At 42.4% G+C, this 123,301-nt stretch overlaps 2 protein-coding genes and 1 pseudogene across 2 annotated transcripts; all 3 read left to right on the top strand.

The window, feature by feature from the left end:
• Nucleotides 1-51,614: 51,614 nt before the first annotated feature.
• IL19 (interleukin 19) lies at nt 51,615-58,229 on the top strand. The gene is made up of 5 exons (XM_066366066.1): nt 51,615-51,758; nt 51,912-51,977; nt 54,413-54,565; nt 56,270-56,344; nt 58,134-58,229. The coding sequence occupies exons 1-5, from the start codon at nt 51,615-51,617 to the stop codon at nt 58,227-58,229; spliced, it is 534 nt and encodes a 177-aa protein (XP_066222163.1).
• Nucleotides 58,230-88,460: 30,231 nt separating this feature from the next.
• On the top strand, nt 88,461-91,656 carry IL20 (interleukin 20). The gene is made up of 5 exons (XM_066364021.1): nt 88,461-88,619; nt 88,907-88,972; nt 89,088-89,240; nt 90,276-90,350; nt 91,579-91,656. Exons 1-5 carry the CDS (start codon nt 88,461-88,463, stop codon nt 91,654-91,656), a joined length of 531 nt encoding a protein of 176 aa, XP_066220118.1.
• Nucleotides 91,657-96,230: 4,574 nt separating this feature from the next.
• Nucleotides 96,231-122,014, top strand: LOC136392022 (mitochondrial fission factor-like; annotated as a pseudogene).
• The last annotated feature ends 1,287 nt before the right edge of the window (nt 122,015-123,301 follow it).

Raw genomic sequence — 123,301 nt, 5'->3', positions numbered from 1 at the left:
GAACCCTGACGCATTGTTGGTGGGAATGCAGATTAGTGCAGCCACTATGGAAAAGAGTAAAAATGAAAAAATTTTAAACAGAAAATTTAAAAATAAAAAATTTTAAAACAGTAAAAGATTAAAAATAAAACTGCCTTACGACCCAGAAATTCTTTTTCAGGGTATATATTCAAAGAAACCCAAAACACTAATTCAAAAGAATATATACATGCTTAAGTTTACTGAAGCATTATTTATAATAACCAAGACTTGGAAGCAACCCAAATGCCCATAAATAGATGAGTGGATAAAAGAGCTGTGATATATATACATATAATGAAATATTACTTGACTGTTAAGAAGGATAAAATTTTACCATTTGTGACAGCATGGATAGACCTAGAGGGTAATATGTTAAATGAAATAAGACAGAGAAAGAAAAATACTATATGGTTTCACTTACATGGGAATCTAAAGAAAATAAATAAATAAATAAATAAATAAATAAATAAATAAAATAGAAACAAGTTTATAGCTATAAAGAACATATTAATGTTTGCCAGAGGGAGGTGGAGTTGAGGGGCTGGGTGAAAAAGGTGAAGGGATTAAGAAGGACAAATTGGTAGTTACAGAATGGTCATGGTGATGTAAAGCACAGCATAGGGAATATAGACAATAATAGTATAATAACTGTGTATGGTATCAGCTGGGTCCTGGAAATGTCAGGGGGACCACTTTGTAAAGTATATGATTGTCTAATCCAGTGGTTCCCAAAGTGTGTGCCAGGGCAAACTGGTATGCCCTAGAATATTTCCAGGTGCACCCTACGGTTTCCCAGAGAAATATGTGCCTGTTGGGGACGAAAAAACCAACAGGGTTTTTGGAGTTTAGATTTTTGGGGGACAAAGGTGTGAGGAATTGGCTGTAAGCTGATAGTCTGCCCAACCCCTCACATCACTTGCCTGTTAGGCTGCAAAAGGCTGTTCAGCTGTGGTGCTGGATTGTTTATACTACCCCCCATGTTCCCGGGAAAGACTGGAGGCAAGTTTCTTCTATCCTTTGTTTGGTGGAAAGTTAAGATGATATGTATGGTGGGGGTTTTCTGCACTCAACATAATTAAGAGTAAAAAGAGGAATTCTTCAATGTATTGATGAGGTAATGAGAGTTTGCCTTTCAAATATATTCCCAAACACTGAAGAAATTGCTAGAACACATCAGGCTCATGTTTCTCATAAACACAAGAATGAAAAAACTTAACACATTCGTACTGGGACCTGCCGAATTTACTAAATCTTACTAAGAATGTATCTATCTATATAAAAAGATAATGTTTTTGTCTTTTTTTTTATTTAACCCCTCTTTTTTAAGAATTCTAAAAAGCATAACTCAAAAAATGTAACATAAAAATGTTTTTTGTCAGAATAAATTTAATTTTGTCATATTTATTTTGTTTAATTACCATAAAAGCACGCTTAAACTTTATATTGGGTTGGGGAATAAGTTCGTAGCATTTTTATATTTTCTTTTATTTTACAATGATTTGTTTGCTGTTTGGCAAAGGGTAAGTATTCATTTGATAAAACTCTTTCTGCTCTACAAAACTATGTTAATTGTATTTTTGAGTTATTTAATTTTTTATTAGTTTTGAGGCTTAGAAATGGAATACCCAGGAGGCAAAAATCAACATTTTCGACACCTGCTCTTCTTTGCTTTTCATCGAGGTCAAAAAGCTGCCGAAGCAGCCCGGGACATTTGTGACGTGTATGGAGAAGGTGTCATAGGCGAGTCTAGAGCACGGAAATGGTTTGCAAAGTTCAAAAATGGCGACTTTGACGTCGATGACACGTGCCGCAGCGGAAGGCCTTCTGAATTCGATGAAGAACTGGGAAATGCTCGAAAAGAATGCCACGGTCAACAAGGAGCTCTACATTGCCCAGCTACACTGCGTGAATGAGGCTATTCGACTGAAAAGACATGATCGACATGGTCAAACCATACTCCTTCATGACAACGCCAGGCCCCATGTTGCACAAGTCGTCAAAGCCGCACTTCTAGAGCTCAAATGGGAGGTCCTTCAGCATCTGCCGTATTCTCCGGACCTTGCACCGACCGATTACCATCTTTTCCGCTCCCTGTCAAACCATATGAAGGGCGTTACCTTCGATAACAAAGAGGTCCTTAAAAACTGGCTCAACAACTTCTTTGACACCAGACCAGGCGATTTTTGGTGGAACGGCATCAACAAATTGGTCGAGAGGTGGGAAGAGGTTGTAAACAGCAACGGTGAATATATAATTGATTAACTTATTGATATAATTATTGTTTTTTGTTTAAATAAAAGTCTTCGGTAAAAATGCTACAAACTTATTCCCCAACCCAATATTTTTTTCTTTAATATTTGACTTAATTATTATAACATATTTCTCAGAAATTTGTATAAAGTGCGCCTACAATTATTTGTAAGACTTTAAATGTGCCCGACTTCAAAAAGTTTGAGAACCACTGGTCTAACCATTATGCTTACACCTGAAACTAACATAAAATAATATTTAGTGTAAATTGCAATTGAAAATAAAATTTAAAAAAGACTTAGAAAGAAAGAAATGAAATGACTGGTACATGAGCACTGCACATCTACCCCCCCAAATATATCGATCAGAGGACCCAAAGGACACTTCATTAAGACATTGAGAAAACACTGCTGATGGTGGCACTTGCATCTCTGAGAAACTCTGTGGTGGCTGTTTTCTGAAAGACACCGCTTTGAGCTGGGCTTCCTGATTTCAGTAGGAATGATGACATCTCTTATAGCAGAAGCCAATGACGAACTTAACCGCCAGAGACAAGGAGACCACATTTACTATGAGACGTAGGAGGAACATAGCAGCAGTGAAACTGTTTAAAAACCTAGGGATCTTACCTCATGAAGTTTATAAATGTCTCATCACCATCTTGTACACCTGAGGTTAACATAAGAGTGTATGTCAACTGTAATTGAAAAATAAAATTAAAATTAAACAATGTAGGAATCTGTAGTTGGACTAATTAATCATGGGGCACCTAAGAACAAAAAGGATTGATAGCTTACTAAAATGTTGCTTGATTTATATAAAACATCCAGTAGCCAAAAATCTGACTGGAATGGCCTCTCATCCAATGTCCAAACCTATGCCAATTCCAGCTCAGAGTCCCTAGATTGAAGGGGGACAAAATGACCCATCTTGTGGATTTCAGTTCGCTTCTCTCAGCTATTCCGGTGCTTGCTCAATGGGCCTGTGGATAAAGTGGCAGCGGGAATGGGGACTATGTGTAGGCTCAACAACATGGACTTGCCCTGATCAAGACTTTTCTATCAACATTGATGAATGCTTCACTTGCCAATTAAACGAAGCCTCTGATACAACATCATTGCTTAAGGGGTCCAGCTAGCTCCCAAGGGCAAGTTGATTACATTGAACCCCTTCCATCATGGAGGGGAGCAAAAAGTGTTCCTTACTGGTTAGTACATATTCACTTTCATGCCAAAGAATCTTCTGCCAGCACCATCTGTGATTATGGAATATAATGTACTGTAAACAACATTGCTTCTGATCTAGAAAGTCATTTCAAAAGAAGCACACTGCAATAGGGTTAAGTGGTACAAGCACATACCCCTGGAAATAGCTGGCCTAATAGAAAGATTAAAAAGTTAGCTCACTCAAGGTACCAGTTGGGAGATTACACCCCAAAAGAAGAGAAATCCTTCCTCAAAGGATGTAGATTATACTTGAACTCATATACAAATACATAGTTCGGTGTTTCCCATCTACAAGCTCCATGGGTCTGGGAATCAGAGGTGATGACTGGCTCCTCCCACCATTACATATGATAGCCCACCCACAGACTTTCTTTTTTGCTTCCAATTCCTGTGTCTTTGAACACTTACTGGTTTGTAGTCTTGATTCCCCCAATAACAAATGCTTCTACCAGGACATATATCAATATTGCATTGATTTGGAAGATGAGATTATCACCTGGCTATTTGGGGTTACGCTACTGAACCAACATGCAAAAATGAGAGTTACGCTGCTGGCTAGGTGATTGATATTGGTTACCAAAGGATAATTGGATTACTGCCATTAATTGGGGGCAGGGAAAACTATATCTAAAACCCAGGGTGTTCTTTGGAGTGGCTTTTATTATTTTCAAGTTCAATAGTAAAAATTAATAAAAGATGACAATTGCCCTATCCCCACCCCTTGCCAAAGGCATAAATAGGAATGACTCAGATTCCTCGGGCAAGATGAATTACTACACCATATAAAAACTCCCCAACTGTCTGAGGTACTGGGTAAAGGCAGAGGAAATGTGAAATGGATAGTGAAAAAAGGAAGTTATAATGATCAATCATGACCTCATGATCAGTTACTTGGTTACTGTGTGTGTGTGTGTGTGTGTATAATTATATATATTAACTATTTTATTTTTCCTTTGCCTTCTTGTCCTCATTATTTGTACAAGTTTTGTTAAAAATTAACTTTACAATTCAGTTTTCAGAAAATACACATTCAGATGGAATTGCGACTGAATTTGAGAAATACTTAATGTTACTCAGAGATGGGGACATGACAGTTGGGACTTTACAAATCTGAATTGGGGGAGAAGGCAATAGTATTGGTTTATATGCAGAAAAGTTGCATTTGAGGAGAGAACAAAGATTTTTTTTTATGGTTACATCAAAATTCAAATTTTTGTAAACTAGCCAAATGGGTAGACTGAATCAGTTATTAAGTTATTGTCTCTCAGCTCCAAACCCATTTATTTTTTTTAGTGAGAGAGACAGAGACAGAGAGAGGGACAGATAGGGACAGTCAGACAAGAAGGGAGAGAGATGCAAAGCATCAGTTCTTCATTGTGGCACCTTAGTTGTTCATTGATTGCTTTCTCATATGTGCCTTGACTGGGGAGCTACAACCAATCCAGTGATCCCTTGCTCAAGCCAGTGACCTAAGGCTGCAAACCAGCAACCTTTGCACTAAAGCCAGCGACCATGGGGTCATGTCTATGATCTCACACTCAAGCCAGCGATCCCAGCTCAAGCTGGTGAGCCCGTGCTCAAGCTGGTGACTTCAGGATTTTGAACCAGGGTTGTCTGCATCCCAGGCCAATGCTCTATCCACTGTGCCACTGCCTGGCCGGGGCCATTTATTTATTTATTTATTTAAATGAGAAAATAGCTGTATTTTTTTTGGGAAAGTGAGCAGATGTCTAGCCTCAAAACTTTTGGAATTACTTCTCATGCTAGTGGCCCTGGTGACCTTGAGCACCAAAAAACCTAGAGCTGTGACTTTGAAAACCACCCTTTTGCTTTTCCAGTTGGCTCTGCCGGTAGGGACAGCAGACAGAGACTGCAAGGCTGGAGGAGGAGCACGGGGTTGCTCCTAGCTGTATGTTTCCTGAGGGTTATCTGTCTGCTTGCGGTTCCTGTGAGTATTACCCCAACAACCTTCTTCGTCACAACATGAACATTTTCTTCTTCTAGCAGCGGCTGAATTCAGTTTGCAGTTTTCCTCACACTTGCAACATCAGCCTCATGTCTCCTGCAGGGACACCAGCAATAGCCAGCCAGGGCCCGTTCCTCAAAGATCTGGACCCCAGTCGGCTGGGCCCCCTTCTTCTGAACTCAGACGGCTAGCACTGGCTGAACAATGCCTCCTACTCAGAGGCTTGAGTTTCAGTTCCTCTGGGCCTCCCTGCTAAGTTTTAAGTTTTAATAACTTCAACCTTTTTCCTTTGCTTTCTCAGGTCACAGCAGTTGCAACTCCCATAGTTTCTTACAGTTCTCTTTTAATTGTTTTAGTTACTGTGACCGCCAGTCTACATGCCTACTTAGTCAGCGGGACACTAATGGAGGTGTTACTGTGAGACTAGGTTGTAGATGTGGTGAGCAGCTATAACCAGCTGACTTTAAGTAAAGATTACTTTCACTAATGGAAAATCTTAACAACAAAAACTGAATTTTCTTGGGAGGAGAAAGAAATTCTGCCTTAAGACTGGAACATTACTTCTTGCTTGAGGATTTCTAACCTGCTGACTTGCTCAACGGATTTCAGACTTGGTAGCCCCCATAATTATGTAAGTCAATTCTTTGAAATAAATATTTATATGTACTAATAAATTTTGGTTCTGTTTCTCTGGAGGCCCCTGACTGGTACAGTTACCTTTATATTTATTATATCTATTAACATATATTAAACTCTCTCTATTCAGATAACTGATGTGGTTTTGATTTGCAAGGCACAAGTATAGAAGTTTTTAATAAACACTCTGATACTAAATGTGAGTTTAAACAGCTAATGTGAACAGAAATTACAGCTAGTAAATACAACATTGCTTGGGCAAAGATAACAGATGCTAAAGTAAATTGTGTAGGTTAGAAGACTAGCCAGAGAGAACAGTGAACACAGAGGGCAGGTAGGCAGCATTCTTCAGAGCATAGTGGAGAGAATCAGAGTCTCAAAAGAACACTTTAAATGTGTACATATTTTTTAAAATTTTTTTTATTGATTTTAGAAAGAAAGAGAGACAAGAAGGAAAAGAGAAAAGGGGAAGAGAGATGAGAAACATCAACTTGTAGTTGCTTTACTTTAATTGTTTATTGATTGCTTCTCATAAGTGCCTTGAGCAGGGGGCTTAAGCCAAGCCAGTGACCCCTTGCTCAAGCCAGAGACCCTGGGCTTAAGCCAGTGACCTTGGGCTTCAAGCCAGCAGCTGTCAGGCTCAAACTGGCAAGCCTGCGACCTCAGGGTTTCAAACCAGGGACCTCAGCATTCCCGGTCGACGCTCTATCCCTTACACCACCACCAGTCAAACTGAATGTGTACAGATTTGAAGAAGAAGTACTTCTCTACAAATAGCTATGTGTTGACCTATGGTGGCGCAGTGGATAAAGCGTTGACCTGGAACACTGAGGTCACTGGTTCGAAACCCTGGGCTTGCCTGGTCAAGGCACAAATAGGAGTTGATGCTTCCTGCTCCTCCCCCTACCTCTCACTCTCCTCTCTAAAAATGAATAAATTAAAAACAAAACAAAACAAATAGCTATGTGTCCTCTATGGGGACAAGATTAACTCAGTGTAGAAGAAAGTGCAAACAGAATACCTTGGGTCATATAAAAGATTAGAAGTTGGAAGAGAAGAAACCACAGTGGATCTGAGCTGAAGCTACTTGTCTGAGACTGGTTTAGGATCCAATTCTTTAAGGAGGATGTTTTGTTTATCTATTCCAATACAACAAATTATCTAAAAATATAGAAACTTAAAACAACAACAACCATCCATTTTTCTCACAAAACTGCAGTTTGGGCAGGGCTCACTGCAGACAAATTATTTCTGTTCCACACCATGTTAGCTGAAACAGTTAGACTGGGACTGGCAGGTCCACTTTCAAGATATGTCAGTCACAGGCTGGGGCTGGCTTTCTGGGAGCTCAGCCAAGGTAGTGGAATGTGAGTCTCCTCTCCATGTGGGCCTGTATCCAGGAAGTTTGGAGTCATTTATGGCATAAAGCTGGGATCAAAGAACAGGAATTCCAAGAGGGAATGCAGAAACTGACAATATCTTCAAAGCTGGGCCCAGAAACTGGCACGGTGTTCCTTCTGCTGTATCACATTAGTTGAGTGGTCACAGAACCCTGATTCAAGGGCAGAAGACATAGATCTTATTCCTCAGCAAGAAGAATGTCAAAGAATTTGGCCATCTTTTAAACCTGCCACAAATGTTACAAAAGTAATCAAAATTTTACTCTTGAGAATGCCTCACTGACAAAGATAATTAGTAAAGTGAATGAAGTTCTTTTCCCACAGTGTGGGTTTAGTCATCAAAGTCCTTTGGAAATACTAAGTTAAAAAAATAAAAAGGAAAAGAAAAGTAACCTTTAGTTAAAGTACAAGTTTCCCTCACTTCCTGAAAGTAAAGCAGTCCATGAAATTTTTTGTAAGCCAAAATGGTGTAAAGCAAAGTATATTCCCTGCTTTCTGAAAGTTCACATTATTACCTTTCACTTTTACGGAAGACCTATATCACAATGTCTTTTCGTAAAAGTGAAAATCCTCTTTGGATTTCTTTCAGTTAAAAAAAAATAGGTACTAATGCAGAAACACAAGCTTTTAAAAAGTAGGGGATACCTGTACCCTTTTCTTTATTGTTATATATGTACCTTTCTTTTTTTTTTTTTAATTTTTGAGGAGGGGAGATAGTGAGACAGATTCCCACAGCGCCCCGACTGGGGTCACCTGGCAACCTCTGTCTGGGGCCAATTCTTGAATCAACCAAACTATCCTCAGCACCTAAGGCTGATGCTCAAGCTATCTTTAGTGCCTGAGTCAACACTTGAGCCACTGGCTGTAGGAAGGGAAGAGGGAGAGAAGGGGGAGAAGGAGAGGAAGAACAGAAGATGGTCACTTCTCTTGTGTGCCCTGACTTGGAATTGAACCTGGGATGTCCATACGCCACGCTGACTCTCTATCCACTGAGCAAACTGGCCAGGGCCATATGTGGCTTTCTTAGTTAGGTCATCCTACCTGATTATCAACATGATTTTTGAGGATTAGGTTCAACATAATCCTATATAAAACACCAAGAGAAAACACTATGGCAAATTATAATCAAACATGTTTTAGAAGCAGCCAGATGGGTCCTGGCTGATGGCTCAGTGAATAGAACATTGGCCTGGTGTATGGATGTCCCGGGTTCAATTCCTGGTCAGGGCACACAGGAGAAACAACCATCTGCTTCTACCCCTATTCTCTCCTTCTTCCCCTCCTGCAGCCAGTGGCTTGATGAGTTTGAGCATGGCCCTGGGCACTGAGGATAGCTTGGTTGGTTTGAGCAAGTCAGCCTCAGATGCTAAAAGTAGTTCAGTACTTGAGCATTGGCCCCAGACAGGGCTGCCTGGTGGATCCCGGTTGGGGGGTGCATGTAAGAGTCTGTTTCAGTATTCCCCTCCTCTCACCCAAAAAAGTAAAAGAAGTAGCTGAGTAAAAAATAAACATGTACAAAGGAACAATGATAAGGTTGATAGCAGGTTTTCTCATTGGAAGCGATGCAAGTGGAATATTATCTTCAAAGTACTAAAAGAAAAAAACATGTCAATCTATAATTATATATGCAGTAAAAATAGCTTTCAAAAATGAAGGTAAAGCCTGACCAGGTGGTGGCACAGTGGATAGAGCATCAGACTGGGATGTGGAAGACACAGGTTTGAGACCCCGAGGTCGCCAGCTTGAGCGCGGGCTCATCGGTTTGAGCAAAGCTCACCAGCTTGAACCCAAGGTGGCTTGAACAAGGGGTTACTTGGTCTGCTGTAGCCCCACGGTCAAGGCACATATGAGAAAGCAATCAATGAACACAAAGGCTGGGGTAGGGAACCTATGGCTTGTGAGCCAGATGTGGCTCTTTTGATGGCTGCATCTGGCTCGCAGACAAATCTTTAATAAAAAAAAAATAACATTAAAAATATAAAACATTCTCATGTATTACAATCCATTCATTTCCTACAGCTCATGTTCATGGTTGCGGGTGGCTGGAGCCAATCACAGCTGTCCTCCGGGACAACACCAAATTTTTATTGGATGATGTGTAACGTTCACGGGTCGTTGTATGGTTCTCATGGAATTACATTTTAAAATATGTGGCGTTCATAGCTCTCTCAGCCAAAAAGTTTCCCGACCCCTGAACTAAGGTGTCGCAATGAAAAACTAATGATTGATGCTTCTCATCTCTCTCTGTTCCTGTCTGTCTGTCCCTATCTATCCCTCTCTCTGACTCTCTCTCTCTGTCTCTGTTAAAAAAAAATGCAGGTAAAGTAAAAATTTTTTTGGATTAAATCTTATAATTTGTGACAGCATGGATGGACCTAGAAGGTATTATGCTATGTGAAATATACCAGACAACAAAAGACAAATATCATATGATTTCACTTGTATGTGGAATCTAAAGAATAAATTAACAGACAGAACAGAAACAGACTCATAGATACAGAGAACAGACTGATGGTTACCAGAAGGGAACGGGGTTGGGGAACTGGGTGAGGCAGGTGAAGGGATATAAAAGTACAAATTGGTAGTTACAAAATAGTCATGGGGATGTAAAGTACAACATAAGAAATATAATCAATAGTATTGTAATAACTATGTATTGTGTCAGGTGGGTATTTGCAATATTAGGGGAATCACTTTGCAATGTATATGTTTGTTTAACCACTATGCTGTACACTTGAAACTAATACAAAATAATATTGAATGTACATTGTAATAAGAAATAAAATAAAATAAAAAATAAAACTTTTTCAGGCATACAAAAGTTGAGACTTCATTGCCAGTAGACCCACACTATACTACATGTTAAAAAAAAATGTCCTTTGGGGGAAAAAAAATGATACCAAATAGAAATCCAAATGCACGCAAAGGATTAAAGAACACCAGAAATGGTATAATATAAGTAAATGTATCAGATTATTTTTTTAAGAATCTATAAACAGTAATTGACCATTTAAAAATAGCAGTTTGTAACTTGGAATTGATAACATAAATATAGGTAAAATATGACAACAATAGTATAAAGGCGGGGAGGGGGAAAATGAAGGTACACTATTGTAAGGTTTTATGCTTTACATTAAATATTTAATATAATTTGAAACTAGACTATGATAAGTTAAATATGTACGCTAAACCCTACATCAACCACTAAAATATCAAAACTAAGAGTTATATGCAATAATCTGAAAGAGAAGATAAAGTGAAATAATAATAATAATCTCAATGAATTCAAATTAAGGAAGAAAAAGAGGGGGGAAGCATTAAAAACAGATAGTACAAGTAGAAAACAAATAGTAAGAGGGTAGACTTAAACCTGTCAACAATCCATTAAATGTAAATGGCCTAAACATCCTAATTAAAAAGCAGAACTCATCAGATTGGATTAGAAAAACAAAACCCAACTAACTATATGATGTCTACAAGAAATATACTTTAAAGACAAAAATAAATTAAAAATAAAAGAATGCCAAAAAATATACTAGGTTAACACCAGTCAAAAATAAACTGAAGATTACACACACACACACACACACACACACACACACACACACACACACTTTCTGATCACAGTGGAATTAAATTAGAATTCAAGAGGAGGAAAATATTTAGAAAATTTCCAAATATTTGAAAACTAAATAACACACTTCTAAATAACCTTTGGATCAAAGAAGAAATCAAGAGAGAAATCAAGAAGTATTTTGAACTGAATGAATACAAAAAAACCATGTCAGGATTTGTAGAATGTTACTAAAGTAACACTTAGGGAGATGTTTATAGCACCTTATGCTTGTAATAGGACAGAATTCCTCAATCTGCTAAAGGGCATCTATGGAAAACCTATAGCTAACATCATACTTAATGAAAAAAGACTGAATATTTTCACACTAATATCAGAAATAATACAAAAATATGCATTATGACCACTGTATTTAACATTTTATTTGAGATTTTTGTCACTTCAATAAGGCAAAAAATAAAATAAATACAAATAATAAACAAACAAACAAACAAATGGCATCCATATTGGAAAGGAAAAAGTAAAACTATCTTTATAAATAGTCTAAACAGAAAATTTTATAGAATCTACAAAAGGCCCTGGCTGGTTGGCTCAGCAGTAGAGCGTCGGTCGGCCCAGCATGTGGAAGTCTGGGTTTGATTCCTGGTTAGGGCACGCAGGAGAAGCAACCATCTGCTTCTCCACCCCTCCCCTTCCTCTCTCTCTCTCTCTCTTTTCCTCCTGCAGCCATGGCTCTAAGGACTCAAGCAAATTGGCCCAGGGTGCTGAGGATGGCTCCATGGCCTTACTTCAGGTGCTAAAATAGCTCAGTTGCCAAGCAACAAAGCAGTGGCCCGAGATAGACAGAGCATCACCTGGTAGGTGACTTGCTGGGTTTATCCCAGTTAGGGCGCATGCAGGAGTCTGTCTCTCTGCCTTCCTGCCTCCTTGCCTCTCATTTAATATAAAAAATATAATAATAAAATTAAAGAAAAATCTACAAAAAGATTACTAGTAAGTGAGTCAGGAAATGTTGCAGAATACCATATCAATATACAAAAAATTGTTTGTGTTCTTAAATGTATAAAGATCAATTGTATTTCTATACACTAACAATTAATAATTAGAAACTGAAATAGAAAAATACTACCAACAATATGAAAATGTGAAATACCTATTTACATTTGATAAAGGACATGGAAACCCCAGAGGAAACTACAAAAAAATTTGCTGAGAGAAAGTAAAGATCTAAATAAATGAAGAACTGTATACATCTTGTTCATGGGTCACAAGCCTCAATGTTGCTAACATAGCAATTACCCCCAAATTGATCTATAGATTCACCAAATGCCAATCATAATTCTAACAGACACCTTTTGTAAAAATTGAAATTTTACAAATTTCATGTAGAAACTCAAAAAGCTAAGAATAGCCGAAAACAACTTTGAAAAAGAATAAATTTGCCGGGCAACACTTCCTGATTTCAAGATATATTACAAAACTATAGTAATTGAAACAGTGTATAAACATAAATAGATCAGTGAAACATAATAGGGAGTCTAGGAATAGAGCTGCACACATCTAGATAATTGATTTTTTTTTTTTTTACAGAGACAGAGAGAGTCAGAGAGAGGGATAGAGAGACGAGAAGCATCAATCATTAGTTTTTCATTGCGTGTTGCGACACCTTAGTTGTTCATTGATTGCTTTCTTATATGTTCCTTGACCATGGGCCTTCAGCAGACCGAGTAACCCCTTGCTCGAGCCAGCGACCTTGGATGGGTCCAAGCTAGTGAGCTTTGCTCAAACCAGATGACCCCACACTCAAGCTGGTGACCTTGGGGTCTTGAACCTGGGTCCTTCGCATCCCAGTCCAAAGTTCTATCCACTGTGCCACCGCCAGGTCAGGTTAGATAGCTGATTTTTGACAAAGATATAAATGCATGTAGTGAAGATAAAATAGTCTTTTCAGCAATGGCACTGTAACAATTAGACATTTGTATTTAAAAAAAGGAACTTTGATTCTTACCACACACCATATACAAAAATGAATCAGAGATATACAACTTAAAACTTATAAAAATTCTCGAAGAAAACATGGGGGGGGGGATCTTTGTGACCTTGGCTTAAGCAAGATTCCAAAGATATGACACCGAAAGCACAATTTGTAAGAGAACAAGTTGATGAATTGGACTTCACCAAAATTAAAAGCTTCTGCTCTTCAGACAGCACTGTGAAGAAAATGTAAAGACAAGCCATGGAATAAGAGAAAATATCTCCAAAGCATAAGACTGATAAAAAACTGTACCAGAAAATGTAATGTACTCTTTAAACTTTATAGGAAATAAACAATTCAGTTTAAAAAATGGGTAAAAGGCCTGACCAGGCGGTGGCACAGTGGATAGAGAGTCGGACTGGGATGCGGAGGACCTAGGTTCAAAACCCCAAGGTCGCCAGCTTGAGCGCGGGATCATCTGGTTTAAGCAAAGCTCACCAGCTTGGACCCAAGGTCGCTGGCTTGAGCAAGGGGTTACTCAGTTTGCTGTAGCCCCACGGTCAAGGCACATGTGAGAAGGCAATCAATGAACAACTAAAGTGTCACAACAAAAAACTGATGATTGATGCTTCTCATCTCTCTCCATTCCTGTCTGTCTGTCCCTATCTATCCTCTCTCTGACTCTGTCTTTGTAAAAAAAAAAAAAAAAAAAAAAAAGGGTAAAAGCTTTGAACACTTCACCAAAAATGTTATATAGATGGCAAATAAACAATGGAAAAATGCTCAACATCATTAATTATTAGGGAAATGCAAATTAAAACTACAATGAGATACTATTATATTGGAGTTTACTCAAATGGCTAAATTTTTATTTATTTTATTTATTTTTTATTGAATTTATTTGAGCTATATTGGTTAATAAAATCATATAGGTTTCAAGTGTACAATTCTATAATACACCACCTTTATATTGTATTGTGTGTTCAGCATCTCATGCCAAGTAGAATAGTTAAGATTTTAAAATAATGATTATGCCAAGTATTGGTGAGAATTGTCTTACCACTATTGGTGGGAATGTAAAATGGTACATTTGGTTGAAAAACAATTTGGTGGTTTCTTAAAAAACTTAACAGACATCTACCCCATGATTAAACCATTTCACTACAAAGCACTTACCCAAAAGAAAAGGAAGCATATGTTCATTCAAAAACTTCTATAAAAATATTCATAGCAGCTTTTCTGGTAATAATTTTAACTGGAAACAGCCCAAATGTCCATTAGAAGGTGAATGAATAAAGAAATTTTGGCATGTCGATACAATGGATACTGCTTAGCAATAACAAGAAATTAACTATTCATACATGTAACACCATGGGTGAATCCATGAGTGAATTATATTGAGGTGAGGATGGTAGATAAATAGACTCTATATACTATATGATATTATTAAAATAATGTGCTAGAAAACCCAAACTAATCAATACTGTCAGAAGGCAGATTAGTGGTCCCCTGGGCAAGAGTAGGAGTGGGGACATGAGTGAGAGGAGCAGGAGAGAAGGATCATGACGGAGCAGGAGAAAATTTTTGGGGAGTGCTGGTTATGTCCATAATCTTGACTGAGATGAGAGTTTTATGGGTGTATACATATGTGAAAGCTTATAAAATTACACACTTTAGTTATAATAAAGAGTCAACCAAATCAGAAGTTTACAAAGAAAATAAGTGAAAATTGTTTCTTCTCTTTAGATCCTAATTAGTTGTAGAGTTTAGTATTTTCAACACCACCTAGACCTCGGCTGTCCAATATGGTAATCAGTAGGCAAGTGTGGTCATTCAAATTTAAGTTATTTATAATTACGATTAAAAATTTAGTTCCTCAGTTGCATAGGCACATTGAAAGGCTCAATAGCCATATGTGGCTAGTGGCCACCATATTGGACAGTGCAGATTATAGAACATTTTTGCCATCTGAAAACGTTCTCTTGAATTAGCTCTTTTCTAGACTCTGTAGGGACTTGAAAGTTGCCATAGTCTTATTAGCCCCTTTACAAACAATTTAGATCTTTTGCTGGCCATTAACTGAGCAATCACTTTGTGCCAGAAACTACCCTTTGAATGCATTATCTCTAATTTACAAGGAAAGACTAAGGTTCAGAGAGGTTTAAATAATTTTAAGGCTGTGATAGTTAACTATGTGGTTTATCTAAAATGTAAGCTTACATTTATCTAAGCCCAAAGCCTGGGTTCTTAGGGGATTCTCATGTATCCTGTGGCTAGGCTATACATTTTTCATTCTACACTTGTGAAAAACGTTTTAGATTCAAGCATAAATTCTTATATTGATCCCTCCTAAATTTTGTCTTGTTGGATTAAGCTTATTGCTCCAGATTGTCAAATATTTTAGAATCCTTATCTGACATTCTACGTGCCCACTAGCCTTTACAGCTTCACGTCTTTAGAATGTTTGATGAGCATGGCCTCCTACACTTCATTCAACTAAGTGACTGATAAAAATAATTGATAGAATAAGAGAGAGGGTGGAGGTCTATGGTCAACTGTTAGAAACCCCATTTTAGGTGGACACCACTTTATAGTCAGTACCCTTTGAGTTACTAGCATACTACCCCATTCCTGACCTTATATCCAGATCTGGGGATGTGCCATATTTGGAACTTAAAGCCCCTTTTAGCACTACTAGAATCATATAGTGATTTATTTTTTATTTAAGTGAGCTGGGGTTGGAGGAGATAGAGAGACAGGCTCCCGAGAGTGTCCCAACTGGGATTCACTTGATGACCATATCTGAGGCCCATACTTGCAACTGAGCTATTTTTAGCACCAGAGGTGAAGGCTCCACAGAGCCATCCTCAGATCCTGGGGCCAATGAGCTCGAATCAGTTGAGCCATGGATGTGGGAGAGCATATAGTGATATTAATCAGCAGATGTAATTAGCTTTCAGATGTCAGCCAAACAATGTATGCTTCTAACCAAATATGGGCCTAGGAAGATCAAGATATTGGCACCCAGCATCAGTGCTTGTTGTTTTCCACTTAGCGCTTCTCCTCCTCGGCAACTGCCCTCATCTTTAAAGTGATGATTTAGGTTATCTGTTGCCAAAAACAGCGGCTTCAAACAATTACAATCATTTATTTGCTTATGAATTTGGGCATGGCTTGGCAAGAACAGTTTGTTTTTATCCCACGTGGCATCAGCTGGGTTGGCCTGAAGGACAACTGGGGACTGATACAGTGAGGCTCCTCTGACAAAATCATAGAGTGTAAAAACTCTGAGATCTGGTGATCTTGACTCATGCCTTTCTGCCACCCTCCTCCCCACCCTGCTTCAAAACTCTGCCTGAGTTGAGCAACATGTATTTCTCAGGTCTTGCCATTCTAGCCATCTCTAGGCCACTGTCTAGCATGGCTTTCTCTCCCTTTTCTTCCTTTTCTATTTACTTCTTTTTATTAAATTTATTGGGGTGACATTGGTTAATAATATTATACTAGTTTTAGGCGTACCATTCTGACCTGTGGTGGCGCAGTGGACAAAGTGTCAACCTGGAGTGCCGAGGTCACCAGTTCAAAACCCTGGGCTTGCCTGGTCAAAGCACATATGACAAGCAACTACTATGAGTTGATGCTTCTTGTTCTACCCCCCACTTTTACATATATATCCTCCCTCTAAAATAAAAAAAAAAAAAAATCTTACAAAAAAGTTTAGGTGTACCATTCTATAATACATCACCTATATATTGTACTGTGTGTCCACCACCCCATCAAGTCTTTTCATCACCATTTATTTCCCCCTTTACCAACTCCCTCCCACCGCCCCTTTTCCTTCAGGTAATCATGTATGGTTGTCTGTGTCTCTGAATTTTTCTTTTTCTTTTGTGCTTAATCCCTTCACCTTTTTTCACACAGCTTCTTAATCGCCTTCCCCTTTGACAGCTGTTAGTCTGTTCTCTGTATCTCTGAGTCTGTTTCTGTCTTGTTTGTTAGTTTAATTTGTTCATTAGTTTCCACATATAAGTGAAATCATATGGTTTTTGTCTTTCTCTGACTGGCTTATTTCACTTAGCATAATACTCTCCAGGTTCATTCCTGCTGTCACCAAGGGTAAGATTTCCTTTTTTTTTAGTTTAAAAAAAATTTTTTTTTCTGCTGAGTAGTATTTCATTGTGTAAATGTACCACATTTTTTTTTATCCACTCATCAACTGATGGGCACTTGGGCTGCTTCCAAATCTTGGTTATTGCTAATAATGATACAATAAACATAGGGATGCATATATTCTTTTGAATCAGTGTTTCAGATTTACAGTATTTGGATATATTCCCAGAAGTGGAATCACTGGGTCTTAATGCAGTTTCTTTTTTAATGTTTTGTGGAAACGCCATACTGTTTGTCCCATGGCTGCACGAATGAGTCTTCATTTCCACCAACAGTGCATGAGGGTTCCTTTTTCCCCATGCCCTCACCACACTCGTTTGTTGATTTATTGATGAGCGCCATTCTGACAGGTGTGAGGTGATAGCTCATTGTGGTTTTAATTTGCATTTCTCTGATGATTAATGACTTTAAGCATCTTTTCATATGTCCTTTGGCCACCTGCATGTTCTCTTTGGAGAAGTGTCTATTCCGGTCCTTTGCCTACTTTTTTATTGGATTGTTTTTTGTTTTATTTTGGTGTTGTTTTATAAATTCTTTGCAAATTTTAGATATTAAGCCCTTATCAGATGTATTGCTGGCAAATATATTTTCCTATTCAGTGGGTTGTCTTTTCATTTTGTTGATGGTTTCTTTTGCCATACAAAAGAATTTTTAGTTTGATATAGTCCCATTTGTTTATTTTTTCTTTTGTTTCCCTTGCCTAAGGAGATACATCAGAAAAAATATTGCTACAAGAGATGTCCAAAATTTTACTGCCCATGTTTTCTTCTAGGATTTTTATGTTTTCAATCTAACACGTAAATCCTTAATCCATTTTGGGATTATTCTTGTGTATGGTGTAAAAAGATGGTCTAGTTTTCTTTTACTTTTTTTTATGTATCTGTCCAATTTTTCCTGCATTATTTATTGAATAAACTATCTTTACCCCCATTGTATGTTCTTGCTTCTTTTGTCAAATATTGGTTGATCATTAAGATGTGAGCTTATTTCTGGGCTCTCTATTCTGTTCTATTGATCTATCATATATGTCTGTTTTTATGCTAGTATCATATTTTGATTACTATAACCGTGTATTTTAGTTTGATATTAGGTAAAGTGATACCTCCAACTTTCTTCTTCTTTCTCAGGATTGTTGTGGCTATTTGGAGTCTTTCGTGGTTCCATATAAATTTTTAGAATATTTTTCCTAGGTATGTGAAATACACCATTGGTACCTTGATAGAAATTTCATTGAATTTATAGATTGCTTTGGGTGGTATGAACATTTTAATGATGTTAATTCTTCTTATTCATGAACATGCTATATGCTTCCACATATTTGTATCTTCTTAGATGTCTTCATTCAGTGTCTTATAATTTTCATAACACAGGTCTTTTATATCCTTGGTTAAATGTATTCTTCTGTATTTTTTTTTTTTTTTTGTATTTTTCTGAAGCTGGAAACGGGGAGAGACAGTCAGACAGACTCCCGCATGTGCCCTACCGGGATCCACCTGGCACGCCCACCAGGGGGCGACGCTCTTCCCACCAGGGGGCGATGCTCTGCCCCTCTGGGTCGTCGCTCTGTTGCGACCAGAGCCACTCTAGCGCCTGGGGCAGAGACCAAGGAGCCATCCCCAGCGCCCGGGCCATCTTTGCTCCAATGGAGCCTTGGCTGCGGGAGGGGAAGAAAGAGACAGAGAGGAAGGAGCGGGGGAGGGGTGGAGAAGCAGATGGGCGCCTCTCCTGTGTGCCCTGGCCGGGAATCAAACCCGGGACTTCTGCACACCAGGACAACGCTCTACCACTGAGCTAACTGGCCAGGGCCTATTTTATTTTTTGATGCAATCATAAGTAGGGTTGTTTCCTTATTTTTCCTTTCTGAGTGTTTATTATTGGTGTATAAAAATGAACTGATTTCTGAATAGTTTGTATCCTGCTACTTTACTGAATTCATTTATCAGTTCTAGTACTTTTTTGGTGGTGTCTTTAGAATTTTCCGTATATAGTATCATGTCATCTGCAAATATGACAATTTTACTTCTTCCTTTTCAATTTAGGTGCTTTTTATTTCTTCCTCTTTATAACTGTTGTGGCTAGGACTTCTAGTATTATATTGAATAAGAGTAATGAAAGCAGAGATTCCAAGATGGCAATGGAGTAGGTGGATGCTACAACTGTCACCTCCCAGGACCAAATTGGATTACAACTTAATTTAAGAACAATCATCTTGGAAAACAAACTTTGGACTAAATGAAGAAGAGTCCATAACCAAGGACCACAGAAGAAGCCACACTGAGACTGGTAAGAAGAGCAGAGATGCAGAGAGGGCTACCCTGCCCCCAGGAGTGAGTGGTGGCAGAGGGTCCAGAGAGACTTTCACTGAGGGGAGGGTCCCCTGAGAAGTGCGGATGCTCAGTACCATGCCTGACACGCCTAGAGCCCCAGAGCCTAGAAGAGGTGCCCACACAGCATTTGGCAGTGAAAAGAGCTGAGGTTTCTGTCTGTGAGAAAGAGACAGGAGCTCTCAGAGATGCAGGCTCAGTCTTAAAGGGCCCGTGCAGAAAATCTTGTTCACACTCACTTACCCAGGGCTCTGGTGGAGGGAGAGCTGAGAGGACTAGAGTTGCGTGAGGAAAGTGTGAAGTTGATGGCCCAGAAGGAGACACTGTGGGGGATGGCCACCTGAAACTCTGCGCTGAGTAATTCTCCAATAACATAGTTGCCATCTTTCTTGTGTGGAGCAGTCCCATCTGAGTGGCATCAGCTTGGGGGAAAGCAACTGCCCCATACCCAGGAATCTCTCCTGCTCCATTCTATGGAGACTGGGCTGTTCTGAGAAGTCAGCCAGGAAGCAAGGGGTGGATCAATGACTCCGTTTTCTGGAGTTGAGGCTGGAGCTTTCCCCATACTCTTGCAAGTTTATGACTGATGCTTCCGCCCCATGGGAGACTCAGTAGAAACTGTCCAGATTGCAGGCAGACCACACCTCTGGGTCTCAGAGGCCACATTCACTGGACTTCTAGGCCACAGTCTACTGAGGTCTGTGAAAAAGGTCCAGACAGACTGACACCTGGGGCCGAGCCACACCCACTACCCTTCCTAATCCCTGAATTGCCACAGGCTTTAGACTTTACCAGAGGTGTTTTTTGTTTTTTTTTTTAAGTGGCTGAGCCCAACAAGCAGCCAGCAGACAGAGGCTGCAGGAGGCGGGGCTCAGGGAAACTTGGCCTTTTCTGGACCTCCCCCCAGACCAAATGTAAAAGCCAGCCTAGGTCTGCGGCTTGGTGTTTCCATGTGCACCTGGGCCCAGCAGAGGCAGCCACAAACTCTGGATTGCTTGTATCTCTAACAAGGTTGCTGAGGGCCAGTCATGGCCAGTGTCCCCCCATTAATCTGTCCCAGGTTCCTTCCAGGGAGGCCCAGGGCTGGCACATCCAGTGGCCAGCTGCGGAGAGCATTGGTTCAGGACCTAACAATCCTTGCTGGTGGTGTGTCCTAAGGAAGGGTTCCTCACGCCTTGCCCAGCTGAGGTGAGTTCTGCTTTCTGTGATCAGCACAGTGGTTCATGTTCATTGGACAAGCTTCAACTTCACAGTCAGCTGGCCCGGGTGCTGGATATCCTGACCCCCTGGACTAGGTTCCACAGGGGTAAGGAAGAGAAGCTTGGAGCACAGATATTTAAAGTGTGGGTCCCCTTGAGCCTTATGTTGAGTCTGGTTGAGGGGCTTAGCCATTCTTAGGGGAGGGGGTGCAGTCAGCTGCAAGGTAGGACTCTTTCAGCATTCCTCCCTGAGACAGGGTCTCACCAGCTGGAAGAACTTCTGCAGAAGAGACTGTCAGCCCCACTCAATCTGAACCTGCTGCTCACTTTTCTGGGGATAAATAAAATTTGAGTATCCACCAGTGACTGAGGGATTAGGCTTTAGAATAGAAGCCAATTTCCCCATACTGAGCTCCTGACCAAGAGACCCCTGATGTAGGGGGCCCCACTAATGTTGTATGCCCAACCTCAGCTCCCTTAACCCACCAAGCCTTCAACCTGTAGAGGGGTTGGTTGAGTGAAGCCAATAGTCTTTCTACAGAAGGCTCTGTGGGAAGACCAGGCAGCTGCAAGAGGAGGTGGAGCAGCTGAAAAGTAGAAGCAAATCTTGTGAAGCTTGGGACTTTTACAGAACTGCTGTCATCTCTAAGCAGGAGGAAGCTGATCCTTACACACAGGTTGGCCCCTCCCTCACACACCCAGACACATGAAATGCAGACACAGCAAACAGAGCAGTAGTTCCAGACAGGCAGCCCATGGCAGGTTACAAACAATGGCTGGCACCAATCCAAGAACACCTAGAACCAATACAACCAGTAGTGAGTGGCACAATACCAATGCTAGACTCAGCTAGCTACACAAGCAGCATGCCCAAAGGAGAAGTCCAGCAGGCACCAGACACTGTGGAGAATAAATATGCCCAACAGGACAGGCACTGCACAGTGTCTAATACACATGATCAAGGTTAACCCTTAGAACTAACCAGCCTGAAAGGATAACTGCACCCATGAAAGGACCAACTGCATTCAATACTTACATATAACAAGAGGGTAAATACTACCCTCAAAAAGCATGCCTAGAGCAAGGAACTCAGGTAGCCTGGAGATCAGTACAAAAAATTTTAAAGTCAGACAGCAAGCACTTCCTAATACACAGACAAAATGGTAAGAAAAGAAATACAACCCAAATGAATCAATAAAAAAAAAAAACCCTCCAGAAAAAGAACTAAAGGAAAGGGAAGTAACCCAACTACCAGACGCAGAGTTTAAATAAGGATTTTTAGAATGCTCAAGGATCTTAGAGCAACAATGGATGGTCACAATGAGAACTTAAACAAAGAGATAGCAAGCATCATAAAGGATATTGAAATCATAAAAAGAACCAGTCAGAAATGACAAATAGAATATCAGAAATGAAGATTGCACTAGAAGGAATCAACAGCAGGTTGAAATAAGCAGAGGATCAAATCAATGATTTGGAGGATAAGATAAACAATAGCAGCAAAAACAAAAGAGGCTCAAAAAGACTGTGGAAACTCTAAGAGACTTCTGCAACATGAAGAGAAACAACATTCGCATCATAGGGGGGTCTTGAAGGAGAAGAGAATGAGCAAGAGATAGAGAACTTGTTTGAAGAAATCATAGTTGAAAATTTCTCTGAATTGATGAAGGAAAATGTCACACAAGTTCAAGAAGCACAGAGAGTTCCATTAAAGAGGAACCCAAGGAGGCCTACACCAAGACATATCATAATTAAAATGCCAAAGATAAGAAACAAAGAAAGAATCTAAAAGATGCAAGAGAAAAGCAGTTAATTACCTACAGAGGAGCCCCCATAAGGATGCTATCTGATTTCTCAACAGAAACACTTGAGGTCAGAAGGGATTGGCCAGAAATATTTAAAGTGGTGCAACACAAGAACTTACAGCCAAGACTATTTTATCTACTGAGGCTATGATTTAAAATTGAAGAAGAAATAAAAAGCTTCTCAGACAAAAAAAGACTCAAGAAATTTATTACAACCAAACCAGTACTGCAAGAAATGTTAAGTTCTTGCTATAAAAAGAACAAAGGAAAAAAGAAATTGAGAGAAAAAGGATTGCAGATTTAATGAATAAAATGGCAATAAATAAGTACATATCAATAGTAACCTTACACGTAAATGAATTAAATACTCCAATCGAAAGACAGGGTAGCTGCATGGATAAGAAAACAAGACCCTTACATATGCTGTCTACAAGAGATCCACCTCAGAAAAAAAGATACACATAGACTGAAAGTGAAGGAATGGATAAAAGTATTCCATGCAAATGAAAATGAAAAATAAGCTGGGGGAGAAATACTTATATTTGACAAAATAGTCTTTAAAACAAAGACTATTTTGTAAGGGATAGATAAAGAAGGTCACTACATAATGATAAAGGGAACATTCCAACAGGAGGATATAACCACTGTAAATATTTATATGCCTGATATAGGGGCACCTAAATATATAAAGCAGATTTTGATGGATATAAAGGGTAGGATCAACAGCAATACTCTAATAATAGGGGATTTTAATACACCACTAACATCAATGGATAGATCCTCCAGACAGAAAACAAAACAAAATGACACACTAGATCAACTGGATTTCATTGATATCTTCAGAACCTTTCACCCCAAAGCAGTAGAATATACATTCTTTTTAAGTGCTATGGTACATTTTTTAGGATATAACACATGTTAGGACACAAAACAAGTCTCAATAAATTTAAGAAGATTTAAATCATATCAAGCATCTTCTCTAATCACAATGGCATGAAACTAGAAATCAACTATAATAGAAAAACTGGAAAACATTCAAACACTTGGAGGCTAAATAGCATGTTATTAAATAACAAATTGGTTAACAATGAGATCAAAGAAGAAATCAAAAAATTTTTTGAAATAAATAAAAATGAATATACAACAAACCAAAATCTTTGGGACACAGCAAAAGCAGTCCTGAGAAGGAAGTTCATAGCATTATAGGCATACCTTAAGAAGCAAGAAAAAAATTCAAATAAACAACCTAACCCTGCACTTAAAAGAATAAAAAAAAGAACAATAAGTAAAGCCCAGAAGAAAAGAAGGAAGAAAATAATAAAGATCAGAGAAGAAATAAATGACATAGAGGCTAAAATAAAAATACAAAAGATCAATAAAACCAAGAGCTGGTTCTTTGAGAAGGTAAACAATATTGAGGAACCTTTAACCAGACTCATCAAGAAAAAAAGAGAGAGAACCCAGATAAATAAAATTAGAAATGAAAGTAGAGAAATAACAACTGATAGTGCAAAAATACAAAGGATTGTAAGAAAATACTATGAAGATCTATATGCCAAAAAATTGGACAACATAGGCAAAATGGATAAATTTCTAGAAACATGCAATCTTCCAAAACTCAGTTGAGAAGTGTCAGAAAACCTAAACAGACCAATAAATGAAATTAAAACAATTATCAAAAAGCTTCCAGCAAACCAAAGTCTCAGACCAATGGCTTCAAAGGCAAATTTTACCAAACATTCAAAGAACTAACACCTATCCTTCTCAAATTATTCCAAAAAATTGAAGAGGAAGGAAGACTTCCAAGCTCATTTTATGAGGCAACTATTATCCTCATTCCAAAATCAGGTAAAGATACTACAAAGAAAGTAAACAATAGGCCAATATCCCTGATGAACATAGATGCTAAAATTCTCAACAAAATGTTAGCAAACCGGATCTAGCAATACATTAGAAAGATCATACATTGTGATCAAGTGGGATTTATTCCAGCGAAGCAAGGCTGGTACAACATTCACAAATGAATCAATGTGAGTCATCACATAAACAAAATGAAGGATAAAAATCACATGATTACATCAATAGATGTAGAAAAAAGCATTTGGTAAAATTCAGCAATGATTTATGATAAAAACTCTGAGCAAAGTGGAAATACAGGGAACATAGCTCAACATAATAAAGGCCATATATGACAAACCAATAATCAAATTATACTCAATGGGTAAAAATTAAAAGCAACCCCCTTAAGATCAGTAACAAAACAGTGGTGTCCCCTTTCACCACTCTTATTTAACATAGTTCTGGAAGTCCTAGCCACTGCAATCAGACAAGAAGAAGAAATAAAAGGCATCCAAATTGGAAAAGAAGAAGTAAAACTATCATTATTTGCTGATGATATGATACTGTACATAGAAAACCATAAAGTCTCAGTCAAAAAACTACTAGACCCGATAAATGAATTTGGCAAGGTGGCAGGATATAAAATTAATATTCAGAAATCAGTGGCATTTTTATATACCAATAAATTGTCAGAGAGAGAAATTAAGAAAACAATCCCCTTCACTCTTGCAACAACAAAAATAAAGTACCTAGGAATAAATTTAACCAAGGAGGTAAAAGACTTGTACTCAGAAAATTATAAGACACTGAAAAAAGAAATCAAGGAAGATATAAACAAGTAAAAGCATATACCGTGTTCATGGACAGGAAGAATAAACATCATTAAAATGTCTATACTACTTAAAACAATCTATAGATTCAATGCAATTCCTATTAAAAGACCACTGGCATACTTCAAAAATATAGAACAAATATTTCAAAAATTTATATGGTACCAAAAAAGAACCTGAATAGCCTCAGCAATCTTGAAAATGAAGAGTAAAAACAGCACAGATAAGGGCCTAATATCCAAAATATACAAAGAACTCATAAAACTCAACAACTAACAAGCAAACAATCCAATAAAAGAATGGGAAGAGGACATGAACAGACACTTCTCCAGGAAGAAATACAAATGGCCAACAGATATATGAAAAGATACTCATCTTCATTAGCTATTAGAGAAATGCAAATCAAAACTACAATGTGATACTACCTCACACCTGTTAGAATAGCTATTATCAACAAGACAGGTAATAATAAGTGTTGGAGAGGCTGTGAAGAAAAAGGAACCCTCAACCACTGTTGGTGGGAATGTAAAATAGTACAACCATTTTGGAAGAAAGTATGGTGGTTCCTCAAAAAATTAAAAATAGAACTACCATATGACCCAGCAATTCCTCTACTGGGTATATACCCCCAAAACTCAGACACACTGGTATGTAAAGACACATGCAGCCCCATGTTCATTGCAGCATTGTTCACAGTAGCCAAGACATGGAAACAACCAAAAAGTCCTTCGATAGAGGATTGGATAAAGAAGATGTGGTACATATATACTATGTAATACTACTCAGCCATAAGAAATGATGACATCGGATCATTTACAACAACATAGATGGACCTTGATAACATTATACTGAGTGAAATAAGTAAATCAGAAAAAACTAAGAACTATATGATTCCATACATAGGTGGGACGTAAAAATGAGACTCAGGAACATGGACAAGAGTGTGGTTGTTAGAGGGTGGTGGGGAGGAAAGAGAGGGAGAGGGTTGGGGGAGGGGAGGGGCACAAAGAAAACCAGATAGAAGGTGACGAAAGACAATTTGACTTTGGGTGATGGATATGCAGCATAATCAAATGTCAAAATAACCTGGAGATGTTTTCTCTAAATCTATGTACTCCGATTGATCAATGTCACCCCATTAAAATTAATAATAATAAAAAGCCTGATCTGTGGTGGCGCAATGAGTAAAGCGTTGACCTGAAATGTTGAGGTTGCCGGTTCAAAACCCTGGGCTTGCCTGGTCAAGACACATATGAGAGTTGATGCTTTCTGCTCCTCTCCCTTTCTCTCTCTCTCTGTCTGTCTCTTCTCTCTAAAATGAATAAATAAAATCTAAAAATAAAAAAATAAAAAAAATATATATATAATAAAAAAATGAAGAATAAAGTGGGAGGTACCACACTTCCTGATATCAAGTTATATAATAAAAATTAAAAAACAGTTTGCTGTTTAAAAACTATTCTTTTTCATTTTGCAAGAACTAGTTCAAAGTATGCACACTGAAATTCTAGACAGGTGAAAATGCTGAATTTGAGACTTTTGGGGGGTTGGGGAAGGGAGATACAGCCTTTAAACTTCATGACAGTAGGTAGGTCTTTTCAGTTCTGTTTGGCACATTAATCACATCCTTGCTACTTAACACATAAATACTAGGGAAATCCAAATTAATTTTGGTAATAACCCAGGCAACACAAATTGTGACTAATAAACAAAATGTGGTCCTGGCCCCTTTTCTCCTCCTGTTAGTAAGGGTGGTGACCTCCTCCTGATTTTACATGCTAACAAAGGAAATTTTACAAGCCAAGAAAAGGAAGAAAAAATTAAAAAACAGTTAAGGGGTTAACAGATAAGGGGTTAGTAACCAAAATTTATAAAGAAATTCTAAAACTCAACACAAGGAAGATAAACAATCCAATTAAAAAATGGGCAAAGAAGCTGAATAGATACTTCTCCAAAGAAGACATACAGAGGGCCAATAGGCATAGGAAAAATGCTCAATGTCACTAAATCATCAGAGAAATGCAAATTAAAACCACAATGAGATACCACCTCATATCTGTCAGAATGGTGCTCATTAGCAAATCAACACACAACAAGTTCTGGTGAGGAAAAGGGACCCCCCCCCCCCCTGCACTGCTGGTGGGAATGCAGACTTGTGCAGCTACTGTGGAAAAAACTGTATGGAGATTCCTCAAAAAATTAAAAATGGAACTGCCTTTTTACTCAACTATCCTACTTTTAGGAATATATCCTAAGAATACCAAATCACTGATTCAAAAGAAGATAGGTATTCCCATGTTTATTGCAGCATTGTTTACAATAACCAAGATCTGGAACAGCCTAAGTGTCCATCAGTGGAAGAGTGAATAAGAGTTGTGGTACAAGCCTGACCTGTGGTGGCACAGTGGGATAAAGCGTTGACCTGGAACGCTGAGGTCGACTGTTTGATACCCTGGGCTTGCCTGGTCAAGGCACATATGGGAGGTGATGCTTCCTGTTTCTCCCCTTTCTCTCTCTCTCTCTCCTCTCTGAAAATTGAATAAATAAAATCTTAAAAAAAAAAAAGAGTTGTGGTACATATATGTGATGGAATACTACATGGCCTTGAAAAAGAAGGAAATCTTACCTTTTGTGATGCATGAATGGACCTGGAGATTATTATGCTAAGTGAAATAAGCCAGGCAGAGAAAGAAAAATATCATATGATCTCACTTATATGTGGAATCTAATGAACAAGGTGAACTGAGGAATGGAATAGAAGCAGAGAAAGGGTCACAGGGAGCAGAGGGACAGCAGTTAGTGGGAAGGGGGATGAGGGGATGGGGTCAGAGAAGGTGAAGGGATTCGTGAAATTACATATACATAACACAGAGATACAGATAACAGGACAGCAAATCCCAGAGGGTAGGGGGAGGAGGGAGTTAGGATCACAGGGACAAAGTGGGTATAATGGGGACCATGTGGTTGGGGGTTGAGGGTGTTATATTGAATGGGATACTTGAATCCATGTTAACACAATAAATTAAAAAAATAAAACAATAAAGATAAAAAAAAGAGTGATGAAAGTAGGCATCCTGTGTTGTTTCCAATCATAAGGGAAATGCTTATAGTTTTTGACCATTGAGTATGATATTGGCTGTGGGTTTATTATTTATGGCCTTTATTATATTAAGATACGTTTCCCTTATTTCCACTTTGTTGGAAGTTTTATTATAAATGGGTGTTTGATTTTGTCAAATGCTTTTCCTACATCTATTGATATGATCATGTGATTTTTATTCCTTATTTTGTTTATGTTGTATATGTCACATTAACTGGTTTGCAAATATTGTACCAACCTTGCATTTCTGAAATAAATCCCACTTGATAATGGCATATAATCTTTTTAATGTATTGCTAGATCTGGTTTGCTAACATTTTGTTTAACATCTATGTTCATCAGGAATATTGGCCTATACTTTTCTTTCTTTGTAGTGTCTTTATTTGGTTTTGGAATATGGATAATGTCGGCTTTATAAAGTGAGATTGGGAGACCTCCTCCCTCCTCTCAAGTTTTTTGGAACAGTTCAAGAAGGATAGGGGTTAGTTCTTTGAATGTTTGGTAAAATTCACCTGTGAAGGATTTTTGTTTGTTGGAAGTTTTTTTTATTTCTTCTTCAATTATATTAACTGTAATTGGTTTATTCAGATTTTCTGATTCTTCCTAATTCAGTTTTGGAAGATTGCATGCTTCTAAGAATTTGTTTATTTCATCCAGGTTGTCCACTTTTCTGACATATAATTGTTCATAATATTTTTTTCTTACAATCCTTTCTATTTCTATGGTGTCAGTTGTTAATTCTCTATCATTTCTTTTTTTTCTACCCCTCCCCCTCCCCCTCTCCCTTGTTCCTCCCCCCCCCCCCCCCCGTAACCACCACACTCCTGTCCATGTCTCTTAGTCTTGTTTTTATGTCCCACCAATGTATGGAATCCTGCAGTTCTTGTTTTTTTCTGATTCACTTATTTCACTCCACATAATGTTATCAAGATTCCACCATTCTGCTGTAAGTGATCCGATGTCATCATTTCTTCTAGCTGAATAGTATATCATGGTATATATGTGCCCCATCTTCTTTATCCAGTCTTCTAATTTTTTTACAGTGATTAAAAGCCTTTAAGCAAACTCTTGGCCAATACAGCAAGAATCCATAAAAGACTAGTGTCCTTAACATATTCACCAAGTCCAAGTTGGCCCCATCACCATGCAAAATCCCTGAAAAATGCAAACCAACCACAGTTCAGTCTGTTAGGAGCTGTCACAGGGAGCAGGAGTCCAGGAAAAGTCCACATCCAGGAAAAGTCCGCATGGCACTGGAATTGTCACCATTCTATACTTTGCAGCTCATGTCCAAGTCCCAATGACTGCTGCTTCTAGCTGGTAATGATTCAGGTAGACTGGAAAAGCCATTTGCAGCATGCGTGGATATGGAGCGTCTGTTCTCCTCTGCCTGGAGAGATGAGACCAGGTTGCTTTTCCCTGAAGCTCTGTGACTGTGGTGTGGTAAAGAGAACCTTGGGATACACTAAGCTGGGTGGCAAAGGTAGATTCATAATAGAAGTTGGCAAAAGGGGGAAAGAGAGCTCTAAATTAGGAGTAGGTCCCAGCCTGAAATATGAGTGGGGCATTGAGGTAGGAGGAATAAAGGAAACACTATATATTAAGCAAAGCAGCAGAAAATAGGACTATCAACACCCACAACAGAGATCTTTGAGGGAAGAATAAAAAACCTGACTATTCAGGCAAAACATAGTTAAGTGGCCCTTGTGCAATGAGATCAGTTTACCTGCTTCTTGGAAGAAATACCCTAGGCTCGTCTACAGTGTTGTAGATGGGGCCGACGGCCCTGGGCACCTTCAGCCTTCAGTGGCAAACCCCAGCTTTCTGGGCAAGGTTAGGTCATAGGTGGCTGGAGCAGGGCTGGAAGAGACTGAACCCTCCCTTAGAGGAGTGAGGGGGAAGCCTACCTTCCAGTGTCCCTGTTTCCTCACAGCAGAGGTATGTAAGCCTGGCAGGCTTTAGCTCAATGACCTTCCTTTCCACTATTGAAGCAGGATCCAGATGGCATCCTATGAGACCCCTTTGGGGCGTTGGAGCCTTTAAGGGTGTATCCTAAAAGCTGGTAGTTCCCCTGATCTCTATTGGGCTTTTTCTGCCTCTAGGTATCTTAAAAGCCATGCTCAGAAGATCTCGCTGAGGGGTTTGAGGATCCCCATCCACCTATATAAATCTTTTCCATATATCTGGAGCTATTTGGAAAAAGACAAAACAGTGTTATTAGCTGGATCTAATAAAGAAGGTAGTAGTTTGCAGGCAAAAAGATTTGGTGTCTCCTGTTCATCAGCATTCAAAAGCAATGTAAATTTTTTTTTTTTAAGTAAAAAGTATGATATGGTAGACCGGTAGGAGTTCCAGGATATGACTACCCCCTTTAAAAAAAAATTTTTTTTTTAAATTGACCTTAAAATGTTTGCTGAGTATACTTTAATAATACCTTAACTTTAAAGATTGTAAGCATGACAAAATACAATGAATGCTTTTGCTCCATATGCAGGAGCATTCAGTTTAGCCAGTTTAGGAAATCCAATAATAGAACAATGCATACAAACAATGAGCTATAACATGCTTAGCAGCCTCTCCTGTTCTGACAGAGGTTACTATAGATCCGGAATGTGTATCCACTGTAATATGGACATACGACTGTTTGCCAAATGAAGGTATATGAGTAACATCCATTTGCCAAAGTTGTCCTGGTAGGGGTCCTTGAGGGTTAACTCCAAATGAAGGGGCAGTATAGGACCCCTTGGACAGGATTTTCCAATCTGCTGTGCTACTTCCCGAGAAAGTTTAAACTGTTTACACCGGGCTGCAGCATTCTGGTGATGAATAGTATGAGACTGACTTGCTCAGTCTGTCATGGTTCCTCCAAATAATTTTCTTTTGGGTAGCTTGATCAACAAGGGCATTCCTAGGCCCTGGCCGAGTGGCTCAGTGGTAGAGCCTTGGCCTGGCGTGCAGGATTCCTGGGTTCAATTCCCAGTCCGAGCACACAGAAGAAGCGCCCATCTATTTCTCCACCCCTCCCCCTCTCCTTCCTCTCTGTCTCTCTCTTCCCCTCCCTCAGCCAAGGCTCCACCGGAGCAAAGCCACCCCGGGCACTAAAGATGGCTCTATGGCCTCTGCCTCAGTCGCTAGAATGGCTCTGGTTGCAACAGAGCAACACCCCAGATGGGCAGAGCATTTCCCCCTGGTAGGCATGCCAGGTGGATCCCGGTCAGGCGCGTGCGGGAGTCTGTCTGACTGCCTCCCCATTTCCATCTTCAGAAAAATACAAAAAATAAATAAATAAAAGAAAAAATACAACAATAAAAAAAATAAAGAAAAGAAAGGAGAAAAAAAAAAAGAGAAAAGAAAAAAAAAGGCATTCCCTTGTGCTAAAGCTCCAGGGAGCATGAAGTGAGCTTGAGTATGTCCTATGAAACATGGAGCTCTATGTTGACATATAAGTCTTTGAAGAAGGAGAAACTGCTGAAATAGTTCATCAGCATTTGTCCCTAAGACAGCAAGCAGTCTTTATAGTGGAAACACCATAAGTAAATATTTGCTGTCTGTCTATACATTAAAGGGGGAATATGGCAAATGCTGAAAAGCCATGATCTTTGTGCCCCTCCCCTCCCCCAACTCCCTCCCTCTCCTCCCCCCACCCTGTAACCCCAACACTGTTGTCCATGTCTCTGAGTCTCATCTTTATGTCCCACCTATGTATGGAATCCTATAGTTCTTAGTTTTTTCTGATTTCCTTTTTTGCTCAATATAATGTTATCAAGGCCCATCCATGTTGTAAAAGATCCTATGTCATCATTTTTTATGGCTGAGTGGTATTCCATAGTATATATATACCAAAGCTTTTTAATCCACTCATCCTCTGATGCACATTTGGGCTGTTTCCAGATCTTTGCTATTGTGAACAATGCTGCCATAAACATGGGGGTGCATTTCTTCTTTTCAAACAGTGCTATGGTGTTCTTGGGGTATATTCCTAGCAGTGGTATAGCTGGGTCAAAAGGCAGTTTGATTTTTATTTTCTTGAGGAATCTCCATACTGTTTTCCACAGTGGCTGCACCAGTCTGCATTCCCACCAGCAGTGCAGGAGGGTTCCCTTTTCTCCCCATCCTCACCAGCACTTATTCTGTGTTGTTTTATTGATGAGCGCCATTCTGACTGGTGTGAGGTGATATCTCATTGTGGTTTTAATTTGCATTTCTCTAATCATTAGTGAAGTTGAACATTTTTTCATATGCCTATTGGCCATCTATGTGTCCTCTTTGGAAAAGTGTCTATTCATTTCTTTTGCCCATTTTTGGATTGGATTGTTTGTCTTGCTGGTTGGTATTAAGTTTTACAAGTTTTTTTTATAAATTTTGGTTATTAATCCCTTATCAGACTCAATGTCAAATATATTCTCCCATTGTGTAGTTTGTCTTTTTATTCTGTTCTTATTGTCTTTAGCTGTGCAAAAACTTTTTAGTTTGATAAAGTCCCATTTGTTTATCCTGTCTTTTATTTCACTTGCCTGTGGAGACAAATCAGCAAATATATTGCTGCGAGAGATGTCAGAGAGCTTACTGCCTATGTTTTCTTCTAAGATGCTTATGGTTTCACGGCTTACATTTAAGTCTTTTATCCATTTTGAGTTTATTTTTGTGAGTGGTGTAAGTTGGTGGTCTAGTTTCATTTTTTTGCAGGTAGCTGTCCAATTTTCCCAGTAAAGAGGCTGTCTTTACTCCATTGTATTTCCTTACCTCCTTTCTCAAATATCAGTTGTCCATAGAGCTGTGGGTTTATTTCTGGGTTCTCAATTCTGTTCCATTGATCTATATGCCTGTTCTTATGCCAGTACCATGCTGTTTTGAGTACAATGGCCTTATAATATATCTTGATATCCGGAAGTGTGATACCTCCCGCTTTATTCTTCCTTTTCAAGATTGCTGAGGCTATTTGTGTTCTCTTTTGGTTCCATATAAATTTTTGGAATATGTGTTCTATATCTTTGAAGTAAGTCATTGGTATTTTAATAGGAATTGCATTGAATTTATAAAATGCTTTGGGTAATATAGACATTTTAATGATGTTTCTTCTTCCTAACCATGAGCACGGTATATGCCTCCACTTATTCATATCTTCCCTGATTTCTTTTATCAATGTTTTATAATTTTCCGAGTACAAGTCTTTAATCTCCTTGGTTAGATTTATTCCTAGGTACTTTATTTTTTTGGTTGCAATGGTAAAGGGGATTGATTCCTTGATTTCTCTTTCTGACAGTTCATTATTAGTGTATAAAAATGCCTCTGTTTTCTGAGTATTGATTTTATATCCTGCCACCTTGCTAAATTCATTTATCAGGTCTAGTAGTTTTTTGACTGAGATTTTAGGGTTTTCTAGATACAATATCATGTCATCTGCAAATAATGATAGTTTTACTTCTTCTTTTCCAATTTGAATGCCTTTTATTTCTTTTTCTTGTCTGATTGCTGTGGCTAGGACTTCCAGAACAATGTTGAATAAGAGTGGTGAAAGGGGGCACCCCTGCCTTGTTCCTGATCTTAAGGGGATTGCTTTTAATTTTTGCCCATTGAGTATGATGTTGGCTGTGGGTTTGTCATAGATAAGCCTTTATCATGTTGAGGTATGTTCCCTGTATTCCCACTTTACTGAGAGTTTTGATCATGAATGAGTGCTGGAATTTATCAAATGCTTTTTCTGCATCTATTGAAATTATCATGTGGTTTTTCTCCTTCCTTTGTGTATGTGATGAATCACATTGATTGATTTGCAAATATTGTATCAGCCTTGCCTCCCAAGAATAGATCCCACTTGATCATGGTGTATGATTTTTTTCATATATTGCTGAATCCGGTTTGCTAATATTTTGTTGAGGATTTTTGCATCTAAGTTCATCAGGGATATTGGCCTATAATTTTCTTTTTTTGTGTTGTCTTTGCCTGGTTTTGGAATCAGAATTATGCTTGCCTCATAAAAGGAGTTTGGAAGTCTTCCTTCCTCTTGAATTTTTTGAAATAGCTTGAGAAGGATAGGAGTTATTTCTTCTTTGAATATTTGGTAGAATTTACTTGTGAAGCCATCAGGCCCAGGACTTTTCTTTTTTGGGAGTTTTTTTGATAGCTGTTTTAATCTCATTTGTTGTAATTGGTCTGTTTAGGTTTTCTGATTCTTCCAGATTGATTTTTGGAGATTATATGATTCAAGGAATTTGTCCATTTCATCTAGGTTGTATAGTTTTTTGGCGTACAGTTCTTCATAGTATTTTCTTACAATATTTTGTATTTCTGTTGTGTCAGTTGTTATTTCTCCACTCTCATTTCTAACTTTATTTATTTGAGTTCTCTCTTTTTTTCTTGGTGAGTCTCGTTAAAGGTTCATCGATCTTGTTTACTTTTTCAAAGAACCAGCTCCTGGTTTCATTGATCCTCTGTATTGTTTCTTTAGCCTCTATGTCATTTATTTCTGCTCTGATCTTTATTATTTCCTTCCTTCTACTAGCTCTGGGCTTTACTTGCTGTTCTTTTTCTAGTTCTTTTAGATGCAGGGTTAAGTTGTTTATTTGAGCTTTTTCTAGCTTCTTGAGGTATGCCTGTAATGCTATAAACTTCCCTCTCAGGACTGCTTTTGCTGTGTCCCATAAATTTTGAGTTGATGTATGCTCATTATCATTTGTTTCTAGGAATTTTTTTTTTGTATTTTTCCAAAGCTGGAAATGGGGATAGACAGTCAGACAGACTCCCGCATGCGCCCTACTGGGATCCACCCAGCACTCCCACCAGGGGGCGATGCTCTGCCCACCAGGGGGCAATGCTTTGCCTCTCTGGGGTGTCGCTCTGTCGCGACCAGAGCCACTCTAGCACCTGGGGCAGAGACCAAGGAGCCATCCCCAGTGCCCGGACCATCCTTGCTCCAATGGAGCCTCGCTGAGGGAGGGGAAGAGAGAGACAGAGAGGAAGGAGGGGGGAGGGGTGGAGAAGCAGATGGGCGCCTCTCCTGTGTGCCCTGGCCGGGAATCGAATCTGGGACTTCTGCACGCCAGGCCGACGCTCTACCACTGAGCCAACAGACCAGGGCCTCTAGGAATTTTTTAATTTCTTCTTTGATCTCAATGTTAACCCATTCATTATTTAATAACATGCTATTTAGTTTCCAAGTGTTTGAATGTTTTTCAATTTTTCTGTTGTGGTTGATTTCTAGTTTAATGCCATTGTGATCAGAGAAAGTGCTCGATATGATTTCAATCTTCTTAAATTTGTTGAGACCACTTTTGTGCCCTAACATGTGGTCTATTCTAGAGAATGTACCATGAACGCTTGAAAAGAATGTATATTCTGCTGTTTTAGGGTGAAAGGTTCTGAAGATATCTATTAAATCGAGGTGATCTAATATGTCCTTTAAGTCTGCTGTTTCTTTGTTAATTTTCTTTCTTGAGGATCTATCTAATGATGTTAATGGGGTATTGAAATCCCCTACTATTATAGTATTGCTGTTGATCTCACCCTTTAAGTCCATCAAAGTCTGCTTTATATATTTAGGAGCTCCTATATTAGGTGCGTAGATATTTATAATGGTTATGTCTTCCTTTTGGATTGCTCCCTTTATCGTTATGTAGTGATCTTCTTTATCTCTAACTATGGTCTTTGTTTTAAAGTCCATTTTGTCTGATATAAGTATTGCTACCCCAGCTTTTTTTTCATTTTCATTTGCGTGAAATATTTTTTTCCATCCTTTTATCTTCAGTCTGTGTGCATCTTTTGATTTAAGGTGTGTCTCCTGTAGACAGCATATGTATGGGTCCTGTTTTCTTATCCATGCAGCTACCCTATGTCTCTTGATCGGATCATTTAATCCATTAACATTTAAGGTTATTACTAATATGTAATTGTTTATTGCCATTTTTTTCTTTAAAACTGTTTTCCTCTTTTGCTATATTCTTTTTTTCCTTTGATCTGTTTACAACAGGTCCCTTAGCATTTCTTGCAGCCTTGGTTTGGTTGCAGTGAATTCCTTGAGTTTTTTTTTGTCTGTAAAGCTTTTTATTTCTCCTTCAATTTTAAATGATAGCCTTGCTGGATAAAGTAGTCTTGGTTGGAGGTTCTTGTTCCGCATTACTTTGAATATTTCTTGTCATTCCCTTCTGGCCTCAAGTGTTTCTGTTGAGAAGTCAGAAGTCATCCTTATGGGGGCTCCTTTGTAGGTGATAGTCTTTTTTTCTCTAGCAGCTTTTAATATCTTCTCTTTATCATTTAGCTTTGGTATTTTAATTATGATGTGTCTTGGTGTTGGTTTCTTTGGGTTTCTCCTTAATGGAGTTCTCTGTGCTTCCTGAACATGTGAAATGTTTTCCTACCTTAATTGGGGAAAGTTTTCCACTATGATATGTTTGAACAAAGTCTCTATCCCTTGTTCTTTCTCTTCTTCTTCAGGAACCCCTATGACGCGGATGTTATTTCTCTTCATGTTGTCACAGAGCTCTCTTAGAGTTTCCTCAGACTTTTTGAGTCTATTTTCTTTTTTCTGCTCTGCTCCCATGCCTTTATTTATCGTGTCCTCTAACTCGTTGATTCGATTCTCTGCTTCATCCATCCTGCATTTAATTCCTTCCATTGTATTCTTTATTTCAGATATTGTATTTGTCATTTCTGACTGATTCTTTTTTATTATTTCAATGTCCTTTTTTATATTTGTTATCTCTTTATTTAGGTTTTCGTAATGGCCAACTATGGTTGTTCTAATATCTTTGAGCATCCTAACAATTGTTATTTTAAACTCTGCATCTGGTAATTTGGTTATATCTGATTCACTTAGGTCCTTTTCTGGGGATATCTCTTGGTTTATTTGTGTTGTATTTCTCTGCCTCCGCATTTTCTCTTCGGGAGAGTGGCTGTGATCACGTGCTCAGGTGCACAAGCATTGGTGGCCTTGGCCTTTGCCCCGCCCCCGTGTGTGACGTTATGCTTGGTCCTGAGGGCACTGGCGAGCACCTTTGCTCAGCTGTGGGTCTCCTTCTGTTTCCGGGCTTTCGCCCTGCCCTTGCAGGAGGAGCCCGTTCGAGGGACGGCTGCTAGCCTTGGCTCTACCGCTGGACAGGACTGCGTACCCAAGCTCTCTATCATTTCTGATGTTATTCATTTGGGTCTTCTGTCTTCTTTTCTTGATGGGTCTGGTTATATGTTTGTCAATCTTACTTACCTTTTCATGAACCAGCTCTTGGTTTCATTGATATTTTGTATTATTTTTTATTCTTTTATTTATTTCTGCTCTCATCTTTATTATTTCCTTTCCTCTACTCACTTTGGCCTTTGTTTGTTGTTCTTTTTCTAGTTTCATTAACTGTAAAGCTAGATTGTTTATTTGAGATTTTTTGTGTTTCTAGAGGTAGGCCTGTAATGTTATGCATTTTCCTTTTATATCTGCTTTCACTGTGTCCCTTAGGTTGGGGCTTGTTGTGTTCTCATTTTCATTTGTTTTAAAGTATCTTTTGATTTCCTCTTTGATCTTGTTAGCTCATTCATTGTTTAGTAACATGTTATTTTTTTTCTTTTATCTTAATATTTATTTTATTGATTTTAGAGAGAGGAAAGGAGAGAAAAAGAGACAGGAACATCTATTCCTGCCTGACCAGGCGGTGGCGCAGTAGATAGAGCGTCGGACTGGGATGCGGAAGGATCCAGGTTCGAGACCCCAAGGTCGCCAGCTTGAGTGCGGGCTCATCTGGTTTGAGCAAAAAGCTCACCGGCTTGGACCCAAGGTCGCTGGGCTCCAGCAAGGGGTTACTCGGTCTGCTGAAGGCCCACGGTCAAGGCACATGTGAGAAAGCAATCAATGAACAACTAAGAAGTCGCAATGCGCAACGAGAAACTAATGATTGATGCTTCTCATCTCTCTCCGTTCCTGTCTGTCTGTCCCTGTCTATCTCTGCCTCTGTTAAAAAAACAAAACAATAAAACATGATTTAAAAAAACAAAACAAAAAACAAAACAAAAAAAAACACATCTATTCCTGAATGTGCCTTGACCAGGGATCGAACAGGCAACCTCTGTGCTTCAGGACAACACTCCAACCAACCGAGCTATCTGGGCAGGGCTTAGTAACATGTTATTTAGCCACCATATCTTTGTGTACCTTTCAGTTATTTTCTTGTGATTGATTTCTAGTTTCATACCATTATGGTCAGAGAAAGTGCTTGATATGATTTTAATCTTGAATTTATTGAGATTTCTTTTGTGTTCTAACATATGGTCTATCCTAGACAATGTTCCAGGTTCATTTGAAATAAATGCATATTCTGCTGTTTTCCCTTTTTGTGACTCATATGCAGCCTTGAAGACTCAGTTAAGAGGTCACCACTACCTGGAAGCCTTCTCTGATATCCTCTATCCCCACACTTCAATTTATATTAACTACTTCTCCTCTGTGTTCCCACAGCTTGCATGATTCCCTTCTTCAAAGTACCTACTCCCTTGTAATAGACTGCTTTTTTTACTTGTCTGCCATTCCCACTAGACTCTTAGCTCTTTAAGGGAAGAAACTATTGTGGTTTTATACTATGAGTGTGTGAGATATAGTAGATGTTCAGGATGTTGAATCAATGCAAGATGTGATGATAAGACAGATTTTATAAGTTAAAATGATGCTACCAAAATACCAGATTAGCAGCACCTGTAAATGGCCTCCATGAAGCAAGTTCTCTTGGACTCAAGATTAAGTGAGTTCAAGTATATAAAGCATTTTAGACAAGGCCTCACATGTAATAAGGACAGTTTGTTTGCTGCTGCTATTACTACTACAACAATGATGACTTCTGCAGCTTTCAGAAGTAGAGCTGTTCTTGTCAAAAGTTATTTTTTACTCTCCCTTTAGGCTTTTCCCTTGAACAGGACACTGAATAACCTTGGCACTCTCTCAGATGCTCCTCCTACGCTCCGGGAGATCCCTGGGGTTAGAATTCCCGAAAGAGGAATCCTCTGGAAGAGGAAGTGTGTTCGGGGTGAATGAAGCCTGGGTGTGTCTTTCTCTTGGCAAAAGCCCTGCCCCAGCACCATCAGGTACTCTCCTATTGACTTTCATTGTAGCAGGTGGGTGCAGGTATAGCCACCTGCCAGGTGTTTCTGAGCTTCCTCAGGTGTGGCAGAGCTAAGGAGAGGCAGAAATGAGTTGGTGACAGAATTCTCTGGTATTTGACACCCTGGGAGAAGCATCCACCTTCCCTTGGCCCTTTGAACCTGGAGTTGTTTGGGGGAAAGCTGGAGGGAAAGCTTGCCCCCCCCCTGCCCTGAATGAAGGCTAATTACACTTGGGGAGAGGCTTGGTCTGCACCTTAATTTGGAGAAGGTACCCAGGTTCTTCAAGTTCCCTCAGGCTTTGCTCTTGCCCTGCCTTTCTGGGGTGGCCTGGCGCTGAAAGATCCCAGATTTCTCCTCATCACATCCTAGCTCCACCCTGCCTGAAATTTGGGGAAACTTGAGCCCTTTTAGCCTGAACTGTGATTAACATTTGGTGCTGGGAAAACCAGGGTTCTGGGAAAAGCTTGAAAAACTTAAGGGTGAGGGGGGAAAGGGAATTTCCAAGATGCCCCTGAGAGATTGAGACAGGCCTCTGGGTGGGAGGCTCAAGAGCAGTGGAACTGAGAAGGGTTGATGGGGAAACACCGCGGGATGAAAGGCTGAAAAGGAAGACACGTGAGGATGGCAGATGTAGATCCCTGAAGAGCCGCAGCCAGGGGCAGAGACAGGGCAGGACTCGTGGGCGAGGTCCTGGAGTCTAGTGGCTGGTCTGGGGCAAAGAATGGAATTTAGATTTTTTTCCGGTACTCCGCTCATGCTTATGGTTAAACCTCACTGCCTTTCGGAGGTCTTCCCTGACCAGGTGAAGTCTTCCTATTCAAGCAGCTCTGTCATAACCCTCATCCCACTTCAGAGCTGGACTTGGGGGTTCGGGGCCAGAATCCAGCTCCTCCCTCTTTCTCTCAAATCAATAAATGAAATCTTAAAAAAACAACAACAACACTAAAAATACTGCTTTATGACTCAGCAATTCCACTTCTGGGTATGCAACAGAAGAAACCCAAAGCACTAATTCATAAGAACGTATGCACCCTTACGTTTATTGCAGTATTACTTATAATAGCCAAGATCTGGAAGCAGGCTAAGTGTCCATCAGTAGATGAATGGATAAAAAAAGCTGTGGTATATTTACACAGTGGAATACTACTCAGTTGTAAAAAAGAAAGAAATCTTACCCTTTGTGACAGCATGGATGGACCTGGAGACTATTATGCTAAACAAAATAAGTCAGTCAGAGAAAGACAAGTACCATATGATTTCACTCATATGTGGAATCTAACAGCTGTCTAATCTGACAGCTGTCGGGGTGGGAGTGGGTAGAGGAGCTGTGTGAAAAAGGTAAAGGGATTAAGAAAAAAACCCCAAAACTCATAGAGACAGACAATAGTTTATCAGAGGGAAAGGAGGGGGGGAGGTAAAAGAGGGTAAAAGAGGGATAAATGGTGATAAAAAAACAACAACTTGACTTGGGTGGTGAACACACAATACAATATATAGATGATGTGTTATAGAATTGTACACCTGGAACCTATATCATTTTTTTTAATTTTAATTTAATTTTATTTATTTAATTATTCATTTTAGGGGGGGAGGGAGAAAGAAAGAGAGAGAGAGAGAGAGATAGAAGGGCAAGGAGCAGGAAGCATCAACTTCTATATGTGCCTTGACCAGGCAAGCCAGGGTTTTGAACCGGCAACCTCAGTGTTTCCAGGTTGACGCTTTATCCACTGCACCACCACAGGTCAGGCGGAACCTATATCATTTTATTAACCAATGTCACCCCAGTAAATTCAATTAAAAACCAGGTGAAAGTGAACATGGCCCAAAAAAGTGCACAAATGCCGAGGGGAACCAAGGGGAAATGAATGTTGCGAGGGTGGCCAGAGAAGAGCTACATCTTGCTTTAAGTTTGAGCCCTAAACTGAAGTTCTAGCTCACTGCTAAGAGATGACAACTGGCTCCCGTGCAGCACGCCAGATTGAGTGAGCCTGTACCTGGGATAGAAGGGAGGTTAGCCAACCCAGGGGAGAAAGTGCTCTAGGAAAGGGAGTCCAAGTGAGTGGACAGACCCTAAGAGCTGGGATGGTACCGCTGAAGGGTGTTGCTGGTTGGGGTTTCCTCCAGGAAACAGTAGATACCGAGGTAGTCCTTGTGCCTGGCCCGCTCCCACACCTCCAGCGTTTCAGATCTGACAGCTGCCGCCCCGCTGCCCCCTTACTACGGCTATGGCTAGCCAACTGCCTCCGGCCACAACCCTCCTCCTCCCAGGTCTCCTGGGGTGAAGAGCTCCTCAGCAACTCCCTGGCTCCCAGAGCCTGTGAAAGCAGCCCTTTTCAAGTGACATGGTTCATGGTAACAATAAGGGAAAAACCACATCCTATTTCCACAGAATCACAGTTTCTGCTGACATGCCTGGATTTGTCAGTTGGACAGGGTGCTCTCGAGCTATAGTCTCTATCATTTGCTGCTGTGCTTTCTCTGTGGGTGCAGGGGATAGATCTCTTTATTTCTGCAGGAAGGAGGTTAGAAGTCAGAAGAGGTGACAAAAGGCCTGTAAATGAGAGAAGAGCACTGGATTGAGAGTTCGGGGTTGTGGGTTCTGGTCCTTGATCCACCACTATTCAGCTGTGTGGCTTTGGGTAAGATGCTTCCCTCTGAGCCTCTGCTGCTTCTGCATCTGTAGTGGAAGACTGGACGCCATGCTCCCTCATGTCCGCTAGAGTGAAGTGGCTAAGGATGGCGGTGCTGGAGTTGGGCTGCCAGACTGCATGTAGCACTGCCACCTACCTGCTGCTGGTGCCCTCAGGCAAGCTCACTGGCAGCTCTGAGTCTCAGCTTTCTCTTCTATGACAACAGACACAACTGTCTTCCTCCTGGAGCAGGTGTGAAGATTAAAAGAGATAATGCATATGGGTGCTTCAGACGGTGCCTGGGCGGATGTATGTGCTCAATACTCTTTAACTTTACTGTTAGTCTAGCTTTACCATCTATAAAATTTTGAGTTTTGAAACAGGAGATAATGAAATAAAAAGCACATGTTACATTTGTACCTAATTCTATTTTTTCTGATTCTTCCTGGAGTGAGTTGAGACACAAACACAGGAGAGCAGGACGTTGCCTTCACCCAGGGGCTCAGGCCTCCATCAGGGGTCCTGGGTGACATGTTGCCCCTGTAAAGGTGACATTGTGATGTGTTTCCATTGCAGGACGAGGGAGGAAAATGAGCATGTTTGCATGGGGTGTGAAAAAGAATTAAATCTTTATCTTCCATTGTAGTAAGCTGATACTAAAATCAAGAATTAAGAAACAGCAATAAAAGTGTGTTCTGTAGAATTATGGAGCTATGTAGGAGAATAAAAAGGTGCATTTGAAAGCTATTGCCTACAGGCCAGAGGATGAGGTGGGCTGAAACCACGACCACAGTTTTTCATCATATAAATGCCTTCTAAAATGATGGAAGTATACACATCTTTGATTAAAAATAAAAATTAAGCATGACCAGGCAATGGCGCAGAGGATAGATCATCAGCCTGGGATGCAGAGAACCCAGGTTCAAAACCCCAAGGTTGCCGGCTTGAGTGCGGGCTCACCAGCTTGAGTGTGAGGTCACTGGCTTGAGCCCAAAAGTCGCTGGCTTGAGTGCAGGCTTGCCAGCTTGAGCGTGAGGTCGCTGGCTTGAGCATGGGATCATAGACATGACCCCATGGTCATTGGCTTGAGCCCAAAGGTCACTGGCTTGAAGCCCAAGATCGCTAGCGTGAGCCCAAGGTCACTGGCTTGAGCAAGGGGTCACTCGCTCTGCTGTAGTCTCCTGGTCAAAGCACATATGAGAAAGCAATCAATGAACAACTAAGGAGCTGCAACAAAGAATTGATGCTTCTTATCTCTCTCCCTTTCTGTCTGTCTGTCCTCATTTGTCCCTCTCTCTGTCTTTCTCACTAAAAAAAGAAAAAGAAAAAAATCAAATTAGAAAATAAATATTATTCCAAGGTCTATGGATGGGAGGATGTGAGGATTTACTGCTTAGTTAAAGAAGTTTAAGCTTTGGGCCCCTTTTGAGACTTGCATGGTCTCCCTGTAAATTTCTTAAGGGCTCCTAAAATGAGCTTACATGTCATACATGCTCTCAAAATTCAGGAAAGTCAGGTATGTTAGTCTTAATCAGTTCAGATCAGTGTCCTTTTTGATTCTGGCTTCTCCTCTGTCACATTTCCTTTCAAGTCAAGTGACATTACAGAGGCCCCAGTATCTAGGGGATCTGGCTAAGGAGTATCTGAGATGCATTTGGCCTTTAAAGAGACATATTTACGTGGCTTGTAATCACATCTGTATGTGGTTAAGATATCACTACCCATCTGGTGTGCGAATGACATCCAACAATCCTCCGTCCACGCACTGTACTGGAAGTGTGCCGGTGGTGGGAGCGAAGCCCCTGCGTGAGACGCACGGAGCCAGAGGACGTGCGGTGGGGAGTCTTCCAGGCACTGGACACGTACACTCAGCAGCCAAGGAGTTGGTTTTTATTAACATCTAGTCAAAATGGGAAAAGTTACTTAACAATGCAATATACATAATCAGAAATAAATCATATACTCTTTCCTTTTCTGATGGGAACCTCATGAAGCAGAATTTATCAGAATTTCTGTGTTCATAAGGCACAAACCTGAAGTATCTTTCTTGAATTTCAACTATCAATAACAAAAACCCAATTTTGAATAACCATATCAGAGAAAAGGCTGACTCATTTTTTTTTACTCTTTATAGAAAATAACAACTAAAAATCAATGTCATAGAAAAGCAAACACAGATGTGCCAAGTAGTTAATTTATAAAAGGATTATTTTCTGGATTTTGTGGTATTTGTCAGCTTTTAAAAGTTTTGCAATTTGCTGTGATTTATTTCTCATTCCAAGTAAATAGTCACGTTTGTCCCTACATTTTTACTTCTATTTTAAAACTCCTTTTCTTAAAAAGCAGCCCATGAATTACGGGCCCTATTCAAGCTGGGTCTGGCCCTGGCTGGCATTGAGGCTGGAGGGGGTTCAGCATAGAATTACCAGAGTTAGCAAATAGAAACGCAAGATGCCCAGCTCACTTTGAATTTCAGATGGGTCAGCACAGAAATCTATTTATCTGAAATGCAGAGTTAATTGGGCATCATGTATTTATCCAGTGGGAATATGAAAGAAACAGCAGCCAACTCAACCAGGGTGGAGATAGGGAATCAAAATGATCTACATAGACCTAATCCATTTCGTCCAGGTTCACTCAGTAGGGCTATACTTTGTTCAATTCCACAGAGCCTCATTCTCAAAGATGGCAGTGGGCCTAGTGCCCTCTGGAGTAGGGGGGAGGGGGAGGGGGGAGAGGAGGGAGTAAAGGAAGAGGGGAGAGATTTCACAAAAGAAGTCACACTGCAGCTAAGTCTTGCAAGTTGGGTAGGTGTTTGCAAGGCAGAAAAGCAAGGGCAGTGCTTTCTAGGTAGGAAGGGACAATAAGGTGTGGGGGGACTAGTCAATAGAGATGAGGTTGGGGATGTGGACGAGGTTTGATTTATGGTGGGTCTGGGCATGCCATGGGAAGGTGATTACTTTTTTTTTTTTTTGTATTTTTCCAAAGTGAGGAGCGGGAGGGGGGGTAGGGGGGAGGAGGCAGACAGAAAGACTCCTGCATGCACCCAACTGAGATCCACCCAGCATGCCCACCAGGGGGTGATGCTCTGCCCATCTAGGGCGTTGCTCCAATGCAACCGGCACCATTCTAGCTCTTGAGGTAGAGGCCATGAAACTGTCCTCAGCACCCAGGCCAACTTTGCTCCAATGGAGCCTTGGCTGCGGGAGGGGAAGAGAGAGACAGAGAGAAAGGAGAGGGGGAAGGGTGGAGAAGCAGATGGGCGCTTCTCCTGTGTGCCCTGACTGGGAATTGAACCCAGGATTTCCACATGCCAGGCTGATGCTTAACTGCTGAGCCAACCGACCAGGGCCAAGGTGCTTACTTTTTATCTTGGAGCCATGCTGCGAATTTTAGGCTGAGAAACACCAAGACTGAGTTTGCATTTTAGAAAGTCTGGCTGACTAGGAGAAGATGGGTGGTTAGAAGTGAAATAGGGTCAGTGATGCAGAAAGGCAGGCAGATACTGAAGTCTTCCCCTTACCCATCCCTGGATCCCCCTCCCATGCCTCCACAGGGGCTGTGTCATGGCATTTGAGCCATAGAACCCATTGATATAAGGAGTCAATTGGTCTCTGAGGCTCTAGGTCAGCAGGCCTTGACTGAGAGCCCTGTTGGAGAAAAGGTGAAGGGAATTTCAGGTTGATGTAATTCAGGTGCCCTGAGTGAGTTTGTCCTCTACCCCCCCCACCCCCCCCAACCAGCACAGGAACAGCCAGAAGGCACTTCCTCTGGTCATCACATCCTGGGTGAAGACAAGTCAGAACAGCTTGGCTTCAGAGAGTTACATCACCCCTCCTGCTAAACAGGCTTGAGATTCCCCACAGCTTTATGTTCCGTTCCACTCCACCTGATCCCAAGGTGAGAAAGGGCACTGAGCTACAAGTCAGGACATGGAGGACTGAGAACAGCACGCTGCTGCCTTGCTATGGGACAGGAGGCTCGTTTGCAGCTCAATTTGTCCATTGTTCTACTGGGAATGTTGAACTGGGCTCCCTCTGTTATTTTTCTTCTCATTTTTTTCTTTTTTTTTTTTTTTTTAATTTTAAGTGACAGGAGGACAGACAGATTCCAGTATGCACCCTGACCAGGATCTACCTGGCAAGTCCTGTGTGGGACCAATGCTTGAATCAACTGAGCTATTTTTAGCACCTGAAGCTGATGTGATGGGACCAACCAAGCCATCCTCAGTGCCTAGGGCTGACGCTTAAACTAAGAGGGAGAGAAGGGGGAGAGGGAGGGTATGAGAAGCAGATGGTCACTTCTCCTGTGTGTCCTGACTAGAGATTGAATGCAGGACGTCCATATGCTGGGTTTATGCTCTATCCACTGAGCCAACTAGCCAGGGTGTCTCTCATTTCTAAAACCCAAACAAATGAGAAACTTTTTAGGTTTAAGTTCTCCCAGAATTGGGAAGTTTATCTTTTTTACTTTATTTTCAAAGCTATATACAATTTCCAAACATATGATATAATTTCAATCCAGATATATTCACCAAGACCTCTAAACAATTATGTTCTTTCTGTTTTTCAGTCCCTATTTACTTCCCAAGTGAAAATATATCTCTCAGTATTAATATTTCTTTCTTCCACAGACCCTTTCTCTATCATACTTTCTAGTGTTGTATAGTCCTCACAGTGATGAGTTCTTCCTCTAATGTAATGGGAATAATTCACATAGACCTAATCCATTTCATCCAGATCACTCAGTAGGGCCACACTTTGCTCCACTCCATGGAGCCTCATTCCCATAGAAAGCAGTGGGCATGGTGCCCTCTGAGTTGTCCAGTGCCTGGCCTATGTTTTGTCTGAGCTCTAGGACTTAACACTTAGAGTGAGCAGCCTCCACTCTTTTATAGAAGAAATAACCCTGAAAAAAAAAAAAGGAGTAAATTACCCTGGCACCATCATGAATGGTTCATGAAGTCAGAGTGCATTGGAGATAGGGGTGGGGTCGATTGGAAAGTGGGAGAGAACTGTGTCCAGCATCTGCCACTCAGAGAAGTTTTTATTCTGGCTGCTGGTGTTCCTTCACATTCTTCTTCACCATTGAAAGTGGAAAATAGAGCTCTGGTATCCCAGGAGTGGGTCAAGTGGTTCTAGAATACCCAGTCCTAAGGCTAGACAACCCGATGTCTGTGGAGCAAGTCCATAGTTTGATAGCAGTCCTGGGAGGGATGCCATTCCTTCTCAACCAGTTTTCTTATTTTTTATCTGAAGTATTAGGCAGTAAGGCTTAAGATGGAGAGAAATCATTTCTTATCATCCTTTCTTCCTCCCAATTTAGGGGCTGTAAAATGAATAACAAAGCTTGTCATTTTTAAATCATTCATTATGTGAATATTCAGTTGGCACGTTTAGCACCATTTTTCAGAAGAATAAACAGAGGCACAGAGATGAACTGGCTTGCCTTCAGTCTGACATCCACAGGGAGCCGAGGCAGTCAGCCCAGGCTGGGTTGACTCCAGGGCTATAGTCCCAACCACCATGATCCCCTTTGTGCTGGAGAGGAGCTCTGGACCCATCACATATTTTTCCTTCCTCTCCAAGCTTCCTGATGTATCACTTTGCCCTGAAATGAAAGCTGGGTCAAAATATACGGTCTGAGCACCAGGGGATGAATGCGGGGTGAGAGCCACACGGACAGTTATGCAATCATCTCACATGAGGGGCTGGCCCATCTGTGAGCTAGAAGCCAGGCAGCTCAGGCCCAGCTGGGAAAATAGCACCAGCTCCTCTGCCCATTCCCTGTCCCAGGGAAGCAGGGGTGGGGGTGGGAGAGATATCTGGACTCAAACGAACCTCTTTCTCCCCTCCCCTGAAGAAGCAGAAAGGCACTATGTGTAAGTGTTATCGAAGGTGTCTTCTCCTTTCCAAGCGCCTGGCACACAGCATCAGAATGAATGACATTTAATGACCTCTTACTGTGGATCAGTCCATTAGTTCATTCAAATTCTCACTCTTTATTTTACCTATTTTATGGCACTTCAGAAAGGTGAATAGACTTCCCAGTGTCTCATGGAGAAAGGAAAGCCAGGGCTTAAATCCAGAGCTACACTGTGACCCCTATAGTCTACTGCTTCCCTCAGCATGTGTTATTTCTTGTCCAAGTTGCTGGACAACAAGACTTCTAACCCAAAGTTCCTTTCCCTTGCACCTTCCTCCATGAGTTCTCAGGCCTGCCTGGCCCTCTTCCTCCCTGCCAGGGCCCTGCCAACTCCTTTGCCTCCCCAGTCTGGCAGGGCAGAGTCTGGGCCACACTGTTGTACCAGCCCGTTGTCCAAAGGACCTGTGGGGTCTCTCGTAATTACACTTCATCCCAGAGTTGCTTCATTTTCTAAAAATAAGATCTGTTTATTTTGAGAGTTTGTTTCTGTGGTGGGGGACTTTTCATACCCTAATTTTCCATCACCATCATCCCAAACCCTTATCCTTAGAGAATTCATGGTGTAGAGTTTGTGGAAAAAGTAATTTAGACACAGGACCTTCTGGCTGAGGACCAAGGATTCCAGGGTATGTTACTGGTTCTGCGCTCAGAGCTCTCTGCACCCTGGTTTCATTCTCTCTCTCTGCATTAATTGAGAATGAAAGACTTTCCAGTGACAAGATGAAGAGGAATGAGAAGATGTCCACAGAAATCCTTGTATTCCTGAGAAGAAGAAGAAACGTTCCCTGCAAAGTGAAACCATTTTGTAAGATGGATGTCTGTAAAGCATTTAGCTAGTGCCTGACACCCGGTAGGGGCTCAGTTGCTGTATGAACCGTTGGGTGTGCTAGAGTCACTGGTACCTGCAGTCTCCTGGGGCTGGCTGCTCACAGGGTGTGGCCGTCAGGACACTGCTTCCCTGAGTCTGCCTGCCAGGGACAGTTGGTGCCATGCCACAGCTCTCAGAAAAGTGACCTAACTTGGATTTTTCTGTATGGACACAGAATTGAAAGAAATTCTTATTTGCATAAAGATGGGAAGTTTATTTTTTCCTAGAATCTACATGTCTAGACCCAGAGAAAGAAGCATTTCTTCATAATGATTAATCAACCATATTTCAAAGACAGAAAAGAGAACAATTAAGGAAATGAGATGCTAAGGAAACAAGTGGGGAAAAAAATCTCCCAAAGGTGGACCCACCCAGTAAACCTTGAGAGCATTTCCTCTTATCCACCTGCATAAAAGTGGCTAGCCCTTTCCAGGTGGCAAAGAGCACCGAGAGAGAAGTCACAGGAGCAGCCTGAGCACCCGGGGAGAGGTGAGCCTCAGGCCAGCTTCCACCAGAGGCTTGTATTCGTCTTCATCCTAGCCTTATCCTTCTCACTGCAGAGGTGACCTGTCATCACTGCGTAAGGCCGCTGGAGTCCCAGGCACTGGGTATTTTGTAGAATGGGGATGGGGACTCAATATAGAGGGTAAACTTTCTGGTACCTTATTCTCAATAAGAAAAGATGAAGAGTGGGGAAAAAAAGGAAGGAAGGAAGGAAGGAAGGAAGGAAGGAAGGAAGGAAGGAAGGAAGGAAGGAAGGAAGAGAGGAAATCTAACATTTACTATGACCTTTTGTTCTAGGAACTGTGCTAGGAACTTAATATCTTCTTTATAATCCTCTGCAATATTAAATGTGAGGAGCACCTCTTGTTCAGACTACCCAATCAGAAATGCCTTTCTTTCTGCCTGGTGCGAGGGCAACTGCGAGGCTCTCCAGCTGAGATCCTCGAGAGAACAGAGCTGTCAGTGGGATGGTGTAGTGTTGAGGACAGAGGGCTCAGGGCCAGCCAGCCTGCCTTCTAATCCCAGCTCTGCGACTTGGTGGCCATGTACATTGAGGAAGTCCCCTCACTTCCCGAAGTCTCAGTTCCCTCTTTGGTAAAATAGAGCTAGAAACAGATCCCACCTCACAGGGTGATTGTGAGCATTAAATAATTATGTCAAATGCTTGGCACAGTACCTGATATGTGGTGTGTCTGATAAACATTCACTACTACTATTATCTGAATCTGCCAAGATGTCTGGGATCGCCCAGCTAAGGAAGGCATCTTTCTCTTCCACAGCATGTCTGGGCCCCCTAGCAGCATGGGACGAGCAAGGAACTGCTTCTGACAGTTATGTTGTCAGAGGAAGTACTGTGTTCTCTTCCTCCTCACTTGGCCACCTAAAAGCACCCCAGCTGCCCGTAGAGGGGAGAGAGCTCTGAGGGAATCTACAGACCTCCCTGCCAGTGGAGTCTACAGTCTTGTTTTGTCAGAAAGCAAGAGGTTGGAAAAAGAAACCACGCTCTGTGGTGAGGTCTCCGTTTACACCTGTTCTCTCACTGGGAATAATGCTGAGTTAAGGAGAGCGAGGTGAAACGGCTTTATAAACAGGATTGGCTGTTCCTTGGCTTTCTAGAGAAGAGCCTGGAATGCCTAGGAAGATATGGGGAAGGGTGGTCGGGAAAGGGGGCAGCTGTGGCTCAAGCCCTAGAACCCACATCTGTGCTTTATAGTTAGAGCCACTGTAACAGAGGTAGGAGGTGGGGGTGCTCTGCAGTCCCCTCAGCTGGCTTCCGATTTGGGTGCCTCCCTCTCCTCTGCTGTCACATACACTGCACACCCCCGGCACACACACAGCTGGAAGTGAGAGTGCTCAGTGGGCACCAGGGAAGGTGCCAGGCAGAGGATTGGTCTATTTACACACATTGTTGTAAGACTTATCTTTAAGGCTAAGCTCTGTTTGTGAAACTTGACTCAACAAGCTGCACACATTTAGTGTATGTTTTGTGTACTTTTCACATTGTATTAGATGACACACTTAAAGTGGTTAAACAGAAAAGGCGGAGAAAGACGTGCAGGAAGGGTGAGAGAATCAGAAGAATCGGTGACCCTCTCAGGGTCTGCCTCCGCCTAGGGACTGGCCAGCTGCACACATGTCCCTCATACCCTCTGGCTCAGGAAGGGACAGAGGGGTGTGGCCAACTGGCCCTCGGCAGGGGCAGGGGCAGCCTTGCTCTCTCTCTTCTCTGTGGCCAATTGGTTATTAGGAGATGGCTTGTTCCTCCCTTTCCCATCTTCTCCAGAAGGCAACATCTGCATAGTTGGCTTGAAACAAATGATTTTAAGCAGATACACAGTCGGGGTTTATAATAAAAGGGTGTTGCCTATTTCGGGGGCAAATATAAAAAACCAAATGTGCTTTTATGGTTTTTTCAGATCTGTTGCCTAATTCCTAGGGCATATTACAACCCTGTTTTTCCTACTTAATTGATTAAAAACAATGCTTTTTACCCCCGTTGACAAAGTGAGCTGTGTTGAGTCATAAGAGAGTGGTATACACAGGAATTCACTCTAGAGAGCACTCTATTGTGCTTTCTGGGGTGGAGGTGGGAGCATGGGGGAGGGGAAAGGGTTCATGCAATTGATTTAAGACAGCCAGAAGAGACATATGCCCTTGAACTCCACAGGCTGAGGCACTGAGTCTGTTCTCTTGGTTGCTGTCTGGCCTGCCCTGTGAGGTCCGAAGGGGAGCTCAGTCAGGGGTCTCTTTCATTGCTCTCCACTCTCGGTGGGGCAGCAGACTTCCACCCTTCCTGTAGGACATGAAGGCACAGCGTGTTTCCCTCTGCCTCCTGGGCACAATGTTCGTCCTGTGCTCAGTGCACGCCCGGGGTCTCAGGAGATGTCTGATTTCCATGGACATGCGCCATATAGAAGAGAGCTTCCAAGACATCAAAAGAATCATTGTGAGTATGGGTTCTGGGTGAAGGTGTGGGTGAGGGGGTTTGCTTCACCCTACATCCTAGCTTGAAGAGCAAGTACCTTCTCATTATTGTTTGTGTCTCAAGAAGACAAGGAATACTCATCACTTGTATTTGTTCTTATGTTTTTCTCCACAGCAAGCTAAAGACACCTTCCAAAATGTCACCATCCTGTCCACATGGGAGACCCTGCACAGCATCAAGGTACTGGCTTGTGTCTGCTTTTTCCTGTATTATCTTTATATGGTGAAGTGGCCCTGGGCTGAGAAAGAAATTCTACCCTGCTCCTTTCTCTTTCCTAATCTCCAGTACACCCTAAACGCTCCCGGCTTCTCATTAATCAACTGATGTGTTCGGACACACTGTGTCTCAGGGACTTTGAAACTCCATCGGAGCCACCGTTCTGTTGTCTGTGTCTATGAGGTTTTTTGTTTGTTTGTTTGTTGCTTTTTGTTTTATATTCCCATAGGTATAGACAGCAGAATAGTGGTTATCTGAGGGAAAGGAAGGTGGGAGAATGGTAAAGGGGGCCAAATATATGGTTTTGGGCAGTGAGCACACAATAGAGTATACAGGTGTCATATTATAAAGTTATAACCCTGAAATTTATGTAATGTTGTTAACCATTGTTAACCCAATAAATTTAATTTTAAAAAAGAAGCATCTGGGAGAAACTAAAGGAAGTACCACTTATCTAGAGAGTGATTAAGATGCCACATGCTCAAATGGGTCAGGACGTCTACAGCTCAGGGCGATTCTGGAAAGTTTCATGGGAAATCTGAGAAAGTCAGTCGAGCCAGCTGTGGGTTAGTGGATGAAAGAAAGGAAGAGGTTTGGGGAGCCTGGGAGAATTCGTTCATGAGATCGATGTATATATGTCAATGGACAGCAAAGCAACCAGGCTGTGGTGCTAGCAACAGGAAGTTGAGAAAAAGAGGATGAGGTGGAAAAATACAGTGGAGTCATTTTACCAAGGATCTTGCGTGTCAGGCTGAGCCTCGACCTTGTAGCAGAAGCAATAGGGGGTCCCTGTAGGTTTCAAAGCCAAAGACTGTATGACCACAAAACCTTTAGGAAGGCAGTCTGATGATGTTCTTTACAATAGACAACTGAGGCAGAAAAGCCAGTGAGACCCATCCAACTGTCTAGGTGGGAAGCGATGAGAGTGTGAAACAAAAACAGTTGGCTTTCGAGGTGATAATTCACTTTACTTTAAAAGTGAGCTCCTTCAGGCCTTGTAAGAATTCTAGAAATATCCATTTTCCCCCCTCAGTATTTGTGGGACAGATATAAGGTATATCTATAATGATTTACTTTTCCCTGCATGAGATAATTCTTCTAGTCAGTATTGGGCCTGATTTATTTGTGGTAAACAGATGTGTAGCCTTTTACTAAATACCATCCCAGACAACTAAGATACTTATAGGACACCACAGCTGGAAGTGACCCTAAAGATTATGTATTCCAAAACTATAATTTTCAAATGATCAAATTGATATCTTTGGAGGGAGAATGGCTAGTTAGCAGCTGGGCAGGCATAGAGCCCCACACCCCCTGCCTCTGTCTCCAGATTCTTCTCTCAAGGTCTAGAAACAGCTGATGGGGCAGAAGAAAAGGGGTCAATGAGGATGCAGGTCTTTCTCCCTTTCTCCCTTTCTCTTTTCCTCCCTGATAAAACAAAGCTGTGCTATTCTTGCCACTTTGGTTAAGGGGACCAGCAGGAGTGATGGAAGAGATGCATTTTTCTGTGTGTAGCAAGTAGCATCAGCCATCTAGGAAAAGCTACCCCAGGGCCAGGAGGTTTTGCTGCTTTAATGCTAATGAAGATGAAAGCTCTATCCCGCTGTAGGTCCCTCCCTTCTCAGACTGAGCTATAAATCTCCTGCAAAGGAACTCACTGATCTCAGGGCTGGTGGAAATGGCTAGAAGAAAACAGCTTGGCCAACTGCTGTGAGATGTGCCCTGGAAATTCAGGAGTCCTCCTTTGGAGAGATGTGCCCTCTGCCAGCTGTGGACCTGCCCAGATCCCAGATGCAGGCATTTCCACAGTGGTCAGTTTCCATTCTTGCAAATCTCAGCTCCATCCAAATGATTCTTGCAGTTTAAAAAGAACAGAAGGGAGGAGAGCTGAGCATGGTGGCCAGCTTCATTGCAATAGAAGGAATATTGCCCAGCATACCCTTGGCAAGCAACAGCCATTAAATAAATCCATGCTGACTGACAGGAGATGTTACAGAGATGTAGGCTTCAGTCCAGTGTCAGGAAGTACTTATCAAAGAAGCTACTCAGACATCAGTTCTTTCAAAAGGGAGATGTTTGATTCCTGGAAGGATTTAAACAGAAGCCAGTGATGACATGTTGGGGGTGCTATAGAGAGGCTTCTGATCTCAGGGATACATCTTTTGTTAATATAGCTCCTGGCACAATAAAAAAAGTGGGTGAACACCATCTCTCCTCAGTGCCTTCGTCAAAAGTTGCATCAGTATACCAAGGGATAGACATTCTGAAATACATGTGAATTTTAAAAATAAAATGTTCATTATCTTGTTCCTTGCTGCTCCTGTTCAAATTGGCTCCTTCGGTCTCTAAGATAATAAAGAGAAGAGGACGCTGGGGCTTCTTCTAATTTCTGTCTGTAGCCCTCAGATGTGTGCTGCGTGACCAAGAACATCCTGGCGTTTTACGTGGACAGGGTGTTCAAGGACCATCAGGAGCCGGACCCCCAAATCTTGAGAAGAATCAGCAGCATTGCCAACTCTTTCCTCTTCATGCAGAAGGTTCTGCAGCAGTGTGTGAGTCAGCACATCAGGACTCCAAGCATCTGCTCCCTGTCTGCCCCAGGGACAGCCCAGGACCTGCTGGTCTTTTGAAATGGCTGATGAGATCAGAGTCAGTTCCCTCCCCTGTTGTCCCAGGTTTCCTCCCTGCTGATGCCAGATCCAGGTTTCCTCAAGGATAATCCTCCTGGGGTAACCCCTTACGTCACAGTATCCCTTTGGTGATCCCTAGACCTGACCGTGAGAGGGGCATGCCAAGGATTCCAGGCTTACCATAGGCATACCCTTAGTTTCTTTATTTCTGACCCTTTGGGGTTTCCATACCAAGTAACCTCTAGGTGGCTCTCTGGTAGTACCTATCCCTAAGGATTGCTTGTTAGTTCATTGTTGTGTATTAAAATCAAACATCAAAAATAAAACCAAATTAAAATAAACCAATAGAAACTTAAGCCAGGAGAAACCCAGGGCTCTAGCCCCATTCCTGCCCATGATTTCTTCCTTTTTTTTTTGTTTTTGTTTTTGTTTTTGTATTTTTCTGAAGCTGGAAACAGGAAGGCAGTCAGATAGACTCCCACATGCGCCCGACTGGGATCCACCTGGCATGCCCACCAGGGGGCGATGCTCTGCCCATCTGGGGCATCGCTCTGTTGCATCCAGAGCCATCCTAGCACCTGAAGCAGAGGCCATGGAGCCATCCTCAGCACCCGGGCCAACTTTGCTCCAATGGAGCCTCGGCTGCGGGAGGGGAAGAGAGAGACAGAGAGGAAGGAGAGGGGGAGGGGTGGAGAAGCAGATGGGTGCTTCTCCTGTGTGTCCTGGCCGGGAATCGAACCCAGGACTCCTGCATGCCAGGCTGATGCTTTACCACTGAGCCAACCGGCCAGGGCTGCCCATGATTTCTTGTTTGACTTTGTGGCAAGTTACTTCCCCTCTATGTCAAATTCTAACATTGTTAGAAGTTATGACCCCTGTCTCACTTATATTAAGATTCATTGAACCAGTCATTTTTTTTTAATGGAAATCTTTTTTTTTTTAATTTTTTATTTATTTATTTTTTACAGAGACAGAGAGTGAGTCAGAGAGAGGGATAGACAGGGACAGACAGACAGGAACGGAGAGAGATGAGAAGCATCAATCATTAGTTTTTCATTGTGCATTGCAACACCTTAGTTGTTCATTGATTGCTCTCTCATATGTGCCTTGACCACGGGCCTTCAGCAGACTGAGTAGCCCCTTGCTGGAGCCAGCGACCTTGGGTTCAAGCTGGTGGGCTTTTCCTCAAACCAAATGAGCCCGCACTCAAGCTGGCAACTTCAGGGTCTCGAACCCGGGTCCTCTGTGTCTCAGTCCGATGCTCTATCCACTGCGCCACCGCCTGGTCAGGTGAACCAGTCATTTAACTAACCAGCCCAGCAGGCAATTATTGAATGTCTGCCTTGTGGGGCACTGCATTCATAGCAGGGACAAGACAGATGTAGCACCTACTTTCCTGGCTCTTCCAGTCTGGTGGACTGTCAACCCAGAAAAAGCAAAGCTCTGGTCAGTCACAGGGTGACTCTACAAATAGACCTTACGCCCCTCTGCAGCTCCAGACTGGGTCTACTTACCTGACTCTCACCTTGGGAGGAAGAAGAAATGTCACTGCATGAGGGGAGGTGGTGGAAAGAGTGGGATAGGATGGGAAGGTCCTCTGATAAGCATTGCTTCCATTTATCACAGCAGGAGCAGAGGCTGTGTCGCTGCAGGCAGGAAGCCACCAATGCGACCCGAGTTATCCACGACAACTACAATCAGGTAAGGGCAGGGAAGAAGACAGGGAAGATGGAGATGACAGGTAGGAGCCTGACGGAGAGTACACCAGCCCTTCTGCCTCCACTCCACTCAAACTCATTCATTTACTCAACAAGTATTTATCGCAGGCCTCCCTAGTTGTGTGTGTCTGCAAAGAGCGTGCTGGTCTTACCTTATTTGCTAATTTCCTGGGCTCCCCTTCCCCACATCCCTCCACCATTTTCTTATGCCCTTACATATCAGACCTAACTCGTGTTAAGTTCTGAGGGCAAGCACATGCTGTACGAGATAGAGGTGATACAGAGGAAGCAAGGTCCCCAGTGAAGTAGAAGCTGTTCTGTGTGAAACGTGTTACCCACCCAGTTACATTTGGCCAGTAACTGTCATGAGCAGTCTGTGTGGTGCAGAAGAGAGTGCTTCTCGTGTAGCTGCAGATGCATGTCTCATGCACAGGTGGAGGGAGAAGCGTTGCTTCTTATGTACATCATTTGGAGATTTTTTTCAAAATGCAGATTCTGGTTCCGTAGGTCTGGAGTGAGGTCTGAGATTCTGCATTTTAAGCCACACTTTCAAATTATGCCAATTATGTGAATAGCAAGGCAGTAGGGAGAGCAGTTCAGAGCTCTGCTTCTTGGTGAAGAGGTTCTATAGATCAGGGGTTCCCAAACTATGGTCCACGGGCTGCATGAGGCCCCCTGAGGCCATTTATCCGGCCCCCGCCGCACTTCCGGAAGGGGCACCTCTTTCATTGGTGGTCAGTGAGAGGAGCACATTGACCATCTCATTAGCCAAAAGCGGGCCCAGAGCTCCCATTGAAATACTGGTCAGTTTGTTTATTTAAATTTACTTGTTATTTATTTTAAATATTGTATTTGTTCCCATTTTGTTTTTTTACTTTAAAATAAGATATGTGCAGTGTGCATAGGGATTTGTTCATAGTTTTTTTTTATAGTCCGGCCCTCCAATGGTCTGAGGGACAGTAAACTGGCCCCCTGTGTAAAATATTTGGGGACCCCTGCTATAGATAATGTTATAACAATGGCTAAGAGTTGTATTGTTCTAACTATGAGCCTGGTGTTCAAAGCACACTGCATGTAAAAAACATTTATTCCTTACAACACTGCTATGAGCCATTATCTATATATGACAAATTAGGAAACTGAGGCACAGACAAGTAACTTAAGTTCATATTACAACTAAATGGTGAAGGCAGAAGTCGATCAGATCCTATGCCCTCTGGCTCAACAGGACTTACTTTTGGATTTTACCATCTCCTTTAATATGCTGAAGAAGAGGTGGGGTGAGACAGGAGACTTGGGCTCTAGTTTTAGCTCTGCTACCAACCAGCTGTATGATGTTGGGTGGGACCAGGATCTGTCAGGACATTGGTGCTTTAATATGTAAAATGGGGACAATGAGCTCTCCCTACCCACAGCACAGCACCCTGGCACCGAGACCTTCTAATGCTAATGTGAAAAGAAAAATAAGCAAAAGAACGGTCCAGAAAGCATGTTTTTTCCCCTATGCAAAACAGAGAAAACAACAACAGCAAAATAGAGGGCAAAGAACGAAGAACTTCTAATTTTGTTTATATGTTGCTGACACTATTTAACTACTTATTTGTGGAAAACAATTTGGCTTGCTTGTTGGGAAAATAATTTTGGGCCCATATGCTCTGCACATATAATTGATGAGTAAACAGAAAACCCTGTGGGACCAGAATGTGGAGAAAGTGGTTTGGAACCGATTACATGGCCTGGAAAGGCAGGTTCTCATGGTTTCCCCGTTTCAGCTGGAGCTCAGATCTGCTGCCATCAAGTCTCTGGGAGAGCTGGACGTCCTGCTGGCCTGGATTGACAAGAATTACCCGGGAGCACCAGCTGCCTGATAACACGGAATCTGACTGGCCGGCCCTGAGGCCCTGCAGTGTTTCCAGAGGGAGACAGCCTACCTGGAAGGGGAAGGAGAGCTGGGAGGCCCATTTTTATGCAAATAGGCATCATTTTGAAGAAACCACTGCCGATTTGAAGTTCCCTCCTTTGGGCTGAGGTATTGTAGCACAAATCTAGGTTTGGACAGATCTCACCCTGAGGTCCAAAGAACAACTGGCTGGGCCCAGGCTGTTGGACCCCTCCTGAAAAGAGCCTAGTAGTCTATTGTCATATTTATAATAAAATATGTTCTTTGAAAGGTCTCGTGGGCCATCCTGGAGGAAAAGGGCTGGCTTCCCCCTAATTTATTGTGCAGTTGTTTATTCCATGTCTGTGATGTGAGCTGAGCAGTATCCTGTAGTGCATATTGTACTGATTTTTCTGAATAAACTCTGGTTATTTACTGATTAGTGAAACTGTCTTCTGATTCAAGGGGGATCATCAGTAAAGGAATCATATACGGTGACTCTTAGAATTTAATGGGGCCATAAAGAACATAAGTAGATGGGGAAATGGAAGCCTAGAGAGCAGTAAGAATTTACTCAGAGTCCCAAAGTGAATTAGTGCAGAGAAGGGTTCCAAGCTGTGTCTCTAACGTCTCCACCCGGTACCCTGCCCCCATGATGCTCCAGGAGGTGGACGGAGGGCTTCTGACTTCTCTGGGTCCTTGCCTCTTCTCTGTCTTACTTTCTCTTTGTCCCTCTCGGTCCTTTCTTTCTTACTGCTCCCAACTGAGATACATCTTCTCTGACCCCAAGTCCACCTTAGGTATATATGTTGGGCTAGAGAAGAGTGTTTCTGACAGGGGGGATGGTTGTCATAGTGACAAGGCCGAACAGGTGCAGCCCCACACATGGGGTATCCTGGGTGGAGGGGTTAGGGCCCAGGCTAGAGTGGAGAGAGGCCAAAATGGACACCAACTTCTAAATGAACCCTCCTCAGATGGTTAACGATAGTAACAGCTGATGCTCAGTGAGCATCCGCCACGTGCCCGGTGCAGAAATAAGCACTTCATCCTCGCCATCCAGGGTCAGTATCTCTACTGTGGCCAGCTGGCTGAAGCATCCTTTCTTATTTCTATATGAGAAAGAGATTTCTCAGGGCATGCTTTAGTGGCAGGGCAGGACCTCTGAAGTCAGACAGAGTTGGCTCCTAAACTATTGACCTTGAACAAATTACCCATGTCTCTAAGCTTCAGTGTCTTCCTCTGTAAAATGGAGATACAACACCAGTCTCAAAGCGCTGCTGTGAGCACCAAGTGAGGTGAAGCCCCCTCACCCCTGACTGCACCCTCACCCTGCGAGGGCGGCTGTGGGATGCGGTGTGAAGAGCACAGCCAGGAGCCAGGCCTGGTTCCAAGGCTGCTCCTGCTGTGAACTGCTGGGGGCAAGCCACTAAATTTCTTCAGTCCCTAGAGATCTGTAGTGTGGACATTGACCCTTATACCAGCTACTGTGCATGATACTATAAGAGCCAGAGTCATTCCGATGGCCTAGGGAGTCCTCCTGTCTGCACACACTGCCTGTGCAACTCCGTTTCCTCTAACTGCGTGTCCTCCTGCCTGCCCTGCCACGCTGGCCTGGGCAGTTCCTCACACACACTAGGTGTTCTCACCCGAGGGCCTCTGCACTCTGCAGTATGCACATGTGCAAACGGAGGTAGGGTTAAACACAGTCCAATGTCACGCTTGGGGTTAATAGGCTATTGTGAGGAAGCAAGGCCTTGCAAAGGACTCTACCTTTCCAAGGTGACCTTGGGTGGACATCCATCCTGAGCCACTTGGATGATGGCAGGACGAGCTTGGTCATAGCATTTCTGTCCCTCTTGAAAGCCTTGGGGCGCGCCCCCTCCTGACATTGGCGTGTCCTTCAGGCCTACTGAACAGGTGCCTGATTGAAGCATCCAGCCCCCCTCCCACCGTCACCAGATCTCATGCTCCTTTCCTGTCTCCCAGCACCTTCCTTGTCATCTGTTCCCCAACTCAGATGCCAGCTCCATGAAGGTGAGGATAGTTTGATTCCCTCCCTGCCTGGCACTTGGTAGGTGTTCAATAGCATCTCTTGAATAAAAATCTGATAACATGAAACAATAATAGCAAGCTTTCTATGGGCCAGACAATAATCTAAGAAATAGACATATATTATGGTATAAATACATATATTTCATTTAGGTCTCATGACAATTCTACAGAAGTTCTTAAGATGAAATAAAATTAAAAAGGTCATGTAAGTGAATGTAGCAATACAGATAATAAACCCCTAAGAAGAAACCTGGGACACAGAGAGGTTAAGTAACTTACTTCAAGTCACACAGCTCATCAGCAGCAGAGCCAGGGGCTTTCCATCCTGGCAACCTGGTGCCAGGATAAACTGTGATGTCAATAACAATGTACACATGTTGAACAATCAGAATATGCTAGGCACTGAGGTGGAAACTTTACTCCCACCTTTTCCTTTACTCCTCAAGATAATCCTCTAAGGTTATTGGTCACTCAATTAAACAGATGAAGAAGCGTGGAGCTTAGTAAGTTTCAATGACACACCCAGGGTTATATAGCTCTCATTATGGAACTGGGATTTGTTAAATTAATTGAACAAGGAAGTTATTAGACTGCAATGAGATTAATGCCATGGCAGCTTATGTAAGCACACTAAAATCGAAGCCTGAAAATGCCTCAAGTTATGTAATCAACCAGGTAGGCTTAAAGCCATAGCCAATCAAATACTGTCTTTTCTCTGCTTCTGTGCCTTCTCCCTCTGTCGTTCCTTTGCCTCCTGTCAGCAGAGCACCCCTAAGCCCTCTGGGTTTGGTACTGCCCAATTTAAACAGATTTTTTGCTCAAATAAACTTGTAAAGTGTTTGGTATACCTCAGTTTATCTTTTAGCAGTTCCAAACTCAGAGTGTCTGTAAAGCCAGTATCCACGGCCACTATCACAGCTGCCTGGCCCATGCAGGTTCGCATTGGATTCGGACAGTCGGTAAAGAAACAACGGAGCCAAAAACTGGTGGGCCGTCATCTTTAATCCTAGCTTGCACCCGGCGGACAAGTAAAAACACACACACTGGGCTTTAAAACCCACTCACGGCCCTGGCTGGTTGGCTCAGCGGTAGAGTGTCGGCCTGGCGTGCGGGGGACCAGGGTTCGATTCCCGGCCAGGGCACATAGGAGAAGCGCCCATTTGCTTCTCCACCCTCACCCCCTCCTTCCTCTCTGTCTCTCTCTTCCCCTCCCGCAGCCAAGGCTCCATTGGAGCAAAGATGGCCCGGGCGCTGGGGATGGCTCCTTGGCCTCTGCCCCAGGCGCTAGAGTGGCTCTGGTCGTGGCAGAGCGACGCCCCGGAGGGGCAGAGCATCGCCCCCTGGTGGGCAGAGCGTCGCCCCTGGTGGGCGTGCCGGGTGGATCCCGGTCGGGCGCATGCGGGAGTCTGACTGTCTCTCCCCGTTTCCAGCTTCAGAAAAATACAAAAAAAAAACAAAACAAAAACAAAACAAAACAAAAACAAACCACTCACATCAGTGCTCACAAAGCTACTGACTTATCCGAGTTTCCCAGAATCAAAGGTTTCTAGCTCACCAGACTTATTCACCTCTGTTCCCCATCTCCTTCCTTCTCCCTGCACAAACTCTGCACAAACTGGCTTCTCACTCAACACTCCGCCATCTTGGCTGCTTCTCCTGGCCTCCTCCATGTGGCCTCTCTCTGCTCTCCTCTCTAATGCTAATAATCCCAGGAACCGAGAGAGCAAGCTCCCATTCTGCCCCCATTTTATAGTGTAGAAATCCAAACCTTTAATCCAATATACAAAATAAGGAAGTCTCTAATACAAAGTCACTTATCTGAGGCATGATGGGATTGCACCACCCCACATCAAAAAGGGTGGAAAAGGCTTAATCCCAAAACCAAGCCCCAGGCTACAAGGATCCTGCTTGCCCACAGCCCGCCTCCAACACACATTAATATCACCTGGGCAATGGGCCTCCATGTGGGCAGCGCCATCTTTAACAAAGTGAGCATAATATATTTTATCTCTCACTCAACACTCCGCCATCTTGGCTGCTTCTCTTGGCCTCCTCCACATGGCCTTTCTCTGCTCTCTCCTCTCTAATGCTAATCTCAGGAACTAAGAGAGCAAACTCCTATTCTGCCCCCATTTTATAGTGTAGAAATCCAAACCTTTAATCCAATATACAAAATAGGGAAGTCTCTAATACAAAGTCACTTATCAGAGACATGATGGGATTGCACCACCCCACATCAAAAAGGGTGAGAAAGGCTTAGTCCTAAAACCAAGCCCCAGGCTACAAGGATCCTGCCTGCCCACAGCCCGCCTCCAACACACATTAACATCACCTGGGCAACAGCTTCCACGTGGGCAGCACCATCTTTAACAAAGTGAGCATAATATATTTTATCTGCCCAACAGTGTCCTACTCCAAAGCCCGGGGGTTCCAGCATGATGGAATTGGCTGCACATCTTTGTGCACATGGGAGGCTTGGCATGCTGAGCTGGGCCTGCCTGAAAACAATATTGTGTCAAGGCTGTGGAGGAAGGGGAGGAAGAGAGGGAGGAGGAGGGGAAGGAGGAGGGGGAGGAGGAGGAGGAGGAGGAAATATTAAAGAAGGAGAGTTTCTCCCTCTCTCTTTCTCTCCCTCTCTCCCTCTCTCTGTCCTTCCCTTTCTCTCTCCTTCTCTCTTTCCCTCTCTCTCTCTCTCTTTCTCTCTCTCTCTCTCGCCTGCTTACTTCACTTTGCCCACTTCACTTGTCTGCCTGTCCTTTCCTTCCAGACTTGAAGAATATGTCCTGACTCCTGTAGTCCACAGAGCTGTGGTTTTGATTTGGGTGGTGGTGGTGTTTCTGGTTTTTGTTTTCACAGAACTGGTGCATAATAAATACCTGTTAAGGAACCGAGTACTGTATAAAATTGTCTCCCAAACTATATCTTCTCCGTCCTTCATCAGTCCCTAGCAGTGCCCTGAAGAAATCTAGGTTTCACTTTCAAAGGGCAAGGGGGAGGGAACCCATAGTCAGGTGTGGCCAACAGTTTTTGCCCCCGGGCCAGATTAGAAAGAAAACTTTTTTCACTGGCTGGACGAAATATTAAAATTAAAAAATGTTAAATACAAAAATGATTCATTTAAGTAAACAAAATTTTATTATGTAATTTGTTTATGCATAAATATAAGTGAATAAAAAAGTTTTTAATATACAATGTTATTTTAATAAAAATACTTTTAATAAAAATATAATTACATAGCATATAAATATCCAAACTGTATCGCAATCAATCAAACCAATATTTAATTAATCAAATGAGCTTGAAGGGGTTATATTGCAAATAAAAAAATTATTTCGGAAGAAGACAAGATGGCGCTGGAGAAGGCGAATGTACCAACATCTACCTCCCAGAACCAAAGTGGATTACAAACTAATTTTAAGAACTATCATCTGGAAAAACCAACTTTGGACTAAACTAAGAGGACTCTTCAACCAAGGAACACTGAAGAAGCCACACCGAGACTGGTAGGAAAAGCAGAAACACAGAGAGGGCTGCCCACTCCCTGGAGCAAACGGCAGCCAGGAGAGACTCGCGTGGTGGGAAGTGAGTTTAGCAGAGAGGGGAGGGTCCTGAGCCCCAGGAACAAAGCCCCAGCCTGCAGCCCCAGAGCCCAGTAGAGGCGTAAGGACAGTATTTAGCTGGAAACAAGTCAGGATACTGTTTGTGAGAAAGAGTCTGATTTCTCAGACCCAGGATTCTTCTTAAAGGGACCACGCAGAACACCTCTCTCACAACCACTCACCCGGGGCTCTGGGGGTCAGGGAGAGAGGAGAGTACCAGGGTAACAGGAAGAGAGTGTAATCTAGGAGGCACAGGGAGAAACATTTTGGGAGATAGCCACCCTAACCTCTGGGACAAGTCACTCCCCAAATCTGAAGTGAATATTTCCCCCAGAAATAGCAATACCAGCAAAGGGAAGCAGGAGAGCAGCCAAACAAGCTCCCCTGCAGCACTCAGAGCAGAGTTGCTTAGAAGGAGGGAACTTTCAGGTCTACAGTAGTGAGTGTTAGGGTCTGAGCTGCAGTGCCTGCACCCATGTGGCTGAGGGCTCAACAGAAGGCGGGCGGCAGCGGGAGACGGAAGCTCAGTTCTGTTGGCAGGGGCAGAAGCCGGCTGGCCACCACTGGGCTCAGGTGTGAGCTCAGTCTTGCCCGGCTGGGGAGGAGGGGGCGTGCAAAAGCGGTCAAGCCCAGCTGCTGGCAGCCTGTAATCCAGCCTGCGGGAGAAGGGCGGGAACCCCGGAAAGGGTGGAAACCACCCCCTGAGCAAGGGCGCAGGAGCACAGCCTTGCCCCGCCCGTGCAACCCAGGCTTGTGGTCTGACTTGGGAGCCGGCTCCTCCCATGGGGGTGGAGCCAAAAGCCCAGAAGAGGCGGAGTTCCGCTACTGAGCTGAGCATGGGCACGCAGTCCTGCCCGGCCAGTAGAGCCAAGGTTAGCAGCCGTTCCATGAACAGGCTCCTCCTGCAAGGGTGGGGCGAAAGCCCGGAAACAGGTGGAGACCCACAGCTGAGCAAAGGTGCTCACCAGTGCCCTCAGGACCGAGCATAACGTCATCCACGGGGGCAGGGCAAAGGCCAAGGCCATCAAGGCTTGTGCACCCGAGCACGTGATCACAGCCACTCGCGTGAAGAGAAAATGCAGAGGCAGAGAAATACAACACAAATGAACCAAGAGAAATCCCCAGAAAAGGACCTAAATGAATCAGATATAACCAAATTACCAGATGCAGAGTTTAAAATAACGATTGTTAGGATGCTCAAAGATATTAGAACAACAATAGATGGTCATTACGAAAACCTAAATAAAGAGATAGCAAATATAAAAAAGGACATTGAAATAATAAAAAAGAATCAGTCAGAAATGACAAATACAATATCTGAAATAAAGAATACAATGGAAGGAATTAAAAGCAGGATGGATGAAGCAGAGAATCGAATCAGCGAGTTAGAGGACACGATAAATAAAGGCATGGAAGCAGAGCAGAAAAAAGAAAAGAGACTCAAAAAGTCTGAGGAAACTCTAAGAGAGCTCTGTGACAACATGAAGAGAAATAACATCCACATATCATAGGGGTTCCTGAAGAAGAAGAGAAAGAACAAGGGATAGAGACTTTGTTCAAACATATCATAGCTGAAAACTTCCCTCAATTAAGGCAGGAAAACATCTCACATGTTCAGGAAGCACTTAAGGAGAAACCCAAAGAAATCAACACCAAGACACATCATAATTAAAATACCAAAGCTAAGTGATAAAGAGAAAATATTAAAAGCTGCTAGAGAAAAAAAGACTATCACCTACAAAGGAGCCCCCATAAGGATGACTTCTGACTTCTCAACAGAAACACTTGAGGTCAGAAGGGAATGGCAAAAAATATTCAAAGTAATGCAGAACAAGAGCCTATAACCAAGTCTACTTTATCCAGCAAGACTATCATTTAAAATTGAAGGAGAAATAAAAAGCTTTACAGAAAAAAAAAACCTCAAGGAATTCACTGCAACCAAACCAAGGCTGCAAGAAATGCTAAGGGACCTGTTATAAACAGATCAAAGAAGAAAAAATATATAGCAAAAGAGGAATACAGTTTTAAAGAATAAAATGGCAATAAACAATTACATATCAATAATAACCTTAAATGTAAATGGATTAAATGATCTGATCAAAAGACATAGGGTAGCTGTGTGGATAAGAAAACAGGACCCATATATATGCTGTCTACAAGAGACACACCTTAAATCAAAAGATGCACACAGACTGAAGATAAAAGAATGGAAAAAACTATTTCACACAAATGGAAATGAAAAAAAAGCTGGGGTAGCAATACTTATATCAGACAAAATGGACTTTAAAACAAAGACCATAGTTAGAGATAAAGAAGATCACTACATAATGATAAGGGAGCAATCCAAAAGGAAGATATAACCATTATAAATATCTATGCACTTAATATAGGAGCACCTAAATATATAAAGCAGACTTTGATGGACTTAAAGGGCGAGATCAACAGCAATACTATAATAGTAGGGGATTTCAATATCCCATTAACATCATTAGATAGATCCTCAAGAAAGAAAATTAACAAAGAAACAGCAGACTTAAAGGACATATTAGATCACCTCGATTTAATAGATATCTTCAGAACCTTTCACCCTAAAACAGCAGAATATACATTCTTTTCAAGCATTCATGGTACATTCTCTAGAATAGACCACATGTTAGGGCACAAAAGGGGTCTCAACAAATTTAAGAAGATTGAAATCATATCAAGCATTTTCTCTGATCACAATGGCATGAAACTAGAAATCAACCACAACAGAAAAACTGAAAAACATTCAAACACTTGGAAACTAAATAGAATGTTATTAAATAACGAATGGGTTAACAATGAGATCAAAGAAGAAATTAAAAAATTCCTAGAAACAAATAATAATGAGCATACATCAACTCAAAATTTATGGGACACAGAAAAGCAGTCCTGAGAGGGAAGTTTATAGCAATACAGGCATACCTCAAGAAGCTAGAAAAAGCTCAAATAAACAACTTGACCCTACATATAAAAGAACTAGAAAAAGAACAACAAATAAAGCCCAGCATTAGTAGAAGGAAGGAAATAATAAAGATCAGAGCAGAAATAAATGACATAGAGGCTAAAGAAACAATACAGAGGATCAATGAAACCAGGAGCTGGTTCCTTGAAAAGGTAAACAAAATTGATGAACCTTTAACGAGACTCACCAAGAAAAAAAGGGAGAGAACTCAAATAAATAAAATTAGAAATGAGAGTGGAGAAATAACAACTGACACAACAGAAATACAAAATATTGTAAGAAAATACTATGAAGAACTGTACTCCAAAAAACTAGACAATCTAGATGAAATGGAAAAATTCCTTGAAACATATAATCTTCCAAAAATCAATCTGGAAGAATCAGAAAACCTAAACAGACCAATTACAACAAATGGGATTGAAACAGCTATCAAAAAACTCCTCAAAAATAAAAGTCCTGGGCCTGATGTCTTCACAAGTGAATTCTACCAAATATTCAAAGAAGAACTAACTCCTATCCTTCTCAAGCTATTTCAAAAAATTCAAGAGGAAGGAAGACTTCCAAGCTCCTTTTATGAGGCGAGCATAATTCTGATTCCAAAACCAGGCAAAGACAACACAAAAAAAGAAAATTATAGGCCAATATTCCTGATGAATTTAGATGCAAAAATCCTCAACAAAATATTAGCAAACCGGATCCAGCAATATATGAAAAAAAATCATACACCATGATCAAGTGGGATTTATTCTTGGGAGGAAAGGCTGGTACAATATTCACAAATCAACCAATGTGACTCATCACATAAACAAAAGGAAGGAGAAAAACCACATGATAATTTCAATAGATGCAGAAAAAGCATTTGATAAAATCCAGCACTCATTCATGATCAAAACTCTTAGCAAACTGGGAATACAAGGAACATACCTCAACATGATAAAGGCCATCTATGACAAACCCACAGCCAATATAATACTCAATGGGCAAAAATTAAAAGCAATCCCCTTAAGATCAGGAACAAGGCAGGGGTGCCCCCTTTCACCACTCTTATTTAACATAGTTCTGGAAGTCCTAGCCACAGCAATCAGACAAAAAAAAAAAAAAAGAAATAAAAGGCATCCAAATTGGAAAAGAAGAAGTAAAACTATCATTATTTGCAGATGATATGATATTGTATATAGAAAACCCTAAAGTCTCAGTCAAAAAACTACTAGACCTGATAAATGAATTCGGCAAGGTGGCAGGATATAAAATCAATACTCAGAAATCAGAGGCATTTTTATACACTAACAATGAACTGTCAGAAAGAAAAATCAAAGAATCAATCCCCTTTACCATTGCAACCAAAAAAATAAAGTACCTAGGAATATTTTAACCAGGGAGATTAAAGACTTGTACTCAGAAAATTATAAAACATTGATAAAAGAAATCAGGGAAGATATGAACAAGTGGAGGCATATACCATGCTCATGGTTAGGAAGAAAAAACATCCATTAAAATGTCTATATTACCCAAAGCAATTTATAAATTCAATGCAATACCAATTAAAATACCAATGACTTACTTCAAAGATATAGAACACATATTTCAAAAATTTATATGGAACCAAAAGAGAACATAAATAGTCTCAGCAATCTTGAAAAGGAAGAATAAAGCGGGAGGTATCACACTTCCGGATAGCAGGTTATATTATAAGGCCATTGTACTCAAAACAGCATGGTACTGGCATAAGAACAGGCATATAGATCAATGGAACAGAACTGAGAACCCAGAAATAAACCCACACTTTTATCAACAACTGATATTTGACAAAGGAGATAAGAGCATACATTGGAGTAAAGACAGCCTCTTCAACAAATGGTGTTGGGAAAATTGGACAGCTACCTGCAAAAAAATGAAACTAGACCACCAACTTACACCATTCACAAAAATAAACTCAAAATGGATAAAAGACTTAAATGTAAGCCGTGAAACCATAAGCATCTTAGAAGAAAACATAGGCAGTAAGCTCTCTGACATCTCTCGCAGCAATATATTTGCTGATTTGTCTCCACAGGCAAGTGAAATAAAAGACAGGATAAACAAATGGGACTTTATCAAACTAAAAAGCTTCTGCACGGCTAAAGACAATAAGAACAGAATAAAAAGAAAAACTACACAATGGGAGAATATATTTGACAATGCGTCTGATAAGGGGTTAATAACCAAAATTTATAAAGAACTTGTAAAACTCAATACCAGGAAGACAAAAAATCCAATCCAAAAATGGGCAAAAGAAATGAATAGACATTTCTCCAAAGAGGACACACAGATGGCCAATAGGCATATGAAAAAATGCTCCACATCACTAATCATTAGAGAAATGCAAATTAAAACCATAATGAGGTATCACCTCACACCAGTCAGAATGGCGCTCATCAATAAAACAACACAGAATAAGTGCTGGTGAGGATGTGGAGAAAAGGGAACCCTTCTGTACTGCTGGTGGGAATGCAGACTGGTGCAGCCACTGTGGAAAACAGTATGGAGATTCCTCAAGAAATTAAAAATCGAACTGCCTTTTGACCCAGCTATACCACTGTTAGGAATATACCCCAAGAACACCATAGCACTGTTTGAAAAGAAGAAATGCACCCCCATGTTTATGGCAGCATTGTTCACAATAGCAAAGATCTGGAAACAGCCCAAGTGTCCATCAGAGGACGAGTGGATTTAAAAGCTTTGGTATATATATACTGTGGAATACTACTCAGCCATAAGAAATGATGACATAGGATCTTTTATAACAACATGGATGGGCCTTGATAACATTATACTGAGCAAAATAAGTAAATCAGAAAGAACTAAGAACTATATGATTCCATACATAGGTGGGACATAAAAATGAGACTCAGATAAATGGACAACTGTGTTGGGGTTACAGGGTGGGGGGGGAGGAGAGGGAGGGGGTTGGGGGAAGGGAGGGACACAAAAAAAACCAGTTAGAAGGTGACAGAAGATAATTTTATCAATGTCACCCCATCAAAATTAATCAAAAAAAATTTAAAAAAATATGTCTCATGGCTAATTCAGACAGTTAGAAGAATAGTATAAGGATGCTAATTCTGCTTCTCAGGCCACATCCTGCAAAAGAGGCCCCAAGCAAATTGGTGATTTGGCTCCCCTGATTTTGCCAATTGGATTTAAAAAAAAAAATAGGTCAGGAACGCCCTGAAATGGAACTAACAATACATGAGCATAAATTTAAAGGACTTTTAGATACTGGAGCTGATGTATCTGTTATTACTAAGATACATTGGCCTCCTTCCTGGCCCACTCATGCAGCAGCCACAGAATTACAAGGTATAGGGCAGAGTAAATCCCCTCAACAAAGTTCTAGTTTTCTACATTGGGAAGATTAAGAAGGTCATTCTGGATTTTTTAAGCCGTAGGTGCTCCCTGGATGGCCAATTAATTTGTGAGATAGAGATGTTTTGAAAAATATGGGAGTGTTGCTTGTCAGTCCTAATGGTTTAGTCAGTACTCAGATGCTTGATCGGGGATTTTTGCCCACCAAGGGTCTAGGGAAAGAACAGCGAGGAATTCTCACCCCCATAGAAGTGGCACTCAATACCAGAAGGTGTGGATTAGGCTATCAAAATTTAGCATAGGGGCCTTGGTAGCTCCTGCTAACTCAATAATGCATTGTGCAGACCCAATTACTTGGAAATCAGATAATCCTGTATGGGTAGACCAATGGCCCCTTTCTCAGGAGAAACTTAGGGCAGCTGCTCAATTGGTGCAAGAGCAGCTACAGCTTGGGCACATTGAACCATCTAATAGCCCATGGAATACACTTCCATATTTTGATCTTGTTGCCTCCTGGATTATCAAGGGGCATAGGCGGCCCTTACAGTTTATAGGTTTTGAGCCTCAAAATTATTGTTGTTCCTTTTTTCAAAGGATCAACAACAATGGCTCTGGGAAACTTCCACTAAATGGCAAATCACTCTTGCAAATCAATGGACAACTTTATACTGAAACTGTCAACTTAAAATCAGCTCAAAGTCTAGAATTATATGCCATTATCAAGGCTTTTCAGCATTTGCCATAATCCCCCTTAATCTATATATGGAAAGCAAATATTTACTTATGGTGTTTCCACTATAAAGACTGCTGTCTTAGGGACAAATGCTGAGGAACTATTTCAGCAGTTCCTCCTTCTTCAAAGACTTGTATGTCAACATAGAGCTCCATGTTTCATAGGACATACTCGAGCTCACTCCATGCTCCCTGGAGCTTTAGCACAAGGGAATGCCCTTTTTTTTTTCCTTTCTTCTTCTTTTTTTTTTTTTTTAATTTTTTTATTTTTCTGAAGTTGGAAATGGGGAGGCAATCAGACAGACTCCCGCATGCACCCGACCAGGATCCACCTGGCACGCCTACCAGGGGGGAATGCTCTGCCCATCTGGGGTGTTGCTCTGTTGCAACCAGAGCCATTCTAGTGCCTGAGGCAGAGACCACGGGGCCATCCTTAGCGCCCCAGGGTGGCTTTGTTCCGTGGAGCCTTGGCTGCAGGGCGGGGAAGAGAGAGACAGAGAGGAAGGAGAAGGGGAGGGGTGGAGAGGCAGATGGGTGCTTCTTCTGTGTGCTCTGGCCAGGAATCGAACCCAGGAGTCCTGCATACCAGGCTGATGCTCTACCACTGAGCCAACCGGCCAGGGCCTAGGAATGCCCTTCTTGATCAAGCTACCCAAAAGAAAATTATTTGGAGGAACCATGACATATTGAGCAATTCAGTCTCATACTTTTCATCACCAGAATGCTGCAGCCCTGTGTAAACAGTTTCAACTTTCTCGGGAAGCAGCATGGCAGATTGGGAAATCCTGTCCAAGGGGTCCTATACTACAATCTGCCCCTTCATTTGGAGTTAACCCTCAAGGATCCCTACCAGGACAACTTTGGCAAATGGATGTTACTCATGTACCTTCATTTGGCAAACAGTCCTATGTCCATGTTACAGTGGATACATATTCTGGATTTATAGTAACCTCTGTCAGAACAGGAGAGGCTGCTAAACATGTTATAGCTCATTGTCTGTATGCATTGTTCTATTATTGGATTTCCTAAACTGGTTAAACTGAAAATGCTCCTACATATGGAGCAAAAGCATTTACTGTATTTTGTCATGCTTACAATCTTTAAAGTTAAGGTATTATTAAAGTGTACCCAGCAAATATTTTAAGGTCAATCTAAAAAAAAATTTTTAAAGAAGGTAGTCATATCCTGGAACTCCTATGGGTCTACCATATCATGCTTTTTACTTAAAAAAAATTTTAAATTTCTTTTGAATGCTGATGAACAGGAGACGCCAAATCTTTTCGCCTGCAAATGACTACCTTCTTTATTTGATCCAGCTAATAACACCGTTTTGTCTTTTTCCTACTAGCTCCGGATATATGAAAAAGATTTATATAGGCAGATGGGGATCCTCAAACCCCTCAGCGAGATCTTCTGAGCATGGCCTTTAAGATACCTAGAGGCAGAAAAAGCCCAATAGAGATCAGGGGAACTACCAGCTTTTAAGATATGCTCTTAAAGGCTCCAACGCCCCAAAGGGGTCTCATAGGGTGCCATCTGGGTTCTGCTTCAATAGTGGAAAGGAAGGTCATTGAGCTAAAGCCTGCCAGACTTACATGCCTCTGCTGTGAGGAAACAGGGACACTGGAAGGTAGGCTTCCCCCTCACTCCTCTAAGGGAGGGTTCAGTCTCTTCCAGCCCTGCTCCAGCCACCTATGACCTAACCTTGCCCAGAAAGCTGGGGTTTGCCACTGAAGGCTGAAGGTGCCCAGGGCCGTCGGCCCCATCTACAACACTGTGGACGAGCTTAGGGTATTTCTTCCAAGAAGCAGGTAAACTGATCGCATTTGCACAAGGGCCACTTAACTATGTCTTGCCTGAATAGTCAGGTTTTTTATTCTTCCCTCGACGATCTCTGTTGTGGGTGTTGATAGTTCTACTTTCTGCTGCTTTGTTTAATACAGCGGTTCTCAACCTGTGGGTCGTGACCCCAGTGGGGTCGTCTAAAACCATTGGAAAATACATAATGCATATCAGGTATTTACATTCCGAATCATAACTGTAGCAAAACTACAGTTATGAAGTAGCCACCAAAATTATTTTTTGGTTTGGGGTCACTGCAACATGAGGAACTGTATTGCGGGGTCACTGCGTTAGAAAGGTTGAGAACCACTGGTTTAATATATAGTGTTTTCTTTATTCCTCCTACCTCAATGCCCTACTCATATTTCAGGCTGAGACCTACTCCTAATTTAGAGCTTTCTTTCCCCCTTTTGCCAACTTCTATTATGAATCTACCTTTGCCACCCAGCTTAGTGTATCCCAAGGTTCTCTTTACCAAGCCACAGTCACAGAGCTCCAGGGAAAAGCAACCTGGTCTCACCTCTCCAGGCAGAGGAGAACAGAAGCTCCATATCCACACATGCTGCAGATGGCTTTTCCAGTCTACCTGAATCATTAACCACCAGAAGCAGTGGTCATTGGGACTTGGACGTGAGCTGCAAAGTATAGAATTGTGACAACAATTCCAGTGCCATGTGCACTTTTCCTGGATGTGGACTTTTCCTGGACTCCTGCTCCTTGTGACAGCTCCTAACAGACTGAACTGGGGTTGGGTTGCATTTTTCAGGGATTTGGCATGGTGTTGTGCCAATTTGGACTTGGTGAACATGTTAAGGACACTACTTTTTTATCGATTCTTGCTGTATTGGCCAAGAGTTTGCTTAAAAGCTTTAATCACTGTAAAAAAAAATAGAAGACTAGATAAAGAAAATGTGGCACATAGCAGAGGTCTCAAACTCGCGGCCCGTGGGCCGCATGCGGCCCGTCGAACAATTTTGTGCGGCCCGCAGACTGTTTTCAACTGCAGTGAGAAAAGTGTTGCGTAATGGTTGCCTTTTGTAGACCTAGTGCAGCCCGTTGAACGGCTGTGATCTTGCTCTGCGGCCCACATGCTGAGTTGAGTTTGAGACCCCTGCACTATGGTATACTATTCAGCCATAAGAAATGATGACATAGGATCACTTACAACAAAATGGTGGAATCTTGATGACATTATACGGAGTGAGATAAGTAAATAAAAAAAAAACAGGAACTGCAGGATTCCATACATTGGTGGGACATAAAGACAAGACTAAGAGACATGGACAAGAGTGTGGTGGTTACAGGGGGTGGGGGGAGGGAAGGAGGGAGAGGGGGAGGGGGAGGGGTACAAGGGAAACTAGATAGAAGGTGACGGAGGACAATCTCTCTTTGGGTGATAGGTATGCAACAGAATTGAATGACAAGATAACCTGGACATGTTTTCTTTGAATATATGTACCCTGATTTATTAATGTCACCCCATTAAAATTAATAAAAATTTATTTATTAAAAATATATAAAAAACATTTTCATGTAAAAAAAATTTATTTCGTTTTACAAACAGCCTGGACACGTTTTCAGTTATCAACTGCAGCTGTTGTCTATGCTACAATGCCACTTGATTCATCACACTTGACCACAAAAATAACGAATTGTTTGACCTTGGGTGTGCACTGGCAAACCCCGCCTGAAAGAATGTGGGTTTCACATCATGACTAAATGTCAAACAGTTCATATAGAGTACAGACGAGTACAAAAGTTGTAAATCTTTATAATGGAATTTTTTAAAAAAATAAAGAAGTATTGCGAATCCATTCAACCAATTATTGGAAGTTAACCCTAGATTAGTCACACGCGGAATTATTTTCCGTGTATCACTATCTTCTTAAATATCTCGATTTCCAATAATCAAAGATGCTTCCACTTCTGAGTAGCTAAGATTTTAAAGTAGCAGAGAATATTAAAAATTTAATTGTGGGCCCCATAAACTCATTATGTGGGCCGGATCCGATCCGTGGGCCGTATCTTGGCCATGCCTGCAGGTCCTGCAGGACTGTGCCCAGTGCTTTCAAGCCTCAGAGGAGCTGAGGAAATCAGAGGTCTAATCCCTACGTGGTCAGAGAAGGCAGCTGAGACTCAAGGGGGCTTGATCACCTGTCTAAGGGATGGCAGATCCAGAAAGTGAGCCCAGAGCTGTGCTTTTTGGTTCCAGTGCTCCCCTCCCTTTCCTTGCTGCTGGGAGGATTCACTTTGTTCTGACCTAGGCTACATAACCCAGGTCCCAGGTGACTACAATGGCTGACAGTAATGCAGACGATTAAACCTGCATGCATAAAAAGGGGCTTTGACTTACTAGCTAGAAGCCTGTGAAGTTACATGAGAATTTATGGATCAACCCAGAGCAAAGGAGCAAAGGCCAACTTCTGAGTGTCACACGATGTTCCTGACCCAGCTGAGTGTCTGGACTCCTTCTGGAGGACACTCTATTATCTTTCCAGAACAAATTGCTGACAACCACACATGCCCAGCGCAGCTTTTAGCACTTGCCTGGAAGTTTGGCCAAATAGATAAAAGGGTAAGCTTTTATGTGATGTCCTGGTCCTCCCAATTACTGTGTGACCTTGGACAATTACTAGACCTGAGCCTCCTTTTTCTTATCTGCACAAATGCAAGAGCTATCAGCCTCACAGAATTGTATTTGAGATAATATTTATATTAGATCTATAATAGGTGCTCATTAAAATAGTGATTGTTACTATTAATGATTCTTAACATTTCTGATCTTATTTCCCATAAAATACTGTTGTTTTGGGAAAGCCTTTCTTTTACATATATTTTAAACTAGTAAATGTGACAAAGTAAAAGGCACTGGCCCAGGCCAACGGGACTTTGCTCAAGGTCTGCCCCTCCAGGACCCCCTTGGCTGAGCGTCCGATACAGGTGCACGCGCAGTTTCTGTGTGGTCGGCTTCCTGATCCTCCCAGCCACTCCCTCCCACAGGGTCAACTCCATCCTTTTGTGGTTGCAAAGTCATCCCAGTGTAGGACTCTCCCTTGACGCTGTCTGGATCTTGCTCTGCTCATGCCTAGCCCAGTCCCTGGCACACATTAACACTGGATGTGCCCATGCAGCTGTGAGTGAATGTCTGACTGCGAGAGGCAGAAGCAAAGTGATGGTTGCTGGAAGTTTAGGGGTCAGTGTATCACGTTTGGCCAAGGAGTTTGGAGGAGGATGAGTTCTTTAAAAATTGGGATGAGCTCTAGAGTATTCTAGAGACAGTCTACTTCCAGTTATGTTGCTGAATTAGCCTAATTGACTACGATTAAACAACCAAAGCACCTGTGGTCACATTCTGTTGCTGTCCTGTCTCTACCCAAGTCTAGACTTAACTCCCCAGGAACCTCACCCCACCCCCGGCGGAGAAAGCAGTTTTCCTCCTGCTCTTTCCTCTCCACCTCCGCTCCTGGTTGTGTTCCCTGGGGCCCAGAGTGGTTTTCCAGTTCTTGACTAGTCAGACACCTTAGCGTCTGTCTCCTTTCCCCAGACTGAGCTCCTCAGGGACAACTACTTTGTGAATGGCTATTCTTTTTTTTTTTTTCTTTTTTTTTTTTTCTTTTTTCTGAAGCTGGAAACAGGGAGAGACAGTCAGACAGACTCCCGCATGTGCCCGACTGGGATCCACCCGGCACGCCCACCATGGGGCGACGCTCTGCCCACCAGGGGGCGATGCTCTGCCCATCCTGGGCATCGCCATGTTGCGACCAGAGCCACTCTAGCGCCTGAGGCAGAGGCCACAGAGCCATCCCCAGAGCCCGGGCCATCTTTGCTCCAATGGAGCCTTGGCTGCGGGAGGGGAAGAGAGAGACAGAGAGGAAAGCGCAGCGGAGGGGTGGAGAAGCAAATGGGCGCTTCTCCTGTGTGCCCTGGCCGGGAATCGAACCCGGGTCCTCCGCACGTGAATGGCTATTCTTAGTGAATAAATATGCCTTGAATAAATGAATGAATGAAGCAAACGCAAACTCAGTCGTCTAGGCATCACCCTCTTAGAGGAAACCTAGGGTTTTGCCTTTGGCTTTAGGAATCTCAGAGTTCCTCTTAGCCTCCACTGGCACTCTGTACCCTTTGTTCAATACCCATGTTTCTAGCCCATAGCAAGGAGTGTTTTCCCTTCTCTCTGGCCTCCCTGGTTTGGTTTTGATTTGGCCCTGATTGTTGTCTTTTTTTTTTTTTTTCTGAAGTTGGAAACTGGGAGGCAGTCAGACAGACTCCCGCATGCGCCCGACCGGGATCCACCCGGCATGCCCACCAGGGGGCGATGCTCTGCCCATCTGGGGCGTTGCTCTGCTGCAACCAGAACCACTCTAGTGCCTGAGGCAGAGGCCATGGAGCCATCCCCAGTGCCCAGGCCATCTTTGCTCCAATGGAGCCTTGGCTGTGGGAGGAGAAGAGAGAGACAGAGAGGAAGGAGAGGGGGAAGGGTGGAGAAGCAGATGGGTGCTTCTCCTGTGTGCCCTGGCCGGGAATCGAACCTGGGACTCCTGCACGCCAGGCCGACGCTCTACCACCGAGCCAACTGGCCAGGGCTTTGATTGTTGTCTTATGGTCCTTAAGTCCACATCCTGAAGCCCAAAGGCCAGTGCTTCCCACCCTTCTCCTGGGTTTCCAGCCTTTAGATTATCATGCTAACCTGGTCCCTACCTCACCTGGGAGCAATGTGTTTCAGCAGCCTGTAAGTGGAGAGAAAGAACTCAAAAAGTGTCAACATCACCTCTTCTTCCTCATCTCCTCAGTGCCTTGAAAGCATCCCACATCTAGCTCAAGAAGAGCATGGTGCATCAGTAGCACATAGATGTGATACTGCTGGGGCAGAGTACAGATGGCATCCCTCTGTGGTAACCTCTTGGGTGGTCATGTCATGGCAATGGGATAGTGCCCAGGTGGCTAGAAATGATGTCTAATGTGAGAATTGCTGGATGTCAGAAAGCTCAGTTTTTCAGGGAACCATGAAAAACTGCTTTGAATTTGTTGGGGAAATGCATTAATAAACAAGTCTGTTGAGCCTCTGTGACACGTGCGAAGTTGATCTAGATTCGGAGCACATTCCAAAAAAACCAAAAAAACAGTCATCGATTCTTAGAACTGCAGAGTCTCAGAGAGCAGCCCCCTCAGACTGATTGCATTGATCCTCTCCAATCATCTTCAATCCCTGCCTCTTACCCCACCCAGCACCCCCAGGGGCACCACCCCTCAGGTACAGAAGTGCTCTCTGATCTCAGGAATTTTGTTCTAGCTTTTTTTGCTGTAAGGATGCCATGCTCTTTCTATTTCCAAAGCTCATAAAATCATTGTTTTTAAAACCTTGCTTAAACCAGACTTTCTCCAAGAAACCAGCCCAGATAGCCTCCTAGTTCCTCAGAAGTAATCTCAACCTCTGCGGTCCCCCCCGCAAAGCCTATGATGAACACAGACTCTGATTCTTCTAGAAAGTCTTGATAACAATATCTCTCATCATTCTGATAAATAGCTCCATTCTTCTCAGACTTTGTGTCAAAATTGGGAAGGTAAGGTTGCCATACCCATAGGCCTTTGCACAGGTCATAAGAGCCAGGAATCTGAACCTTTTGTGTACCATAGATGCCTGTGGCACATCAACAAAGCCTATGGACCCCATTCAGAATAATGTTTCTAAGTGCATAAAATAAAATAGATAGGATTACAAAAGAAACCAATTTTATTAAAAGACAGTTATCAAAATAGGGAAATGACTGTAAGTAGTAGATATTAACTGTGCTTCTTTATTAACACATTAACAAGATCTAGCAGTGGGCCTACAAACTGCTGACATTTCTCAGTTTTAAGGAGTATTATGATATTTTGAGGTGTTTGAAAAAGCTATAATATGACAAAATATCTGTGAGTTCTATCAGTGACAAAGTCACAGGTACTGCTAATACTATTGTGGTTTGTGTTTATTTTTAGCCTCACAATCAAAGAAAATGCTTTGAGTAGAGATTGGGGGGGTGTTTTTTCCCCTATTACCTTTTCCCAGGTTAAGAACTCCTACACTAGAGGGTCTGTTCTCCTATGACTCTCTGGGGTCCCAAGGAACACTGTCTTTCCTACTTTGGTACCTCTGGGTCATTTAGCTCAGTGCTCACACATGGAGAGTCTCCATGATTGTTTTTAGAATTAAAAAGATTAAAAGGAAAAGCATTGCATATATTGAATTCCCCCAGGTGAGGAAACTGAACATTCAAGGCTGGATTTTTGTTCCCAGACTTCAAGTCTAGGGGAGGTTTTTCCATGGGCTCCTACTTTGCATGCTGTGAGCAGGAAGAATTAGCCAATTTGGGGGACCCAGTTATGTCACAGGAGTTGTTGGGAGAAAGGATGACAGCAAATTGAGCTGCTTAAACAAAGCATGATGAAAAAACACACGAAAGGGAAATGACGTCACTTGTTCTATTGGCTCTGAAGACAGGGAACCGAAAATATGTGCTCTGGTAAAGTCAGCTGCTTGGCCCATCCCCACCCTGCAGGGAGGTAGCAGGGGCAAAGCTCCCAGCACTGCAGGCCTGGGAGTGGGGAGGCCTCCACCTGGCCACCGGTGAGCTTCGGTTCTTCCTCCTCAGAACCCGGATGCCAGTGTTTCCCTGCAGAGTGATGCAACTGGGCAGGAAGCCCAGACGCTTGCAGCTGTGACGTTCTCGTTGTAGACAGGAAAAACCCTGAACTGCAAAGTCAGGACTTGCCGTGGGAAAAAAAAGGAGTGGCTGGGTTCTTCTTGGTTTCTAGAAAACTGTTTCCTGACCAAAAATGGCTTGGTTAGGAGGCTGAGCTTATTTCATTAAAAAAGGACTCTTCTCTTTCCTCTGCCCAGTCTGCCTTTAGAATTACCTGGCATTGAATATATGCAGACCCCTAGTTTTGAAACCTTACTTTCTAAAGTTAGCTACATGTGCTCATGAAATTCACCCATATTTCTCCACCACAGCCACGGTGTCCCCATCACTCCACTGAAGCACTGACAATGTGCCATGTGCTGTGCTGCTCTTGAAGAGCTCGTGGCCATGGCTATTACCACGTCTCTCCCTCACTGTAAGACCTGTCATGGCTTCCTATTGCCTCAGGAGGAAAGCAAAGAAATACAGAACCAAAAGGCCAAGCCGAATGAGACTTAACTCATTTATAATTCCCCACAACTCACAAATGTGGAAACTGAGGCCCGGAAAAGGGAAGTGATTTTTTTAAGACCACACAGTGGGCTGAAGGTAAGTGTAGAGCTAGAACGTGGGTTTCTAGACTCCTCATTGAAGTCACATTTCTGTGCATGATATTCTTAGTCCTTGATGATCAAACCATATTTTCAACCTGATTGCCTGCTCTTCCTCTACACAAAATCCAGCTCCAGCAAAGCTGGTCTTCAAATACGGTGCAAGTTTTGCTGCCCTGGTCATCTCTGTCCTGAATGCCCTTTGTTGGACCTCTTCTCCTCCCTGCTTCTCTCCAGTGTCTTAGTCCTTTTAAGTTCTTCCGTTCTTCAAGGGTCAGCCCAAACTCTCCTCTGCCAGAACCCTCCCATCACCTTACTGTTCTGCACATACGTTCTGCTCTCTCCATGGTACTGACTTTCTTTGTGATATCGCAAGCACATGCCTCATCCCCCAGGAGGCTACAAGCACGTAGGGGCCAGAGACTTGACCGGGGCCTCACTGACCCTCACAGCATCCAGCAGTGTCTTGCACATAATAGGCACTTGGTAAATGTTTGCTGAAAGAATGGCTTTTAAAATCTATTCTACTAGACACAGGAATGAATAAAAATAACCTGTTGTGTTTTATATACAAAACTGTGTGTATATAAAAAATCCTCTTGCCCACTCAGTGAGCCAGACAGGCAAGGTAGGTTTTATTCTCCCTTTCATCAATAAATCAGTGAACTCCCGAAAAGCATAATGACTAGTCTTAGGCCACTCAAGGTCATCCTGAAAGTGAGTGGTAAGAAAGTATTAGAGTTGGGCCACCTGACTCTCAGGCCCACATGGTCTTCAGTGTCAACACCCTCTACATGCTTTCCATTGAAGATTCAGTTTTTCTGCCAGAATTATGATGGGAAAACCTCTCTCTTGCTCTCATTTTTTTTATAAATAATTTTTTTTATTTTAATGGGGTGACATCAATAAATCAGGGTACATATATTCAAAGAAAACATGTCCAGGTTATCTTGTTATTCAATTCTGTTGCATACACATCACCCAAAGAGAGATTGTCCTCTGTCACCTTCTATCTAGTTTTTTTTGTGCCCCTCCCCCACCCGGAGTGATGATCTTTATAGCACAGCCAGTAATTGCTAATCAAGTGATCACTGCCAAATATATATATAAATATATATTTGTTCAATCAATAATCATTTCATCTGAATAACTTCTATTTTTTCACAAATTTTTAGAAAAATCATTAAGAACTTACCACATGAGTAGTTTTTAATGTATTGCCATCAAATCTGCATAAACTGGAACTTTCTTCAAAGAAAATATCACATTCTTCTAACTTGAGCATTACAAGGGGGTTTTCCTTTATCTGGATTTGGGTTCAGTTCTTCAGAGGTCAAATGCATCAAACGTTCAGCTATTGCAGTACACTGGGCTGAGTCTCTGATCAATTCCCCTTGTTTATCACCGACCACTAGCTCTGGCCAGGTCACACCTTCATTCTTTTTAATCAAGGAAATCTCTAAGCTATTATTCTCTTTAATTATCCATGTACTGCTTTCATGATCTATAGATGAATACAGATTTCCTTCCAAAAACTTCTGACCCTTCAGTACAATGTTGACGTGATCAGGCAAATACTGTACTTGAATATCCTCTTTAGTGCTGTCGTTTGGAAGCCGTATTGTGACTGTCAAATCATCTTCAGTCTGTTGCCAGTAATAAAGAGGCTCTTTGATTTTAACTGACATGTCTTCATCCATATTTTCTTCAATATCTTGATGAAAAAATGTGAAGGATTTGTAGGAGACAATCATTAGACCATTTCCGTCAGGCTCAATAGCAGCATAATATGGCGCTGACTTTCCATGGAGAATATCACGCTTAATAATTTCATATTTTTCACTATCTCACCAGCCTTATTCACCTCTGTTTCTCATCTTCTTCTCTGCACAAACTCTACACAAACTGGCTTCTCCTCCAGCACTCCGCCATCTTGGCTGCTTCTCCTCTCTTCCATGTGGCCTTTCTCTCCCCTGCTCTCATTTTTTAAGGGACACTGTTTTCTACAGAAGACTAATAGTTCATAATGGGTTAAGAGTATCCTTTATTGGAAAGAACACTTAATTGATTTTAACTCTGTTTAGCTAGAGTGACCTTTAGAAAACCATAGCTTTTCCATTTGTAAAATGAGGGGATTTGACTGGATGTACTTGAAATCACTCCTAGCTCTAACAGTCTAGGACAGCGGTTCTCAACCTGTGGGTCACGACCCCGGCGGGGGTTGAACGACCAGAACACAGGGGTCGCCTAAAGCCATCGGAAATACATATTTTATTTAAAATGTATTGTATAATAAATATGTATTTTCCAATGGCTTTAGGCGACCCCTGTGTTCTGGTCGTTCGACCCCCGCCGGGGTTGCGACCCACCGGTTGAGAACCGCTGGTCTAGGAGGTATAGTCTATCATTAGGTAAGGAAATGCTTGCCCTTCTTCTACCCAGAAGATCCAGAAACCTTCCAGGCCTTACAAGAGTCCCTGGGTCCCCCCACAAATTAAATTGTGGATCACAGACCCTGTAAGCCATTGTCTTCTCTATAAACCTGAGATTGTACCAGCAGGCAGGGGGCCAGCTTGCAAAGGGAAGAGACTCACAGTAAAACTCTATTCCACTTTTGTTTTTCTGTGACAACTTGAGGGGGAAGGTCACATTTGAGGTGTGCCAATAATTTGCCATTATTTCTGGCAATCATTTGCAGTCCTGAATTAATTCGTTCTTAGACATGATATGATTAAAGTTCATTTTCCAAGAAGAAGGCAGTGAATTTCATTATATCAGGAAGTTTGAAAACCTTCCGATATTAGGACTCGAGGATGGGTTGCAACATTTATTGTTTGCTTCACAAACTCCGTAGCTACACCCATCCTGTTTATCACCTATGAGATAGGTCTTCAAACAGCCAGGTATTGCCTGTGATAGAATAGAAATGTCCCAGTGATTCAGGATTCCTGGGAGGGATGATAGAAAGTGCTCGAGTGAGAGAGGCTCTTTCTGTTATTATAGATTCCATGTTAATTTCAGAGGTCTTCACACAGGTGAGATGGGTGGCCTGTTCCCTTAACTGAACATACTGTTGGGGCTCTATCTTTACGTATAGGCTCATAGAACTAGGAGCCCTATTTCCTGGCACCCCTATTGCCACTACTTTTCTAGGCCCTCTTATCCCCAAGGACACACAGTTTAATGCAAAGAGTAATAAATTAAAAATTAGGAGACTTAGGCAGAAGTTTCCATTCTGCCATTAACTCACCGTAATCTTCATGTTGACCCCTGGGCCTTCTCATCCTCACATCGACAGTAGGAAGCAGTGTTATATTTTAGTACGCTCTGTTACTTACTGGCTGGGTGAACTGGGGCAAACCATTCAAACTTTAAGCTTAAGTCTCTTCATCAGAAAATTCTTCATATGACCTGTCTCATGGAAAGAACAACATATTCAACACATATTTATCAAAAGCTTAACATAACCTAGGATCCATTCCAGGTGTTTATAATATAAGGGTGGATAAGACAGATACAAGAATAGCCTGCAAAAGTTTATGTTCCTAGTGGGATGTTCTGAGAATTAAATGAGAATACCTACATTAAGTATGTATTAGTATATATACATTTTATGTTATATGTGTGTGTGTGTGTGTGTATACACACATACATAAATATAAATTATTACAGTATAGAGAGTATTTAATATGTAAGCCCAGGTACTGTACTAGGCTTAGGATATACTCTATACATTATCATAATAATTTTTTAGGTTGAACCATATGACCATTGAGCCATATTAGGCAGTTTTGACCTACAGAGATGGAAATTGCATGTGGTTTAACCCAGCTATATTTTTACTATCTTTGATTCCTCCTAGCTCTAACCTACATATTTAGGCTCTATTTTTTAAAAAATGTACTTAAAGTGTATTTTAAGTTCACCCACATTGTTTTCTCTGCTGCTACTAGGTCAAGCCATAATTAAATCCTTTTCTGGAAGGGATTGTCTTTGCTTTGGGAAATGGGGGTGGAGACAGAGAGAATGGTTAGGTGAGGTAGAAAAAGTTCTTTAGAGGAAGTGAACTGACCTGATGTCTGTGCAGAGAATGGAATGGGATCTATTCAGTGGATTTTAAAAGAATAAAGTAGTTTGTTATAGGAAAAGGAGACACTTGAATATTAAGTGGGATTGAACATGAATAACTAAGTTTAATTAATCATTATAGGTAACTTAAAACAATTAAGTTCTTCTTGGCCAATGAAAAGAAATGGACTGATATATGGGATTTCAAGTATTATTGTCAGACCGTGTTTCTCAATTTTACTTTAATCATTTAGGGCTGAGCATGAGAAATTGTTTACTTAGCACCAATGATGTAAGAACAGGCATGAATGTGAGTGATTTCGATGAGTGGTTTTAGCTATTGGTCTTTGGACTGCTGCCAGTCAGCCAGAAATTTCGTGCGGTCCGCGAAAGAGCTGACATCAGGGTGGTTTAGATTTATTCCCACATATTTTCAGCCTATATCAAGCATTACAATGAAAAGTTATGGTCTTCATTTCAAGGAACTTTAAGAAGACATTAAAAGACATTTAAAAAGAGTGTACTGATCTACACTTGATTTTAGCCAAAAGGCCAAGAAGTGATAAAAAAAAAAAAAAGTGTTCTGATCTAGAAGGTAGAAGAACAAAGAATAAAAGTGACATTGAATGTCAGAACTGGAAAAGAATTTCTACATTATCTCATATATAAAATTTTATGAAATATAAAACACCACTCTCATTTTACATATATGTAAACTGCAATCCAAAAAGATAAAATATGTCAAAATCATTCTATAAATTATGGAATCCTGGGACTCAAGTACAAGACTTTAGAGTCATAGGTATTGAGTAGAAAATAAGTTGAAAAGTAATATATTATAATCTTTACCATCTTGATAATTTTTTTATTTAGAGAGAGAGAGAAACATCAACTCTTGTTACTCTACTCATGCTGTCACTGTCTACCATCTTGATAATTTTTAAAGCATGAAACATGACATAGTTTATCTCAGCGTTTTGATTTAATCTTGCCCAGAAGTGTGATCCTACCTGATAGATTAGTCCCTGTATAAGAAAATCTTCCAGTATCTTCAAGGAGAAGGCTAAAGCCTATGAAACAGAAGGCAATATTAGACTCTCTCATATGCCAAAGAAAAAATATGCTATTGGAAGTCAGAGAAGGAAGAGGTTGGTGTGGTCTGGAGTTGTTCAAAAATAAAAGATTGGGGTCCACTTTTTAATAATGAATGGAGGGAAACTAGGGTGACCATTGTTGGAGGGAAATAGTGGGAATAGAAAAAGCAAGGGAAGGCCCTGGCTGGTTGGTTCAGTGGTAGAGCGTCGGCCTGGTGTGCGGAAGTCCTGGGTTTGATTTCCGGGCGGGGCACACAGGAGAAGCGCCCATCTGCTTCTCCACCCCTCCCCCTCTCCTTCCTCTCTGTCTCTCTCTTCCCCTCCCGCAGCCAAGGCTCCATTGGAGCAAAGATGGCCCGGGTGCTGGGGATGGCTCCATGGCCTCTGCCTCAGGCGCTAGAGTGGCTCTGGTTGCAACAGAGTGACGCCCCAGATGGGCAGAACATCGCCCCCTGGTGGGCATGCCGGGTGGATCCCTGTCAGGCGCATGCGGGAGTCTGTCTGACTGCCTCCCCATTTCCAGCTTTGGAAAAATAAAAAATAAAATTAAAATAAAAATTTAAAAAAAAGAAAGAAAGAAAAAGCAAGGGAAAAACAGTAGCAGTGAGCCCACCATGTCTGGGTTTGGGGAGAAGACTGGTTAAGGAGGACTAGAATTAAAGGAGAGGACAAAAACATCTCTTAGAAATATCTTCCAGTTTGTAATTCAGTGATCTTTTCTGTCCTAATTACCACTGGAAGAAAGCCAGAAAGAAAGAGTGTATCTTTGATCCACCAACTACAACCAGTAACTTCCTAAGCAGTACTTCTTAGAAATGTTGAGGTAATCCAACGAGCAATTAAAACGTCTTTGGATTGGAGGAAGTACCATGCACCAGAGAAATTCCAAGGGAGTTTCAGCCCTCACCTTTGGGACTTCACTTCCTTCATGTGACACACATATATATAAAAGGAAGCCTCTTAGCTTTGAAACAGACTCTTAGGAGATCAGAAGCAACAGCCTTCTCTGAGCTCAGGTAAGAGAACTTTCCCTCTATTTACACTATCTATAGTTCTGGGGGTCAGCCCAGTTCTCCCAAGCATCTACCTTGATGTGTTCAGGGTCACATCTAAAGGATCCCTTTCCATTAGGACAAAATGTCCTAGAGGACAAGGAATTGTTATATTTATCTTTGCACTTCAGTACCCAGCACAATATTCAAGATAGTAGGTACTCAATAAATGCTGATCCAATTGTTGACTTTATCATATATATACTATACACTTACTATATTCAAGGCAATCTAACACCATTCCTTATTTAAAATGAATTACTCAGTCATTACATGCTAGGTGCATAAATTACACTTTATTTTATTTAAATGTCAAAAGAAGTTTCTGGGGTAAGTTTAATTATCACCGTTTGGGAGCTAAGAAAACAAAACTCAGAGAGGTGAGTTGACCTGTTTAAGGTCACATAGGTGTAGTGTGACTAACTCAACTGGGTTCACCTGTGACTTTTCCAGTTTTAAAACTGAAAGTCCCATGTCTCAGGCACTTCGCTGGTGCTGGGCAAACTAGGACAACCTAGACAGATGGGAACTTGGACAGCAAGAATATGAACCCAGTTCTCTGGCCTCTAAACCCAGAGTCCTTTCTGATACTTTTGGGTTTGGTTTGTTTATTCCTTTTTCCTACATTTGGCAGCATCTCAGGTGGATGTGGATATAAAATATATCTAGCGTATTGCCGGTACTTAGGAAAAATTCAGTAAGTGGTAATGATTACCAATGCTGTGCCCAGCCATATTGGAGCCTAAGGAAAAAGGAAAGATGTACACCTCCATACACACATTTTTATGTTGTTTTTTTTTTAAAACATTGACGTGGTTGAAAAATATTGAAAACTTTAAAAACAGCTATATTATAACTCACAACATTATTGTAAATTTAAGTATTTTATTTATGCCCCATACAAAATTTGGTGAAGACTTATCACTACTATTTTTATTATATACTTCTGGGAAAAAATTAATCCCTAAAAGTACATAAAAACATCTACTGTATATAAGCAGATATGAGTACTCATTTTCTCTTTTGTCTTGGCTTCCAATATGGCTCAGCATGGCACTGTCGGATCCTGTCTTTATCTAAAATAGTGATATTTTGTTTATTATGGATTTTTTCATTAATTTTGATATTGCATTAAAATATTATTTATCTTGATTTCCAAGACTTTGGGTGCCTCTTAAAATTTTGTGACTGAATTAAGTACTTCACTCTCTTCACCCTAATCCCAGCTCATTATTATTTTTATCTTAAAACTCCACAAACAGTATAAAGTGCCATCTATGGAGAAAGGCTCACCCCAAGAAGAAATGAGTTTTCTTTTGCCTTTCTTCTCTGTGTTTGGGATCACTTACTTGATCTTTAATTGTAGTTAAAAGGCCAGGGGTGTGTGCTCCTGGATTCATCCCACGTGTGCCTGACTACAGTCTTCCTACAGGGGGCGCTGTGGAGTCGACAGCGCAGGAGAAGTGCTAGGTGGAATTTGGCTGGCTGCCCATCTGATCTTGCCTTTCCCTGGCAGTACGATTATTATGAAGTCATTGACTTTCTATTTGCCTTTGGGGCTGAAATAAATCTTCTATCCTCAAATAACCGATCTGATCTCAGACAAACGCCAAACAGAACTAAGCTCCTCTGCCCCGAGGCGGCCATAAAAGATAGACAATTTTCTCCTGAGCGTTTTTGGTGGCTCAGCAACAGCTTCTGTGAGTTTTGTTTTCCTCATTTCCCTGCGGGTCTGAAGGGATCAGAAGGGTGAGCTACATTGGCATTCTGGAAGGGAAGACTGTATACGTCAACTCACCGAAACAAGTTTTGACATTTCCCTGAGATGCCATCGTCTGTCTACTCACTGCGAGTGTCATTGCTGGGCAATGATGATGGGACTGGGATGGGGACAGAATAAAGGAGCTAGGACCTGTAGCACCAACACACACTCAGAGCCTGAACAGGCACCCGAAGGCTACTCTTTGAGGAGGCTCAGCAGTTTTTCTTAGTAAGTTAGATGAATGTGACCGTTGAAAGCCAGATAAAGCTATTAAGTTTCACCCCCATGAGACATCTGGGGGAGGCATGTTCCTGGTGCCTGGATTGGCTTCTTAAGGCATGAGATGAGGAAATCAGTAAGTCATGTTTTTTCCTTTGAATTCCTAGTTCCTGTGGTCTCCAGATTCTGGCCCAAGATGAAATACTCTGGTCTCCCTCTCTGCCTTTTCTCAGCTATATTTTATCTCTCCGGGACACCTTCTGCTGGGCTGAAAACACTCCATTTGGGAAGCTGTGTGATCACCACAAACCTTCAGGAAATGCAAAATGGATTTTCTGAGATACGGGACAGAGTGGTATGTGAGGGAGGCACCCCCCCCCCCCAATTTTGTGGCTGCTTCTCCGCTTTTCTATTTGTCTCTCTCTATTCTCCAGCAGTGTGACCACAAAAAGAGGCAGGGTGGGGATTCCTCACCAGGAGGTTGCATTTCCAAGAAACATCTGTAATTCAGCATTTTAAAATATTTTGGAAAAGGACACTGCCCATGGGGTCATGGCAAAGATGGGATGAGAGGGCTCATTGTCTAAGACCCTGACAGCCATCACTGACCTGTCATTTCTTGCCTTGCTTTCTTCTGTGTAGCAAGCTGAAGATGAAATCCTTGACCTCAGAATCTTGAGGAAGACTGAATCTTTGCAAAACACAAAGGTACGTGCTTGACTAACAGGAGTTCTGGGAGGAAATATGAACCAGGATCCTTTCCATCACCTTGAGTCTTGTCCCTGGACACCCTCCCCCACCAACATACTCATTTATTTTGTAGCCTGCAGATCAGTGTTGCCTCCTCCGCCGTATACTGAGGCTCTACTTGGACACAGTATTCAAAAACTATCAGACGTCTGACCACCATACCCTCCGAAAGATCAGCAGTCTCGCCAACTCTTTTCTTACTATCAAGAAGGACCTCCGGCTCTGTGTGAGTAAGGGTCTTGGGTAAAAGGATTCATTTCAGCACTCAGCTTCAATGACTTAGCAGCCACGCTCTTTTTAATTCCCATTTCATGGATGGAAAAACTGAGTCCAAAAGTTCCAATAATCTGTGTTGAGCTGTGTGACTAGATAATATGACCTCAGTTTTATTGACTTTTGGGTATGTGCTCCATGAAAAAAGTCTAAGGAACTATAAAATGCTGGCTATGTGATGTTAATGACAGTTATCTTTTACCCATGAAATTAAAGTGAGGCATCTAATGGTGTGTATATGAGTGCCTCCTGGGCCCAGGCAGCCAATCATTAAGCCATTGGACTCAGTCTCAAGATAAAGTCAGAATAAGACCGAGGAATCCAATTCTCTCTTTCCATGGGGGCCCTCTGGGAGGGAGTGGAGCAGAGCGGAGGTGGGGGATACAGGTCAGATGGGATACTGCGGTCACAAACTCCTTTAGTGCCGCCTGTCTCTGAAAAGAAACGATGAGCTCTGTATTTGAGCCTAAAAAGCTGGCTTCCTTTTCTACTGATGATTAGGTTAATGGTCCCAAATCATGAGGTGTGAAAAGACTTTTCTATAAGAATGGAGTATCTAGCCTGACCAGGCGGTGGCGCAGTGGATAGAGTGTCGGATTGGGATGCGGAGAACCCAGATTTGAGACCCCGAGGTCACCAGCTTGTGCGCGGGCTTATCTGGTTTGAGCAAAGCTCACCAGCTTGGACCCAGGGTTGCTGGCTCGAGCAAGGGGTTACTCGGTCTGCTGGAGGCCCACGGTCAAGGCACATGTGAGAAAGCAATCAATGAACAACTAAGGTGTCCCAATGAAAAACTAATGATTGATGCTTCTCATCTCTCTCCTTTCCTGTCTGTCTGACCCTATCTATCCCTCTCTCTGTAAAAATAAAAAATAAAAAGAAAAGAATGGAGTATCTATAGAAAGAGTAGAATTCCCACCTACTTCATGTCAATGGCAGAAAGTCAGAATATTTAATAAGACCTATCATTCTCTGACGTCCTTTTCAGCATGCCCATATGACATGCCTGTGTGGAGAGGAAGCAGCGGAGAAATACAGCCAAATTCTGAGTCACTTCAAAGAGGTAATATGCAATTTTGGCCTTGGTTGGGGTGAGTGTGCTTTTAGAACTGAGATCATAAATGGGTGGGATGGATATTCATACTAGCAGAACTTCTGTAATGCTCAGGTTAATAGCTCTCTAAGGTCATGTGGACTGTCCCTCTGCTTTACCATAGGGACACACATCCAGGCTCTAGAAGAGTGCTTTTTTTCTGGAAGATGCTTTGAGAATAGAAAGGGGATGGCTATGATTCCATCAAGTCACTCAAGAGACAAGTGATCTGTTAGCTGCACCAAGAAGAGACTGTAGCTTTCTAACATTCACATACTCATACATACCTTCAAAGACAGTCATTCACAACTTCACACATGCCCACGTCATGCTGTTTATCACCTTAATGCCTTTGTACATCTGCTGAGAACTCCACTTCTTACTCACTAATTCTACACATCCTTTAAGACTCAGCGTAGGTATCACTTACAAGAGGGAACTGCTGCTTCTCCGAGTTAAGTGCCTCCACTCTTATCCTGTGTAGACTCCATCATTTATTATTCGCCACACTCCATTTTAATCGCCTGCTTCTGCCTGTCTTCCTCACTGGACTGTACGTTCCCTCTGGGTAAGGGAGCTACAATTCATCTCTGGATTCTGAGCCTGCCCAGTTCTTAGCCACAATAAATATTTCTTCAGTTGAAGTATGCAGAGTAGGCAACCTCTGTGCACATGTGCACACACACATCCCTTTAAAAGAAGAGCTTCATGCCTGACCTGTGGTGGCGCAGGGGATAAAGCGTCGACCTGGAAATGCTGAGGTCACCGGTTCGAAACCCTGGGCTTGCCTGGTCAAGGCACATATGGGAGTTGATGCTTCCAGCTCCTCCCCACCTTCTCTCTCTGTCTCTCTCTCCTCTCTCTCTCTCCCTCTCCCTCTCTTCCTTTCTCTCTCCTCTCTAAAATGAATAAAAGAACAGCTTCATTACTTTGATCCCTGTGATGCAAGAGGCTTGGGTTACAGTACCAATTCCGCTACCTTCCGGCCAGAGTTTCTCTATGTAAGACCAGGGTGATGGACTCAATGATTTCCTACCTTTTGTGAGCTCTTGAGGTTCCACAACGTCTTTTAAGCTTTTTCATCTGGAAAACAATGGTCTGCTTACAGTCCTCAACAGAACTGACAATGAAAGGGGAGGATTGATCTCGGGGCACATGCTGTCCCTGTGGTTTGCTCACAGTAGGGTGTGTCTTTCAGCTTAAGCCTCAGGAAGCCGTGGTGAAAGCGCTGGGGGAGCTGGACATCCTCCTGCAGTGGATGGAGAGTGTGAGCTAGGAGGAGGGGGCCACGCCGCCGCTGTGCTCCCGAGACTCTGGAGACAGGACCCCACGCCACCATCTGTTTGTCATACCGCTTAGTGTTGATCACTGTGTACAGTATTTATTTAATATTTGTTTCCTTATTGTGGTTGTCTTCATGTGTTCCTACTCTTAATCTAGACCATGGTTTTATAAGATTTTAGTAATATCTTTTGTATTGCTGATATATTTATTAGTTATTAATATTTATTTATTTTTACTATTTAACCTATTTATTTTTGTACTTGAACATGTCTTTTTAAAAAAAAAGTCTGTGGATTTATTTTATAACATGACTAGGGCATGGCATGTATTTTCAAACAGAAAACCAACTCTAACTTCTGGACGAGTGGTTGAGGGGTATTGATTTTTATTAAGTTAAGAACAGATTTACTGACTGCCACAATAATTTTATAAACTGAAAAAATGGCTACTAAGTGGGGTTGTGGAAAAAGTGGCAATGTAAAATTACAGATGTGCCTTACAATTACTGACCACTCCCACAAGCTCCCCAACCCTACACTTATGTATCTTTCAACTATGGTATCCTGTACGGTAGACTTGTATGTTTATGAATAAAGTTTTCTTTGCATAATATTTGCTTGGAGTTGAAAAATGCTTCAGGAACAGAAACGATGATGGGAATGAGCTTGACTCTCATATGACCTAGGGACCGCTTGCTCCTCTGGAGAAAAGAATGCACTCGAGCCTTCTCTCTGCCTCAGAATACCTCCCTAGCTCTATCTCTTAGTTCACTACCATCTCTGATCTCGTGACTCTGCCCTCCACATAAAGGGACTTGGACTGAGTGAAGGGGCTTTAGCTATCCTTGCTTTCTCCTTATTGTCCTCTCAGTACCTTGGTTTTCTTTCTCATTTCAGGTTCCTATACTGTTGAGTCAGAGATCTTTTTTATATATTTTTATTTTTTATTTTTTCTTTACAGGGACAGAGAGAGAGAGAGAGAAGGATAGATAGGGACAGACAGACAGGAACGGAGAGAGATGAGAAGCATCAATCATCAGTTTTTCGTTGTGACACCTTAATTGTTCATTGATTGCTTTCTCATATGTGCCTTGACCATGGGCCTTTAGCAGACCAAGTAACCCTTGCTTGAGCCAGCGACCTTGGGTCCAAGCTGGTGAGCATTTTTATTTTGCTCAAGCCAGATGAGCCCACGCTCAAGATGGCGACCTCAGGGTCTTGAACCTGGGTCCTCGGTGTCCCAGTCCAAAGCTCTATCCACCGTGGCACCGCCTGGTCAGGCGAGTCAGAGATCTTGATTGCAACACAAATGACAATGGGCAGGAGTCTCTATTATAAAGGTTGAGAACACATACGTGCAAAGTGTAGTTACTGAGCCTTGCCCAAGAAAGTGCACGAGCCCTCTTTTGAGGCCCTCCTAGTTTGAATTCTGTCCATCCCAGGATCTAGGTTATTCCTGGATCACAATTTTGTCTCCATGACCAACTCTTATGTCAGTGTTCTCTTTCACGCTGAGTTCCCTGGGCTGTAAGGAGCAGCTCCTGGCCTGGGCCGCTTGCTTCCTTCTCCCCACGTCACTCCGACCCGCACTCCCAGCCAGGCAGTTCTGTTTTCCTCATTTCAGAGACAGCAAATGGATGCTGTGCCCTGGTTTGTTTAGATTACTCTACTAATTTTTTTTTCTTATTACACAACTAACAACTATCTAATAGAGAAAAATTTTAAAATACAGAGAACTATAAAGAAGAAAACTAAAACCACCCACAACTCTATCACCCATAGATAACTACTCAAACATTTAAGTGTTTTTCTTCCATATATCTTTTTGAAGATTCAAATCATAACTCTACCCTTATTACCTGAGTGCTTTGAACTGTAAAACTTAACATTCTTGGAATTTAGTTTCTTTCCCTGGAAAACAAGATGATAATATCCAACTTTCAGGGTGATGGAAGAGATGGTTTCTTTTTTTTATTATTATTTTTAAAATTTTTTATTTATTCATTTTAGAGAGGAGAGGGAGAGACAGAGAGGAGAGACAAAGAGAAAGACAGGGGGGAGGAGCTGGAAGCATCAACTCCCATATGTGCCTTGACCAGGCAAGCCCAGGGTTTCGAACTGGCGACCTCAGCATTTCCAGGTCGACGCTTTATCCACTGCGCCACCACAGGTCAGGCCGAGAGATGGTTTCTTATGTTCCTTCAACGACAAGGCATTTTTTGCTTTTTTGTTCCCCATTATAATCACCTACCTTCTATAAGATTTTCACCATAATTACCCCTCTTCTAACAGATTTTCCCATCACATGTCTCCTGGTTTCCTCTGATTAGTCCGACATGAACTTAGCTTGGACTATCAAGGAAGAGTTGAGAAGTCTACTTCACTAAACTCCATGTTAAAATTAGAACCACCACCTCCAGGGGACACAGGACGGTAACAAAGAGGCTGGTTTGACCTGCCAATGAAGTAACTCTTCCAGATAGGTGTGTCTGAGGTTGACTCACGGAGCTATGCACAAAGCTACCTTCATTTATTTTCCTGGGAGGCATTTCTGCCTCTTCTGAAAGTCTGAGTCATGGAAAGGCTTTCTCTTTTAGGACTCCATTCTACAACTGACTTGTCACATCTTTACCTCTTGATTACCTCTTTGACTTTGTTACCTCTATTCTTCTCCCCTGAAGGACCCTATCTTCCACCAAGTTATTTGTTTCTCCTGCCTGACCTACCGTAGTACCAATGATGGGGAATTCATAGTGGAGATGTCAAGCCAGGATAGGGGTTAAGGAAAACTTCATGAAAGAGGGGATATTGAGGGACAGATCTTATTGAATGGTGTATGATTGTCACTTCCATTTACAATAATTAAAATGACTGTTGTTTATTAAGTACTGTCCTCTGTACCAGGAAATGTACTGAGAACTTCACAAACATCCTGTTACTTAATCCTTAAAACAACCTTTTGAAGTAGAAGTATTATTACCAGTTTGTAAGTGTAAAGCCAGTAGCCAGGGCCACTATCACAGCTGCCTGGCCCATGCAGGTTCGCATTGGATTTGGACAGTCGGTAAAGAAACAACAGAGCCAAAAACTGATGGGCCATCATCTTTAATTCTAGCTTGCACCCAGTGGGCAAGTAAAAACACTCACTGGGCTCCAAAACCCACTCACATTCAGTGCTCACAAAGCTACTGACTTACCCAAGTTTCCTAGAATCAAGGGTTTCTAGCTCACCAGACTTTATTCACCTCTGTTCCCCATCTCCTTCCCTCACTCTGCACAAACTGGCTTCTCACTCAACACTCTGCCATCTTGGCTGCTTCTCCTGGCCTCCTCCAAGTGGCCTTTCTCTGCTCTCTGCTGTCTCCTCTAATGTTAATCTCAGGAACCAAGAGAGCAAGCTCCCGTTCTGCCCCCATTTATTTTATTTTATTTATTTATTTTTTTAAATTTTATTTTTTTTCTGAAGCTGTAACGGGGAGAGACAGTCAGACAGACTCCCGCATGCGCCCGACCGGGATCCACCCGGCACGCCCACCAGGGGGCGACGCTCTGCCCCTCCGAGCGTCGCTCTGCTGCGACCAGAGCCACTCTAGCGCCTGGGGCAGAGGCCAAGGAGCCATCCCCAGCGCCCGGGCCATTTTTGCTCCAATGGAGCCTCGCTGAGGGAGGGGAAGAGAGAGACAGAGGGGAAGGAGAGGGGGAGGGGTGGAGAAGCAAATGGGCGCTTCTCCTGTGTGCCCTGGCTGGGAATCGAACCCGGGACTTCCGCATGCCAGGCCAACGTTCTACCACTGAGCCAACTGGCCAGGGCTCTGCCCCCATTTAATAGTGTAGAAATCCAAACCTTTAATCCAATATACAAAATAGGAAAGTCTCTAATACAAAGTCACTTATCTGGGGCATGATGGGATTGTACCACCCCACATCAAAAAGGGTGGGAAAGGCTTAATCCCAAAACCAAGCCCCAGGCTACAAGGATTCTGCCTGCCCACAGCCCGCCCCCAACACACATTAATATCACCTGGGTGACGGCCTCCACGTGGGCAGTGCCATCTTTAACAAAGTGAGCATAATATATTTTATCTGCCCAATAGTAAGTGATAATGTACTCAGAAATGGTAAGTAGTTGAATGTGGGTGCTCTGACACCACAGTCCCATATGCTTTTTACTCTATTGACCTCTGTAGAGTAAAATGACATCTTATGTTCAGAAGGACAGTAAGAAGGAATAACAAACTTTGGCTTCATAGAGACAAGAGTGGAAATCCTGACTCTCACATTCATTACCTTGGATAAGTGACATAACCATCTCTAGTTTCTTTATCTGCAAAGGGGATTATACTACTTACAACACTGGATAGAACTGAGGACTAAATGAAAGTGTTGTAACTAACTTGTACAAGCATTTTTTAGGTGTCAGGTACTATTCTCTGTGTATTGCAGCTGTCTACTCATTTACTTTCACAAGAGCCTGATAACACAGGTGCCGTGGTCATTCCCATTTTATGGATGCGGAAACTGAAGACCAGAAAGTTAATGTATCTTGTTCAAGTTCATGCAGCTAACAATGGCGGAGGTAAGATGAATATAATGGGCAGACTGGAGAACTATGAATTTAACCACTTTGCTTTGCTGGCTGGCTGGAATGCACAGTACACAGAAAGCACTTGATCCGAAGAGGCTCTGCCTATCTAGTGGTGTTGCCTGGAGAAGACAGTGATGAGCTTTCCTGACAAGCTGTGGCACTCACTATTAACTTCCTGGTGCAACTTATCTCTACAACATTTGTGTTAAACTCTATTTGTCCCATGGGTCTAAACCTAGTCTCCTCAACAAGCAGAATGTAACTACTCTTGGAGATGACAAGATTATGCTAAACCTCAGGTTGATCTGTCACCTCTGGCTACTTTTATCTCTCAGAACTTGGGTGAGTCACTCTATGTCCCCAGGCCTCAGTTTCTGTTGAAGGATTGAAATACAAATGGACAATGGCTAGTCCGTATATAAAAACTGAACTCTGGCCCACTTTCTGCATCAACCAGCTCAGGAAGCCAAACCAGAACTCCTATAGCATTCAAATGGCCAGATCTTGATTAATAGCTGACAGCATCTTAATTTTTTTTAATTTAATTTTATTTTTTTACAGAGACAGAGAGTGAGTCAGAGTGAGGGATAGACAGGGACAGACAGACAGGAACGGAGAGATGAGAAGCATCAATCATTAGTTTTTTGTTGCGCATTGCGACACCTTAGTTGTTCATTGATTGCTTTCTCATATGTGCCTTGACCATGGGCCTTCAGTGGACTGAGTAACCCCTTGCTTGAGCCAGCGACCTTGGGTCCAAGCTGGTGAATTTTTGCTCAAACCAGATAAGCCCGCGCTCAAGCTGGCAACCTCGGGGTCTCGAACCTGGGTCTTCCGCATCCCAGTCTGACGCTCTATCCACTGCACCACTGCCTGGTCAGGCAGCATCCTAATTTTTAATTTTAATTTTTTAAAATTTATTTATTCATTTTTTAGAGAGGAGAGGGAGAGACAGAGAGAGAGAAGGGGGGGGGGGGGGAGAAGCTGGAAGCATCAACTCCCATATGTGCCTTGACCAGGCAAGCCCAGGGCCTCGAACCGGTGACCTCAGCATTTCCAGGTCGACTCCCCATCCACTGCACCACCACAGGTCAGGCGCAGCATCCTAATTTTTGTCCTCACTTCCAACATGGCATGAACAGGAGGAAGCCAAATATGCCTCCCTAACCAATCATACAGGATGCATAGCTTCTAGTGAGCCTATTGATAGCTCCACCATACCAACAGTCTTCCAATCTTGGCTTTCCTCTTTTCTACGATAAAGCTTTCTCATTCCTACAGACTACAGCAAGCTCTGAATAAGGAGCTGTTGGGCAAATAAAATATATTATGCTCACTTTGTTAAAGATGGTGCTGCCCACATGGAAGCCTGTTGCCCAGGTGATATTAATGTGTGTTGGGGGCGGGCTGTGGGCAGGCAGGATCCTTGTAGCCTGGGGCTTGGTTTTAGGACTAAGCCTTTCCCACCCTTTTTGATGTGGGGTGGTACAATCCCATCATGCCCCAGATAAGTGACTTTGTATTAGAGACTTCCTTATTTTGTATATTGGATTAAAGGTTTTGATTTCTGCACTATAAAATGGGGGCAGAACAGGAGCTTTCTCTTTCGGTTCCTGAGATTATTAGAGAGGAGAGCAGAGAAAGACCACGTGGAGGAGGCCAGGAGAAGCAGCCAAGATGGCGGAGTGCTGAGTGAGAAGCCAGTTTGTGCAGAGTTTGTGTAGAGAGAAGGAAGGAGATGGGGAACAGAGGTGAATAAGTCTGGTGAGCTAGAAACCTTTGATTCTAGGAAATTTGGATAAGCCAGTAGCTTTGTGAGCACTGAATGAGTGGGTTTTGGAGCTCAGTGTGTGTTTTTACTTGCCCGCTGGTGAAAGCTAGGATTAAAGATGATAGCCCACCATTTTTTGGCTCCATTGTTTCTTTACCGACTGTTTGAATCCAATGCGAACCTGCATGGGCCAGGCGGCTGTGATGGTGGCCGTGGCTACTGGCTTTACAGGAGCCTTTGCCTGTTCTTGTTTGGGTGGTCTTCATTTATCCCACACTGCATTTGTAAAGTAAAAGAGCTGAAACAGATGATTCTGAATTGTGGAAACTGGATGTGCAAGTTGGTCTTGGGATCCAACGTGGATGCTGCTACCATCTTCCATTGCCCAACGGGGTTTGCATGGTTCCCGTTTCACTCACTTGGGATTCAGAATTTGAGGTGAGCACATCTGATTGGGCAAGCCTACGTGATGCTCTGGATGCCAGGGAGGGGGGACATACCTTACCTCTAATGGGAGTTGGGCTCCTCAGAAGAAAAGGTATCTCCCAAACCTAGGAATAAGATCCAGGTGCATGGTGACTCAAAAGAATAAAAAAAACTGCTGTATCTTTCATTCTCACCATGGCTTTGGGTTGCCCAAATTACCTATTTTCATGGATTCAGGTTTTCTCCGACACAGTTTAGTCTAACTTTGTGTGCCCATTTCTCTCCCATACGGATGAGGAGTAAATGGACCATTCCCCTGCTGGACTCTAAGTTCCTGGAGGACGGGACCTTGTCTTTTCAGCTTTTAAGCCTACCCTGTTTCAGCAAGTTATAACCTTACATTATTGATAAGGTTTGAATTCAAAAACAAGAGAATAAAGTGAGTTTAAAAGGAAAAAAATTTAAAACTAAATGAAATTGCTCTTTTAATATATGTGATTCAGAGCTAATTTTTTTATGACTTGAAAGGCTTTGGCTTTTGCTAGGAAACAGACTGGGCCTTGCCAACAGGAGGCAGCAGGAAAATGGTGAGAGAACGACTGACTAGCTGCTCCCTGTTTCACTGAAAGGTTGGGAGGAGAAAAGGTGACAATCTCCAGTTCAACTCAGTTGTAGTTGAGCACAATGAGTCAATCCTTAACTGGAAGAGGGTAGGACTCAGATGCCTAGAGGCAGGAAACTGGATTAAAACAAGAGTGCTAACAGCTTTCAGAACGCATTCTTTGTCTTAATGAATGTAGAAGAGGGAGGGAGCATTCAGATCACTTCACAGGGTAACTGGGTTCAAAGAGGGAAAATGACGTCAAAAAGGACATACTGAGCGATGGCAGAGTTGGCATTAAAACTGTTTCCTATACTACCAAGACCATTAACCTCAATTCTATTCAAAAGGAAACAAAAAGTATCTGGATTGGAAATGAAGAAGTAAAACTGCCTTTATTTGTAGATGATGTGCTTGTCTAGGTTGGAATATCTGACAGAATTTATAAAAAGCTATGGGAACTAATAAGAAAGCTCTGTGTGGTAGCAGAATAAAAAATAGGATTAATATACAAAGATCAATTGTATTTCCAGGTACCAGCAACACACAATTGGAAATTAAAAAAAAAATACTATTTACAGTAGCATCAGAAAATTTAAATACTTGGACATAAATTAGGGGCAAAAGATGTAAAAGATTTCCCTACATTAGAAACTGCAAACCATTGTTGGCAGAAACGAAAGATGACCTGAATAATGAAGAGCTAAACCATATTTATGGGTTGGAAGTCTCAGTATTATTAAGATATCAGTTCTCTCTAAATGACCTATAAATTCAATAAAATCATAATCAATATTTCAGAACTTTATTAAAGGTTGTGTTAAGCCTAATCCGGAGGGACCCGAAACATTGAAGACACAAACAAAGTCCGTCGATTACACATCAAAGCTTTATTGTCTAGCTTGGCCAAGCAGCGGCATCTCTGACAGAAATCTGAGGGAGAGCGTGCCAGCCCTTTGTTCTACTTAGTTTTTATAGTTTTGTAAGTGGGAAGTACAGAAGCAAAAATTGTAATTAGGAGCCCCTTACCACTATTGGTTATAGTCATATGTCCTTTAACATGATAGGACCACATTCAATTTGCAAGCCATACATTATTTTGGAGAAAACAAAATTTACAAGTCAACACAATGGTAGAAAGATGTCTTTTTACATATTAAAAGGCATTCCTATATTATCTACTGTTTTCTACCATCTCTTTGTCCAGAGTCACATGTGTTAATCATACACATTTACATAGGAGAGGTAGTTTCTGTGGGGACAAATGCCCGCAAATGTTTCATTGCTATAAGAAAAGGTTTATTTTGGCTTTTCTCTCCCTGTACCTGGCTAGCCATTCACCCCTTTCCCCACAGGCTTGGTGGAATGTCTAGGAATCCATGTTTTCCTCCCCTTTGCATTTACAATACAATGCCAAGGGCCATCCTGGTCATGCCAATCACACAGTACAGGGACTATTTCTCACAATTTCTCTGCACATCTTAACCCAAATTAATAAAATGTTCTTCAAGCCTCTTGTTGGGCAGATAAAATATACTATGCTCACTTTGTTAAAGATGGCACTGCCCACGTGGAGGCCTTCACCCAGGTGATATTTTTTTTTTCACTTTTTTTTTTTTTTTTTGTATTTTTCTGAAGCTGGAAACGGGGAGAGACAGTCAGACAGACTCCCGCATGCGCCTGACCGGGATCCACCCGGCACGCCCGCCAGGGGCGACGGTCTGCCCACCAGGGGTCGATGCTCTGCCCCTCCGGGGCGTCGCTCTGTTGCGACCAGAGCCACTCTAGCGCCTGGGGCAGAGGCCAAGGAGCCATCCCCAGCGCCCCCGCCATCTTTGCTCCAATGGAGCCTTGGCTGCGGGAGGGGAAGAGAGAGACAGAGAGGAAAGAGGGGGGGAGGGGGGAGAAGCAAATGGGCGCTTCTCCTATGTGCCCTGGCCGGGAATCGAACCCGGGTCCCCCCCACGCCAGGCCGACGCTCTACCGCTGAGCCAACCGCCCAGGGCCACCCAGGTGATATTAATGTGTGTTGGGGGCGGGCTGTGGGCAGGCAGAATCCTTGTAGCCTGGGGCTTGGTTTTAGGACTAAGCCTTTCCCACCCTTTTTGATGTGGGGTGGTACAATCCAATCATGCCTCAGAGAAGTGACTTTGTATTAGAGACTTCCCTGTTTTGTATATTAGATTAAGGGTTATGAATCTACACTATAAAATGGGGGCAGAAGAGGAGCTTGCTCTCTTGGTTCTGAGATTATCATTAGAGGAGATAGCAGAGAGCAGAGAAAGGCCACGTGGAGGAGGCCAGGAGAAGCAGCCAAGATGGTGGAGTGTTGAGTGAAAAATCAGTTTATGCAGTTTGTGCAGGGAGAAGGAAGGAGATGGGGAACAGAGGTGAATAAGTCTGATGAGCTAGAAACCTTTGATTCTAGGAAACTCGGATAAGTCAGTAGCTTTGTGAACACTGAATGTGAGTGGGTTTTGGAGCCCAGTGTGTGTTTTTACTTGCCTGCCGGGTGCAAGCTAGGATTAAAGATGATGGCCCATCAGTTTTTGGCTCCGTTGTTTCTTTAACAACTGTCTGAATCCAATGTGAACCTGCATGGGCCAGGCAGATGTGCTGATGGCCGCGGCTACTGGCTTTACACCTCCCAAAATATTAATATTAATTCTGTAGCTTTTGGTACTTTACAACACCTGCGGGTGAGGTGGCGCAGTGGCTCCTCAGTAGAAATTGACAAATTCACTTTAAACTTATATTAAAATGCAACAGACTAAAAAAATAGCCAAAATAATTTATTTTAAATTGGAGGATTAATAGTGTCTGATATTAAGATTTATTTAAACTATGGTAATGTTGGGCAAATGAGTTTGTAAAATCTGTATTTTCTGAGTTTGCCCACTTTTATTGTTAAAAATGGCACTGGTCTGTGAAATTGCTAATTTCCTTCCTGCTTGGGAAGGGCCATTGTTATGCTAATGTTGCTGTAGGAGAGGTTTTTGGCTCCAAAAGAGTCTTAAAAAAGAGGAGAGAAGTGATAGATAGTGAATTCCAAACTGCTCTCTTGATGTTTCGCTTATCTGTCAGACCTCACCCTTACTGGACAGAGGATTTCCAAGAAGCTGGCAAGCTCCCCAAGGAGTGGCATTCCAAACATACCAGGACTTTTGATTCAACACCCACATGCTCGAAGCCCCCCATGGAAGAGCATTCCGGACATACCAGGACTTTTGCCTCAGTATCCCCTCAGGCTCTCCCAAACACTATATAACTTGCCCCTAGTCTGTAACTGGTGCTCTTCTCCCCGGGAGAAGTGCCCAGCAGGGTTCCTTTCTTTCTTTCAATAAAGCCTGTTACTCTGGTCTTTCGGACTCCCATGGATTCCAACAAGAAAGGAGAGGAAGAAAGCCATTTTTGCAGAGAGAGAAGCCAAGATGGCAGGGTGCTGAAGGAGAAACCAGTTTGTGCAGAGAGGAAAATGGAGGTGTGCAGATGGGGAGCCAGAGGTGACTGAGACTGGTGGGGGCCTTTGATTCTAGGAAAAACTGGAGAATGTGTCAGGGTTTTGGAGCCCTCTATGTGTGTTTTTACTTGCCTGCCGGTTCGAGGCTAGAATAAAGGAATGTCCCACTATCCTCTGGCTCTGCTGTTTCTTTACCATCTGCCCAAATTCAGTGAGAACCTGTGTGTGTATGACAGCAATGATGGTGGCCCCTGATCCTACAGGTAATCAAGACAGTATGATATTAGTGTAAAAATAGACAAATAGAGCCTGACCAGTGGTGGTACAGTGGATAGAGCATCCACCTGGGACGCTGAAGACCCAGGTTCGAAAACCCAAGTGTTGGGCAGATAAAATATATTATGCTCACTTTGTTAAAGATGGCGCTGCCCACATGGAAGCCTGTCACCCAGGTGATATTAATGTGTGTTGGGAGCGGGCTGTGGGCAGGCAGGATCCTTGTAGCCTGGGGCTTAGTTTTAGGACTAAGACTTTCCCACCCTTTTTGATGTGGGGTGGTACAATCCCAATCCCATCATGCCTCAGATAAGTGACTTTGTATTAGAGACTTCCCTATTTTGTATATTGGATTAAAGGTTTTAATTTCTACGCTATAAAATGGAGGCAGAATGGGAGCTTGCTCTCGGTTCCTGAGATTAGCATTAGAGAGGAGAGCAGAGAGAGGCCACATGGAGGAGGCCAGGAGAAGCAGCCAAGATGGCGGAGTGTTGAGTGAGAAGCCAGTTAGTGTAGAGTTTGTGCAGGGAGAAGGAAGGAGATGGGGAACAGAGGTGAATAAGTCTGGTGAGCTAGAAACCTTTGATTCTAGGAGAACTCGGATTAAGTCAGTAGCTTTGTGAGCATTGAATGTAAGTGGGTTTTGGAGCCCAGTGTGTGTTTTTACTTGCCCGCCGGGTGCAAGCTAGGATTAAAGATGTTGGCCCATCAGTTTCTGGCTCCGTTGTTTCTTTAACGACTGTCTGAATCCAATGCGAACCTGTATGGGCCAGGCTGCTGTGATGGTGGCCGTGGCCACTGGCTTTACATCAAGGTTGCCAGCTTGAGTGTGGGTTCATCCGGCTTGAGTACAGGGTCACCAGCATGAGTCCAAAGGTCACTGGCTTGAGCCTAAGGTCTTTGGCTTGAGCAAGGGGTCACTGGCTCAGCTGAAGCACCCCCCTGTGGGTCAAATAAGTTTGCAAATATGATGTATATGTTTGCTTGCTTATAGTTTGCACTGGGTGTGGGGGACAGGCTATAAGCAAGCAGGGTTCTTATAACCTAAGATTTAGTTTTAAGACTAAGCCTTTCCCACCCTTTTAATCCTAAAATCTTCTCAACACTAAGCTTTTCCCCACACCCTTGACTGTTGCATGATGTGGGGTTGTGTACTCTTATGAGGAATCCCATTTATGCCTCAGAAAAATGACTTTGTATCAGACACTTCCTTATTTGTAGAAAGGTTTGGATTTCTACACTATAAAATAGGGCAGACCGGGGCTTGCTCTCTCTCAGTTCCTGAAATTAGCATTGCGTAGGAGAGGCAACCAAGATGGCAGAGTGCTGAAGGAGAAGCCAGTTTGTGCAGAGAGAAGGAGATGAGGAACAGAGGTGAATAAGGCTGGTGAGGTAGAAAACTTTGATTCTAGGAATACTTGGATGAGTCAGTGGCTTTGGGAGCCCTGACTGTAAAGGAAAGTGTTTTCCCACTGTGTGTATTTCTTGCCTGTCGGGTACGAACCAGAATTAAAGGTAATGGCCCACCAGTTCTTAGCTCCGTTGTTTCATTACTGTCTGTATGAATCAAATGTGATCCTGCATGGGCCAGGCATCTGTGATGAAGGCCGCGGCTACTGGCCTTACACCCCCCCACCTCCAGTCAAGGCAAGTATGAGAAAGCAATTAATAAACAACTAAAGTGCTGCAACTACAAATTTATGCTTCTCATCTCTCTCTCTCTTTCTCTTTCCTTTCTCCTTTTCCTTTTTCTCTCTCTCTTTCTCTATTGCAAAAATAATAAAATAAAATAGACAAATAGATCATTGGAACATAACAAAATTCAGAAAAAAACCCTCACATATGTGGGTAATTGATTTTGACAAAGGTGCAGAAGTGGTACAGTAAAGATAGAATAATCTTTTCTAGAAATGGTGCTAAGCCTGGCCTGTGGTGGCACAGTGGATAAAGAATTGACTTGTAACACTGAGGTCACTGGTTCAAAGCCTTGGGCTTGCCTGGTCAAGGCACATATAACAAGCAATCAGTGACAACTAAAGTGAAGAAGCTATAAGTTGATACTTCTTGCTCCCCGCCCTTTTCTCTCCATTCTCCATAAAAATCAATAAATAGAATCTTAAAAAAGAGCTCCAGGCAAAAGCAACCTGGTCTCATCTCTCCAGGCAGAGGAGAACAGAAGCTCCATCTCCACACATGCTGCAGATGGCTTTTCCAGTCTACCTGAATCATTACCAGCTAGAAGCAGCAGTCATTGGGACTTGGACGTGAGCTGCCAAGTATAGAATTATGACAACAATTCCAGTGCCATGTGGACTTTTTCTGGATTTGGACTTTTCCTGGACTCCTGCTTCTTGTGACAGCTCCTAACGGACTGAACTGGGGTTGGGTTGCATTTGCAGGGATATGGAATGATGTTGGTGCCAACTTGGACTTGGTGAACATGTTAAGGACACTACTCTTTTATGGATTCCTGCTGTATTGGCCAAGAGTTTGCTTAAAGGCCTTAATCACTGTAAAAAAAAATTAGAAGACTGGATAAAGAAGATGTGGCACATATACACTATGGTATACTACTCAGCCATAAGAAATGATGACATTGAATCATTTACAACAAAATGGTGGGATATTGTTAACATTATACAAAGTGAAATAAGTAAATCAGAAAAAAAAAGAACTGCATGATTCCATACATTGGTGGGACATAAAAACGAGACTAAGAGACACGGACAAGAGTGTAAGAGTGTGGTGTTAATGGGGGGGGGGGCGGTGAGGGAAGAAGGGGGAGGGGGAGGGGCACAAAGAAAACTAGATAGAAGATATGCAACACAATTGAATGACAAGATAACCTGGACATGTTTTCTTTGAATATATGTACCCTGATTTATTGATGTCACCCATTAAATTAATAAAAATTTATTTATAAAAAAAAATCTTAAAAGAAATAAAAAATAAGAGGCCCTGGCCAGTTGACTCAGTGGTAGAGTGTCAGCCTGGAATGTGGAAGTCCTGGGATTGATTCCCAGACAGGGCACACAAGAGAAGCAGCCATCTGCTTCTCCACTCCTCTTCCTCCCCTTTCTCTCTCTCTCTTCCTCCCCTGCAGTCATAGCTCAATTGGTTCTAGCACATCAGCTCCAGGCACTGAGGATGGCTCTGTGGAGTCTCTGCCTCCAGTGCTAAAAATAGCTTTGTTGCAAGCATGGTCCCAGATGAGCAGAGCATCGACCCCAGATGGGGGTTGCTGGCTGGATTCTGGTCAGGGTGCATGTGAGAGTCTGTCTCTCTATCTCCCCATGCAAGAGTCTGTCTATCTTTCCTCCTCTTACTTGGAAAAAAAGAAGAAGAAGGAGGAGGAGGAGGAGGAGGAGGAAGAGGGGAAGGAGGAGGAGGAGAATAAGAAGAAGGAGGAGGAGGAAGAGAAGAAGAAGGAAGAAGAAGAAGAAGAAGAAGAAGGAGAAAATGGTGCTAAAATAATTAGATATCATATTTTAAAAATGAACTTAAGTCCATACCTTATTCCATATATAACATATAAATAAACTCAAAATGGATCATGGATCTAAATGTACAATCTACAACTATAAAAGTTCTCAAAAACAAAGAAACAAACAACCAAACAAACAACAGAAACAAAAACCTGAGCAAAAACATTTGTGACTTTGAATTGGTCAAATATTTCTTAGATAAGACACCAAAAGCAGAGTCCATAAAAGAAACAAATTGAAAATTTGGACTTTACTAAAGTTAAACACTTCTACTCATCAAAAGACACCAGCTCTTGAAGGGATAAGCCATAGTTTGGGAGTAAATATTTGCAAATATTGTATAAAATAAGAAATTAGAGTCCAGAAAATATAAAGAACATTCAAAACTCAATTATAAGAAAACAACCTATTTTAAAAAGTGAGCAAAGGTTTAAACAAACACCAAAGGAGATAGGAGGCAAAAAGAAAAAAGAAAATGAAGATACTCAATATCATGTGTCATTATGTAAATGCAAATTAAAACCACAATGAGATACCACATCATACCTATTAAAATGGCTAAAATGAAAATGATTGACCATATCAGGTGTTGGGACAGGTATGGAGGAACTAAAACTCACACACTGTTGTTAGGAATGTAAAATAATATGAAACTAAAAACGGTTTGGCAGTTTATTAAAAATTAGGCATACATCTGCCATATGACACAGCCATTTCACTCCTAGGTATTTATCCAAGAGAAAAAAAACATGTCCATGATTGATCATGGCACTTCCTTTTTTAGCAGCCAAAAATTTGAAACAACCTAAAATAGTTTTAAAACCTGTGGTGGATAGCCTGACCGGGTGGTGGCGCAGTGGAGAGAGCATGGGACTGGGATGCGGAGGACCCAGCTTCGAGTCCCCCAGGTCGCCAGCTTGAGTGTGGGCTCATCTTGTTTGAGCAAAGCTCTCCAGCTTGGACCCCAGGTCACTGACTCGAGCCGGGGGGGTTACTCAGTCTGCTGAAGGCCCGCGGTCAAGGCACATATGAGAAAGCAATCAATGAACAACTGAAGTGTCGCAACGAAAAGCTAATGATTGATGCTTCTCATCTCTCTTCGTTCCTGTCTGTCTGTCCCTATCTATCCCTCTCTCTGACTCTCTCTCTGTCTTTGTAATAAAAAACAAAACAAAACAAAACAAAAACCTGTGGTGGATATATTCATTACCTCGATGGTGGTGATGGTTTTACAAATGTGTACATATGCCAAAACTTACCAAATTGTACACTTTATATATATGCAGTTTATTGAATAACAATTATATATCAGTAAAGCTGTTAAAAAAAAAAAAAAAGAATTCTATTCCAGGCAATTTCTTTTTCTAGGCATTGTGGAGGTCCCAGGCATATATAAAGAGAGTGAGGTTGGAAGGGCAAGTCACTATCCAGCAATATAAGACCCAATGTTATTAAGGGGAACTGTTGATGTGGAGAGGCCAGGGAAAACTTTCTGAAGGTAGGATCCTTGAATTAGATCTTGAAGGATGAGCAAGAATGTCAGCAAGTGGCATGAGACAACAAAGGCCTTGAAGTCCTGCTACTCCACTGAAGTGGTTCAATCTTGTGCAAACATTTCATGTATAGCATATTGCAGGTCAAAATACCTTTATTTAACTTACCTTATTTGATTTTTTTATGTCCCACCTCCTATCAAAGACTTAGAGAGGCTTATAAAGATACAACAAGATATAAGGAAAATAGATGAAACCCTTGGAACACAGACGATACCATAAAGTTGAACTGAGATTATCCCACAATGGACAGATCACAAGGTTCTGAATCATAAGTTGTTAGAAAGATTAAAAGTTGGCTCTGAGCTCCACAGAGGCTGGAACAAAGAGGAAAACATGATTCTGACGGAACTCTCTAAGCACTTGGTCTGGGTTACCTCACTCAGACCTCGCAGACCCGGCATAGTAGGTGGGTCTCTCCCACCAGTGGCCAAGTCCCGTGATTCTTTGCAGCTGCTGGGAGCTTCAGCTGCTTCACCTGTCGGCAGGAAGGGAGAAACAGCTGCTGGGTTTTCAGTGAAACTTCTCAGATACAAGAAAAGTTGCAAAGGTCAGAAAATATGGGGTGGTGGTGGGGGAACTGTTGGAAGGTATTGGAAAGATAACAAAGCAGGCACAATTACATGGCTGAGATTTAGGAAGTGGAATCCAGACAAGTGAGCTCAGTATTGGGACAGCTTTTCTCTGAGGGAAGTCATTTAAATTCAGAAAAGTTGATAAAAGTTTGGGAGACTGAGAAGATGTGCAGAACTTTCCACAAATTTACAGGGTCGGGACAACAATCGGTGTTCAGGCCCTGCTGGAGAGTGGTCTGACAAGCTTCGGGTTGAGGCCCAAAGTGCTACACCCTGGTCCTCAGGGTCCTCCCTAAACAGACAGCCCTAACAGGGACAGAGAGTCAGCTTCGAATCGCCTCATTCTAAGATTGGGTTCAAATAATCTGGGGTTATCAATCCCTGACTCTCTTCCCAGAAGCAAACATAAATCCACTTCAGAGGAAGAAAATATTTTAAGCTTGAAATTATCTGTATAAATTTTGAATATATGTCTAGAAATATTCACAATAGACCAATCCATTAAGATAGGAAGTAAACTGTAGTTTGTTTTTTGTTTTGTTTTGTTTTGTTTGGCTCAGGGCAGAAAGAAAGGGGGAGTGACTGCTAAGTGTGAGGTTTTGGGGGGAAATAAGAATGTCCCCAAATTAGATAATGGTGACAGTTGCACAACTCTGTAAATATCCCTAAAACCACTGAATTGTTTACTTTAAAAGGGTGAATTTTATGCCATGTGAATTATATCTTTTTATTTTATTTTATTTATTTATTCATTTTAGAGAGGAGGGGGGAGATAGAGAGAGAGAGAGACAGAGAGAGAGAGAGAGAGAGAGAGAGAGAGAGAGAGAAGGAGGAGGAGCAGGAAGCATCAACTCCCATATGTGCCTTGACCAGGCAAGCCAGGGTTTTGAACCGGCAACCTCAGTGTTTCCAGGTTGATGCTTTATCCACTGCACCACCACAGGTCAGGCCCCATGTGAATTATATCTTAATAAAGCAATAGCTTTTATTATATTTTAGAAATGAAGATGAAATAAAAACCAAAAATAGTTATTTAAGACAATGATTTTTGAACAAAATGATTTGGCTTGTTAGGAGATGATTTAGTTCTCATCTACTTTTATCGCTATTGTTAATCAAAAGAGTTCTTTCAATGAATTCTGATCCCAAAGTATTCATATCATATTCACATGCGACTTCTGTTGGGACGGGAGTATTATTATTTTAAGGCAATTTCACAGTTTCCCTAAACAGACTGATAAAAACTGGGATTAACCACAGTTAAATTCTATTGTTTCTTTTTTTTTCTTTTTTTTTTTCAGGGACAGAGAGAGTCAGAGATAAGGACAGACAGACAGGAACGGAGCGAAATGAGAAGCATCAGTCATCAGTTTTTCGTTGGGACTCCTTAGTTGTTCATTGATTGCTTTCTCATATGTGCCTTGACCGCGGGTCTTCAGCAGACCTAGTAACCCCTTGCTGGAGCCAGCGACCTTGGGTCCAAGCTAGTGAGCTTTGCTCAAGTCAGATTAGCCTGCGCTCAAGCTGGCGTCCTCGGGGTCTCGAACCTGGGTCCTTCCGCATCCCAGTCCGACGCTCTATCCACTGCACCACCGCCTGGTCAGGCTCTATTGTTTCTATATAGGGGACTATAATCAGCACTTAATTAGGGATTTTCCTAGAAGAAAGATCATGTAGTTGAGGGGTAGAAAGTTGTCTGTAACCATCTCAAGCTCTTTGAATTAGTAAAAGGTATTGAGTGTGTTATGGTAATATATAAAAATATAAGTACGCAACATTTTAATAGCTAACTCTCATGTGTCAAACTCTCTTCTATGTGATGTGCATGTATTTTCTCATTTAATGCTCACAAATATCTTCGGGTAGTATTGTCGTTCTCACTTTAAAGAAGAAACTGAAGCCTAGAGGAATGCAGTGTATTACCCAAGATCCAAGTTGCAGAGCCAGGACTCAGGGCTGCATGTTTCCTGGCAGCCGATACCCACGTTGGGAGTCCGAGACTTGGGATCAAGTCTAGATAGTTCATCTTCTAGGTCTATGAGCTCAGGCAAATCACTCAACTTCTTTGCCTTGGCTATTTAATCCCTAAAATGGAGATAATGCTCTGTTCTATCGATATCAGAGTTATTGTGGAAGTTCTTTGTAAATACAGTACTACACAACAGTCAGACTGTGGCATAAAGCTGTGACTTCCCCTAACCTCCTAACCCCTGTCAGATGATGCATTCCAGTCCCATGCTACCAGAAGCTGCCCCAGACCAATCACTCTGGAAATATGTGGGCATCCTGGGTCCAAGAAATGCTCCAGGTGTAAACGGAAAGCTGTTTCACTGAGCTCTGTAATCCGTGGGGCCCAAACACCCTATAAGGGGTGACTGTGACCTGGCAATCTTTTGGCAGCGAGAAGCTGGCACTGGGAGCCTGGTGAGGTGAGTCCCATTCTCACCGTCACTGCGGCAGCAGTCGGACCTGGTAGCAGAGGCTCTTCAGCCCTGATGGCACAGGTCGGTTCATGGGCACACCTATGGAAACACTGCCTTGGGGACACTCAAAACACTTGAGGAGTGTGCCACGGACCAGCGCGGCTCCTAATTCTGGGTTTTGAGTGAGAAGGGTGCGGAATTAAGAAAACAGACTTATTAAGAAAAAAGGATGGGATCGGGAGGACTCTTCAATGCTGATGGCAATATCCGAGTGCCCCATAGCCCCAGTTTGATTTATTATATAGCCATATGCAAATCAAGAAAGTCCTTGATACCAAGTTACACATCTGAGGCTAAAACAAGAACTCTCCCAAGACATAAACAGGAATTCCCCTACCATGCATAAGTGAAATCAACCAACAAAGAGTAAGAGGAAGGGCATGTAAATTGCTTCCAGCAACTTAAGGAAGCAAGTGAAGTGGGTGCAAATACTCAGCATCATAGCCAAATACGGAGGTGGTGGGGGGAGCACTTAGCCTTTTGCTAAGCCTTGAATCTGCAATGGCTTTTTGCTGTTTACGGTCCACAACAGGTGTGAACTCTTCAAGAGCTTGCTCTGTTTACATGAGCAGAGGAGGCCACAGAATTTCAAAATTTTTAATTTTTAATTTGTAATCATAGGATACTGTGAGTTGGACATTCAGGTTATACTATTCTAGGTTATTATTATTATTTTATTGTGGGAAAGCAGAATTTACTCAACCAGGATCAAGAAATTAGTTCAACTGACCCTGGCCGTTTGGCTCAGTGGTAGAGCGTCGGCCTGGCGTGCAGGAGTCCCAGGTTTGATTCCCGGCCGGGCACACAGGAGAGGCGCCCATCTGCTTCTCTACCCCTCCCTCTCTCCTTCCTCTCTGTCTCTCTCTTCCCCTCCTGCAGCCAAGGCTCCATTGGAGCAAAGTTGGCCTGGGCGCTGAGGATGGTTCCATGGCCTCTGCCTTAGGCACTAGAATGGCCCTGGTTGCAACAGCACAACGCCCCAGATGGGCAGAGCATCGCCCCCTGGTGGGCATGCCAGGTGGATCCTGGTTGGGCACATACGGGAGTCTGTCTGACTGCCTCCCCGTTTCCAACTTCAGAAAAATAAAAAAATAATAATAATAAAAAATAAAAAAAGAAAAAGAAAAAAAAAAGAAATTAGTTTGACTTTCTTGTGGCTGTCTCTCTGGCCTGGGAAGAGGGGTGGTGACTTTTCCAAGCAGGAAATACCTCACAGTGGGAAACACCCTGTTGGACAGATAAAGTATATTATGCTCACTTTATTAAATATGACGCTGCCCATGAGGAGGCCGTTGCCCAGGTGATATTAATGTGTGTTGGGGGTGGGCTAAAGGCAGGCAGAATCCTTGTAGCCTGGGGTTTGGTTTTGGGATTAAGCCTTTCCCACCCTTTTTGATGTAGGGCGGTACAATCCAATCATGCCTCAGAGAAGTGACTTTGTATTAGAGACTTCCCTATTATGTATATTGGATTAAAGCTTTGGATTTCTACACTATAAAATAGGGGTAGAACGGGAGCTTCTCTCTTGGTTCCTGGGATGATTAGCATGAGAGAGCAGAGGGAGCAGAGCAGAGAGCAGCGGAAAGAGGCCATGTGGCCAGGAGAAGCAGCCAAGATGGCAGAGTGCTGAGTGAGATGCCAGTTTGTGTAGAGAGAAGGAAGGAGATGGGGAACTGAGGAGAATAAGTCTGGTGAGCTAGAAACCTTTGATTCTAGGACACTCGTATAAGTCAGTGGCTTTGTGAGCACTGAATGTAAGTGGGTTTTGGAGCCCAGTGTGTGTTTTTACTTGCCCGCCGGGTGCAAGCTAGAATTAAAGACTATGGCCCACCAATCTGTGGCTCCGTTGTTTCTTTACCAACTGTTTGAATCCAATGCGAACCTGCATGGGCCAGGCTGCTGTGATGGTGGCCCTGGCTCTGGTTTCTGGCTTTACACACCCTCTCTTCATTTTCATGAGCAATAGCCAAGAGGATCATTTTTGGAAGCTGAAGGCAGAGTCTAAATGGAGAAGTTGCTGGAAGCAGCTTCTACTCTTCATCGGTCCTTTGACTTTTGAAGATTCTCTAGATTTGATCATTTACTTGTAGGCGAAGCCTGGAGGTGAGGAGCCCCTTCCCATATATATATACACACACAGTTTAAGAATCCAAGTCATTTTGCATTTTTTTAATTATTTTTTACAGAGACAGAGAGTGAGTCAGAGAGAGGGATAGACAGGGACAGACAGACAGGAATGAAGAGATGTGAGAAGCATCAATCATTAGTTTTTCATTGCATGTTGCAACACCTTAGTTGTTCATTGATTGCTTTCTCATATGTGCCTTGACCGCAGGCCTTCAGCAGTCCGAGTAACCCCTTGCTGGAGCCAGCGACCTTAGGTTCAAGCTGGCAGGCTTTTCCTCAAACCAGATGAGCCCGCACTCAAGCTGGCGACCTCGAGGTCTTGAACCCGGGTCCTCTGCATCCTAGTCTGATGCTCTATCCACTGCGCCACCGCCTGGTCAGGCCATTTTGCATTTTAAACATCATATGTAAGCTTTATCAAGAAAAAAAAATCTTCATTTTCTCATATTCTGAGGCAAGCTCAGACCTGCCAGGCCTTAATCTGCCTTTCTTTGCCAATTTTAAAATCCATACTAAGAGAGTGTGTGAGATGGTGTGTGTGTGTGTGTGTGTGTGTGTGTGTGTGTGTGTCTGTTGTTCAAAGCATTTTACTGGCACTTGCTAGTAGAAGGGCCCTTTTCACCCCTTCTGCAAAGAACACAAGGCTATCTCTGGCAGATAGGGTCTCAGATTCCTATCCATCCTCCATTCTGGAGCTGTTGTCCCCATTATGTGACTTCTGAGGGACTGTGCTGCCCATTGCTGGATCCCAAAGTGGTCAGCTTCATGCCAAAACCTGACCTCATCTTGCTGAATGCATCATTTACGTTGTACTCAAAGAGAAAGCAATGCTTTCCATCAAACAAGGGTGTTGAGAATCTCTGTAATTATAATGAGTTGTCTAGATAGCATACTGAATCACAGTATTGCCTATAGCAGAGTCTGAATTCATTGTCTGATGTGTGAGACTTTAAGAGTTTAACCCTCCCCCACATTCCTTATGTGTTAGTCAAGTTAAGCTGAGTTATGCTGCAGTAACAAACAATACTTTGATCTTTCTCAGTGGCTTATTACAGTAGAAGTTATTTCTCACTTATTTCACATGTCCAGTACATGTTAGCATGGGGCCTTTGCTCATCTTGGATACTCAGAAACCGAGGCTGATGGAAATAGGTTTCCAACCTATAATGTTGTCATCTCGACTCCAGCAGGATATGAGAACATGGCTTTAACTGCTTCTATCTGCAATAACACATGTTTCTTCCACTTATATTTCACTGCTCGAAGTAATCAAGCTTTCAAAAATTGAAAATTTTTTATTTGAGTGGTGACAATAAAATGCAGATTTCAAATCATTCTGAATGCTTTTTATATTGAGTATCTTACTGTTCATTTATCATCAACATACTGTACTGGGCTGAGCAGTGTTAGTTAGGAAAGGAGAAGCACATAGATCTGTTCCTTTGTCCTCCTGGCTCTTAGTGGGGGGGGTGGAGAGAGAGGGAGAGAGAGAGAGAAGAAGAAGAAGAAGAAGAAGAAGAAGAAGAAGAAGAAGAAGAAGAAGAAGAAGAAGAAGAAGAAGAGGAAGAGGAAAAGAAGAAGAGGAGGAGGAAGAAGAAGAAGAAGAAGAGGAAGAAGAAGAAGAAGAAGGAGAAGAAGAAGAAGAAGAAGAAAAGAAGGAGGGGGAAGAGGAAGTGGAGGAATAGGAGGAGAATGGAAGGGTGGGGTGGGATTGGGTGGGGAAGGGAGGCAAGGGAGATGAGATTCAGTGCCACAAAAGGAGTTCATATTGCTGCAATATTCAAGGGTGATAGATATTTCTTTCAGCTTTTGGGAATGGCTTCAAGAAAAAGACCTTGAAGTCTGGCCTGAGGTGGAGCAGTGGACAAAGCGTTGACCTGGAACGCCAAGGTTGCCAGTTGAAATTCCTGGTCTTGCCCAGTCAAGGCACATACAGGAAGCAACTACTAGTAGTTGCTTCTCCCCCCTCTTTCTTGCTCTCCCTGTTTTCTCTCTCCCCAATCTCTCTAAAAATCAATATGTAAAATATTTTAAAAGAAAAATATCTTGAAGAACAGTAAAATGCAAATCTTTCTCGTTAGGTGTTTATTGAGTTCCTTTTATGCCAGTCATACAAAATAGTTTAAAGATTAAAATAAAAGTTTACCTATTTGTAATCTTACCCTTTCATAATAAATGTCCTTGACAGGATCTGGATGTGTGTATACATACACAATTATATACATGTGCGTATATATATGCAATCTGCTTTTGATAGTCAACAAAGTATCACAATCTTCTTTCTTTCTTTCTTTCTTTCTTTCTTTCTTTCTTTCTTTCTTTCTTTCTTTCTTTCTTTCTTTCTTTCTTTCTTTCTTTCTTTCTTTCTTTCTATCTTTTTTGTTTGTTTGTTTGTTTGTATTTTTTCTGAAGCTGGAAATGGGGAGAGACAGTCAGACAGACTCCCGCATGCACCCGACCGGGATCCACCTGGCACGCCCACCAGGGGCGACGCTCTGCCCACCAGGGGGCGATGCTCTGCCCCTCCGGGGCGTCACTCGGCTGCGACCAGAGCCACTCTAGCGCCTGGGGCAGTGGCCAAGGAGCCATCCCCAGCGCCCGGGCCATCTTTGCTCCAATGGAGCCTTGGCTGCGGGAGGGGAAGAGAGAGACAGAGAGGAAGGAGGGGGGGTGGAGAAGCAAATGGGCGCTTCTCCTATGTGCCCTGGCCGGGAATCGAACCTGGGTCCCCCGCACGCCAGGCCGACGCTCTACCGCCGAGCCAACCGGCTAGGGCCTCTTTCTTTCCTTCCTTCCTTCCTTCCTTCCTTCCTTCCTTCCTTCCTTCCTTCCTTCCTTCCTTCCTCCCTCCCTCCTCTCCCCTCCCCTCCCCTCTCCCCTCCCCTCTTCCCTTTCCTCCCCCCTCCCCTCCCTTCCCTTCCTTTCCCTTCCCTTCCCTTCCCTTCCCTTCCTTCCCTCTCCCCTCCTTCTCCTTCCCTTCTTTCCTTCCTTCCTTCCTTCTTTTTAAATTAAGTAAGAGGAAGGGAGATAGATAGACTTCTGCATGCACCCTGGCCAGGATCCACCCAGCAACTGCCATTTGGGGCCAATGCTCTGCCCATCTGGGGCTGATGCTAGCAACCAAGCTATTTTTAGCACCTGATGTGGAGGCTCCATGGAGCTATCCTCATTGCCTGGGGCCAACACACTCAAATCAATCAAGCCATGGCTGAGGGAGGGAGAGAGGGAGAGAGAGAGAGAGAGAGAGAGAGAAGGAGGAGGAAGAGGAGTGAGAAGCAGATGGCTGCTTCTCCTGTGTGCCCTGACCAGAAATCAAACCCAGGACTCCAAAAGCCAGATTAACACTCTACCACTGAGACAACCAGCCAGGGCCATGATTATCTTTCTATGTGAAGGCAATAAATGCTGGTTAAGACATTGCAGATTCTGGGACCAGAGGAGAGGAGGCATGAGGTGGAGATGAGCAGCCTGGTTTGGCTGGGAGCATGATGAGTGGAGGTGTGGAAAGAGACAAAGCTGGAAAGGTCTCAGAAAGTGTGTGTTGCGCCCTGGCCAGTTAGCTCAGTGGTAGAGCGTCGGCCTGGCGTGCAGAAATCTCAGGTTCGATTCCCGGCCAGGGCACACAGGAGAAGCGCCCATCTGCTTCTCCACCCCTCCCCCTCTTCTTCCTCTCTGTCTCTCTCTTCCCCTCCCGCAGCCGAGGCTCCATTGGAGCAAAGATGGCCTGGGCGCTGGGGATGGCTCCTTGGCCTCTGCCCCAGGCACTAGAGTGGCTCTGGTCACGACAGAACGACGCCCTGGAGGGGCAGAGCATCGCCCCTGGTGGGTGTGCCGGGTGGATCCCGGTCGGGCGCATGCGGGAGTCTGTCTGACTGTCTATCCCCATTTCCAGCTTCAGAAAAATACAAAAAAAGAAAGAAAGAAAGAAAGAAAGAAAGAAAGAAAGAAAGAAAGAAAGAAAGAAAGAAAGAAAGAAAGAAAGAAAGAAAGAAAAGAAAGGAAAGAAAGGAAAGAAAGAAAGAAAGAAAGAAAGAAAGAAAGAGAGAGAGAGAGAGAGAGAGAGAGAGAAAGAAAGAAAGAAAGAAAGAAAGAAAGAAAGAAAGAAAGAAAGAAAGAAAGAAAGAAAGAAAGAAAGAAAGAAGAAAGAAAGAAGAAAGAAAGAAAGAAAGTGTGTTGCCTGACCAGGTGGTGGCACAGTGGATAGAGTGTTGGACTGGGATGCGGAGGACCCAGGTTCGAGACCCTAAGGTTGCCAGCTTGAGTGCTGGCTTATCTGGTTTGAGCAAAGCTCACCAGCTTAAACCCAAGGTTGCTGGCTTGAGCAAAGGGTTACTCCATCTGCTGAAGGCCCACGGTCAAGGCACATATGAGAAAGCAATCAATGAACAACTAAGATGTCGCAATGGAAAACTGATGATTGATGCTTCTCATCTCTTTTCGTTCTTGTCTGTCTGTCCCTATCTATCCCTCTCTCTGACTCTGTTTCTGTAAAAAAAAAAAAAAAGAAAGTATGTGTTTCTAGGTCGGAGAATTTCAATAATTTTCTGAGGGCAATGGTACAACTAATGATTTATTTAAATTGAAAATAACTTGTTAAAACCCTTGCACTTATACTAAACTGGTTCTTTTTATTAAGTTTATTTTATTTATTAATTTTAGAGAATAGAGAGAGAGAGAGAAAGGGGGGCAGGAATGGGAAGCATCAACTTATAGTAGTTGCTTCTCCTATAGGCCTTGACCAGATAGGCCTGGGATTTTGAACTGGTGACCTCAGCACTCCAGGTCAAGGCTTTATCCACTGCACCACCACAGGTCAGGTTGTATTAAACCTGTTTAAACTTGAAAAATACAGATCAGCAATAGCAGTGGTCCCCAACCTTTTTTGGGCCACAGACTGGTTTAATGTCAGAAAATATTTTCATGGACCGGCCTTTAGGGTGGATGGATAAATGCACAAAATAAAATTATGCGACCAGCGTAAAATCTGTGGTATTTTTATTTTTATTTATTTTTTTATTTTTTTTAAAATTTATTTATTCATTTTAGAGAATAGAGACAGAGACAGAAGGAGGGAAGGAGCAGGAAGCATCAACTCCCATATGTGCCTTGATCAGGTAAGCCCAAGGTTTTGAACTGGCGACCTCAGCATTTCCAGGTTGATGCTTTATCCACTGCGCCACCACAGGTCAGGCAAAATCTGTGGTATTTTTAAATATAATTGTCGAACTTACGAGACAAGCGTCAAGAGTGAGTCTTAGACAGATGTAACAGAGGGAATCTGGTCATTTTTAAAAAATAAAACATCGTTCAGCCCTGGTCAGTTGGCTCAGTGGTAGAACATTGGCCAGGCGTGCAGGAGTCCCGGGTTCGATTCCCGGCCAGGGCACACAGGAGAAGCACCCATCTGCTTCTCCATCCCTCCCCCTCTCCTTCCTCTCTGTCTCTCTCTTCCCCTCCCGCAGCCAAGGCTCCATTGGAGCAAAGTTGGCCCGGGCGCTGAGGATGGCTCTATGGCCTCTGCCTCAGGCACTAGAATGGCTCTGGTTGTGGCAGAGCGACACCCCAGATGGGCAGAGCATCACCCCCTGGTGGGCATGCCGGGTGGATCCTGGCCAGGCGCATGCGGGAGTCTGTCTGACTGCCTCCCCGTTTCCAGCTTCGGAAAAATACAAAAAAAAAAAAAAAAAAAAAGGAGAGATAAAAAATAAAACATCATTCAGACTTAAATATAAATAAAACGGAAAAGTGTAAGTTATTAATTTTTTCTCTGCGGACCGGTACCAAATGGCCCATGAACCAGTACCGGTCCGCGGCCCGGGGGTTGGGGACCACTGAGCTATAGAGAAAGAAAACAACCGTTATCTCCCCATTCAAAGGTAATCCTGTTAACATCTTGGTATTTATATTTCCAGATCACTTTCAACACATATGCCCATTTTCTTTTTAATGAAAATGGGGTCATTTTTTATATGTCATTCTGTAATCTGGTTTTTAAACCTGAACTATATAATAAAAGTTTTTAAAAATGTAAATATAAATTATTTTTAGTGGCTGAATAGCATTCCATTACATAAACTTTTTTTTTCATTACATAAACTTTTTTTTTTTTTTTTTTTTACAGAGACAGAGCGAGAGTCAGAGAGAGGGATAGATAGGGACAGACAGGAACGCAGAGAGATGAGAAGCATCAATCATCAGTTTTCGTTGCGACACCTTAGTTGTTAATTAATTGTTTTCTCATATGTGCCTTGACCGTGGGCCTTCAGCAGACCGAGTAACCCCTTGCTCAAGCCAGCGACCTTGGGTCCAAGCTGGTGAACTTTGCTCAAACCAGATGAGCCCGCATTCAAGCTGGCAACCTCAGGGTCTCGAACCTGGGTCCTCAGCATCCCAGTCCGACACTCTATCTACTGTGCCACCACCTGGTCCGGCTACATAAACTTTTATCCATAGAAATAACCACTTGAGAATCACACAAAAGTAAAAATCAATTTAATTTATCCTCCTCCTTAAATGTATTCCATTTATCCAGTTTTGAAATTAAGAATTGGTTTGAGAACAACCACATTTATTGAACACCAGATAGGCCTTCAGCTCTGTGCAAGGCACTGCACAGGTGCAGGAAGGGTAAAGAGGAACACTGGGGAGGGGGGAGAACTTTCCTTATGAGACACCAAAGATTTGGGGTTCGAGGAGTAATATATCGGAGTTGGCATTTAGAAGGTTCTTCTAGAGTAGTGTGCATTCTGTTTTAAAGAGGGATCAGACTGGAGAGAGTCTATAAGACTGCTTCCTTTTTTCCTTTCCTCCTTTTTTAAAAATAAATCTCCATTAGGAAAAACAATCTGGGATATGGGAGAGTCAGAATGATGTCATACCTTTTCTTCCCCTCTGTACACTGCCATGTATTTACTTAAAATACTCATTCCATTGGGATTCAAAGTTGATGTGCTGCAGACTTGGGCGGTGCAGGGGCCTGACTTCTGGGAGGCAGTGGCAGTTTTCAGAACTGGATGTCTTTTGTGGTTCTGTTTCCTGTGATTGGCCAGCAGCTTTTGCATAGAAAGCTGAGAACCTGACCCTTCTTTGCGTGTCTTCATTCCTGGCTGCAGCTCTGAGGGGTCAGGACCACTCTAAGTCCCCTTTCATGGTCTTAAGGTGTATTTAAATCACTGTTCTCTATTGATTTCCATTAATCATTAAGTAAAAGAACAATCAGCAGTTGTTCTTCTTCCAGCAACTTCCAGAACCTCTTCTGCTTGGTCCCCTACAGTAGCTGTATGGCCATAGAATTTGTGGAGATCATAGTGGTCTCCTGCAGTACCCTCCTTTTATCATTGCTGATAAACACCTGCTCAGGCTTCAAGCCTCAGACTAAATATTATCTCCCCTGCAAAGTGTCTCTACCCCTTCCAGCACTGTGCCCCCCCCCCCCGCCCACCCGTGTGTCCCTAGGCTCCATTCTTTTCTGTAAATGGTTGTTAGAGACAATGTTGCAATGTATCTGCTTGCAAATGTGTCTTCACTGTACTGATTCATTAGAGCACAGGACTGTATTTTCATTCATTTTTAATGGCTTTACTGAAATACAATTTAGACATCATAGAGTTCATCTGCTTAAAGTATACAAGTCAGTGGTTTTTTAGTATGTATATTCATAGACTGCATCATCATCATCAAACTTTAGAACACTTTCTTGGTGTTTTTCCCGGGCATCTCTGTGCACTTGCCAAGGGCCTCTGAGTGTGCCCACCAGAGTGCTTTGGGAGCTGGCAGGCAGCGGTCCTCACCTGGGAGGCAAAGCGGCTCTAAACCCAGTACAAGCACGTTGAAGCAAGTGCAAGGATTTAATATGAAGCACAGAAGCAAATAGTGCCGACTAGCAAGTAGCAGTTGGTACACACTTAGTGGGGCAGCATTTCCTTCTTTCACTACTGCCGAGGGGCCGAAATTAGTCCATTCGGAATGAAATGAACACCGAAGGAATTAGTCAGCGGATGAAGGTCCCAGGGAATTAAAGGTAGTGCCATCAAACTCTGACCTGGAACAGGAATTCCAAGGAGCCTGACCAGGCGGTAGCGCAGTGGATAGAGTGTCGGACTGGGATGCAGGGAACCCCAGTTCGAGACCTCGAGGTCGCCAGCTTGAGTGCAGACTCATCTGGTTTGAGCAAAAGCCCACCAGCTTGAACCCAAGGTCGCTGGCTCCTGCAAGGGTTTACTCAGTCTGCTGAAGGCCCGTTGTCAAGGCACATATGAGAGAGCAATCAATGAACAACTAAAGTGTTGCAACGTGCAATAAAAAACTAATGATTGATGCTTCTCATCTCTTTCCGTTCCTGTCTGTCTGTCCCTGTCTATCCCTCTCTCTGACTCACTCTCTGTCTCTGTAAAAAATAAATAAATAAATAAATAAATAAATATATTAAAAAAAAAAAAAGAATTCCAAGGAGTTTCAAATGCTAGTGTGATTGTGCAGATTTCAGAGAGGACTGTCGGAGCAGGAAATAACGAACTCTTGACCTCATTCAGTCAATTTTCATTAAACCTCTGGTATTAAAAACACCGCCTTGTGTCTTATGTTAAGTGAAAGACCACTAAATTTTCTGGATTTAGAAAGACCCACTCCAACCCCTCAAAATGAAAAACTCTGTGAGGATGGTAAGCTAAAAAGAGAATGCTCTATGAGCAAAAATGCTGATCACTATGACAGACAGCTGGTCAGAACCAACTCCGTACCTGTGCTGTGTGGTGAGGCCGCTGCCGCCACTTTCATTCTTCAACCAGCGTCAGGGGTGGCGTTTCAAATGTAGATGCAACAGTTGAAGGAACTGCAGATGACATGACTATTGGAAAGGTAACTTCATTAAGACGGTAGGTAATCAAAACAAATGGATGTCTGTGACCTCTAGAAGAGGAGAACAAAGAATGTGCTAAAAGAGATATGGCCACGTATTCCATCATTGTAGCATTCTGGCTGCTTAAGAGTTGGCTCTGGTTTTGTCGCTAGAGGCAACCTCAACTATCAAAAATATATTGTCTCGCCAAACCAGGTGGTGGCACAGTGGATAGAGCATCAGACTGGGATGTGGAAGACCCAGGTTCAAAACCCTGAGGTTGCCAGCTTGAGCGTGGGCTCATCTGGTTTGAGCGCAGGCTCACCAGCTTGAGCCCAAGGTCCCTGGCTTGAGCAAGGAGTCACTCAGTCTGCTGTAGCCCCTCGGTCAAGGCACATATGAGAAAGCAATCAATGAACAACTAAGGTGCCACAACAAAGAATTGATGCTTCTCGTCTCTCTCCCTTCCTGTTTGTCCCTATCTGTCCTTTACTCTGTCTCTATCTCTGTCACTAATATATATTGGTCTCAACAGCTGGAAATATAAAAGATTTGTAGCCTGGCTAGTGGTGTAGTGGATAGAGCGGCAGGGGCACAGGCTCAATCCTGAGGGCATCAGTTTGACCCCCGAGGTCACTGAGAAGCAATCAATGGCACAACTAAGTGGAGCAACATGTTGAAGCTTCTCTCTCTCTCTCTCTCTCTCTTTCTCTCTCTCTCCCTCTCTCGGAAAAAAGAAAAAGGATTTGCAAATGTCTTTGTCTCTATGTTTGCATAATATGCTGTTTTATACTCCATGCTCTGAAAATTTATTTCTTCCATAAAGGAAAGGAGAAAGACTCATATTTGCAGAAATAAAAGTGTATTCTGTCACTTAGCTTAGCTGTATTTGTATTCTTTTTTTTTTTTTTTTTTGGTTAGAGGAGGGGAGATAGTAAGGTAGACTCCTGCATACGCCCTGACCCGGATCCACCCCGCAACCCCATCTGGGGCTTTTGGTCAAATAAGTTTGTAAATATGATATATATGTTTGCTCGCTTATACTTTGCATTGGGTGTGGGGGACAGGCTGTAAGCAGGCAGGGTCATTATAGCCTAAGAGTTTTAAGACTAATCTTTTCCCCACCCTCTTGACTGTTGCATGATGAGGAGTGGTGCACTGTCATGAGGAATCCCATAATGCCTCAGATAGGTGGCTTTGTATCAGAGACTTCCTTGTTTGTATATTGGATTAAAGGTTTTGATTTTTACAATATAAAATGGGGCAGAGGCGCCCATGCTGGAGAAGAGCAGAGAAAGGCCAGGGGGAGGAGAGGAGAAGCAGCCAAGATGGTGGAGTGCTGAAGGAGAAGCCAGTTTGTGCAGAGAGAAGGAGATGGGGAACAAAGGTGAATAAGGCTGGTGAGGTAGAAACTTTTGATTCTAGAAAACTCAGATAAGTCAGTGGCTTTGGGAGCCCTG

Source organism: Saccopteryx leptura, chromosome 2, assembly GCF_036850995.1.
Source record: "Saccopteryx leptura isolate mSacLep1 chromosome 2, mSacLep1_pri_phased_curated, whole genome shotgun sequence".
Taxonomy (NCBI): domain Eukaryota; kingdom Metazoa; phylum Chordata; class Mammalia; order Chiroptera; family Emballonuridae; genus Saccopteryx; species Saccopteryx leptura.
This window is presented reverse-complemented; position numbering and strand designations above follow the sequence as displayed.

Bases quoted from the DNA above. Each gene is read 5' to 3' on its own strand.
- IL19 (XM_066366066.1), top strand. From the start codon at position 51,615: ATGAAGGCACAGCGTGTTTCCCTCTGCCTCCTGGGCACAATGTTCGTC. The intron at 51,978-54,412 runs GTACTGGCTTGT...TTCTGTCTGTAG, and splicing joins AGACCCTGCACAGCATCAAG to CCCTCAGATGTGTGCTGCGT. The intron at 54,566-56,269 runs GTGAGTCAGCAC...CATTTATCACAG, and splicing joins AGAAGGTTCTGCAGCAGTGT to CAGGAGCAGAGGCTGTGTCG.
- IL20 (XM_066364021.1), top strand. From the start codon at position 88,461: ATGAAATACTCTGGTCTCCCTCTCTGCCTTTTCTCAGCTATATTTTAT. The intron at 88,973-89,087 runs GTACGTGCTTGA...TTTATTTTGTAG, and splicing joins AATCTTTGCAAAACACAAAG to CCTGCAGATCAGTGTTGCCT. The intron at 90,351-91,578 runs GTAATATGCAAT...TGTGTCTTTCAG, and splicing joins TTCTGAGTCACTTCAAAGAG to CTTAAGCCTCAGGAAGCCGT.